The following is a 143,596-nucleotide window of genomic DNA, read 5'->3' on the forward strand; positions in this document are numbered from 1 at the left end:
GGAAGTCAAGACGCATCTTTTTCCATGGCAATTCATTTGTCATTTTCTAGGGGGGCGGTATCCCATGGCGAATTTTAATATGAATATGCCATGGCAATTTTGTTCGTATTTTTTTTTGCAACATTCATTCTATTTTCCATGGCAATTTCCATACAAAGGATGGCAATTTTAGTTAAAACGCCATGGCAAATCTTTAATATGCATTTTCTATGTAATTTTGTTCATACTTTTAAAAAATGTACATACATGGCCAATTTCTCATATAAAATGTGGCAATTTTAATTGAAATACCATGTCAATTTTGAATATAAATCTACCATGGAAACTTTTATTTTCATAATTTTGTGTTTGTACTGTTCATTCTATTTTACAAGGAAATTTTAATACAACCCATGGCAATTTAAATTGAAACACCATGAAAAAATTTGGTTTTGTACCATGGCAATTTTAATTAAAACCATGTTGTAATTTTTAATTAAAACCTCATGGCAATTTTAAAATCAAGACCCCGTAGCACATTTTTCCATGGCAAACTAAAAGCATGTGTTGCCATGATGGCAACTTTTTCTAGTGTCTTCGCCATTGAAGATTGTTCCCATGGTTACTCAAGTTGTTGTTTTTTCTGCCATGGAATTTTTGAAATTTGGTTTTCCTCTTGTGGATTTTGTAAAATTTACGGAAACAATCCATGGTATGTTGTTTTAGTTATCTCATCATGGCAAATATATAGTTCAATTTTTATTTTTTGATCACGGCAGATTTAATTTTATTGGACCATTCAATTTTGTTCCTCTTTAGAGCATGGAAAATAAATTATTTTGGACCAAGGAAAATTTATTGTTTGTACATTGGCGATTTTATTTTGTTATGGACCATGCTACATTTGTTTTCTAAACAACAAGGCATTTTATAATCTTTATACAACATCATATATTTTAGTTTTGGAATATATTTTGTGCAACGTGGCAGATTTTTGTTGTTGAACAAATAATGGTAAACTATGTTTGCATACCATGTCAATTTTTAAAATTTCATGCATGTCATTTACATAATGCAAATTTATGTTTAAACAATTACCCCCACTATATATCATGGAAAACTTAGAACATTGGGTGTTTTTTGGTTTTGATCTACATCATTGCAATTTTTCTACAAGTTTTATGTCTCTACATTTTTCATGCAAATTCTACTATGCATGATGTTTTTTATATTGTAATAGACGTTGGCAAAAATTTTGTATATAACGTGGCCATTAATTTTTGTGTACTACATGGTAATACTGACTACATATGTCGTACACTATTTCTTTCTGTTCTGTATATATAATTTGTTCTTGAATAGCTTTGGCATTTCTTTTTACTTTTTGTGAAAATGGTATTGTGTTGGGTCAGAAGGCCTGGCTAAAAGGGCTTGCATCACGTGGTCTTCGAGCTAGGTGTTTGCCGTATCCATTGTAGCGAACCTTTCGTTTGCTCCACCCCGTTACAGATCAGACATCAGGTGGTTATTCACGTCCTTTTTTCTCAATGGGCCCGGTCCTGGGATTTTAGTGGCCTAGGGTGAAACTAAAATTTGTGGCCTTTAATGTAAATATCTAACTAATAATCAACATATCTAGAAATAATTGTTTAGACAAAAAAGTGCATCCAAAATCATTATGCATATTTGAAGTAAATTATAAACATTTTTTACCTAAAATTGTTGTAACATTCTGAGACGTAATCCCTAATGATAGTAAACTTCAATTCATCCAACAGTTTCTTGTCAATGCATAGTTTCTAGATGGCATAACTATACTAAAGTTGAAAAGCACAATTAATTTTGGGAATTAGCACAAAACTATGAAGATATAAGAGCAATTAAAAATATTCATCGATATCACATATTATGAGAATATCTGCCAAGGCATACCTTGTCGATAATCTACCTTTGGCCTCTCATTGGGGGGGATGAATTATCACCTGGACAGCAGCATTTGCCATCCGATCGAGAAACTAGAGACTAGAGGGTAGAAACAATTAGACAACCCATGGGACAAGTATAGAATCAGAAAAGCAAAGCTCGTAGCTTGCTGGGAGGAAGAAATACGAACACGCAGACGTACATGGCGGCGCTGACGTCTGAGACCTTTTATATGCAGCATTTTGCGGAACATAGTCGACAATTCAGTCATGGGACAGCTGATCTGGGTCGGCCCATATGCGGTTGCGCGCGATAAAAAATCAACAAACAAATGCGCCCCAAGTGGGAATCGAACCTAAGAATTGCATCAGCCAAGCTAAATCAACAAAAAAATGCACCCCAAGTGCGACAGGCTTACTTTCGTGCAAGTTTGACACCGCGACGCTTAAAGAAACGAATAGCAGCAGGAAAACCTAAAGAACACCTCGCAAAAAAAGTGTGCGTGAGTAGGATCGAACACGTGACCTAACATGAGTGAACCATGTCCCTACCACTGTAGTACATAAATTTTGAGTTTTAAATTTGGCAGCTCAGTTTATATAAACTATAGGCAGCGAAAGTTTTTTTTTTGAAAGAATATATTTTTTTTCCTTTTCATAAAGTCAATACTTTTTGAGAACTGAACCAAATTTGTAAAGACTCGAATATTTTTGGGAATCTCAAACTTCAAAAAAAAAGAAAATTTTTGAAAACGAGTACATTTTTCGAAACTAAGAACACCTTTTTGGAAATGCAAACATTTTCCAAAAAACATGAACAAAATTGCAAAACACGAACATTTTCTCAAATTACGAACAAGTTTTTCAAAACGCTAACATTTAATGAAATTCCCCCAAAAAGGAAAATTTGTGAACAAATTATGAAAACATGAACATTTTTGAATTTGTGAACAAATTTTGAAAATATGATATTTTCTGAAAAATACGAACATTTTCTGAAATTCCCCAAACAATTTTTGAATGCAGGTACAAATTCTGAAATCATGGACATTTTTAAATTTTTAACCAAAATTTTGAAACAGTAAAAAATTTAAAAACTTGCTAACATTTTTTAATTTGCGAACAAAACTTTCTGGAGTTTTTGGAATATTGTTCTTTGAATTTCTGATTTTTTTTGAAAATAACTGAACAAATTCGGGGACACTAATTTTTTTGAAGTTTCTGATAGAAATTTGAAAACAGAAACATTTGTAGGGAAACTGAACAATTTCTAAAAATTGCAAACATTTTTTAAATTTCTGAACATTTCTTTGAAAAAGAAAAATAAAGTGAAAATATAAAAATGAGAAATGAAAGAAAACAAAAATAACGAAAGACGAGAAACCGAAAAAAAAGAAATGAAAGGGAGATTAAAGAAAGGAAATAAATAGAAAAAAAGAGGATAAACAAGGGAAAAAAAGGCTTGGGAACCTCCCAGAGAGTTCCAAAACCAGAAAAGATCAACTAGAAAACACCTAGAAGGATAGCAACTAATTGAGGAGCCCTCCTTCGGGAGCCTCCCAACCATCACTTGGGGTTGGCTGAGCTTCCACGTGTCGTGCTCTCGGCAGCGTCCACGTGTCGCGCTCTGGGCGTGCTCTTTAAAAAAACATTTTGTTTTTATATTTTTCACATGAGTTTTCAGCTTATTAGATGGGTTTTTTCGGCTTTTAGGGTTTCCATCGGTCTTTCTTAGTATTTTGACAAAAATAATCGGAATTTTTTTTCGCGAAAAAACTCGTTTTTTTCTCCGTAAGAGGCATGGTTTTGCTTCCGCGATCGGAAAAAAGACACATTTTCTCTTTTTTTTTCGTTTCGTGAGAGGCACGACCTCTCGGAAACGGAAAAAAGACGCGTTTTCTCTTTCTTTTCCTTCCGTGAGAGGCATGGTTTCGCTTCCGTGAGTGGCACGGCCGTGTCTTTCAGAAACAAAAAATAAACGCATTTTTCTTTCATTCCGTAAGAGGCACGGTTTTGCTTGAGCGAGAGGCACTGTGCCTCTCGGAAACGGAAACAAAACGCATTTTTTACCCTTCTGCAGGAGGCAGGGATTTGGTTTTGCGGCCGTGCCTCTCGAAGAAGACTTTCGGAAAGGAAAAAAACATGCTCCTGATTCGGTGTTTTTGTTCTTTTTTTGTCAAAACCTATCAACATGAGTTCTAGTCTTGAAGATCTCGACGCGAGGAATTCAACAGTGAAAACGGTTCGAGATTTGAACACACAGTTTAAAAGATAAAACATTTTTGAATAAACGAATCTACGAAAAAAGAAAAACTCACACGTTGCCACAAATGGCCTTGCGGCAAGTAGGATTTCCCTGCAGTAGAAATCGAACTGAGGATGCGGCATTGCCTGGGAGGGGCCGGGCCGGGCAGTGTGTGAACTCTGCCAAAGTGTGGCGAGAGCCTGACAATCCGTGAAGTCTGAACCTGCCTGCCTGCGAACTTCTCTGAAAGCCCTAAAAAGAAGAGAACATATCTGAATAACAAGAACCAGAGTGACACTCTTAGGAAACATTTCTTGGCATTTCCCAAATATGAGTACCGTTTAATTACACACCTTACATCACACCTCACAAACCGAAACAGAACAAGCGGCACGACATTATGTATGTGCATCACACATTCACTCTAAAAAAAAGCTAGTGGTACAGTTCCCAGATACTCCCTCCGTCTTAAAAAATAAGTTACTCCCTCTGTCCTAAAATAAGTGTCTCAAATTTTATACTAACTCTAGTACAAAGTTGTACTAAGCTTAAGACATTTATTTTGGGACGGAGGGAGTATAACACATCAGTGCACGATCCAAGCCAACAAAGCAAGAGCAGGGGAGAGATGACATCTTGTAGCTAAGCTAGTCCACAACTTTCTATCAATATGATTATATTCAGTGGTTGCTCAGCCGAAACAGGTGAGGAATTTCTTCTTGGGCGTGGTCCCTTGTGAGCGGTGCTTGGCCGCCGTCTCCTCGCACTTGATCATCTCCTCCTGCCGCCTAGCCTCCACGGCGGCCCGCTGCTCCTCCGCCTCCTTGTGGATCATCGCGATACGGTTCCGCATCTTCTCAGCGTACTCCGCCTTCTTCTTCTCGAGCTTCTCCTGCATATCCATCCGAGAAAGATATTAGCTAATAGTCTAACGCATTACAAAACAAAAACTGAACTGAATTTGGCGACTAAAGGGGCAGGAAGTAAAGCGGCGTTCAGAGTTTTCAGATTTGACATACCTCCCGTGTTCGGAGCTTGGCTTGGACCGCCGCCTTCTTGGTGTTCTCCCATGATAGGATGGACGACATCTTGTGCTCAGCCCTGCACCACTTAAGGTATGATTACCAAAGATTGATGCAGAGAATTCCCTTGTGTTATGAAGTTCAGTTCAGTTAAGCTTGAGATGAGACGCGAACCTGTTGTCGGCCTTGCTCTTCTGGTTCTCCTCCCACGCCTTCACCATTGACAGCTTCCGATTCATCTCCACCTTGGCCAGCACCGCATCTGTCGAGATGAGTTTGCTCAGTTCGTTTTTTTTTGCACTCATACCATACCAGACAAATTAATTTTTTTTCGAAAAGGGGAAACCTACAACCAGATTCACCAGAACTCGAAGCAGAGGATGTACGTACCTCTGTCGGTTGCTGAACCCGGAGGTGTTGTTGGTGTTGCTGGCGCTGGAGGCCCATCTGCAGCAGCAAGATGGATCGATCAGAGTAACACGAGAGAGCAGAGCACATGTGAGTAGCTGAAAGAAAGAACAAATCTTACTGTCAAGAACTCTGCCTCCGACGGCCGGTTCGCCGGCAACCCCCGGCGGCGCCGCCACCGCACCCGCTTTGGTCGGCTCCTGCTGGGTCTCCATGGACACGATGCTCCCTTCCTCGCACAAGCTCCGCACCGCTAAGCAACACTACTAGTACTAGTACTAGTAGTAGAGATTGCCGCGTTGATCTCCCTGTCAAAATCCAGCCTGAATCGTAATTCGCAATTAGCTAATCCAAAAGCGGCTTCTAAATCTTTTGGTGGTGCCGGCCGGTACGGCGCGCGCAAATGAGCTGCTGCCGACTAGCGGAACGCGATCATCTTCGGGAAGAGTCCCAAGCGACACGTACGCTTTCCAGGCGCGCGCACGTGTCCTTTCCGTGGATGAGAGGTGCCACGTGGTGGAAGAGGCGCCATTTTCCGTTACATGTCACCATCCGGCCTCTCCACGACGGACGACGAAGATGATCCATGGTGTGTCACCCTGAACGGAACATGTTCGGGTTTTTTAACACAGAACAGATGCAAGCATCCTATCTTTATGAGCGTCTTCAAAAAATAACTGCGAGCATCAGAATTTGGATATTGCTGGGCTGAGGATATCACTGTTCACACCTAACCATTCAATCACACGTTGGTTCGCAACAAAACAGGTAGGTCGTATGTATGTCTTGAGAGCTGCTGCAGTCGCATAAGGAGGGTTCGGACGAAGGTCTTCATGACGCAGTGCTCGACACGCTGTTGGTGACGCTATTGGTGAATCCGGCAACGGTCGGACGAATCCAGCACGGTGTGCTTCTACGGGGTTCTGGGCGGTAACGAATTCATGACGAAAATGGAGGGTGGGTCAAAGTTGACGGTAAAAAAACGAAAATGTCGGTTTGAAGAAAAACAACATCATGTCATAATTCTTTTGTTCAAATGAGCTGAGATTTTCCTAGCCTACCCCTGGGAACATGTACAGTATTTACAGACTTTTTGTGAATATTTTTGAAAAATATTTAATTTTTAACCAAATTTGAATCTTCCTAGCTAAATAGCCATTATCTCCCAATTCATTTGTTTAATTTGCTCAAACTTTCTTAGAATACTACTGGAAACATGTAGTATTTACTGTACTTTTTCTCAAATTTTTGAAAAATATTAAATTTTGAAACAAATATAAAATCAGCTTAGCTAAATTCTTAGTAACTTTGTTACCTCCATTGCACAAGTTGTAGCAAGGTCTTTTTGGATGTCAAAACAGATCATTTGTGCATTTCAAGCACCCTTATCACATGTTTCCTTCGGATATTCCTTCTTCTTATTATTAAGCTTCATGACTAGCCAATGTAACCAAAAGTCCAAATTCATGAAAAAGACTAGGCAATCCATATACAGTTCAACACCATCTCTCAAGTGTGAAGCGGGAAAGTCAAGACGTGGATAGACTCAAGGATATGGCTCAAGAGAACTATACATGGACACAAAGGGGGCAGCAATTTTTGTTAGATAAATTGCAAAAATCAAGACTTGAAGTCGAGATCTTAGCCTCTGATACCATGTTAAGGTTCGTACTCTAGGCAACGCAACCAAAAGTTTGAACTCATGCAAGGCCTAGGCAATCCACATATACACTTCAACAGTTTTTATACCAGTCCAATAACTCTCTAAATTGCCCTTCTTGATGGAAGTGGATGATTCGTCATGCCAACGAAAAGCTTCACCTTGTTTTTTTTTTGCACGGTAATACATGTCTCATTCATATTAGAAAGATCAAGGATGATTCGTCATGCCAACGAAAAGCTTCACCTTGTTTTTTTTTGCACGGTAATACATGTCTCATTCATATTAGAAAGATCAAAGCACAAGTCACGTAAGTACTGACATGACAAAACTGAAAAGATAACAGAACATCTCTGAGCTTGACACCAATGCTCGTCACATGTCTCCGGCGCCACCACAACAGCCATCGAAGAAAAGAATGACGGATCACCTCCTCACCCGAGTTCGATGCGGCTCCATCGCTGATATACAGCTTTACGAACCTCCAAGGTGGCTCACTAAAAGTGATGCCCTTGAGATACTTTGCACAATCTGATGATGCAGTTAGATGGATATTATAAGATATCTCAACCTCCCCTGTTGTACACATAGAATTTGATAGCCACGCTTGCTCGTTGAAATCATCACAATCTCCTTGTGGTAACTAGATTGACCACCAACATGCTTTTATAAACTGGCTAGACCTGTTTTCCAATAAGTGTAGCCATCTTTTGCGAAAACATCATTGCCAAATGTAATGGACCGGGATGGTTTCTTAAAAAGAAAGCAATGGAAGCAAAACCCAACCTCCCTTTTCACACTGTATTCTAACCAATCAAACTTGTCGAAGCATGCAGGTTGAAAGGATCTCCAAATTTTAACATCCTTCTAGTTGGTTGGTTTGAATAATTTGACTTGGATGAAATTCTAGTATAGGCTTTCTTTGGTTGGTTAGTACTATCATCAAATGTGGTCTCATTTCTCTCATCGCTTGGGGTTGAGGGATTAGTCCTCTCATTAGTTGAAGGAGGAACTGTGCTTACTACATTCAGGGGGATCTCGGTACACATTGGTTGGGATAATTGAGATTTCGATACGGGGAGTGCTTGAACTACTTGCAAAAAAAAAAAGCTGTGCATGTTCATATCTTCCGTTCATCTCTGCAAATCTGCAAATAATTTGCATAGGACACTAGATTAATTATCATAACATGAGCTAGCAATTACAAATGTGCAAATTAAAATAGATAACAGGCAAAGTTACCGCTGCCACTTTTGTTGCAAAATTTGCTGATTCCAATTAGGCAATCACCCAGCGTGGAACATCCAGCATGAGCTGGCGGCTGCTCAACGCCTCAACTCCTCCTTCCAGTCCGTGATGTACGCCTCCGAGGCTTGGCCGGCGCGTTTTGTGGTGCAGTCCCGTGTCCTGGCTCATCGGTGAGGCAAGCGCGCCTCGTTGCTCATCGGTGAGGCAAGCGTTTTCGGATTTATGAACAAATGTCTGAAAAATGAACAGTTTTAAAACAAGAAAATTTTGGACAAAAGGAAACATTTTTTGCATCTGTGAAAATGAAACTCTGAATAAAATTTAGAAAAGGCAAACATTATGATCATTAATGGAATTTGTGAACAAAAATAGAAAAGGAGAACATTTTTTGAAGTTATGAACATATTTGGAAAGGCGAACATATTTTGAAATAGGAACATTTTTTGAAAGATGATTTTTTTTCAAATATGTGAACACTTTGTAAAAATCACTAAATTTTTTGGAACTTCTGATCAAATGAAAAAAAAGGGAACAATTTTTAACTTCAGAACATTTTTTGAATTTTTGAATAAATTTTGGAATTTTAAAATAAAAAAAATAAAAAACGAGTAGATTAACAATTACAATAGAAATAGAGAAAATAAAAGGAATGAGAAATACAAAAAATAAACAAATGAAAACAGAAAAAAATAAAAGAAAGAAACATAAAAAATGACAGAAAAAGGAAAAGGGAAAAGAAAAGTAGAAAAGAAAAATAAAAACCAGTTCAGGAACTTTTAGAAGGTTCCCAAAACAAGTAAAAACCGGCTGGGAATCCTCCAGAACCTATACGTACGCCATAGCTGGGCCAGCCCAAATCGCGCGCTAGGTCGCCCGTCTGTGCGATACGCCAGCTGTTTGACGCAAAACGCGTCAAATAGGGTTTCCTGCGAGTTCGATTTCAGATCCGGACTTAGATAGATAATGGTGCGGGAAATTTGTGTCAGGTGTTCTTTCGAATGTCTTCGTGTTTGGTTAGGGACAATGTGGCGTCAGTGCTTTCCCAGTTTAGGTATAATGTTTCCCCGTCCTATCCTCATTTTATTGGTGTGCTTATCTCCGGTCGACCAATTAATCTTTAAAAAGACTTATATTTAGGAACCAATGAAGTATTTCAGTGGTTCCTCGGCTGAAGTAGGTGAGGAATTTCTTCTTGGGCGTGGTCCCTTGTGACCGATGCTTGGCTGTCATCTCATGGCACTTGATCATCTCCTCCTGCCATCTCGCCTCCATGGTGGCCCTCTGCTCCTCCGCCTCCTTGTGGATCCAACGTATTCCCCTGCAACATGCCACTGACGCGGTGTTCAAACTTGTGGTTTTTTGCATCTCTAGCGGCCTCTTAGCATCCTCCAAGATCGGTACGCCATCAATATCATCATTGCCGATCTCCGTGTGATGGCTCTCCAATTGGCGGTGCCGCTTCCCCCGCCTCCTCCTAAGCCTGATTAGTGCCTCCTTGGTTCACCGACTTCTCCGGCTTTTTGTTTATTTGGGCTTGTTGAGTTGTGCCCTCAACAGAACCGCTTGTACTATTTGTTGTGAGACCTGGGTGTGTGTGCATGTGGTTCTATTGTGGTACTTAGTGGCCTTTGATGGTTTGCTTTATTTATAAAGTAGGGCAAAAGCCTTTTACGGTAATATAGTATGGAGAAAATTACAAAAGGGAAGATGGCGTTGTGTGATGACAGTCGGGTTTATCAAGTAAAAACGAATTTGCCCCGTAAGTTGTGGCCACCACCATAGTCGGGCTGGGTGGCATTTTCTGTTGATGGCTCTTTTTTGAACATGGATGGCCGGGCAGCAGCCGGAATGGTCTTACGAAGGGAAGATGGTTCGTTGATTTTTGCGGCATATAGATACACATTTCATTGCAATGACGTCCTTGAAGCGGAAATACATGTGATTATGCAAGGGATGGCACTGGCCATTCAGCATTCGGATTTTCCGGTGGTGGTACAATCCGATTCTGTTAATGTTTTTGCTATTCTTGAAGGCGACACCTTGTCCAAGTCGACTTATGGACACTTAGCTGTTGAGATTAGAGAAAATATGGTTGTTAGAGAGTTTGTTCCTCTGAAGATTAGTAGGGAACAAAATAGGGTAGCACATCAATTGGCATTTTATAGCCGTACTGAAGCTTGTATTGCGGTGTGATTGAACTCGAGTCCTCCGTGTTGTGATGACTTGTTGTCTCAAGATTGTAACCCTATCATTACGGAATAAAACTCTCTTTCACCCCGCAAAGAAAAGCCATGTTTTGGTACATGGAGTTCTGATTAGCGATGTTTTTAGCTTGTTATGTGTGGTTGCAACCTTGTTGGAGTCTGTACTTGTTTGGGGGAAATCCACCAATTTAGCTCAATTTGTTGGAAAGAAGGATGCAAATTGTGACGACCTTTTTATTCCGAGCGATAGGATGACTGTTGGGTTGTTACAGTTCACACCCTTGCGATTTCCATGGAAAGGTAATAAGCGATGCTCATGACCTGATTCTTGCAAAAAAAATGGCTTTGCAATATTTTGCTACTGATTATTTGTAACCAAACCTCGGTAGTTCCTATCACCAGTGCGTATGAGGGCTCACATGAAGGCCTGCCAGATTGCTTACAACGTGCGGTTGGAGCCATACTTCGAGAAAGTCGGGCTGATACCGTTTGTGCTTCAGTTCAAACGTGCGCCACCGGCACTCATCCACTCGGCTCTCAAGCCCTGAGGGACCGTTGGCGGCTGGAGATGCACACTTTCCATCTCCCTTGTGAGGAGATGACGGTAACCCTCAAAGAATTTGCTATGATCACAGCCCTACCGCTCTGGTACCCCATTAAAATGACTCGTTGCCAACAGGTTTGGATGCCCACAAGATGCCGGTGCATGGACCGTGGAGCAGTACGCGTGGGCCTACATGTAGTATCTCCTATCACAGCTTGTGTTTGCATACTGCTCGGAGGACACAACTTTATGGATGTATCTAGACTTCCTGGCTGACTGGGACATAGAGTATAGTTGGGGTTCTGCTGGCCTCGCGTATTTATACCGTTTGGTAAGAAGCTAACACAATAGTCGTTTATAGATATATTCTCATCCATGTTCCGGACCACCCGAGTAGGAGTGCACCAAGCCTAGCCCATGTTCCGGACCCACTTCCCCATGCTACACATCAATCTTGTCGCCGCAGACCCACCGATCTCATCTTTCATGACTTCAGTGTCGTTAGCGGCACCATCGGTTGAATCTTCGATGTTACCAACGATACGGGTGGCAGGTGGGCCAAAAAATCTGATCTCTCCCGAGCGTTTCAAGATCCAATCATACATGATCAGGTCACCAGATGTTGCAAATGTTTGGACAAGATCTGAAATCTCGTTCCGAAGAAATTTCTCACGCTCCTACTGGCCTTGTCCTGATGTCGGGATCAGAGAGAAAACTTCGAGGTCTGATATAATATCCACCACAGAAAAGATTTCAAACGTTCCTCTAGACGTTGATCTGAAATAACAGACATAGTAAGCGGCTTTGAGATCTGATTTGACATCGACCTCAGAAGAAGACTCTCATGCTCGTCCTGAGCCCGATCTAACAATGGGCTCCAGTCAAGTGGATCGTGTTGCTCGTCGGCTTGGCACGATACCAAGTTCGAAAAGATTAGCTCACCGCGTCAATTTTGCAGTATACTCCATGTTGCCAAATCTGATGGTCCGTCCTAGAGCGAAGGAATCGACTTGGCCAAGGTGGCCATCTGAGTTGGCGAAGAGGGGGACGCCACCGGAGACGAAAATTTGTCCAGGCACAAAAGTTGCGTCGGCCCCGACCTGCTAATTATTCTTGATTACCATCAATCCGCGATGATCACCTAGCAGGACATCCAGGGCCCACCATCGATAGAGCTAAATCCGACAGATCTCGAGGTAGGGGATCATAAGCTAGATTTCTTAGAACGAGGGTTACAAGCACACAAGGTTTTTACCTAGGTTTGGGCTCTCCCGAGGATATAATACCCTGCGTCCTGCTCTAATTGTATTATTGTGTTGGGGAGTACAAAGTACACGTAATCTACCACGAGATTGTAATGTGTTTCTACAAGCTTGGCGCACCGGTTTTATATAGGTACATGGGGTCCTAGGGCTACTTGATCCTATTCCCCTAAGTATGGGGAGGCAGAGTCCTCCATGGATCCAACATCTTGGAGTATATATCTAGTCTTCCGGAGTTCATTGTAATCACCATGGGCTGCCCGAAGTGGCCTAGGATGGAACTAACATGGGGGTCCTTAGAGGGCCCACTACTCCAGGAGTCAAGACATGATGAGAGCCCCCCCTAGCCAAGACTCCGTCAAGGACCGCACAAATGAGACTTTATTCATCTCTCGGACTCTCCTTTCACCGAGTTGCGGGATTTGGCCCATGGTGGAATTTTCCACACTTCCATTGAATTGCAACAATCCACAATAAGTTTAGGCGATAAGATTGGGCGACATGTTGCAACATTGGGAAGAAAATACTAGTCTATGACAATAGGGGCATGATGCTAAGGAGGCATGAGTTTTCATAGTTCTTGGAGTGATAAACATCTGCCACATATACATGTGGCAAAGTTGGGCAAGATAGGGTTATGAACTAAACACACCCTTATACTCTAGAAGTATCTACCAAATTATTCGATATGTTCATATCCTCTAAATAACTCCACCAATATTAATAGATATTTAACTGCACATATAAACCCACTATAATACATTAAAAAGGTGATTATGTAATTCTATAGGTCTGCTTTAGTTTAGGGTATAACAATCCACTGCCAGAAAAATATAATTAGGAACATCCCAAATTATTATTTAATAAGTAAAAATATTGAGACAAAATAAAGGTTTTCTTTTAGCACGAGAAAATGTATCTTAATACATACTCCCTCCGTCCCAAAATAAGCATACTTATTTTGGGATGGAGGGAGTATATGATAGTTATATCTACATAGTAGTATAGATATAAAGATTATTTGGTACAAAATATACCATTGGAATATTTTCTTCGATACTTATCAAACACAAGAAATCTTATGTAATGTACTACACATACCATTGAACAAATTCATTGTTAAAAACAACTTTTTAAAAGCATGCACACTTTATATTTTTTATGAACAACGAAATAAACATACTTAATGGCAAAGTTGAGTTGCTACAAAGTATAAATGCTTAGTATAAACATGTGAGCATTATTTCGCCCAATAGAGTTTGGAAAAAGGTTCTAATCAGTAATGTCACATTTTATCGAAACTGACACGGGTCATGATATTGACAATTCACTAGTGCATAATAACTCTGTGTTTCGTCTCAAACATCAGCCCTATCTCACGTTGCAGTGTTGCGATACCATTTCTTCATTAGCCATCAGAAGCAGATTATATAAGAAAATAATTAAATAACGAGATTACTTACATAATGTTTTTTTGAAACACAACATTACTTATCGAATAAAAAAATATGTGTAGCTTTATAAAAAAATTTCCTTATTTATAAAATATATGCTTGTCCATCTCAAAAAAATAATTTAAAATGATAAAAAATTGCTTTCTTTATAATCACAAAATTTGTTCACATATTTCAACATGTATTATCCTAGCACCTCAATAAACATGTTCATTTGGCTCACAAGATTTGTTTTCATGGGTTTTTATAAAAAGATGTGTTCTAAATTTTTCCACTAATAGTGTTTAGACATCTAAAAATATATTTTTATAGCTCACAAGAACGAATCTTGTATATCTCATAAAAATAATGTCGTAAAAAAATCTCCTTTCAGACTATGAGGGCCATAAGAATAATGAAATACTTTGGAGTTACCTTTATTACAAACAAAAGCTTCTGAGTAAATATTTGTTCGTCGTATAGAACACCTTTATAATCGACAATGACAAGACTATTTCCATGGTTAAGCAATGTGAAGAAAAAGGAAAAAAAAGTGAAACATATAGGGAAAATGAAGCCGTGCATAAGGAAAATAAGTAATAAGTTCGTGGGAATAAATAAAAGGAATTAAGGCAGAAAAAAAAAAGAAACGGTGAAAAAAAAAGAGAAAAGGGTATTTTTTTTATTTGATGAAGAAAAGGAATGACGAATGAAAAGAAACGCTGTAGCAGACGAAAGAAAAAAACAGCGCTAAATGGGCCCAGCCCAGTAGACCTCGCTGCGGCCCGACGCGGCGCTTATTGAGAGGAGGGAAAGAGGTCGGCCTCGGGAGAGGAAGAAAACCTCTTCCTGGGGCGTGGCTGCTAGGGTTTGCCTCTGTCTTCCGGCGGCCGGCGGCGAACGGATTCAGACGATGTCGAAGAAGAACAGCCTCTCCAAGCGGAAGAAGCAGCACGAGTTCGACCTCCAGAGTACCGCCGCAACTCACCCTCTCTCTCTCCTCCCTATCGCTTTCTTCCTCCATGGATCCGTAGCGGTTGAGAGAAAGAGCCCGATTTGATTTTGTTTGGGTTTGAATTGATGGTGATTGCTGTGTGTGTGTGTGTGTGTGTCTGCAGGGGAGAAGAAGGCCAAGGAGGAGCAGGCCAAGAAGCTGCAGGCCAAGAAGTCCAAGATGAAGGTATGTGCTGCCCCTCCCTCCCCTGCTTTGACGCTGTTACTCGACTTGGGATGCGTTGCTAGGCTGCTTGTTAGTGGAATCAGCTTCTTGATTGGTGCTGTGCTGCTACTGTTGCTGTGTTAGATGAGCATATCATATGGTCTTATATGATCTTTTGGTACACGGAGCTCAGCTTCCTGACTGTGTGCTGCACTGCTACTGGGCGCCTCTGCATTTTAGATGAGCATATCATGTCTTTTGGCACATGGAGTTCTGATTAGTGGTGTTTTTAGCTTGCAATGCTATGTTGCAACCTTGTTGGAGTGTATACCTAAAGTTGCCTTGTCTGCTGGGGAATTCACCAATTTGGCTCGATTAGTAGGAAAGAAGGATGAAAATTGCGACGCCCTTTTTATTCCGAGCGAGAGGATGCTTTGTTTAAGAATTAGTACAGCTGGAATACCGTTTGTTTGGCTCAGATTCCTGATGTGATCTTCCTGTGTTTAGAACAGGGTATATTCATAAGGATTAATTCACTTGGAAACCGTTACTGATCAATTCACTTGGAGACATTTGCATACTCTTTCTTTCCAACTAGAAGTGTGACCTGACTGAGAGGTCTGAAATGATTAGTGCAGATGCTATTCTGGGAATGGTCTCCAGATTATCTCATTTCCCCCAAACCATGCATTTTCTTTGAATTGCCTGCCCCAAACCATCTCTAGGGAGTTCCCTTGATGAATACAACCTGGCCTTTTTGCAGCACCTGTGCTGTTCTTGAGCTAGTTAGCTGCCTGTATGTATACACCTTGGCACTTCATTTTGTTTTCGCGCAGCGGCTCTTCAAACTGCAATCCTCTGTTGTTCGGTGGTGTAGCGTTTGCTTGAATTTCGATCTGAACAAACCTGAATTTGCTACATTCATGCTAACGATACTTCTGTTTCTCTGTGCGTCTCTTCAGATTGATGGCAGCGATAAGAAGAAGAAGGGCAGCAGCTTCAAGGTGGGCAAGAAGAAGGTGAAGACAAAGCTCTCCGCACTGGGAAAAGCCAAGGCCGCGCAAGCCATGGAGCTCGACAACTGACTGACTCCCACGGCCTAAACTGTTGCACCAATGCCGGTCATTTTTTATGTAATCGTCCGAGAAATGAAGTTCATTTGCTCTGGCCAGGTCCATGTAGTCGAGCTGCGTTAGATAGATAAGAGTTTTGGTATTTCTCCAGTCAGTCAGATCCTGATCGTGTATGATCCACCCCTCGAAACATTTCTGCTTCAGCTGCCAAGATCATGTGTGTTCTTGCCTAGTTGCCTGACCAGCAACTCCCCATTCCTCTCTCTTTCACCAGCCTGCAACAAGATCCCAGTATGTTTCTGAATGTATTCAGAACGGACAGACCTCACCATGCTCACTGTATTGCAGTGCAGTACACGCACTGTGTATACGTACAATACCCGGTCTGTCTGTATTTCTCTGCTGCAGTTTTTGTTTCCTTGGTAGTACCTGTGACTCTCTGACTCTGAAGATATCCAAAACTGTAGTGGCAGCACATGGCATCTCCGAGCTGTACAGCCTTGGACCCTTTCGGCGGCCTCTGAGAAGTCTAGTACGGCCGGGTACGTGCGCGCTGACGCGGGGGAACTCAAGCTTTTGGACCCTTTCTTCCTTCCCATGCAAAAAAGATGAAGATTTTCTTTTATCAACTTTGGATCCTCCCCATGCAAAAGAGATGGAGATTTTCTTTTATTATGAGCTTTTGAATCCTTTCCAAGCAAAAGAGATGGAGATTTTCTTGGAGTAGTACTTGTGAACTTTTGGATTTTGCATCCTATCCAGCAAAAAGATATGAAATTTTCGTTTGTGCTGACAAAATGATATTTTTGCGGTGGTAAAGGCATTTTGTGATGTGACTATGGGCTCTTGAAACCCAACCAATAATTGCCATCCTGGCTTACGCGTCAGCAGAGCCAACAGTCCCTTTCGCCGTACCTGGTCAAGCCGGGGATCCTCTGCGCCCGTCATCTACTGAGTGTCACACTATGGGGCTGCCACTTGAGCTGAACAAAAGTTACCAAACCCTACTGCCACTCCATCCAATCCAATAGTATCACAATTCAGGCTTACAATTTTGAGTATGTATATATTTCAAATATATTTTGTGTAAAGGCATCGATACACTTGTCGTAGCCCCGAGCCCCCGGCAAATTACGTTTGCTGCCTTGTTGGGTACACATGGGAAGGTGTCGAGTGTTACTCAGATGAAAATATCACCAGTCGGCACCGATTTAGAATGATACGGATAACATGACAAACATTCACCTTCTATGGTCTAGATCGCATTAATAGATGCTCCACACAACCTTGTTTGTTTGGCGCACGCATGAATGACGTTGGATGAGGAACTTATAAGGTTACAATATAGGCAAGCTACTATATATTTTTCCGTTGCACCACTTACAGTGTACCATGAGTCTTAACTAATCAATGCATCCTCAATGAACTCTGACTAAACATGAATCCCCGAGACAATACAACCCCCACCCCTTACCGAATTAACAAACAAACACATCGACTCGAGACTTGCTCGTTCTGTTGGATCGGAAACAATGTGAACCTTTTTTTATGGTCTATTTTGTTCGATTGGAAAGATATTAGTATGTTGACACTTGTTTCCTTAATGTGTTCATTTAACAACTACAGTATATGACATACATATAATCTTCTAGGAGGGTTCCTACTACCTTTTTCTTATTTTCCTCCTTGTAACCAAACAATTTCTATTGGTTATTCACATGCTACTCATGTGTTTTAAGATTCAATTAGACAAGATAGGCAACTCCGGCCGCAGGCAAATACTCTCACATTACTCACGTGTTTTAAGAGTCTATTTGGATGGAAGGTGTGAATTGCCAGACCAATAATTTGCCGTCGACCGAGTGCTTAGGTGTCCCCTCAGACGAAGACCCCCCCCCCCCCCCCCCCGCTTTTGGATCTTTGCCAACTTTGCACCCACTCATTCACATTTCAGCCAGCAACTTAGCGAGGCTGCTGCGGCGGCATAAACGTCCAACATCCACTAAAAAATTGGCGCGCACCGCTTTGACGTGGCTAGCCTCGACGCTATGCAAACATCCCCAAACAGCCCATCAGACAAGAGAGCCTCTCACTCACTCACTCACTCACTACCCAGTACCCGCCCATAGTAAACACATGTTCTACAATGAGACAATGACGGTGTAAACGCTCCACCAAGAGGTTGGCGCCCCCCGTTTCGACGAGTCTAGTCTCGACGCTTCGCAAACAACCCATGGCAAACAAACACTCACCACAAGATGAGATGATCTTGTGCCCACAGATTTGGGCGCACAGACGATCCCTGCGCCCCCTCCAGCACATACACATGCTCGCTCTTCTTCCTCCTCCATCTCGGTTCCTCCCCCCTCCCCTCCCCCACCCCACTCTGGTGATCCACCCCCACCCCACCCCACCCCATCCCTAGGGTTTTAGCCCGCCCCCATTCCTCCCCGCCCCCCACCGAGCGCCATTCCGGTCGGGATCGCTCCCCTCTCCCCCTCCCTCCCTCCCTCCCCCCACCCGCCGCCGGCGCAGATCCCGCCGCGCGCCACCCCTCCGGCGCCGCCGCCTCCCACGCCCTCGGCGAACCCCGCTCTGCTCCTCCGTCCATTCCTCCCGGAAAGATCGGGTTTTGACGCCAACCTCCCGCGCCCCGGCCGCCCTCCCCGTCTCCGGCGGTCCCCCCTGTTTACTCGGCAAGATCTCGGCCTGCTCCTCGATCTGATCTCGCCTCGGTCCGCGGGTGGGGTAGCTGCTCCGGCGCGAGGGTTCGGGGGTCGGTAGAGGAGATCTCCGCGGCCGCGATCCCCGCCTCCATTGCCTGAAGCCGCGCCGTCCTCGTGGCAGCTGGGTGTCCGTGGCTGCCGCGCATTCCATGAATGGATGGGAGGGAGTCGACCGCGACGTCGGGGCCCAACTACTCGCCCTTCTATGTGCAGCACCGGGGCATGGGCCCGCCGGGGGGAGTCCCCGGAGGCGGCCTCCACGGCCCGCCCGCTGCCGGGTACCGGCAGCAGCTTGATGCCGTCTCGGGCGGGTACGCCTTCCATCAGCCGCCCTTTGGGGCCCCCGCCCACATTGGGCAGCAGGCGTACCACCAGAACCATGTCGAGGCGTCGCAGCAGCATATGGCGCAGCAGCTCGGCGCCAGTGGCGGCGGCTCGCAGCATATGACGCAGCACAGCGTTGGCGGCGGCGGCGGAGGTTCACAGCATATGGCGCAGCACAGCGTCGGTGGCGGTGGCGGGTCGCAGCATATGGCGCAGCACAGCGCCGGCGGTGGCGGTGGTGGTGGTGGCTCACAGCATATGGCGCAGCACAGTGCCGGCGGTGGCGGTGGTGGCACACAGCATATGGTGCAGCACAACGCTGGTGGCGGTGCCGACGGGGGCATGGACATTGTCATGGGTGTTGTGGCCCTGAGCGGTGATGCTAAAGGGGATCAGGGGGGCGAGGCTGGCCAGGACGAGCAAGTGAAGAAAAAGCGCGGGAGGCCAAGGAAGTATAAGCCTGATGGGTCGGTGACGCTGGGGCTCTCGCCATCTCCATCCACGCCTCATTCGTCGAGCCCAGGAATGGGCGCAATGGTTACCATACCTGGCTCAGGATTTGGGCCGGGGACTGGGTCAGGGGGTTCTGGTTCGGGCGCACTGACGGAGAAACGTGGCAGAGGGCGGCCACCTGGGTCCGGGAAGATGCAGCAGCTGGCTTCTCTTGGTGAGCACTTGCAGCCCTGTAGAATTTATGATCATGTTGCGCGCTTTGGTAATTAATTTCTCAAGTGACATAGTATTTCCATTAATGCTATAGGGGCAATCATTTTACAGCACCGTTATAAACATGATTCGTAGATTTCTGGCATGTTTTCTGGTAGTCGGTTGGATCTACTCAATTATGTGATGCCATATTGCTACCAGTGATAGCATTTTCATGATAAATTTGCTTCATAGATATGGAAACTATCTGACTTATATGTAGTAGTATGTATATAAATTCTGGAAACCCTGTTTGTATTGTGCGTCTACTTTTAAGTTTTTCCTATATTACTCCCTAATCTGCAGTAGCTGCTGATGATTAGTTGGTTGGTTGTTACTCACTTCTTTATCATCAGTTGGGATATATGACTGTTATCATGCCAAATATAGTTCCCTACATTCTTTTAATGTGTTCTGCTGCTACATACATGTCTTCAGGACCTACTTATGAATCTTCTTTGAATGTCATATTTTTTCTCCATCACTTTTTTTTTAAGTTTTAAGATGGTCAAACTGAAAATAATAATATACTCTGTATCTCTTGAATTGATGAATTGCGCAAGTTGTATGTTGACTTCATTCTGTTAAGCTAGCACTTTTCATCTGTTTTTTCCTCTAAAAAAAGAAGAAGAAGAAAAGTAGACCTTTTGCGGTCTTACCTTTTTCTTCTTTTTATACTTTGATGCATTTGCTATTGGTGTTATCTGATGGGTTCTTTTTCTTCAGGAAAATGGTTTCTTGGCTCTGTTGGAACGGGCTTTACTCCTCATGTGATTATTATTTCGGCTGGAGAGGTAAGATGAGAATGATCAATAAATGATAGCTGTACTTGTTTCTATGAATGTTGCTGACGCACTATCTTTAATTTTTGGCGTTATTAGTCCATAAAACTGCTGGATTTTTGGTCCCGTAAGTGATGGAATATTCTATCTAATGCACCGAATTGCCTTCAAATTGTTTCTTGATTTGCCATGTTATAACATAACAGATGGCGTAACAGAAAAGGCAAAGGCTTCATTAACCAATAGACTAGTGCAGGCTCTTGCTTGTTAATCTTAAACAAAGTCTTTATATCCTGTCTCATATAATTAACTCCATAGGCGGCATTTAATGGATGTATGCATTAATCCCAGACTTTTTGACAGACAATTGGATGCTGTGGAATCATGTTGAAACTTAAAAATAGTAACTTAACTGGAGACCATCAACCACAGTACTAGTAACTTAACTGGAGACTATCAACCACAGTACCATCAGTGTGGTGGGCAAGCTAAATTATTTAGATAATTGTATCTGAATATTTTGTTTCTTTCTGGAAATACTACACAGTTCTTAAAATTGTTATATATGCCTGGCAGTTTTGCGATTTTTATAAGTTGTGTATCTGTGCAGGATGTTGCCGCCAGAATAATGTCCTTCTCACAACAAGGCCCAAGAGCTATTTGCATCATCTCAGCAACAGGGGCTGTCTCCACGGCAACCCTTCATCAGGATTCAGACTCCGGTGCGGTGACATATGAGGTATCTTGCTGTACGTGTTTAATACTTCGTTTCATTGTAGTAAAAAGACTAGCTATGTATGACATGCATCCTTTTGTTATTCACATGCACTCTTTATTACAGCAAAATATATACCAAATATAGTGCTTCTTCAGTGAAAAGGGTAAAATATACCTCTGTCCTGCACCTTGGCCCATGTTGAATGTGCTGAGCTCTCTCCATTTATCAAAATGCTTTACTGCTGGCAGCTTCAGTAACCTGTCATCTAGTGGTCAAAATATCCTGATTAACCCACTGATTTATTGATCAATTGGATTGTTTGATATCTAAAATATGAATATGCTTATACTTTTGTTCCAAATTAGTTTTCTGTACCAAGAACTTCTGCTAGTAGTTTTTTTTCATCTAACATTTCACTTGTACTGTTTTATGCCCCTTGAGCCTGAGAAGAACTATTTTGTCCATATGCAGTTCATGACCTTATGTATTATCATTTGCTTTGGCAGGGTCGATTTGAAATCCTGTGTCTTTCTGGATCATATTTGGTGGTAGAAGAAGGTGGTACCCGCACTCGAAGTGGAGGCCTTTGCATAGCTTTGTGTGGCCCTGACCACAGGGTTATCGGTGGGAGTGTTAGTGGAGTCCTGACAGCAGCTGGAACTGTTCAGGTATTAAATCTCAGAATTTTGGGTGTTTTCTTTTCCCCTGTACCAGTTGCTTTCTCGGCATGCAGGGAGCCTGGTATGAGTATTGTTTTACATTCTGATTTATCGTGGTTAAGTCATTCCTCTGGTTCTTACCGGTTGCCCGTGTATTACACCAGGTGATAGTGGGAAGCTTCATGTATGGTGGCGGGTCAAAGAAGAACAAAGGCAAAGCGGACCAGGACATGGAGAACGAAGAGCAGAACGGCGGCGGGGAAGAGACCCCCACGTTGGCGCTGCCGGAGCACCCCCACAACATGCTGCCCCACCCGATGAGTGGATGGCCACCCGGCCTAATGAACCAGATGGACCCGAGAGCGTCTCCCATGTATGGCAGCAGTTCAAAGCAGCAAAACAAGACCAAAGCGGAGCAAGAAATGGAGGACGAAGAGCGCAACGGCGGTGGCGGCGGCGGTGGCGAAGAGCCCCTCACGATGGCGCATCCCGAGGACAACATGGACCCCGAGCATAACATGAACATGCCGCCGCCCCACCCGATGGGCGGGTGGCAGCCCGGCCTGATGCGGCAGATGGACTCGCGCTCCTCCAGCATCGACATCAACTCGATCCGCGAGTAGCTCCATCGTCGCCCGCCGGAGAGACCGCACCTCGACTCCGGATCAGACGAGATGAGATGAGATGAGATCGTCACTTTTAGCAACCACAAAGCGAGCATCGTGTACCGGGCCTACTGTAGATTGCGGTGTTGGGGATTGCTGCTGCTGTGGCTGTCGTGTTAGGAATGGAACCCTGCATATCGATTGATCATAGTATTGGTCATTGTACTGCGATGTTGTATTAGAGAAGAGATGGCGATGGATCCTACCTACCTACCTATACAGGAAGAGAACGGAGGAAAATTAAACCTGGGTATTTTAGTTATGGAATAATGTTGGGAATGTACTGCACCAAGTACTCTACCTAGCTTCATCCACCTAGCTAGTTTTTTTTTTTTGAGCTGCTTCTGCCTAGCTTCTCCATCCATGCATGCTAGCTCCAACCCATGATTCAAGCTTGGACATATATTTTTGGTACTCCCTCCGTAAACTAATATAAGAGCGTTTAGATCTCTCCGTTCCAAAATACTGCAAATCAAGGTTTTCAGTCGCCTGATGGGATGGTTTCATGGTTCAATTTCCTCATAACTTAGTTCACATGGGCCAACTTTCCACTAAAACACTAGCCCATTTTCGAGTGAAAACTTGAATAGGTCATTCCAGTGGTTATTTTGTACAACAGGTTATTCACGGTTTCTAGTTTCTAGTGTATATGTAGGCACAATCCGCGGCGCCCTTGTCATGAATCCATTGTTCTGTTTCCTATCCTTTTCGTTTTCTTTTTCGAAAAGAAAATCAGGGAACCAAGTTTCAGAGACAACCGAGAGATTTCGGTAACAACTCAACGCTATCAAAAGGTTCAATGGTTACATATGCATCTTCATGCCTCACAAAAACATGGGAAAAAGCAACATTGCCTTGTTTGCAACTTCTGCAAAAGTGATACTGACTTGTTTGCTTCTTATCAAAAAGTAGCATTGCCTTGCTTGCAACTTTTTTCAACTGATGAAAAAGTAAGGTTTTCCGGTTGCCAACTGAAATAGGGGCCAACTTTGTTTGTAGTGGAACGTGTTTTAAGGTGGATTCCTATAGTAAAACAGGCCTTGTGGTACCTATATTTTCTTAGGATCGAACATGCCCTCGATAGCTAGGGTCTCAAAGAGGTCGCCCCCCGTTCTTGCTAACGACGAGTATTTTGGAATGGAGAGAGTACCTATTAAGCTGTTTGTAAAGGGGGCTCGATGGGTCGGTACACGTGCACTCTATTTGCTCCACTAGCTCAGGATTTAGTCAAGCATTGGACATTAATTTATATTGCCTAATTCTCTATCTACCGGATAATTACACGTGTGTTGCAATGGGGCTGCAAATATTTGTACTCGATCTCTTGTGCTACTGTAATATTTGTACTTGATCTCTTATTGCAATGGGGCTGCAAATAAGGCAGGTATAATTTATCCCGTTGCTGATAGTCAGTGGGTAAGTCCTGTCCATTGTGTCCCTAAGAAGGGAGGTATTACTGTTGTCCCCGATGACAAAGATGATTTGATTCCGCAAAGAATTATCACAGGTTATAGGATGATAATTGATTTCCGCAAATTAAATAAGGCTACTAAGAAAGATCATTACCCCTTATCTTTTATTGATCAAATGCTAGAAAGATTATGTAAACATACACATTATTGCTTTCTAGATGGTTATTCCGGTTTTTCTCAAATACTTGTGTCGGCTAAAGATCAATCAAAGACTACTTTTACATGCCCTTTTGGTACTTTTGCTTATAGACGTATACCTTTTGGTTTATGTAATGCACCTGCTACCTTTCAAAGATGCATGATGACTATATTCTCTGACTTCTGTGAGAAAATATGTGAGGTTTTCATGGACGACTTTTTCGTCTATGGTTCCTCTTTTGATGATTGCTTGAGCAATCTCACTCGAGTTTTGCAGAGATGTGAAGAAACTAGTCTTGTCTTGAATTGGGAAAAGTGCCACTTTATGGTTAATGAAGGTATTGTCTTGGGGCACAAAGTTTCTGAAAGAGGTATTGAAGTTGATAAAGCCAAGGTTGATGCTATTAAAAAGATGCCATGTCCCAAGGACATCAAAGGTATAAGAAGTTTCCTTGGTCACGCCGGATTTTATAGGAGGTTCATTAAGGACTTCTCAAAAATCTCTCGGCCTCTGACTAATTTATTACAAAAAGATGTACCATTTGTCTTTGATGATGATTGTGTAGAAACATTTAAAATACTTAAGAAAACATTAGTCTCTGCACCTGTTGTTCAGCCACCTGATTGGAATTTACCCTTTGAAATTATGTGTGATGCTAGTGATTATGCTGTAGGTGCTGTTCTAGGGCAAAGAGTTGATAAGAAATTAAATGTAATCCATTATGCTAGTATGACTATAGACAATGCTCAAAGAGTTGTATTTGCTTGTGATAAATTCAGACCCTATATTGTTGATTCTAAAGTAACTATTCACACAGATCATGCTGCTATTAAATATCTTATGGAAAAGAAAGATGCAAAACCTAGACTTATTAGATGGGTTCTCCTGCTGTAAGAATTTGATTTGCATATTGTTGATAGAAAAGGAGCTGAGAACCCGGTTGCAGACAACTTATCTAGGTTAGAGAATGTTCTTGATGACCCACTACCTATTGATGATAGCTTTCCTGATGAACAACTAAATGTCATAAGCACTTCTCGTAGCACTCCATGGTATGCTGATTATGCTAATTATATTGTTGCTAAATTTATACCACCTAGCTTCACATACCAACAAAAGAAAAAGTTTTTCTATGACTTGCGACATTACTTTTGGGATGACCCACATCTTTATAAAGAAGGAGTAGATGGTGTTATTAGACGTTGTGTACCTAAGCATGAACAGGAACAAATCCTACGCAAGTGTCACTCCGAAGCTTATGGAGGACACCACACTGGACATAGAACTGCACATAAGGTATTTCAATCCGGTTTTTATTGGCCTACTCTCTTCAAGGATGCCCGTAAGTTTGTTTTGTCTTGCGATGAATGTCAAAGAATTGGTAATATTAGTAGACGTCAAGAAATGCCTATGAATTATTGACTTGTTATTGAACCATTTGATGTTTGGGGCTTTGATTATATGGGACCTTTTCCTGCCTCTAATGGATATACTCATATTTTAGTTGCTGTTGATTACGTTACTAAGTGGGTAGAAGCTATTCCAACTAGTAGTGCTGATCATAACACTTCTATTAAAATGCTTAAGGAAGTTATTTTTCCGAGGTTTGGAGTCCCTAGATATTTAATGACTGATGGTGGTTCACACTTTATTCATGGTGCTTTCCGTAAGATGCTTGCTAAATATGACGTTAATCATAGAATTGCATCTCCATATCATCCGCAGTCTAGTGGTTAGGTAGAATTGAGCAATAGGGAGCTCAAATTAATCTTGCAAAAGACTGTCAATAGGTCTAGAAAGAATTGGTCCAAGAAACTTGATGATGCATTGTGGGCCTATAGAACTGCATACAAAAATCCTATGGGTATGTCTCCGTATAAAATGGTTTATGGAAAAGCTTGTCACTTACCTCTCGAACTAGAACATAAGGCATACTGGGCTATTAAAGAGCTCAACTATGATTTCAAACTTGCCGGTGAGAAGAGGTTATTTGATATTAGCTCACTTGATGAATGGAGAACCCAAGCTTATGAAAATGCCAAGTTGTTTAAAGAAAAGGTTAAAAGATGGCATGCCAAAAGGATACAAAAGCGTGAGTTTAATGTAGGTGATTATGTATTGCTATACAACTCTCGTTTAAGATTTTTTGCAGGAAAACTTCTCTCCAAATGGGAAGGTCCTTACGTTATCGAGGAGGTTTATCGTTCCGGTGCCATAAAAATCAACAACTTCGCAGGCACAAATCCGAATGTGGTAAACGGTCAAAGGATCAAACACTATATCTCAGGTAATCCTATAAATGTTGAAACTAATATTATTGAAACCGTAACCCCAGAGGAATACATAAAGAACACTATCCAGAACGTTCCAGACCCCGAAAAGGAATAGGTATGTGGTACGGTAAGTAAACCGACTCCAAAACAATTTTTAAGGCAATATTTCTCTGTTTTGGAATATTTAGAAAAATAGAAAAATAAGTAGCAGTCCGGGGAGGACACGAGGCCTCCACGAGGGTGGAGGGCATGCCCTACCCCCCTGGGCGCGCCCCCTACCTCGTGAGCACCTCGTGTGCCCTCCGGACTCCGTTTCCTTGCACGATAGGTGTTTTGGTCGGTAAAAATTCATTATATATACTCCCGAAGGTTTTGACTCTCGTATCACGCAAATCTCCTATGTTTTCGTTTCGATCCTATTTCCGTTGCAGATTTAGAGCACCATGACTTCTCCCTCCTCCAACAATGAAGACAAGGATGCTTGGCTATTGAAGATAGAGTTGAAAAGAGAGGAACCAGAAGAGATCAACAGGGATGAAAGGATCAAGAAGGCCATGGAGGTGCCAGCTCCGGTGGTGAAACAAGAAGACATCCCTCAACCTTTACCTAACCTTTTCACTCCAACAGAGATTGAAGCCTTTAAGATGATTGAGTTAGCCCGTATACAGAACAAGTATCTCACACAGGAGAATATTTTGTTGAAGGATCATATTGCTGGGCTCAAGGGCATTATCCGCAAGTTGGAGGAACTTTTACGCTCGATGTGCGATTATCCACCGTCATCATCACCGCCTCCATCACCTCCGAGGACATAATCACATGGGTATGGGCACTCCCCTTGGCAACTGCCAAGCTTGGGGGAGGTGCCTTGGTATCGTATCACCATCACAACTCCTATCTTTACCGTTTTTCTTAGTTTGATCCTTAGTAGTATCTTGATTTAGTAGAATAAAGTCATGGCATGATCTAGTTTTGAGTTTTGCTTTATGATCCTTCTTTGTAATCGAGTCCGTGAGCTATATAATAAAGATTAGTGTTGAGTCAAGGGCTTGAGTATTTTGCCATGATCTTGGGTGATTAGAAGAAAAAAAAGGGAATAAAAAGAATCAAAGAGTTCATATTGATCTTAGTGAAAGTAATGACTCCACATAGAAAGAGTATGATGATTAAAAGTTGTTGGGAGTTGGCAAATATAGCTTTGGTCATCGTTGCAATTAATAAAAAGTAATAAGGAAAGAGAGGTTTCACATATAGATATATTATCATTGACATCTTTTATGATTGGGAGCACTCATTAAAATATGACATGCTAAAGAGTTGAGGTTGGAATAGGAAGACAACATAATGAGTTATGTTTTCTTACATCTGAGATAAAGTATGTTGTCATGGATCCTCTACCGTGTTGAGCTTGCCTTTCCCCCTCATGCTAGCCAAATTCTTAGCACCAAGTAGAAATACTACTTGTGCTTCCAAATACCCTTAAACCAGTTTTGCCATGAGAGTCCACCACATCTACCTATGGATTGAGTAAGATCCTTCAAGTAAGTTGTCATCGGTGCAAGCAATAAAAATTGCTCTCTAAATATGCATGACTTATTAGTGCAGAGAAATAAACTTTGTACGAACTTGTTGTGGACGCAATAAAAGCGACGGACTGCATAATAAAGGTCCACATACAAGGGGCAATATAAAGTGACGTTCTTTTGCATTAAGATTTTGTGCATCAACCCTAAACGCGCATGACAACCTGTGCTTCCCTCTGCGAAGGGCCTATCTTTTATTATTATCCTCTACCTTATGCAAGAGTCACGGTGATCTTCACCTTTCCCTTTTTATTTTTATCCTTTGGCAAGCTCAGCATGTTGGAAAGAACATGATATATATATATCTAATTAGATGTGGGGGAGCATGAATTATTATTGTTGGCATTACCCTTGAGGTAAAAGGTTGTGGGGCAAAACTATAAGCCTCTATCTTTCTCTGTGTCCGATTAAAACTCCGTAACCACAAGTATTGCATGAGTGTTAGCAATCATGAAGGACTAAGTGATAGTTGAGTATGTGGACTTGCTTTTAAGCTCTGACATAGACTCTTTCCGATGTTATGATAAATTGCAATTGCTTCAATGACTGAGGGTATAATTTGTTGGTGCTCAATAAGGTTTCTGATTCATGCTTTGGCTTTGTGAAAAGAGCATCACTTGAACATGAGTAATCATATGACAAAATCTATTTATGTTGCTGTTATGGAAACAATCATGATGCCTTCATGTCCGTATTTTATTTTTATCGACGCCTCTACCTCTAAACATGAGGACATATTTATTGTTATCGGCTTTTCGCTTGAGGACAAGCGAGGTCTAAGCTTGGGGGAGTTGATACGTCCATTTTGCATCATGCTTTTATATCAATATTTATTACATTATGGGTTGTTATTCCATGTTATGTCACGATACTTATGGCTATTCTCTCTTATTTTACAAGGTTTACATAAAGAGGGAGAATGCCGGCAGCTGGAATTCTGGGCTGGAAAAGGAGCAAATATTGGAGGCCTATTCTGCGCAACTCCAAAAGTCCTGAAACTCCACGGAATACCTTAAAATAAATAAAGAAAAATTGTCGCCAAAGATGAAGGTCAGGGGGCCCACACCCTGCTCACGAGGGTGGGGGGCGCCCCCTGGGCGCGCCCCCCTACCTCATGGCCCCCCTGGTGTCTCTCCGACGCCCATCTTCTCCTATATGAAGTCTTTCGATGAGAAAAAAATAGAAGGCAACCTTTCGGGACGAGACTCCGCCGCCACGAGGCGGAACCAATCTAGGGCTCCGGCAGAGCTGTTCTGCCGGGGACACTTCCCTCCGGGAGGGGGAAATCATCACCATCGTCATCACCAACGCTTCTCTCATCGGGAGAGGGCAATCTCCATCAACATCTTAACCAGCACCATCTCATCTCCAAACCTTAGTTCATCTCTTGTATCCAATTCTTGTCTCCAAGTCCGGGATTGGTGCTAGTAGGTTGCTAGTAGTGTGGATTACTCCTTGTAGTTGATGCTAGTTGGTTTATTTGGTGGAAGATCATATGTTCAGATCCTTTATGCACATTATTACCTCTCTGATTATGAACATGAATATGCTTTGTGAGTAGTTACATTTGTTCCTGAGGACAAGGGAGAAGTCTTGCTATTAGTAATCAGTGAATTTGGTATTCGTTCGATATTTTGATAAGATGTATGTTGTCTAACATCTAGTGGTGTTATGTGAACGTCGACTACATAACACTTTACCATTATTTGGGCCTATAGGAAGGCATTGGGAAGTAATAAGTAGATGATGGGTTGCTAGAGTGACAGAAGCTTAAACCCTAGTTTATGCGTTGCTTCGTAAGGGGCTGATTTGGATCCATATGTTTCATGCTATGGTTAGGTTTACCTTAATACTTTTGTTGTAGTTGCGGATGCTTGCAGTAGAGGTTAATCATAAGTGGGATGCTTGTTCAAGTAAGAACAGCACCCAAGCACCGGTCCACCCACATATCAAATTATCAAAGTACCGAACGCGAATCATATGAGCGTGATGAAAACTAGCTTGACGATATTCCCATGTGTCTTCGGGAGCGCTTTTCCTATTATAAGAGTTTGTCCAGGCTTGTCCTTTGCTACAAAAAGGATTGGGCCACCTTGCTGCACTTTATTTACTTTTGTTACTTGTTGCTCGTTACAATTTATCTTATCACAAAACTATCTGTTACCACTCATTTCAGTACTTGCAGAGAATACCTTGCTGAAAACCGCTTATCATTTCCTTCTACTCCTCGTTGGGTTCGACACTCTTACTTATCGAAAGGACTACGATAGATCCCCTATACTTGTGGGTCATCAACACGTCGACCACCACGCCACGCTCCACACCCTCCAGGCCGCACGCAGCCTCGGCGCTGCCCAATTCGTCCTCCTCTCCGCCGTCTGCGTCCAGAAGCCGCTTGTCGAGTTCCAACGCGCAAAGCTCAAGTTTGAGGGAGGCGCCCGGGACCCGGCCTTCACCTACAGCATCGTCCGCCCCACCGCCTTCTTCAAGAGCCTCGGCGGCCAGGTCGAAACTGTCAAGAAGGGCAATCCATACGTCATGTTTGGCGACGGCGAGTTCTGCTCTTGCAAGCCTATCAGCGAGGAGGATCTCGCCTCCTTCATCGCGTATTGCATCTTTGACAAGGAAAAGGCTAACAAGCGTCTTCCAATTGGAGGGCCGAGGAAGGCCCCTCACGCCGCTGGAGCAAGGGGAGATGTTGTTCCGGCTGCTCGGGGCGCGAACCCAGGTTCATCAAGGTGTCCATTCAGATCATGGATGGTGTCATCTGGGTGCTCGATGGATTGGACAAGGTGTTCCCCGGGCTGGAGGATGCCGCCGAGTTCGGCAAAATTGGGAGGTACTATGCGTCGAAGAGCATGCTAGTGCTCGATCCTGAGACCGGGGAGTACAACGACGAGAAGACGCCGAGCTATGGCAAAGACACACTCGAGCAGTTCTTCGATAAGGTGATAAGGGAAGGAATGGTGGGGCATGAGCTAGGCGAGCAGACCATCTTCTAGGCCTTCCAGCTTGTAAATTCAGGGCCAAGAGTGTAGACTTCTGAGTTTTGACACGTTTGTGTTTCCAACACAATTTTTTTTAGAACAAAGACGTTAGGAGCGTCTGACTTTAAATTAATAAAGCCATCAGACAACATCCAAACAAGGTTTTAATCTTACAGACCACACAACCAAAATATAAAGGACCATACTGTCCCAAATATGCGAAGATATGAAACCAGCCTGACACAGAGGCAGGCCAAGATACAACTCAGGGAACATATAGCCAGTTTCGACACAAACGCAAATACCAAAAGGCTCAAACTGTCGAGGTGGTTCGTCGAGCCAACGTCAGTGTGCTCTTGATCTTCTCCATGGTCTCCCTCATGCGCTCAGCATCACGCGGCTTCCCCAAGGGTGTCCACATCTGTAAGAAAAGGTGACATTTGAAAATAATATCAGCGGGATGAGCGGGGAATTTCTTCTCTATCGCAATTTTGTTCCGGCTCGTCCAAAAGGACCACACCAATGCCCCTATGCAACGTCAAATTATCCTTGCATTTGATCCCCGCTCGGACGAGAGCAAGGCAAGCAGGTCCCCACCGGAAAGGGGATTCCAGTTTTGACTACACGTTTCTCTATCGACGCTCCACACAAACCTAGCTAGAAAGCACCCAAAGAAAACATGGTTCGTGTTCTCCCATAGTCTGCAAACGGCACAAGAACCATCAGCTGGCCCGTTGCGTTTGGCCATGTTATCCAACGTCGGCAAACGGTTATGAAACATTTGCCACATAAATATTTTGATTTTGAGGGGCAGTGCCACCTTCCATAGCCCCCTAGCTATGTCGAGCGAGTTTCCCTCGGTCATTTTATTGTAAAGAGACTCGACCGAAAACTTTTGAGAGGCATCCAGGCTCCATGTGACAGCATCAGCCTCCAGACTGAGTTGTCGGCCGTCTAGCAAAGCCACAAGATTGGCCCAGCTTGCTTCCTCAGCCGGGTCGAGTGAGCGCATGAAGTGAATCGCTGGGGGGTGTAACCTCAGGGCCTCGCCCACCAGAATATTAGTGTCCGTGGCGAGTTGAAAGATTGCAGCGTGTGATTGCCACAACGGCGTCTGACCCAACCAACTATCAAGCCTGAACCGTGTGGACATGCCGTTATTTACGTTAAAACGCCCCCCTACCGAGAAAGCTGGTCTAACCGCTTGGATCCCATTCCAAAACGTAGAGTCGGACGACTTGGCCTTGAACAGGATCCCGTCCGGGAAATATTTTGCCCGAAGAAGATCCGCCCAGAGTCCCGACTTGTTTTGGGCAAGACGCCACCACCATTTGGTAAGAAGAGCAACATTCGTTGACTTGGAGTTAGTAATCCCCAAGCCTTCGAATTTTTTTGGCCTACATACCCCCGCCCACTTGACCAAATAGTATTTGCGTTTAGTTCCAGTTCCTTCCCAAAAGAACTGGGAGCGGGGGGGGGGGGGGGGGGGGGGTCAAGTTTTGCATGGGCACTATCTATCCGCGAGAAGAAACACCCCCATTGTAAAGAGAGGCAGTGAGGAGAGGCTAGAGTTCGTGAGAATCAATCTAGCCGCCGAGGACATGAACCTCACTCTCCACAGGCTTACCCTATTGGCCACTTTGCCATATAAAGGTTCCCATTCAGAGATTGACAACTTCCAATGTGAGATCAGGAGGCCAAGGTATTTGACCGGAAGCCCCCAAGCTTGCAGTTGAGTAAATTGGCCACCCGCACACTGTCCCGATCGCCCATCCCTATGGTGATGACTTCGCTTTTTAGGAAATTAATTTTCAGCCCCGATAAAATCTCAAAGGCAAGGAGCAGCTTGATCGAGGCGATACTATGGTCGTCTGGCTCAAAGAGGAGCATCGTATCGTCTGCGTATTGCAGGTGGGTCACCCCACCGGGGATGAGGTGGGGCACCATCCCTTTAATGTGACTCGCAGCCCTTGCCTTGGTGAGCATGGTTGACAAGGCATTCACAACAAAGTTAAAAATGAGCGGGGAGCTTGGGTCTCCTTGGTGGAGTCCCCTTTTATTGCGGAAAAACTTAGCCCATTATGCCATTTATTGTGACCGCCGTATGCCCGCTACTGACTAAGTGCATGATACGATGGACGAAACCTTCCTCAAAACCCTTTTTGAGGAGGACCTACAAACTCCCAGTTCACACGGTCGTATGCTTTTTCGAAATCGAGCTTGAGCAGAACACCCTTCCCCTTTGTGTGCTTGAGTTTGTGGACAATCTCCAGTAACGCGATTGGCCCTTCTAGGATGTTACGGTCCTTCAGAAAGGCGGTCTGGCTTTTGCTAATCACTCGTTGCACTATAGGCGCCAAGCGAGTGGCGTACGCTTTCTCACAAACTTTGAACAGAACGTTTATGAGGGTGATCGGCCTAAACAATTTAATGTTGCAGTGTGGTACTTGAGGCAGTGGCCACATAGCACGGTATAATAACTGTATAAAATGCTGAGACAAGCAAAATCCTCAATAGTAATTATTGTTGAGTAACGACTCACCTCAACACTGCTCCATCAGTACTGCATTATAGTACTAGTGCTACAAACAGGACAAGAACAAGAACCAAAAATGGAACGCTACATACATCATATCATATTCATTCCTCTATAGTAAGTTGTTTGGGCGCACTGCGACGATAGAGAAGTTGAAGCAATGAACACAATAGGCGGGGATCTGTAACTTTAAAGCCATCCTGTAAAGAGCCCAGGTCATATGCATGCCGCTCAAATCGTGCCTCTGTAAGCACAAAGCGCTAGTCTGGCATCAGCTTAAAGAATTTACTTTTGAGCAACAACTCGAGATGCTCAAGCCTACCAGCAGCACAAATAAAGGTATCTCATCTCGGTACAAGAGTAACTAACAGTCACACTTGGCAATCGTAAAATCGAAATGTATGGGAAGGGTAACTTCAATTTGCTGCGGAGTAGAGACGACATGTTAACACTGGGGCTGGGTTAGCAGAAAATACCTTTGGAATGAGTTGAGAATTAAGGTCCTAAGCTTTGTACTCGTGAACATGCAGCCACTTACTTGGTTGATGACCATCATTTGTTCCCTTTGATAACAGGACAGCCCCCTGCAAGAATTAATAACAAGGTGTAAAGAAATCTGTCGGCAGATTGCTCAAGAATATATATATGAATATAAGCACAAGTCTCAGGTCATCGAGCGCGTGGGTGCCGCAATGCCTGGCGTCCCCTCAGCTTTTTCGGAATCCCTACTTTGTCGCCATTGCCCCGCCTCCCTGTCGGACACCAACAAGCTTCAGTTCCTTGCAAGGTCCGGAAAGAAGCCGCGCCCCTCTCGAAGACGTTTGGTCGTGATTCTTGGGCATCGATCGTTGCTGCTCCTGCTAACTCTGTGGCCTCGGCGGATATCCCAGTGCGGCCTGCCTTGGAGAGGCAGGCTGAGTTGTTGCGCTCTGAGCTCCTTGATATGGCTTCCTTCCGGTTTGAGGAGACCGTCCAGCCTCTGTGTGATGTCGTTGACTCCATGCAAGGTTGGATGTTGCGGATGGAGAGCTTCATGGAGCGAGTTGAGGCTGCACTAGGAGGGCTCTCCCTGGCGCCACCTATGTTGCAGAGTGCTCATGTATCGTGCCCTTTGATTGTGCCTGATGGCAGCTTCAAGGTCGAAAGGGGAGACGAGCTTCATGGTTGTTTCTCCCCTCGTGCTAGAGCCAGCTCGCCGCCGTCGGCCTATGAGGGTCTAGGCAATGATGTGGTTGTGACTCCGGTGCTGCAGATCATGCCTGAGCTTCGGGAGCTGTGTGGAGGCTCGGTTCTGCCTCTGTCCGTCGAACAACCGAAGTCCATTGGGTGTAAGGCGTCAACCAGTCTACCTCTTGGTGTCATGGAGCATGGAGTTCTAGATGTTGCTGATGTTCCCTCGTTTGCGACCATGGAGCAGGTGATGCCAGTGAGTGACATGACCATTTAGCCAAGTGTGTTGGCACCTACTCCAAATCCAGATGCTCTCTTCGCAAAGGAACTTTGTGACTTGATCACTAGTGTGGAGGTTGCTAGACCTGGTTTGGGCAGGTCGATTGCTTGCCTCTTGACAGGGACACCAATAAGGGGCAAACAAAAGAAGGTGGGCAAAGGAAAGAGTGGCGTCATGGGCAAGGCGTCTCTCGCTGCTTGATGGATGACCTTTGATCTCTCGGTCTGTCCGCTTTGATTGGGTTGTCGTTGAGGGTTGGGAGGTGCCTGATGTCTTGTGTCGAGCTGTTCTTGTCGGGGGTCTCTTGGCGTAGTAGCAATATCGGGGTTTGTGGATGTTGTGTATTCGAAGAGTCTGGGAGGGGCCGCATGTGCTGCTGTGGGGTTTCTTGCCATGTGAGGAGTTAGTCTGTGCTTCATTTGTATTGGTTTTCGGCCGGTTTTTCGTAAATTAACTGGGCAATTCTTCTTCTTCTTCTTAATTAATCGATGAGGCAAAACTTTTGCCTCCGTTTCGGAAAAAATATATAAGCGCAAGTTTAAGTTTAACAGCAGGTAGCTTCAGAAGGAGAATGGAACAAGAATTTCACAAGTGAAAGGTCCAATATAAATCAGGTCACATAAATATTCTACTTTCTGGAGAAAGTGTAACTAACAAGGGCAGCGAGCAGGCCACCGAACTAGTCCCTCTGTCCCAAAATATAAGAATATTTTTAATACTACACTAATGTTAAAAAGGTTTTTATATTATGGGACGGATGGAGTAATTAACTAACTAACCATGCAAACTTAGTGGATCTAGAGTGGCATCTTGGGTTTCACAGCAAGACCTTTTGTGGCACACTCTGAAAGTTGGTTGTACCTACCACGGTAAGGAACTGCTGCATCGGGGAAAATATATAGTGTACGTCTCCCCCTTGTTGAACATCTGACCTGTTTCAGTTGCGAATATGTGTCAAGGACAAGTTAGCAACTCAGTTAACATCACAAAACATAACATAACCCAAATATAAGTCTTTTTAAAGATTTCAACAAGTGACTACATACGGAGCAAAATGAGTGAATGAATCTACACTCTAAAATATGTCTATATACATCCGTATGTTGTAGTTCATTTGAAACATCTAAAAAGACTCATATATTTAGGAACGGAGGGAGTACATGAGAACAGTTGCCATCCATTTAATTCTTGGTGTTGAACTTGTCAAGAAAATAGTCAAAGTGGGGTTCGTACTTGTGCCCGACTGACTTCATAGTGCAGGAGTTGGAGTCCCTTTCCAAGTTGTGTAAGCCAGCATGAATGAACACACACACAATTAAACAAACCTAATAGTACAGTGTGTGTGTGTGTGTGTGTGTGTGTGTGTGTGTGTGTGTGTGTGTGTGTGTGTGTGTGTGTGTGTGTATGCTCAAAGGATAAAAGCAACATATATATGCTAAGAGCTGCATTGTTCAAGTCGAGAAAATGTCACACCACTTGCATACTGAATAAAGTTACATGCACTATAACTAGCAGGGGAAGGAGGGAGTCATCAGACTTGCTATGAATTTTAGGGGTCACACTTTTTTCTGTATGCCTTAGCTTTACTTTATCAACTGAGAAATCTCACCGACCATGAAACGAAATAAGGTCTTTACATAGGTACAATATATATATACAATACAAACCTGCAGGTATGAAGTCCGGGGTGTAATCGGCTGTCCTCCTTTCAATGGCTCTTTTTTTAAAAGTTGAACCTGCAGGTATGAAGAAAGAAGCATGCCTGAACTTGTACGAACGAACCCTGCTGTCCTCCTTGCTTACAAACCTATCTAAATTGTGTAGAAAAATGTTCAGTTCAGTTCAGTGTTGCCTTTTTTTTTTTGAAACTAGGCAAAAGATTTGCCATTTTTATTGATTAAGAGAGAAGTTTTAGAGGTTAAGGCCAAAGGCCAAATTACAACAATCACTCTCGCGGCATTATGTTATTCAAATGCCTTGCTCCTGCAATGCTCCAAAGTAAGGTCTCCTCTTTAATCCTAGCAACAACGACTCCCACCGGAACGGCATTATTACGAAAGATTCGTGCATTCCTCTCTTTCCATACCTCCCAAGAGATTAGCAGCATCAAGGAAGCAAGCGGCCTTTGCGATTGAGTCTTCTTGTTAGCATTGTGGCTCCACCACTCTTTAACGGAAGTCGCGTCACTCCAATCGGAAGGATGCACATCATGGAGACCAAGCCAATCTTTGATCATACGCCAAACTCTGAAAGTGTATCAGCATTGGAATAGAAGGTGGGCCCCCGACTCTTGAACTTGCTTGCATAGTGGACAAAGGTTACAGTTTGACCACCCACGACGCTGAAGCCTGTTTGCCGTCCAAATTCTATTGTTGATTGCCAGCCATGCGAAGAACTTGCATTTAGGAGGCGCCCAAATCTTCCAAATGGTCGGAATCATGGCCGTGTCAGTATGGCCATAGAACTGCGCCTTATAGGCTGACGCCGCCGAGTAGTGGCTGTTAGTAGTGAACTTCCAAGTGATAGTGTCGGGCGTGTTGACGTCAAGGTGGACATGTGAGACCCTCTCCCAAAGGGAGACAAACTCAGAGAGGTGTTCAAAAGTGATTCCCTGAAGAATGTCCACCTGGGAAGTCCAGAAGTTATCGTATAGAGCCAATCGAACCGAGCAATTCTTCTTCTTCGACAAGTCATAGATTTTGGGAGCTATGTCCTTGGGCCTAATCCCATCAAGCCAAGGAGACTCCCAAAACTTGGCACGCATGCCATCCCCAACTTGGACCTTGGTAGCCCCGGCAAAGATATCTCGGTCATTGTCATCACAAGGGGTTCCCAAGCCAACCCATGGCTTGTCTGGGTGAAGCCACTCGTCCCACAGCCACCGAAGGCGAAGGGCAGTGGCAAATTTGTCAAGGTTTAGGATCCCAAGACCTCCATGCATCTTGGACTTGCACACTTGCTCCCAATTTATCTTGCATTTTTCCACCATTGACCTTAATTATCACAACCTGCCCAAAGAAAAGCACGTCTGAGGGCATCAATTTTCTTCTTGACCTCCACCGATAAATCTAACGCCGTCATGTAGTAGACAACAATTGCTGTGAGGACAGACTTTACCAAGACAACGCGACCCGCTGAGGCAACATGCCTCCCCACCCAAGGAGTGAGTTGGCCCGCAACCTTGTCCTCGAGGGGCTGGTAGTGAATTCTCTTCAGTCTCTTGACAGACAAAGGCAACCCAAGGTATTTCATCGGAAAGGAGCATCCCATGGCCGGGAAGGATTGGAGGATATCCGGGAGATCCACATTTTCACAACGGATTGGGGCGACAAAGCTTTTGGAGAAGTTTGTGACCAGACCGGTGACTTCCCCAAAGTGCTTGAGAGTGTTGGCGAAAAACTGGACGTCCTCCTTAATAGGTGCAAGAAAAACAGCGGCGTCATCTGCGCAAAGCGAAGCACGGATAGGCATAGCATTTCCACCTAGCGGATGAAGATTTCCTTGAGTTGTGCTCTTCGTAAGGATATGGTGCAGTGGGTCGATGGCAAGCACAAATAACAAGGGTGATAGAGGGTCGCCCTGCCTTAACCCACGACCAAGCTTGATGGGGTCGCCGGGCACACCATTGAGAAGAACACGCGATGAAGCCGAGGTCAACAGTGTGGAAACCCAACCTCTAAAGCGGGGCGGGAAACCAAGGTGTCGAAGCAGGTCGAGGAGGAAGTCCCACCGCACCGAGTCGAAGGCTTTTTTGATGTCAAGTTTGAAGAGCAATGCCGGTGTTTTCCTACGGTGGAAGCGTCTCGGGAGGTTGCGCACATACATGAAGTTGTCGTGGATGCATCTTCTTTTAATGAACGCACTTTGGGCGTGCGAGACAAGATCATTCATGTGCGGGGCAAGCCGGTTGGACATCATCTTGGCAATTAACTTAGCGATGGCATGGATAAGACTGATGGGTCGAAAGTCAATGATGTCCTCGGCACCCTCCTTCTTCGGAATGAGAGCAATGTCGGCAGAGTTCAACCAATGAAAGTGAGCAGCATGGAGATCGGAGAAATGGTTGATGGCAAGCATGATGTCTGGCTTGATGGTGTCCCAACATGCCTTGAGAAAGGCACCTGTGAATCCATCAGGACCCGGTGCCTTGTCGCTTGGCATGGAAAATACAGCTCTCTTTGCTTCCTCTTAGGTGAAAGCCTCTCCCAACTCATGAAGGTCACAATTGGGCGTAGGAATGCTCCCCCAATTGATGTTGATGTCACTTGAAGGGCATTTTTTTGCAATGTTCTTGAAGTGGTTGTGGATAATTTTTTCCTTGTGCTCATGCTCAGTGACCCAACCGTTGTTGTGCTTGAGGCGATGAATGAATTTTTTTCTCCTTCTATGGTTGACACGTAGATGGAAGTAACGAGTGTTGGCATCTCCTTCCTTGAGGTTAGTGATTCTGGAATTTTGACGCTTCCTAGCCTTCTCCAACACGGCTAAGCTAATAATCTTTCTCTTAAGCCTATTGCGGATGTCACTTTCTTCCGGGCTGAGAGCTCTCTCCTCTTGCGCTAAGTCAAATTGGAGGATGACTTGGAGGGCCATGTGGAGTTGGACCTTGGAGTTGGCAAAAAGGGTCTTGCTCCATTTGCGCAATTTTTGGCTTGTCTTCTTGAGCTTGTGGTAGAGCCTTTGGTAGGGCTCGACATGCCTTGATTCCTCGCTCCAAGCGTCGCTCACCACCTTCTGGAAGCCTGGCATTTTGATCCAGTAGTTTTCGAAGCGGAAGGACTTGGGTCTTCTGGGCCCATCGTCATTAGCAAGTAAAAGAGGGCAGTGGTCGGATAGCGACGATGAGAGGGCATGAAGAATGTGAGTAGAGAAATTGACGTCCCAGTCTTCATTGCAAAAGAAACTGTCAAGCTTGCTCAAAGTCGGATCGTTTTGTTCATTACTCCAAGTGAATCTTCTATTTTGAAGGTGAATCTCCTTGAGCTCGCAATCGCTTAAGGTGTTTCGAAAGCGCACGAGCCAGCTTCGGTCCACATTCGCACGATTCTTGTCTCTAGCCCGATATATTTGATTAAAGTCTCCGTTGACTAGCCATTTGGTCCCCGAGGCTGGCTTTTGCGAGGTGAGTTCCTGGAAGAAAGCCTCCTTATGGTTGCTGCGAGTGGGGCCATAGACTGTAGTTAGCTTGAAAGTCTTGTTATCAGTGGAGTTGTTGAGATTCACAGTCGCGGAGAGGAAGTACGCCCCAGTTTGTACATTGACGACGGTAACAGCTTCATTGTCCCATAATAACAGGATGCCACCTTTAGTGCCATCAACCGGTCTATGAGCAAAGCTTTTGAGGCGTTGACCGCCCAGATAAGAAGCGATGGACGGATCAATGGTCTGCAACTTCGATTCTTGGATGCAAACCAGATTACAGGAGGATGTTGCCCATTCTAGCCCTAGAAAAAAAATTCAGAGCATAGCCAGCCCAGAAAGCAGCATCAACTAACTTATGGTCAAATAAGTGGGGACAAGGGCGGCTGAACAGAACAAAATTGCCCAAAAACAAAATTGCACACCGGCGACCGCCACGCCGCACGCACGCTCCGCTGATGCGCCCGTCGATGCCAAATCCCGATCGATTTTGAGCCAGAGGAATCACAAGCCTCCATCGCCATCGATGCTCTCCCTAGTTAGCATCTAACGGCTCACGTTCGGCCGCTCCAGATGACGGATCGCGCGCGCGTCAGTCAGTCAGCGTTTATTTAGGCAAAAAAAAAAAAAAAAAAGCCAGTCCGCCACCACCACAAACGCTCGCTCGCCGGCTTCCCCACACTCGTTCTCGATACTGGATAACCACATCTCCGTCGAGCACCATGGCCGCCCTTCTCCTCCCAGTCTCCTCCCGCCTCCCCAAGAGCACGGCCATCGCCTCCGCTCCCCGCCCCACACCGCGCTTCATCTCCTTCCCCCTCACAACCGCCAAGGCCTGCCGCCGCCGCGGGGGATGTAGTATCCTCGCCTCCTCCTCTGCGATGCCGCCCTCCCCGGCCGCGGCCCAGCCTTTCCGCTCCCTGCCCCCCTCCGAGACCACCGTCCTCGTCACCGGCGCCACGGGCTACATCGGCCGCTTCGTCGTCCGCGAGCTGCTCCGCCGCGGCCACCGCGTCGTCGCCGTCGCCCGCCCGCGCAGCGGCGTCCGCGGCAAGAACTCCCCCGACGAGGTCGTCTCCGACCTCGCCCCCGCCCGCGTCGTCTTCTCCGACGTCACCGACCCGGCCGCCCTCCTCGCGGACCTCTCGCCGACATACGGCCCCGTGCACGCCGCGGTCTGCTGCCTCGCCAGCCGCGGCGGCGGGGTGCGGGACTCGTGGCGCGTCGACTACCGCGCCACGCTCCACACCCTGCAGGCCGCGCGCAGCCTCGGCGCCGCCCACTTCGTGCTCCTCTCCGCCGTCTGCGTCCAGAGGCCGCTCCTCGAGTTCCAGCGCGCCAAGCTCAGGTTCGAGGCCGAGCTCGCCGCCGAGGCGGCCCGGGACCCGGGCTTCACCTACAGCGTCGTCCGCCCCACCGCCTTCTTCAAGAGCCTCGGCGGCCAGGTCGAGGCCGTCAAGAAGGGCAACCCCTACGTCATGTTCGGCGACGGCAAGCTCTGCGCCTGCAAGCCCATCAGCGAGGAGGACCTCGCCTCCTTCATCGCGGACTGCATCTTCGACCGGGAGAAGGCCAACAAGGTGCTTCCGATCGGAGGGCCGGGGAAGGCCCTCACGCCGCTGGAGCAAGGGGAGATGCTGTTCCGGCTGCTCGGGCGCGAGCCCAGGTTCATCAGGGTGCCCATCCAGATCATGGATGGTGTCATCTGGGTGCTCGATGGACTGGCCAAGGTGTTCCCGGGGCTCGAGGATGCCGCCGAGTTCGGCAAGATTGGGAGGTACTACGCGTCGGAGAGCATGCTGGTGCTGGATCCCGAGACCGGGGAGTACAGCGACGAGAAGACGCCGAGCTATGGCAAGGACACGCTCGAGCACTTCTTCGAGAAGGTGATAAGGGAAGGAATGGCCGGGCAGGAGCTAGGCGAGCAGACCATCTTCTAGTTCTAGGCCTTCCAGCTTGTAAATTATCCTTTTTTTGCCAAGAGTGTAGTGAGGTAAGTGAGACTTATAAGTTTTGACACGTTTGTGTTTCCAACCCAACATATATATATATATATATTTAGAATGAAGACGTTAGGAACGGTCGGTTTTAAATTAATAAAATTAACGGTCTTAATTTTATTCTGAACTTTTTACTGACATGCCAAACTGGTACCAAAATTGCTGCCATTCAAGCCAGGGCTCTCTTTGTCTCCACCGACGCCTCACTTGATGTACAATGAAAATTATGACACAGTATCACTGCACAAGGTGAACTTTGTTGCGGAAGTGATTGCTCATTAACTGTACCCAAATAAGATGAACAACATGAGCTGATAATTGTACAATACATATGGCTTCTCTACTCAATGTCTCAGTTGGTAGTCTGCGTTCCGGATTTTATTTTCGTCCCACCTAATATGGTTTTTTTTTTGGTACTTCTTTGGTACTTGCTCCCACCTCCCACTCAGCCTGAAAAACTAAGAAAAACCCCGCGATCGAGTGCCGCACACGCCCAACCTCCCGTCGCAATTAACTGACACGATCGAAAATAAACCACCAAAAACAAACCGGCGAAAATTAACCAGCAAAAATAACACAAACAAATCACACGCAGGTTCGACGGGGCTCCCCTCGATCTGTTTCCCAGGTCGATCCTCAGGACGCCCCAACGGCGACAGCCCTTCGCCATCACCGAGATCCGAGGGAGCCGCCGCCATCGAGGTCCGGGAGGAGCCGCCGCCGAACCGTCTTCCTCCTCCGCCGACCTCCGAGGCGCCCTACTCGTGGGACGCCGCCGCCTCGCGGAACCCGAGGGCGGGGCAGGGCATGATCGCGTTGCGGTCGAGGTCCAAGATCGCTGCCGCCGAGGTCCAAGATCGCCGCCATCGACCTCTGAGATCGCCATCCCTCTCTATTTCTGGTTCGTCGGCCTCTCTCCCTTTTCCCAATATCTCTCTTTTGTGCGCGTGCATCGCTGCCGGCGTCCACTACCGGACGCCTCCGCCGTCGATTGGTGCCCCCATGGCGCTACTGACTCCGACGAGATCTCCTATTTCCAACATATGCAGCCGCCTCGCTGTTCTGGCCCCATGTGCGGACCCGTGGCTAACCCTAGCCATCTCTATCTCCGACGGTGACGCCTCCTCTTCCTCTTGCAGCCCTGTCCTCGTCCTTGCTGGTGCTCCACACCTATATCCGACGGTGACGGCGACCGACGGGCTGTGGGTCTACCAGAGGGCGCGGCAGGCGACAGCGCAAGGCCGCTCGCAGCAGGGCGCGTGGTCGATGCTCACGACAATGGTGGGCGTGAGCATGGCACAGGTAGCGGCCAGGTGCGTGCGGGTGGTAGCCGGCGAGGACATGTTGATGTTCATCCGGGGCACACGGTGAGTATTCTATGTTTATGTGAATAGATGCATCAGCCATACGGCTGCACCATCTCCAAGTATTTCTGGGTCAATCGCAGTGCAGGATAGATACCGGTCCTCCTCTTTGAAGTTAATTAAATAGATTTGTTAGCTGGTAGCTACGCAAATGATCACAAAGAGAAGACTACCACTGGTTCGAATGCTCTCTCCTCTTTGCAGTTAATTAAATAGATCTGTTAGCTGCTTAACTGCTACAACTGATTGTATCACCGGCCGGTTACTTTGGGTGAATTGGGCAGAACAAATTACGCCATGTATGTTCCATCTCATTTTGTTCAACGCTTGTGCTTTTCGTAATTGGGAGTCTCCAAGTTTTGATTCCATTTATTAGAATGATTGCTACTATCTGCTTGATGAATGGAATGTGAAGATTGTATAAAACAGTAGGATTTTCAGTTTGTATGCTCGTCCAGTAACTGAGTTTTTGCAGGTTTCATGATACAGTAATTGTGCAAATGTGTTAGACTTTATAATTACTTTTGCAGTGCCATTTAATTGTTAAACTTTCTAATGGGCATGCTTCTCAGATCCAAGGCATGGAGAACTCCAAGGAGTTTGCTGACAAGCTGTTCGGGATATGTCGAGGCAGAGGAACATTGAGCCGGATGAAGGCATTAACAAGGATCGGCTCAGAGAGGTCTTGATGGAGATTACTGACCACATCTTGGACTAAGCTATGTTCAGTTTAAGTCAATCTAACATACTGATGAAAATTTTCCTTTGGGTGTCTCACATTAACAGGTGGAACATGAACATTGATGGGATGCTCACAGAAGATGAGGTCAAGAAGGTGGCTACGGAAATGATCACAAAGAGAAGACTACCGCTGGATCGTCTTCCCCCGCCCCTTCAACTATGTTCACGTCTGCACATCAATCTATTGATATTGTTTGGGATTTTTTTTCCAGGGCCTTTTGATCGACCACGCGATTCAGAAAGCTCTTTAGTGCAGTTTGCAACAACAAAAATCAGAGGATTGGTCGTTTGTAAGGGTGGATATCTCAGAGGCGGCAGCCACCCGGATTGGAATTTAATTTCAATCTATTTCCCTGTCTGAAGTTTCATACTAGATGGTATGTTCCTATGATGTGATTTGTTTATGGAGATGGAGAGATGTGTAGGCACTTATTAGTTTAGAATTTTGCGATAAGATGAAACTAACTACTGATCTGATATGCTCTTAGAGTTGCAAGTGGTACTATGTTCCTATGCTGCGTTGACCCGAGCAGTTGCGAGAGCGAATGAAGCTGCGGTTGCACGGACAAGCTTGTGGAGGTGTCAATATGCACGCATGCGTCCCTGATTTGGAGCATGCCTCTGGCCTGGTAGGATTCTCGCTCTGCCCCGACCTCAAGTGCGTTCGTCTATCTGTGTCGTGCTCGGGACCATGCACTAATGCAGGTGCGGTTCTTCAGCTTTTCTTTGTCTTTTTCTTGGTATGTATATCTCTCAATCTTGTGAGCCGTGATTTTCATGCTGCCATGTATGCCATTGTGTCCTGTATAATGATTCTTCTTCTTATTTTTGAATGGCATACTTATTCTTATTGAGGCACTGCCGCTGCCTAATTTGCTTATAGAAATAACATACTAATTAATACAGGGAGAGAGTACGATTTTTTTGACACAATCTGCAGTACCCGTAAGCCTGCCTATAGGTAGATATGGATACATTTTGTAGCTTCCATTCTTGTTTTCTCTCATTGAAATTATGGATTTGGAAACTAATCATGGAGTGTCTAGATTGCCTGCTATATTACCAAGTGCGCTGAAGGAAAAGCTGCTGCTACCGTTGATGACCACTCTAGGTGATATAATTCATGTTTGCTTTGTTGTTTCAGTAACTTCCTGTAGCATATTGGTTCCATCTTTTTTTTTGCATCATGGTAAATTATTCTCATCTTGATATATATCATTTGGTCAACTGAAGATTTGAGTGCAGGGTAGAATTCTTGGTTGATTTTAGAATTTCGTTGTTGATTAGTTGGCCAACAGACTTTTATGAAATTCAAGGCGTCATTTAGGGTACTATATGTCATATTTGTCTTATTTCTATACTCACAATATTTCCGCATCATCTGAACAAATAATGCTAAATTGATATAATCATTTTGGATCAGTGTCATCTTCTCAATGCTGAACAGCCAAAATATATACATAGTGAGCAGTCCGCCGCACATGCTCATACGTCATATTTATGTACTGTTTAACACGGCAAAAATTGGTCAAACATTTAAACATTTCTACTGTTTAACACAACTAAAGTATATACATAATGATCAGTCCTGCGCTGCACGTTAGATCCAGCCTCCCTCCCTCGACACCATTCTTCTTACTTATTATTATTTATTTTAAAAATATCTTTAGTTTTATTTTCTAGCTACTTCAATTCATTTGTATATGGTTAGTTCCATCGCACTACGAGGATGATCCATGGCTTGTCGCGAACGATCACCTACGAGGACGATTCATGGCCGGTTGGGGATGGTCAGTTCCATCACACTGCGAGGAGATGATTCATGGCCGGTCGGGGATGGTCACCTGCGGTGAGCACGAGTACCTCCTCCATATCCTCCCAATACTAGCACCCTTGGCGATGAAAATGACAGCCAGGAGAATCCCTCCTTCACGCCTCTTTTCCATCTCTGTCAGATTGTCCTCTCCAGCAAGGTGTCTATGCATGAATCATATTTATGATTTCTTTGAATTTTTAACAATTAATATAGATTTTTGTACCCACAGCCCGAAGGCCAACCTTAATACTGGACCTCGAGAGGGGCATGTGGCCAACCATGCCGGAGGACGCAGAGGAGTTGTTTGGGAATGTTATCATCAGAGGACCCAAGAAGCAGCCCACCACGGATGCATGGACGAACCACGCAAGTCCATTGTGAGTTTGATGCTTCTCATGTGTTCACTGTGGTGCAATGAAGATCTGATGGGCAATGGTCTCATGATATTTCCTTTCTGAAAACTTAAATTTATAGCTTGCAATCCATCTGTGGCGAGGGTTCATGACAGACAAGCCAATAGATTTGGGGGTCCACTTCCCGGTGAAACAAATGTTCATTGCGGACAATATGAAGACGATGATTGGTACAATGAGGTGAATATATTATAATTTTTATTCTTCTCTCTCCATGTCTATGTTTGTGCTTGATCAAGTGTCCACTTAATTATTTTAGTTGTACAAAGTCCTAAGCTGGCCTCACTAGGTCGTACCCAGTGGCGGAGATAGGGGGGACCAGAAGGGGCCCTGGCCCCCCTAACACCATGATTTTGCATGTAATTTGCTATGAACAGTGGCAAAATTAGTACTAATTTGCTGCTAAAAATCTATTTTTCAACACTTTGGCCCTCCCCAACCTGTTTAGTAGCACTTGGCCTCCCTTATAGATATTTGCTGGCTCCGCCACTGGCTCGTACTCGTACCACACCGTGGGAAGGTTATGGGCAAGGTGGTTGAGCTTGATGCCAATGAGTTGGAGGTTATTGCTTTGGCGACGCCGAAGGCCGTTCACGCGAAGAGGAGATGTGCTTGGTGACGAGAAGTCTTAGACCACCGGTGAGTTTTGCTTCCTATCAGTTCAGCAATGTGTGTACATGTTCAGAATTGTTGGCTATAAACACTTGAATTATCTCCAATCATGTACTTCAGGTTCTACCATCTTCCATATTTACCATGTTTTGTCACTTAACAAAATTTACATAACTATTTTGTGTATGTATGCAAAATTCTGGTTTAGAAACTTAATGCAGAATTATGAACAAAATTATCATTCAGTATTAAGAATTTACATTTATCATAAGAAATGGCAAACTCATAGGTATTTCAATATAGAAATTACAATGCAATGTTCAGGGAAGATGGCGAGCTTCTAATTAGCGGTAACTTTATTCTGTTGAAACCGAAAGATATGGATGAGCCATGATAATGAGTGTTAGGGGGTTGGACGGCACGACGTAAAAATATATCATTTTTACTAAATAACTTCATTTTCCGCAGAAACTTCCTTGCACTAAACTTACAATATTGGCTTCTCCAGATGTACATAAGCTATTAGCTCTTAGCTCTATTTAATTCCACTCATATTTACGGAAGTGCTCTTTTGATCCCGAGTTCACAATCTCCCTGATGAACAGTAAAATCCAAAAACTTAGTTAAAGAATTCAAAAAAATTCTGGATTTAAACATCGATGAAAGTTTTAACTTCCTGCAAATTTTGGAGATGAAATAACATTGGTGGAAGTCTGGACAAAAAGAAAAAAACCGATGCTCCAAAATGCTTCCGAGAACAAATCTTTTGGAGCGTCGATTTTTTTGCCCAGACCTACACGAATGTCATTTCATCAAAAGCATTTGCAAGAAGTTAAAACTTTCATAATTTTTATAAAAAAATCAGATTATTTTATATTTTTTACTGTGTTTTTGGATTTTACTGTTCATCAAGGAGCATGTGAGCTCGGGTTCAAATACTCCACGTCTTCACATTTATTCCTATTCTCCTTTTGTCATTTTTTACATCTAGGCATATAGTGTTTTGCTGTGTCTCAAAGTTTTACCTTTTTAAAAGTGATATGTGTTTATATTTTATGGATGTTTTTGTTGCTGGTATATATTCTCAAGTGATAATCATCATATCTTGTCAATCTCTATGTTATGAGAGGTATAAAAATATAATCGGATCTAAATTTGATAGTATGCTACCTTGGCCAATATACTGCATCATGTGAGTGCTGCAAGGTTGCACCTTGGAGCTCAAAATTTGGTGTCTTCGCATTGAAGGATCCAATCCATCGACTTTGGAGTTTGAACATGTCACTTGTGATGGGGAGAGGAAGAGATGACTTGCATACACTGGACAATGAGTGTGTTAGCAGCGTGGTGGCTCAGGACTGTACAAGTTGTAGTAGCCCCTTCCCTTATAAATGTTTTGTTTTGATTGGAAGCACCTTATAATTTAGCTAATATATGGATTTCATTTACATCGTCTGTCCAAGTATGCGAGGCCCATGAGACGGGCATTAATCACTTCTCTTTTTTGTCAGTATTTTGATAGGGGACCTATGTATATGGAAGGAGTTAGTATCATGTAAATCGTATCACCAATTTAAGGATCCTCATGTTTTCTTACTTTTCAACACTTATTTGTGATTTTGTTCACAAGTTTTCAATTTCATTCTGTAGAATGAAGATAATATTTTTGTTGTATTTGTCCATGTAGAGGATGCAAGACATCATATTAAGTAAACAATTAATGAAATAATGAATTAACTTACGTATGTGTATGTTTATGCCTCGCTCTTTGTCCCTCCTAGCGAGAGGGCGACGATAAGGATGGTTGTCTTTGGGTGTCCCCCAACGTGGTTGACGGGTTGGCGGTGTGAGGAAATGTGTGACTATGGAGGGAGCTCAACAATTGGGCTACAATGACAGGAAGAAATGATGTTATGGGAAGAGAGTGGTTGATTGCAAATAAAGTGTTAGCTATGTTGCAGCGATTGTCCACACAGCTGAATTTGGAGAGCCTATTGGCCGTCCGTTTGATGTCCAAACATGCCCAAATATACAAGGAAGAAATGAGCTTCGACCTTGAAGTCAATTTTAGTCATTTGTTTAATTCATTTATATGCATTGTATTGTAGCCCGTAGCAATGCACGAGCGGTCTACTAGTGTTTGTAATAATCCAAATACAGTAGTACTAGTGTTTGTAATAATCCAAATGCACGGGCGATCTATTCTTCATCTCTGTCGGGGAGAAAACCGGCATAACGCCCTCTGATCTGCAAAAGGCAGGGCGTTGTCAAACCTGGTAGTAGTTAAATGAGAATTAAAGGAGCGCACGAGGGAGGAGGGGGGCAGCGTTACCTTGCATCCTTTGTGTCTCAGAGCAACGAGCGTGCTGTTATTTGAATAATCTTCAGCAAAATGAAGCGCTGATACGAACCTGAGGGATGGAAGGTGCAGTAATCCATCTGGGATTTCATTCTCCAGCACGCACTCTACAAATGACAAGCAGAACAGCTTTGGCATTGTCCCAACCTCCATCATCCACTTGTTATAGGAACAGCCATCAAGTCGTAACTCTTGCAGACGAGGGAACCCTTGGGCACCAAAGGACATTATTCCGGGGCTATAAAGATGCAACTCCAGCACTACAAGACAAGGAAGCATCTCCAGGATCGGCATCGGGTCTTTTTCGCTTTCATCAGCAGTAGCCCTCATATGAAGCTCCCGTAGGGTTTGTGGAATTTGCGCACTCCTTGGTAGAGAAGTACTAGAAAGATCTACATATCTTAGAGTAGGTATATCACAGAGGGAGCTTGATACATCTAAATGTGGTACATCTATAGTTTGCAGATAAATGAGTTTCCTGATTGAAGAAGGAATCATCAGGTGTCCATGTCGTCTCAAACTCAGGTGTCGTAGGTGAATGCACCCACCAATTACCTTGGAGAAATTCTTTAGCCTCGAGTTCTCGACATGAAGAACTCTTAGGAATCTTACCTCAGGAAAAGTTACCGATGAAAGCCCAAAGCCAAACAATGCTCTGAGATTAGGTGATGCCTGCAAGATCTGCTCACTTGAGTCTTGAAAAGAACACCGATAGGATATCAAGCTATGAGACGATGATGCTCCAACCTGTCCTGTTCATTAGAAATAAGCTGCGTACTTAGCCACTCTCAAATTATGAGAAGTTTGGAGCTGATTTTGCGCTTCCATGAAAACAAGCTGCATCCCATGCCGGATTTCATTCTGCGACATTATATTGTGCTAACACTTTAGCACTACCATTTGTTTGATACAATGAATATAAATTCATTCTATGTTTTACCAGTATATAATTGTGACTATTTGGCAGTATTTTTACTACCGCAAACTCAGTTTTGAAACTCAGGTGCGCTCTTCACTTTAATTTAATTATTCTCAAAAAGGAGGTGGGATTTGAGCCATGAACTACCTCCTCAGGTGTGATTTATAAAAAAAAACTCATGTTCTTTTTAATAGGCCAGCCTGACTGTGTGAAAATAAAAGAAAAGTGTAAAAATACGTCCGCACAAAAAAATTAGCCATAGAACACACCCACGGGTAGTAAAATTCCAACAAATGAATTAGTGCTCGAATGACGATAATATTGTGAAGTACATTGCTTCGAAATTGCAATTTGTGTACACAGTTTTTACATCCATGGCGCGGAATAAATTATTCTACATGCAACCCCAAAATAGCATACCTATATAAAGGATTCGATATATTTAAGAAAATTGTGTATCAATTGAAAGGATGAGAGGAAGCTAGCCTCACCTGTACTAGCTTTGTCGATGATATCAATGAAACCGTCTTGTGTTGCTTCTTCTACACACCAATCACGTAAGATATCATGAACCCTTATTTTCTCAATCCCTGATTTGTTTCAACAACTTGTACCAAGCTTCTGTGAGCCAACTCAGTTACGTACTTACACACTGTTTCTTCAGGTGTATGCATTGGCGTATGTGGAATTAAACTTTCTGCAATCCATAAAGTCATAAGATCTGACACAGATATTTTGAAATCCTCAGGAAAAGCAGCAAGATAGAGAAAACAAGATCTTAAATAGTGATTTGGTAGGTCCTTGTAACTATTATGCCTCGCATTATCTGTGTATCTTTGGTTGATGGCCAGCCCAATAGTACGTCGGACCATGCTTGAGTATTGAGGTTCTTTGATAGATAACTTCCAAGAACTGCAAGTGCAAGCGGTAATCCATTACATTTTTTTGTAAGCTTTCCGCCTAGTTTTTCAAACTTATCCAGGTCACGTATACCTGACCTTTTGTATAATGGTAAAGCTTTGCTACTAAAAAGTTCTCAACTTTTCTCTTCATCTAAACACCTCAAAGTATGAATGTGGGTTGGCATTTCAACATGGTTCGCAACATCATTTTTTCTTGTGGTCAATAGTACTCTGCTACAATTAGCTGCGTCTGGAAAGGCTTTAATTGTTCTATTTAGTTGCTCCCATATGTCTGTTTCCCACACATCATCGAGTACTACCAAGTATCTTTTTAGCATGAGGATATCACATATCTTCTTTGCCACCTCATACTCATTCATGTCATCAATTTTTCTTGACTGACCTTCATCACTCGATATTTGCTTCGAAATTATCTTTAGTAAATCAATGACCTTGAACTTTTGAGATACAGTCACCCAAACCAGTGCCTCGAAGTGTTGTTTGACTCCGGATGAGGTGTATACCTTCCTAGCAAGTGTTGTTTTGCCTGCCCCACCCATGGAAACTATGGAGACAACACTAAGCATTTTTCCTCCCTCAAATAATTTATCCACTATTTCTTTGTAATCGTTCTCAAACCAAACATGTCAACATCATTCTGAAAGTTTTGGTGCATAAGGCCATAATCTTCCAGAGACTCATCTACAACATGAGTGTCCAGACGACCGAGAGGAACTTACGGACGACGGCGGGCTCGCCGATCTTGTCACCTAGCAACTCAAGTTGAGTGACCAGAGAAGACAGACGCATACCAAAGTCGTCGATGCTCTCGCCGTCGTTGAACTTGATTGCCTCGTACTGTCGACGCAGCGACGTCGCCTTGGCCTCGCGCATGCGCGTCACACCCAGCCGCATCGTCTTGATCGTGCCCCAGGCGTCCTTCGTCGTGGCCTTTACGGCGAGCGTGGACACCATCTCCGGCGGCGCCGATCGCAACAGGCACTCCATTGCCATGTGATCCATCTCGTGCTCCGTGGTCTCTCCATTGACGGCGACCCAGAGCTGGCATGCCTCCAACATGACTTGCATCAGGAGGGCCCAGTCGGCGTAGTTGGTGCGCGTCAGCATGAGCCAGGCCCTGCCGGTGTCGCGGACGACGCGCTGATAGACGACCATGGCGCCACCACTATTTCCCGTGTCCACTACACCCTTCTTCGGGGTGCCAGGTCCCGCCATCTCCACAGGGAATCGAGCAAACCAGCTCTGATGCCAATTGTCAGACGGACCCCGTCGCTACTGGCTCCGGCGATCACCGGAGATGAGGAAGAGAGAGTGTGCGTGAGAGGGAGAGAGTATTTGCACTGCTCAACTGCCTGCAGCTTTTCTAGGCTTTGTATTTATTCAGTGCTTACACGATCTAACTGAAAACGAGAGAACCGGACGCGATCAGGTTGTGAGTGCCGCCATCCTAGCACTCTCCGGTCGTCGCCCGTCATGGCTCCGTGACCGTTCAGTCGTGCCGTCCCATGATCAGGTCAAGGCGCCGCAAAACTAGCTAGCTCCTCCGAGGCGCAGCTCGGTTTATCTCTGACGAAACTGAAACAAAAACGAACTACTCTCGAAACTGAATTTTTCGATACCTAAAACCCTACTGCTTTCTGAAACTGGAGATTACAGCAACAGTTTCCACTTGGCCTGGACCAGATGGGCCGCTAATTTGTTGGGTACCTTCAGGTTGGAAGGATTCATGAACCTTCTTCGTAAGGCCAAGTGGGAAATCGCTATCGGTTTGATGCATTAAACAGGAAAATAACTCGGAAAACTACTTGCAACCCTTGGCCACGATATACAGATCGACATCGGCCAGCAGAGTTAAACCACACCATGCAAAAAAAGCAGAGCTAAACCACGAGCCAAGCTTTGTACTCGCCAGTGGCGGAGCCAGGATTGGAGCAAGCCCCGGGCCCAAAAAAAAATTACCACAAGGGAAAAAAAACTTAACCTCCATAAGGCTTGTAGCTATCATAAAAAATACCCCATAAAAATATGGTTTAATCGCACGAAAAGTTTAGAATTTAAACTTAACGCTTAACGATACAACAAAATATATAAAAACATGACAAAAACTACAAAGAAAAGAACAACACGTGATAAAAAAGAATACCAAATCAATGGTTTGGTTCATCAGCGCCACGCATAACCTCTTCAACGGTAGAAGAAGAGCCCACACATTCAAGACAACAAAAGCAAAATCATAAGATATGGCATAAACATCAAATGAAACAAGTATCATTGATAAAAATCTAGAAACTTACCAATTCAACGAGGTAAAAGCCCTTTGCGGGACCTATATGATTGAAACGATATACAATATCATCATCATCAATACATGCAAATACATATTACTCCCTCCGTTCCAAAATATAGTGCATTCTCGGTTTCCGTGCTTCAACTTTGACCATAAATTTAACCAACGAGACCAACTGCGGCGGGAGCAAAAAATACATATTTGAAAACTTCTTTTGAATACGGATTCATTGGTATAATTTTTGCTCCCGCCGCAGTCGGTCTCGTTTGTTAAATTTATGGCCAAAGTTGAACCTCAAATAACGTGGGCGCGCTATATTTTGGAACGAGCGGAGTAACATATATGACCGTATGTCTGTATTACTGTATATTTACATTGATACACACACATACGTTATGTCAATTAAATTTCAGTTCATATTAACATTGTAGAACGTGGGACAGAAGTAACTACATGTGGAAAGCATCAGGGGAAACCAGAAAATCATCACACAAAAAATACCAAGATGCGGCAATCAAGCAGACAGCAAACTAGCAGCCGGCGAACGACACACAGGAGGACGGTGGCCGCGAGCCCGGGAGCAGGAGGAAAGTGGGAGTGGCGGAGGTGGCCGGTGGAGGACGACGCGGCAGCGGACGGCGGTGCGAGCGCGAAGCGCTGGAGTCGCGGCCTGATGCGATCGTGCTGGTGCGTGATGCGAGTTAGCTCGCGGCGGCCACAAGCGCTAAACGTTTCCTTTTCTTTTTTTAGGATGAGGTGTACGCTACGTCCGAGTTAGATCGTGGCCTCGTGGAGTGGATGGGTTCCCTCGTGCGTCCGTTTCAGCCTTCCAGACGAGAGAGTCCATCAGTCTTTGGGCTTTCTTCTTTTCCACGCCCTGGGCCTGCAGAAAAACATACATATATATAGCCTGTTCGAATTTCCACGCCCCGGGCCTGGGCCCTGGGTGCCCGGGGCCCAGCTCCGCCCCTGGTACTCGCAACCCTGGGCCAGTTTATCTCGGCTCTTGACCCCCTATGGGTGGCTATGGGTACCCTCACGTGGACCCTTTGGTGCATCCGCAATAAGTTAGTCATCGAACACGTGATTCCTTGCCGTGTGACTGACGCTATCTACAAAATGTGTGACTTCTTACAGCTATAGAGACCGCTTAGCAAGCAGCGCGGTCGGGACTTCATCGACACCATCATCACGGGTCTTCGCTCCATTGCCTTGACATTAGCGCCGCCACCCCCGCCACCTCCTCCGGAGCCAGATTAGCTTTTGTTTTATTTTCTGTTTGGGGCTTCTTATGCTCTGCCCCAGCTGATATTTGAGACTCTTCCTCCTTTCTCTCTCCTTGAACTTGTTCCTGAACTTGACTTGTTGGATACTTGGTGCTGTTGCTTTATAATATAGAGCGGGGGAGGGGGGGGGGGGGCTTTTTCGTAATATGATGCTTGAAAGAAGCTCAAGAGTGGACTTATACTTTTTCAATTTTATTGTTTAGACATGTAGCACAAACTTTCCTTCATAATACGGCTATGGATTACGTGGTTTATATGAGCTGTCTTCGAGTTGTGATGAATCATGGTATTTGCGTACAAAATATGTGGTAGTTGTTGTATCGAATAGGCAAAGCATTTGATTGTTTTGATGCTCGAACAACATCTTGACACTAGGCGAATTTTGAACTGAGTGTTCATTTATTGTTTCTAGAGAAGACGAGAAACATGAGCTAAATAATTGTACAATACATATAGCTTGTTTGTGATAATTCCAATACAAGAATTGAAGAATAGTACATACCATTCAATACAAAATACTCAACATCCACACATTTGTTCAATCAAACAGACTGAACACCTGATGCAGCACTTGCATTGTTACGTTGCATCCTTTCTGATTCAGCCCTTGCAGCGTATTCAAACAGATCAAACGCCTGATGCAGCCCTTGCATTGTTACTTGGCATCCTTTCTGATACAGCCCTCGCAGTATTCTGTCATTTGAATAATCTATTCCCACCCTCCACAGTGAAACAAGCTTGAGGGATGGAAGGTGCAGCAACCCCTTGGGGAATCCATCGCACGGCCCGTGCTCAAGAATTGACAAGCGAAATAGCTTTGGCATTGTCCCAATCTCCATTGCCCAGTTGCGAATATTACAACTCTCAAGTATTAACTCTTGCAGACGGGGAAACCCTTGGGCAGCAAAGGACATGGTTCCGGCCCAATAACTAACCAGCTCTAGCACCACAAGACAAGGAAGCATCCCCAAGATGGGCATCGGGTCTTTACCCTTTTCACCCACAGCAGAGTGTATATGAAGCTTCCGCAGGGCTTGTGGAATCTGCATACGCCTTGGCAGAGAAATTTCAGGAATATCAACATACCTAAGAGTAGGTATATCCCAGAGGGAGTTTGATGCTTCTCGTTGATTACCCCGGTAGGACTTTGTCACAAATATAGTTTGCAAGTTAAGGAGTTTCCCGATTGAAGATGTGATCGTCACGTTTGTGCATCCTCTCAACATGAGGTGTCGTAGGTGAATGCACCCACAAATTACCTCAGAGAGATTATCGAGGTTCGCATTCTCAACATGAAGAACTCTTAGGAATCTTAGCTCCGGAAAAGATACTGATGAAAGTCCAAAGCCAAGAAAAGTTCGGAGATTAGGTGGTGCATGTAAAATATGCTCACTCGAGTTTTGAAAAGAAGAACGATAGGATGTCGGGATACGAGATGATGGTGCACCAACTTGTCCTGCATTTGTTCAGAGTCCATATGTAAGTTAGCAAGAAGTCACATGCACGTGTGTGCACACATACACATATACACACAAGCACGCTAAATTGTCATGTGAAAATTATAATTCGCGTTACACGACACAATGAACATAATAAAATCCTAGAAGTTAGTCCTGGAATCATGTGATTTGGTTGTTAAATTTTAAAAGGACGGTCATGGAATACCAATTGCTAAATTTCTTCCTTGATATGGAGATTTTAGTTACTACTTAAACTATAAATACACTCCTTACAATGACATACCAACTTTCTACCTGTGCCCTAATGTACGTTATGATGGGACAAACCAGTTACCAGTTTCCGTACACTGTCAATGCAGACACTTTTTGATTTTTTTGGAAGGAATATAATCATTGACCTCTGCATCCATTGATGCACGCAATTATATTATTAATTACTTAACAATGCTGAGCATTCAAGCCAAATAAACCGTCTTACCCAAAAAGAAGGAAAAATTGTGGCTCGAGACGAATGCGCCATCTCGGTAGCAGGTTTAGAAAGAAAATCCTACAGCGAATCAACCTGTGGTTGAGTTGGTTAGGTGGACAGTGGTATCCCCAACCCACCAGGGTTCAAATCCTGGTGCTCGCATTATTCCTGAATTTATTTCAGGATTTCCGGTGATGCGCTTTCAGTGGGAGGAGACGTTCCCGTCGATGACGAGGCGCCTACGGTGACTTTGTAAATCTCAAGATAATATGCCGACTCAGTCTCTAGTCTCTCGAAGGTGCTCATAGGGGTAGGGTGTGCGTGTGTGCGTTTATAGGGATGAGTGTATGCGCGTGTATATAAGCGCTTATGTCTGTACTGATGCTCAAAAAAAAAATTCCTACCTGGGATGTTTTTATTTGTGGTGGGTGGGAAAATTTACCATCTCGGATGTATACATATATGTATAGTGACCCGCCTCGGGTGGACATTTTTACTGTTTTGACCCGGTTGCTTAAGTTTAGCACGATTTGACCCTACATCAAAAATATTTTTGGATCTGACCCATTTCGAGTTTTGGTTACATTAAGGACGCCATAGTCTATGGCGTTTGACTCTGGCCCACACACACCAGCCGCCGCCGACATGGCAAAGCGAGACGCCACAGGGGATGGCGTTTGCCCAAAACGCCACTGCTCTTGGCGTTTGGCCTAGCCCAGTCTATAGCACAAATAGCAACTAAACAAATGATCACTGGGACATTTTCACTGTTTTGACCCGTCTGCTTAAGTTTAGCATGATTTGACCCTATATTGAAAATATTTCAGGATCTGACCCATTTCAAAACGCCGTCAACTATGGCGCTTTGGTTACACGGAGGACGCCACAGCCTATGGCGTTTGACTCTGGCCCACACACAACAGCTGGCACTGATGTGGTAAAGCTAGACGCCATAGGAGCTGGCATTTGCCCAAGACGCCACTCTCTTGCCGTTTGGCCCAACCCCATAATTAGCAACTAAACAAATGATCAAATGGACTTGAGATATGTACTAGAATCAAATGTTTCGAGTAATGTAACAAGCATTTTAATTATACTTTTATTTTGAATTGTGCGCTGATTGATTATTTAGTGTAATTAGTAGTAATAATGTTTCACTCTAACTAATTCCATATTGTTAGTCCGTGGTTTTTCTATTTTTATTTTTGTTTTCACATGTGAGCTGACTGATTATTCACTGTAATTAGTAGCAATATTTGTCCCCTACCTAATTCAGCATTGTTAGTTGGCCTGCAATTAACCAGACATTATTTCATAAGTTTAACTAAAACAAAAAACATAAACAAAACTACGCCTGGACCGGACGATGAGCTCGTACGCATGGCTGCCCTGGCTGGCGGAACCTCCCTCATTGTTCGGTCCGCTGCCGTTGCCATCATTGTGCGGCAAGGCGAGGGCACCGCAATCCATGCCTGGTCGCCATGAACAAGAAGGAGCCCTCCCTGGCGACCGCGGACACATGCAGGTGCCTCCTCTATTACCTCAGCCGCAGAGGCGTCGACACATTGCAGCAGAGCACTGTGAAAGCGTCCGACAAGGAGGCAACGCGACGGGAGTGGTGCAATGCACAACTCATGGCGGCGTCCACGACGTCGAATGTCACCCTATAGTGCGTTCGGACAGACTTCTACTTTGCATTGGCCTGGGACGAGAACTAGTCCAGGCAGTGGAGGAAGCCAATCGACTGCATCGCGACCACCAGGCGGCAGCCAGTCAGGGCCGTCGTGCCCTTTTGCGGCTCATATGATGGCACCGCCGACAACGACAGCGGATCAAAGAACGACGGAGGTGCCACCGGCCAGGGCGGCCATGTATATGAGCTCACCATCCGGTACCTCGCGTAGTTTCATTGTTGTTTTTTATTTTAATTGAACTTATGTAATATTGTCTGGTTAATTACGAGCCAACTAACAATACTAAATTAGTTAGAGTCCAAACATTGTTGCTACTAATTACGATGAATAATAGTTAGCTCACAGGTCAAAATAAAAAAAATCCGTCGACTAACAATATGGAATTAGCTATAACCGAACATTGCTACTAATTACATTAAATAATAAGTTAGTTCACAAGTAAAAAAACATATAACTAAAACGCTTCTTCCAACACTCAAAAACCTTTGATTCTAATATACAGTTGCACACGCTAGCAAGCACATCTCATGTCCAGGGTAGGGTTTATTCCAGATGAGTTAACCTGGCCCGTCTGAGATGCACTATGTGATATAGCCTATTCTATAGCCCGGTGCACCCAAGCGGGCTACCTAACTGTCATAACCAATAAAATATTGATAGTAAATTTCTGAATAATGCTAGTACATAATAACATATTCCAATTTTACAGTTAGTATTCCATAACCGAAAGCATAATGCTATGGCCATGCAAATCATCCAACATATAACCGTAAGTATTAGTAAATACTATCACAATAAGTAGTGGTGAAGCACCACAGTGTTTGTGATGTCAACCGACATCATAACTTTTGCAAAACACTCCTAAGTTTTGCTATATTCGTCACAAAAATGGTACAAGTGCTAATAGTTTAGATGGATTGACATCACACGTTTTAACGTCTAGCGCCGCCATTGATAATAAGCCATATGTATGTACTTCTCTGATGTGCAAATGTACGTAAATTGCCTTTACATGAAAAAAATCGTAAATTTACGGTGGATCAATAGTATTCCCCTACTATTTATCATATATTATTGTCTAGGGTTTTTACATGCATGAAGCTAGTAGTGATTTTTGCAGTTGTATTTACGGTATATTTGGTTCTTTTTAAACCAAGTTTTGCCATCTATATAGATTGTAATATCTGCAGGTCTATTATTACGATAGATTCTAAGTATTTCAAGGTCATGTTTGTGATATGAGACAATTATCGATTTTTTTGTTTAAATGGGCAAGTAGTAATCTTTGTCTCAATATTTACACTAAATTTGGAACCTTTTATGCTTTATCACAACAGTTTAGTTCTCTCCTGCTACGTGGTCCAGTCGAGATGACATGCTACTCTGGGCGGGGCACAAAATAGTTAATTGCATGATCTCGGTTTGAATGGTGCTTCCGTATAGGCTCATTGTGCATAAAATAATTAAATATATTTAAGAAACTGTACACACACCAGAAAGAGGAGAGGAGGCTAACTCACCAGTAGTAGTTTCATCGATGACATCAAGAAAACCATCTTGTATTGCTTCTTCTACGCACCAGTCACGTATGATATCGTGAATCTTTATATTCTCTATCCATCCATATTTATTGCTTGTTTTGAAAACTTGGACTAAATTTCTTTGGACCAATTCAGTTACATACTTGCGTGCTGTTTCTTCTAGTGTGTGCTTTCGTGTGTGAGGAATGAAGCTCTCTGCTATCCATAAATTCATAACATCGGACATGGATATTACAAAATCCTCAGGAAAAGCAGCAAAGTGGAGAAAACATGATCTTAAATAATGATGCGGTAGGTCTTTGTAACTGCGAGCTATCATGTCTCGCATCATCTGCGTATCTTTGGTTGCTGGCCAACCCAATAGTACATCAGACCATGCTTGCATGTTGAGATTTTTTGATCGATAACCCCCTAAAACTGCAAGTGCAAGTGGTAATCCTTGACATTTCTTTGCAAGTTTCCTCCCTAGTTTTTCAAACTTATCCAAATCATGTATGTCTGACCTTTTGTACGATGGTAAAGCTTTGCTACTGAAAAGTACCCAACTTTTCTCTTCATCTAAACACTTCAAAGCATGAACACGGGTTGGCATTTCAACATGATTAGCAACATCTTCTTTTCTTGTGGTCAATAGTACTCTACTACAGTTAGCTGCATCTGGAAATGCTTTAATTGTCCTATTTAGTTGCTCCCATGTGTCTGTTTCCCACACATCATCGAGAACTACCAAGTATCTTTTTTTCATGAGGATATGATGGATCTTGTTTCCCACCTCATACTCATTCATGCCATCCATTTTTCTAGATTGATCTCCTTCATTTGATATTTGTTTCAGAATTTCCATTAATAAATCAATGACCTTGAACTTTTGGGATACAGTTACCCAAATAAGTGCCCCAAAGTGTTGTTTGACTTCAGATGAATTGTATACTTTTCTAGCAAGTGTTGTTTTTCCTGCCGCACCCATGGCAACTATGGAGACAACACTAAGGATATTTCCTCCCTGAACTAATCTATCTACTATTTCTTTGTACTCGTTCTGGAAGCCAACCATGACAACATCATCCTTAAAGTCTTGGTACATAAGTCCACAATCTTCTAGATGCTCATCTACAACATGAGTACTAAAGTCAATTTTCAACCGCTCTGCACTCTGAAATATCTCATTGAGCTTCCTTCTTACACGCTGAATTTCAACACCAATTTTATGAAGTGTAGTCAAGTCACTCGGTAAGCGAGCATACCTTGAAATTGCACCCATGAAGCCCTTCTTGATCATGTTTCTCTTCTTCATGTAATCTGCAGCTTCGATGACATTCTCAGCCTCATATGCAGCATCCCTGATCTGACTCATCAAGATAGCAACACTTGCGTTTCCGGATGTCCGTTTGCTGTCGGCATCTTTGAGGTAGCCCTGCAGCCGCATCAGCTCTTCTTTCAAGAAAGTAACTTCAAGGGTGACCCCGCATAATAAATTGGTCTCCCGAACAGCAAGATTGCCCACATTCCCAAGAACGGTGCCAACAGCGGATGCAGCCATCGGTCGATCCTTGCCAGGAGTCAGTGTCCTAAACTGGCGTTGGACCTGTCAAGAGCAAGAACAATAAGTAAGAACCTGCACACACGCGCGTGCGCGCGCGCGCAGAGAGAGAGAGGGGGATAGAGAGAGAGAGACTCGCCAAGGGGTTAGTAGAGCACTTCCTTCTTGAATTCAGTGCACCGCTCCGCTCATCTAGTGCGTGGAGGTTGTGTTGAAGGCGATCGCCGGCAATGTGCACGGTGTTGTGAGTCAAGCCTTCCTAAGGAGGCTTTGGTGCTTGGCTATATCAGCACATATAATATGTGAACGTCCAAACTGCACGTCCATTTCAGCGGCTTGTTAGCCGTTGATAGCGGCCCTAATGTTAACAAAGTCTCAAGATTTGTGAATGATATGACGCTTGAAACAGCCCAGATGACTTATTCTACTTCATTGTTGACATGAGCTGTGGTTTTTGCCCAAAAAGTTGTGGTGGTTCATTGGATCGAGTACACAAGGATGTGATTTTCAATTCTTGAACAACGTAGCCATCCTAAATAAACTAACTTCTGTGTCTTGTGAATGGGTTCAGGTCTTTGCCAAGCTAAAACATTACTATATTTTTATGGTAGTTGATGGAAGCAAGCTAACATGCTAGCATGCATGTGATTTGATAATCTAACAACACACCTCACTACATTACGGTCCAAACAAACTAGGAGTTGCCGGCCGGCTGATTCTTAATTATCTGACGTGCTATTACTAACTAATTAGATATAGGCTCCTTTTGAGGCTTCACAATAAGTCTAGCAAACTCAATGGGTTATTGTGGAGGCTAATTATTTCAATGTTAACTCCATGGGTGACATAAAATTTCCAGATTTTCCAGGTTATTGTGGAGGCTGGAAGGGGGCCATCTAATTGGTAAATATATACACGAGGAAGAAAAGAGATAAATCAGTTACACTCCACCGCCACCCCCGCGAGTCATCGGTTACCACTAATAGTCATGGTCTCCAAGACGACGCCTCCAAGGAGGTAGCGACGCCCCTGACGCCGTCGTCGCCCGATCTAGCAAAACTAGATCTTGGGCTTACACCCGGAGAAACCGGACTCGAGGGATTTTGAGTGAACTGAACTCCTCAGCAACGCCCCAAGGAGGAGAACGACGCCAAATGGCGCTGCCGTTACTGGCATCAACATAAGTTTTTGCAAGGTTTTCACCTGGAGCCAGACACTCGGCCATCACCTCAAAATCCAAGACCTGGCATACCTCCGACCGCAGCAGCAGGCCCCGAGAGGGGAGAGGAGCACCCCCACTGCACCATGAGAAGACGACGCAAAGCACCGTCGCCGTGGATCCTGGGACTCCCTCCACCTCCCCCTCCCCCGCACAAGTTGGACCGGCCCGAAAGCCAGCAACTAGTGCCATCAGCGCACAAGCACGGAGAGGCGGGATAGGATGCAGGAGAAGACGCCGCCGCCTGCCAGATCTGGGGCGACAGGGCACCAGGAGCTGCATCGGCCGCATACTGCGCGCCAACCCAGCCAAACCGCCGCGCCCAAGCCCCCACACCAGCGCCACCCACCACGGGACGCCGGTGCCTATTCAGCAAGCAATCCGCGCTCTCGCGCCCGAGGCACCGCGCCCCCCAGGCCTCCGCCCAGCGCCACCCACTCGCAACTCCGCGCCCGCACGCGTAGCTCCACGCCGCCGCCGAGGAGGCTGGAAACCGCCGGATCCAGGCACCAACCCTCAGATCGGCGCGCAGGCCAGCAAGAGAGACCCCGCCCGAGCCCGAGAGCCGCCCGCTGACGCGAAAGGGCCCCCGCCGCTGTCGTCAGCCGCGCGGCTTTGCCTCACGACGTCCCTTTAGCAGCGGCGGAGGGGAGGGGTGGATGGCGGCCGCCGGCGGCGGCTAGGGTTTGGGTGGCCGCCCGAGTCGCTGCCGAAAACAGAGTTTAGAAAGCAGAGTAGCATAGCAACATCGAAACAGAGTAGCATGCAGGGCGTCGGTCAAATCCTTTCATGTCTCGTAGCATGCAGGCTAGCTCTTATGCAGAAAGTACCATCGATGTTATGCATGTTCACCTCGAGGATGTTCAGCAGTCTCTCCAGCGCTCGTCATTTGGGTGGAAGGATTCCTCTTCATGCGCCTCTGCCACAGAGAAGGCGCCTTCTGTAAACCCGCCAACGACGTCAGCTCCGTTTAAAACAGAGCCTGTCCTGTCTGGCGCCAACTGCTCTGCTTCTCCTCCATGGCTCCACGGCATCACTGAACAGAACCCTTCTAGCTCTCCTTCTATTACCCATTTCTGGCAGGGGTTTGATCACCCGATCTGCACGGTGCGCCCCCCACGATCGTCAATGATGAGCATCGGTGAAATCCCCTCTCGGTAGACAACTTCTGTTACTGTTTTAGCTTCAGCGTCTCTTAGAAAGCATAGGTACTACCTCAAGATTCAGAGAACGGCGAAGCGGTACAGTAACTTGCGTAGACAAAAGTCTAGCGACAAAGGCATAAACCACAAGGGTGCCATTTAAAAAACAATACTATGTAAATTGCAAGGAACATGCTGTATTTTACTGAAAATTTAGCTGCTGTACCAATGATACTGGTCATTTTATCTATAATAGGAGCTCTGGACTGTTATCATATTGTCCATGGTCGAATATTTGGTTTTTGTGCAATTTTAGGCTGTGATTGCGATCGACCGATAGTAAAAGGATTTCTTGTGATGTTGTATATAGTTTGAATTAGTCGCAAAAAAAAAGAGTATATAGTTTGAATTAATAAAGAACATCCTTTATCGGAACATCTTAGGGAACCCGGTTGGCTTTATTAAGTTGGATGGTCAGCTACAGTCGCTGCCCAAAACAGAGTTCAGAAAGAAGAGTAGCATGCAGGGCGTCGGTCAATTCCTGAAGATGCCCGTTCCTGCACCCTGCATGTCCCCATGGCTAGCTCTGATGCAGAAAGTACCATCGATGCATATGTATGTTCACCTCCAGGAGTTAAGCAGGTGGTCTGCAGTCGCTCCTCCAGCGCTCGACATTTGGGTGGCCGAGGTGGTCTGCACAGATGTTCAGACTCCAGACAACTCCGCGGCGTGGCGAGGCGCTGAGAAGATGGCCTCCGTCGTCGTCGAGGCCATGGCAGATGGTCAGAAACATGCAAATTTTCTGTAGCAATTGCAGGCTCCATAATCTGTCCTTTCAGAAAAACTCTGTAGATATTTTTGTTCCAGATAAGTATGCTTCAGATTAATTACCACATCACAGTTATCTGACTGTGAAGCCTGCTTTCATATTCTAAAAAACATTGAAGGAGATAGAGTAACAGAAGTTCAGGATATGGATTTTGGTATATCCGTTACTGACCTGCTACTGCAGCCAGGTTGGATCTATTAGCACATGACTCATTTATGATAAATTCAGAGGCTTGCTCTTAATTTTGTTCTTCTGATTTTTTTACTAACATACCAAACTGGTACCGAAATTGCTGTCATTCAAGCTAGGGCCTCTCTTCGTCTCCATCGACACCTCACTTGATACAATACAAATTATGATACAATATCATTGCATGAGGCGAACTTTGATGCGAAAGTGAGTGCTCATTAACTGTGCCCAAATAAAATGAACAACATGAGTTCATAATTGTACAGTACATGTGGCTTGTTTGTGATAATCCAAATACAGGAACAGTACATACAATTTAATACAAAATACTCAAAATTTCTAAAAAATAAATACAAAATACTCAACAATCCCACATTCGCTCAGCCAAACTGACAGGAAGAAAGGCCTACGCTGAAAGGGCCACTTGATAGACACGCATCAACCATAGGACATACTGCCTTCGTAGCTAGTAGTACTATTCTTCTTCTCCGGCGGGGAGAAATTCGTAACGCTGAGGACCTCTGATCTGCAGAAGGCAGGGCGTTGTCATCTCTGGTAGTAGCTGTAGTATATTCAGATAACAGAGAATTAAAGGAGGGTACGAGAGAGGAGGGGGTAGCGTTACCTCGCATCCTTTGTGTCTCAGCCCATCCAGCGTGCTGTCATTCGAATGATCTTTTACACGATCCATTGATACGAACCTGAGGGATGGAAGGTGCAGTAATCCATCTGGGATTTCATTCTCCAGCACGCACTCTACAAATGACAAGCAGAACAGCTTTGGCATTGTCCCAACCTCCATCCTCCACTTGTTAATGGAACAGTACTTAAGTCGTAACTCTTGCAGACGAGGGAACCCTTGGGCACCAAAGGACATTGTTCTGGGTCTATAACCATGCAACTCCAGCACCACAAGACAAGGAAGCTTCTCCAGGATCGGCATCGGGTCTTTTTCAGTTTCATCATCAGTAGCCCACATACGAAGCTCCCGTAGGGTTTGTGGAATTTGCACACGCCTTGGCAGAGAAATACAATAAAGATGTACATATCTTAGAGTAGGTATATCCCAAAGGGAGCTTGATACATCGGAACGTGGTAGATGTATAGTTTGCAGATAAAGGAGTTTCCTGATTGAAGAAGGAACCATCACGTGTCCACATTCTCTCAACCTCAGGTGTCGTAAGTGAATGCACCCACCAATTACCTCGGAGAAATTCTCTATCCTCGAGTTCTCGACATGAAGAACTCTTAGGAACCTTAGCTCAGGAAAAGATACTGATGAAAGTCCAAAGCCAAACAAAGCTCTGAGATTAGGTGATGCCTGTAAGACCTGCCCACTCAAGTTTTGGAAAGAAGAACGATAGAATATCTGGTTATGAGATGATGATGCACCATCTTGTCCTGCATTTCGTTAGAGTCCATATACATGTCAGCAAAAAGCCACACACAACATTATATGAGTAATTAATATACTCCCTCCGTCCGGAAATACTTGTCGGGAAAGTGGATGTATCTAGACATATTTTAATTCTAGATACATCTAATTTTATCCATTTATGCGACAAGTATTTCCGGACGGAGGGAGTATTTAAGAAACTGTATACAAATAAAAGAGAAGCTCACCACTAGTAGTTCCATGGATGACATCAAGGAAACCATCTTGTGTTGCTTTTTCTATGCACCAGTCGCGTAGGATATCATGAATCCTTATTTCCTCAATCCACCCATGTATACTGCTTGTTCTGACAACTTGCACCAAGCTTCTTTGAGCCAACTCAGTTACATACTTACGTGCCGTTTCTTCTAGTGTATGCTTAGATCTATGCGGAATGAAGCCTTCTGATATCCATAAATTCATAAGATTTGACACAGATACTATGAAATCCTCGGGAAAAGCAGCAAGATAAAGCAAACATGATCTTAAATAGTGATTTGGTAGGTCCTCGTAACTGCGAGCTATTATTCCTCGCATCATACGTGTGTCTTGGGTTTCTGGCCAACCCAATAGTACATCGTACCATGCTTGTGTGTTGAGATTCTTTGACAGATAACCCCCCAAGACTGCAAGGGCAAGTGGTAATCCATCACATTTCCTTGTAAGCTTTCTCCCTAATTTTTCAAAATTATCCAGATCATGTATGCCTGATCTTTTGTATGATGGTAAAGCTTTGCTACTAAAAAGTAACCAACTTTTATCTTCATCTAAACTCCTCAAAGCATGTACATGCGTTTGCATTTCAACATGTTTCGCAACATCTTCTTTTCTTGTAGTTAGCAGTACTCTACTACAATTAGATGTATCCGGAAAGGCCTTAATTGTTCTATTTATTTGTTCCCATGTGTCTGTTTCCCACACATCATCGAGAACTACCAAGTATCTTTTCTTGATAAGGATATCATGGATCTTCTTTCCCACCTCATACTCATTCATGCCATCAATTATTCTAGACTGGTCTCCGTCACTCAGTATTTGCTTCAAAATCTCCTTTAGTAAATCAATGACCTTGAACTTTTGAGATACAGTAACCCAAACAAGTGCCTCAAAATGTTGTTTGACTTGAGACGAAGTGTATACTTTTCTAGCAAGTGTTGTTTTTCCTGCCCCGCCCATGGCAACTATGGAGACAGCACTAATCATTTTTCCTCCCTGAACTAATTTATCCAGTATTTCTTTGTACTCGTTCTCGAAACCAACCATGACAACATCATCCTTGAAGGTTTGGTGCCTAAGACCATAATCTTCTAGAGACTCATCCACAACATCACTATCCAAGTCGATTTTCAAGCGTTCTACGCTCTGAAATATCTCACTGAGCTTCCTTCTTACACGCTGAATTTCAACACCAACTTTATGAAGGGTAGTCAAATCACTTGGTAAGTGAGCATACCTTGAAATTGCACCCATGAAGCCCTTTTTTATGTTATTTCTTTTCTTCATGTAATCTGCAGCTTCAATAACATTCTCGGCCTCATAAGCAGCATCTCTGATCTGGCTCATTAAGATAGCAACTGTTGCATTTCCAGATCTCCGTTTGCTCTCGGCGTCTTTGAGGTACCCTGCAACCGCATCAGCTCATCTTTCAAGAAGGCCACTTCAAGTGTGACCCCGCCTAAGAAACTGGTCTCCTGAACAGCAAGATTGCCCACGTTCCTAAGAACGGCGCTAACAGCAGTCTCGGCCATTAGTCCTTGCAACAAATTGAGTGTCCTACACTGGTGATCGACCTGATGAGAGCAAGCACAATAACTAAGCACTTGTGCATGCGCAGAGAGAGAGAGAGAGAGAGAGAGAGAGAGAGAGAGAGAGAGAGAGAGAGAGAGAGAGAGAGAGAGAGAGAGAGAGAGAGAGAGAGAGAGAGAGAGAGAGAGAGAGAGAGAGAGAGAGAGAGAGAGAGAGAGAGACTTGCCAAGGGGATTGAGCGCTGGAGCCCGATGCCTTCTCCACTTCAGCGTGCCGCTCCGCTCATCTGTTCCGTTGAGCGGCGGCTTGTGCAGACTGCAGAGAAGGGAATCGCCGGCGGCCTTTGGTGTGTGGGCAGTTTAGGGGCACGGCCAGAATGATCTGTGAGACAAGGCGTCCCAGGGACTTTGGAGATTGGGCATATCAGCTCGTATGTTAAGTGTAAAGTCCAAACAGCATGTGCTTTCAGCAACTTGTACATTAACTAAGGCTCAAGTGTAGTGAATTAACAGCGCAAATGTGAATTAGTCATGGTCAGCACCTCAAAAACTGTGGTGCTTGATTGGATCGAGTAGGCAAAGCATGTGATTCTTTGATGCTTGAACAACGTACCTTATGGTGGCTGATGGGAGCAAGCTAACAGGCATGTGATTTGATGCTTTTTGCAACCCACCTTAATTAATTACGATCCAAACGAACTAAGAGTTGACCGGACAAATCTTATCTTACTATTACTAGATGCTCCACACTGATCCATAGTTAGAAATCTACCCGTTGGATGTGAAATCGATGGATGGGTATTGGTGGCAATGTTGTGCAGGCAAATATGATTCAGAGAGTAAAGCCCCCATCCACACACAATCAAAGAAGCAAAAAGTGATTTCACTAAGGAAACTCAAGAATGAAAATCCTGCTCTATTGATGGATCAGTCAATAGAGAACTCAAGAATGAAATTCTCATTTGGTTTCACCTGTGTGCGCGCGCGCCTTCGTTCAGTCAGCACAACATTTCCGTCATCTATAGACAGATCCATGGTGAGCATATTCTGCTTAAAATGATAGGAACTCCTCCATTCTGAATCTTGAAGTAATATCTGAGAAGAATCGACAAAATCTTAGCAACCCAAACATAGAAGATAGTTATTTAAATTATTAGGACACCAATATGGTGAAGATCGAAACAAAGCTCTTGCAGATTTTATTCAGTCACCCATTTTCTTTATTAATTATGATGGTAATATCTCACGAGGAGTTATAACCCACTCACTACATTTTCAGTTGAAAGCAGCACAAGAAAAGGAGAAGGAATTGCTTAATGAAGTCCTGAAGCTGCAGTGGTGGTAAGTATCCCTTGTCTGATCTTTCTCAACCAAAAACAACAACAAGAAGAAAAAGAACAATCATGAAAGTTCGAGTGCCGCAGGTTAATATATTAACATGACGAGGTACAGAGGCTCGAAGCAAAGGCATCCCTGTTACTCCCTCCATTTTTGTATACAAGGCCATAAACTCATATTACAGGTATCAAGGTAAAAATCGATGCTATGTTTAAGTCAATGTTGCAAGCTAGCTTGTCATCTTGCTTGTCGTGTTAATTAATGTGTTTTTTCTCTCCCACGCACAACAAACCAACCCTCGTACTCCTCATTGGTTGATTAATGTTAGGAATGCAAGCTAACCTTCTCACTCACACATGCACACAAGGGATATTAATGTCCTCAGGTGCTAGTACGAGGCAAATGCCATCAATTTTGCCTCGATTAATGTTAGTGGCCTTGTATAGTTGTAAATTATAATTTTGATAGTGGCCTTGTATACAAAAATGAAGGGAGTACCAACGTTCGTCTCCATATAATCTTGTATGTTGTGTGGGGAAATTTCAGCATGTTAACATCCAGAAGATCAACAGTGACAGATCTGTATTGTGAATGTGATTGATTGCCTTTAATGTTGCTGCTTGAAACCGAGCTGCATAGGGAGGGCTAAGATTTCGTGGAATATTCAGTATATATATTTCACTCTTGCATATATAAGTGATAATGCAAACCTTCTTGATATACAATATCTGTACACTTGCAGAAAATCACCCATCCATGGCAAAATTAGTGAGCATGTTGTTGAGTAAATAGGCAATTTCTCGATTAAATTAATCCACGAGTAAATCACTAGCATGGCATTGACACAAATAAACGCATACTGATATTCAGTCAAGCAAGCACATACTACGCTAATTACAGAAAGATCTACATATAACGCTAGCATGGCTAAAACAGAAAACAGTAGGAGCGGGATAAACGAGTTATACCCTCCAGTAGGCCATGCAGACGCCGCGGCGGTGGTGGCGGCAGCAGCGTCCTCGGCGGCCTTCTTGTCGGCTTCAGCTTTCTCTGCGGCGGCACGTTCGGCGTCGGTGGACATGATGATGATGAGGGCGACGCAGACATAGAGGAAGTAGTGGATTGGAAGCGAGCAGTCGCGTAGTCGTTGTCCAAAAACCTATTCGCCCCTCACCCGTACAGGAACTAGAAGGGCGTGGTTTCGGAGACCTGCTCTCCCGTCGACCGTGTACGCGGCGGACAGGATGGAGTCACCGGCGGCAACAGCAGCAAGGGAACGACGGTGGGTGTGCGCGTGAGCAGATGAGATCTGTTCGTGGCAGCTAGGGTTAGGGGACACCACACACTTACATAGGCGCAGCCACGTGGAGAGACGTGGGATCGACCCACGTCCGAGTCCGTGACAGCCCATGATCCGACGTCTCAAATCGTGGCCCAGCTGTCAGAGAACTCTCCGTTAGTGACTAGCAAAATAAGCGCGTAGGTGTGAGCTCGGCTCGGCTCAATACCGCAACCCGTGGCGCGTCGTGACGAGGCGTGGGCGTGGCGTGACGAGGCGGGCGGCGGCGGAGGAGTGCACGAGGGCCTTGATACGTCTCCGCCGTATCTATAATTTTTGATTGTTCCATGCCAATATTCTTCAAGTTTCATATACTTTTGACAACTTTTTATACTATTTTTGGGACTATCATATTGATGCAGTGCCCAGTGCCAGTTCCTGTTTGTTGCATGTTTTTTGTTTCGCAAAAAACCCATATCAAACAGAGTCCAAATGGGATAAAAACGGATGGAGAATTATTTTGGAATATTTATGATTTTTGGAAAGTAAAATAAACGCGAGATGGTGCCCGAGGGGGACAGGAGATAGGGGGCGCGCCCCAGGGAGGCAGGCATGCCCTGGACTCTCCTCCTCCCCCCCCGTAAGGCGGTTGATTCTCTTCTTTTGCCGCAAGAAAGCTAATTTTATGAGAAAGATCTGGACGAAAGATTCACCCCAATCGGAGTTACGGATCTCCGGATATAAAAGAAACGGTGAAGGGGCAGAATCTGAGAATGCAGAAACAGAGAGATAGATCCAATCTCGAAGGGGCTCTCGCCCCTCCCAAGCCATGGGAGCCAAGGACCAGAGGGAAAACTCTTCTCCCATCTAGGGAGAAGGTCAAAGAAGAAGAAGAAGAAGGGGGGCTCTCCCCCCCTTGCTTCCAGTGGCGCCGGAACGCCGCCAGGGGCCATCATCATCACCGCGATCTTCACCAACACCTCCATCACCTTCCCCATCTATATTCAGCGGTCCACTCTCCCGCAACCCGCTGTACCCTCTACTTGAACATGGTGCTTTATGCTTCATATTATTTTCCAATGATGTGTTGCCATTCTATGATGTCTGAGTAAATATTCGTTGTCCTATTGGTGATGATGAATTGCTATGATTGGTTTGAGTTGCATGTTTTATTATTGGTGCTGTCCTATTGTTCCCCCCGTGTCGCGCAAGCGTGAGGGATTCCCGTTGTAGGGTTTGCAATATGTTTATGATTTGCTTATGGTGGGTTGCTTGAGTGACAGAAGCACAGACCCGAGTAAGTAGGTTGTTTGCGTATGGGATAAAGGGGACTTGATACTTTAATGCTATGGTTGAGTTTTACCTTAATGAATCTTTAGTAGTTGCGGATGCTTGCTAGAGTCCAATCATAAGTGCATATGATCCAAGTAGAGAAAGTATGTTAGCTTATGCCTCTCCCTCAAATAGAATTGCAATAGTGATTACCAGTCTAGTAAAGTAGTCAATTGCTTAGGGACAATTTCACAACTCCTACCACAACTTTTCCACACTCGCTATATTTACTTTATTGCTTCTTTATCTAAACAGCCCCTAGCTTTTATTTACGTGTTCTTTATTATCTTGCAAACCTATCCTATCACACCTACAAAGTACTTCTAGTTTCATACTTGTTCTAGGTAAAGCGAACGTCAAGCGTGCGTAGAGTCGTATCAGTGGCCGATAGGACTTGAGAGAGTATTTGTTCTACCTTTAGCTCCTCGTTGGGTTCGACACTCTTACTTATCGAAAGAGGCTACAACTATCCCGTATACTTGCGGGTTATCAAGACCTTTTTCTGGCGCCGTTGCCGGGGAGTCATAGCGTGGGGTGAATATTCTCGTGTGTGCTTGTTTGCTTTATCACTAAGTAATTTTTATTTGCTATTCTTAGTTGTTCTTTATCATTATTTATGGATATGGAACACGAAATACCAAAAAAATTAGGTGTACTTGCTACTCATGGAGATGGGGTAACTCCTAAAACCCTCGATTCTCATTATGTGAGAGATATTATGTACTACTTTGATAATCCTGAGAAAACCCCATTCAACTTTATAATGGGAGACACGTTGGATCAACGTGAATACTTTAGGGATTATCGCTGGACACAAAAAGGGAAACTATTATGGGATCAATTTATTATGTTGCGTTGGTATGCCGGGATCTATGCTTGAGATATGATATTACTTGTTGCTCTAGGATGAAGGCTCCACACCTTCCCTTTTCATGCAAATTTAATGATAATGAAACCTTAGCTTCTTATGCTAATGGTATATATGATTACTATGATGTTGAACAAATAGAAGAATTTGTTGCTTTTAAGGCTGCTTATGAAATTGAATCTTTGTTTGAAAAGTATGAAGCTTTTGATGATGATGGTGTTTATAGGCCTGAAAATCTTGCTATACTTAGATATTGCTATGAAAATTATGAATACAATTACTATATTAATGCATTTATTGAGAAAGTCTCCACTGTCCAAGAAGAGACTAATATTTTGCAGGAAGCTATGGAAGAAGAAATTGATGAAACTGTGAGCTCATTGGATGAAAAAGATGATGAGGAGAGCGAAGAACAAAAGGAGGAAGAGCGGATTGATCACCCGTGCCCACCTTCTAATGAGAGTAACTCTTCAACTCATACATTGTTTAATTCCCCTTCGTGCTTACCGAAGGATGATTGCTATGATGATTGCTATGATCCCGTTGATTCTCTTGAAATATCCCTTTTTGATGATGCTTGCTATGCTTGTGGCCAAGATGCCAATATGAATTATGCTTATGGAGATGAACTTGCTATAGTTCCTTATATTAAACATGAAATTGTTGCTATTGCACCCACGCATGATAGTCCTATTATCTTTTTGAATTCTCCCAACTACACTATATCGGAGAAGTTTGTGCTTATTAAGGATTATATTGATGGGTTGCCTTTTACCATTGCACATTATGATTTTGATGAATGTAATATGCATGTGCTTGCTGCTCCTACTTGCAATTATTATGAGGGAAGAACTATTTCTCCACCTCTCTATGTTTCCCATACTATGAAATTGCAAGAAACTGCTTATACTATGCATTGGCCTTTACTATGTGTGCATGAATTGTTCTTTTATGGCATGCCGATGCATAGGAAGAGAGTTAGACTTTGCCGTTTCATGATATATGTTACTTTGTGCTCACTACTAAATTACAAATCATTGTTAATTAAAATTGGCTTTGATATACCTTGGGATCCGGGTGGATTCATTACTTGAGCACTATATGCCTAGCTTAATGGCTTTAAAGAAAGCGCTGCCGGGGAGACAACCCGGAAGTTTTAGAGCGTCATTTATTTCTGTTGAGTGCTTTTATATAGTTTTAAAACCAAAAAAAATAAAGAGGGGAACCTAAAAACTTTTCAAAAAGGAAAGTGAAAGTGAGAGAGACAAGCATTGTTAAAGTGGGAGAGCTCCTTGAACTTTGTTCATGCTCACGGAAACTTTGTGAGTCTTAATTACAGAAACTTTTCATCAAAAATAATTATCCCCTTGTACCATTCCTTTGTATTATAAAAATAATGTGCCAAGGTTTGCCTTTAGGATGTTTACAATGCTAGTTTGTTTGTACGGTGCAGGACATAAACTTTGGCTGTAGTGCGCGGTTTTACGTTTTTAACTGGAACGTCAATTGGTTCTCATTCCTTCTGCGCTGTATTTCTATACAACTTGTTTATTTTTCCTAATTTTGGTAGAATTTTTGGGGTACCAGAAGTATGGTGGATGTTCAGATTGCTACAGACTGTTCTGTTTTTGACAAATTCTGTTTTTGATGCATAGTTTGCTTGTTTTGATGAATCTATCAATTTATATTAGTGGATTAAGCCATGGAAAAGTTATATTACAGTATACACAATGCAAAAACAAAATATGAATTGGTTTGCAACAGTACTTAGAGTGGTGATTTGCTTTATTATACTAACGGATCTTACCGAGTTTTCTGTTAAAGTTTTTGTGTGGATGAAGTGTCTAAACGAGGAGGTCTCGATATGAGGAAAAGGAAGAGAGGCAAGAGCTCAAGCTTGGGGATGCCCAAGGCACCCTAAGTAAATATTCAAGGAGACTCAAGTGTCTAAGCTTGGGGATGCCCCGGAAGGCATCCCCTCTTTCTTCAACAAGTACCGGTATGTTTTTGTATTCGTTTCATTTATGCATTATGTGCAAGTCTTGGAGCATCTTTTGCATTTAGTTTTCACTTTTATTTTATGCACCGTGCTGGTATGAGATAGTCCTTGGTTGATTTATAGAATGCTCATTGCACTTCACTTAAATCTTTTGAGTGTGGCTTTATAGAATGCTTCATGTGCTTCGCTTATATCATTTGAAGTTGGATTGCCTGTTTCTCTTTGCATAGAAAACCGCCATTTGTAGAATGCTCTTTTGCTTCACTTATATTTGTTAGAGCGTGGGCATATCTTTTGTAGAAAGAATTAAACTCTCCCGCTTCACTTATATCTATTTAGAGAGATGACAGGAATTGGTCATTCACATGGTTAGTCATAAAATCCTACATAAACTTGTAGATCGCTGAATATGATATGTTTGATTCCTTGCAATAGTTTTGCTATATAAAGGTGGTGATATTAGAGTCATGCTAGTGGGTGGTTGTGGATTGTAGAGACACTTGTGTTGAGGTTTGCAAGTCCCGTAGCATGCACGTATGGTAACCGTTGTGGACAAATTTGAAGCATGGGGTGTTTCTTTGATTGTCTTTCTTATGAGTGGCGGTCGGGGACGAGCGGCGGTCTTTTCCTACCAATCTATCCCCCTAGGGGCATGCGTAGTAGTATTTTGCTTCAAGTGCTAATAAACTTTTGCAATGAGTATATGAGTTCTTTATGACTAATGTGAGTCCATGGATTATACGCACTTTTACCTTTCCATCATTGCTAGCCTCTTCGGTACCGTGCATTGCCCTTTCTCACCTCGAGAGTCAGTGCAAACTTCGCCGGTACATCCAAACCCCGTGATATGATATGCTCTATCACACATAAGCCTCATTATATCTTCCTCAAAACAACCACCATACCTACCTATCATGGCATTTCCATAGCCGTTTCCAGATATATTGCCATGCAACTTTCATCATCATCATATACATGACTTGAGCATTCATTGTCATATTGCTTTGCATGATCGTAAGATAGCTAGCATGATGTTTTCATGGCTTGTCCGTTTTTTGATGTCATTGCTATGCTAGATCATTGCACATCCCGGTACACCGCCGGAAGCATTCATATAGAGTCATATCTTTGTTCCAGTATTGAGTTGTAATATCGAGTTGTAAGTAAATAAAAGTGTGATTATCATCATTATAGAGCATTGCCCCATGAAAAAAAGAAAAAAAAAGAAAAAAAAGGAAAGGCCAAAGAAGCCTAAATAAAAAAGGGGGCCAAAGAAGCCCGCCGAAAAAAAGAAAGAAAAGGGGCAATGCTACTATCTTTTTTCCACACTTGTGCTTCAAAGTAGCACCATGTTCTTCATATAGATTGTCTCCTATGTTGTCACTTTCATATAATAGTGGGAATTTTCATTATAGAACTTGGCTTGTATATTCCAACGATGGGCTTTCTCAAAAGCCCTAGGTCTTCATGAGCAAGCAAGTTAGATGCACACCCACTTAGTTTCTTTTGTTGAGCTTTCATACATTTATAACTCTTAGTGCATCCGTTGCATGGCAATCCCTACTCCTCACATTGACATAAATTGATGGGCATCTCCATAGCCCGTTGATTAGCCGCGTTGATGTGAGACTTTCTCCCTTTTTGTCTTCTCCACGTAACGTCCATCATTATATTCTATTCCACCTATAGTGCTATATCCATGGCTTGCGCTCATGTATTGCGTGAGGGTTGAAAAAGCTGAAGCGTGTTAAAAAGTATGAACCAATTGCTCGGCTTGTCATCGGGGTTGTGCATGATGGGAGCATTTTGTGTGACGAAAATGAAGCATGGCCAAACTATATGATTTTGTAGGGATAAGCTTGCTTTGGCCTTGTTGTTTTGAAAAGACATGATTGCTTTATTGGTACACTCGAAGTATTATTGTTTTTATGTCAAATGATAGACTATTGCTTTGAATCACTCGTGTCTTACTATTCATGCCATGATTAGACATTTGATCAAGATTATGCTAGGTAGCATTCCACATAAAAAATTATCTTCTTTATCATTTACCTACTCGAGGACGAGCAGAAATTAAGCTTGGGGATGCTGATACGTCTCCGTCGTATCTACAATTTTTGATTGTTCCATGCCAATATTCTTCAAGTTTCATATACTTTTGGCAACTTTTTATACTATTTTTGGGACTAACATATTGATCCAGTGCCCAGTGCCAGTTCCTGTTTGTTGCATGTTTTTTGTTTCGCAGAAAACCCATATCAAACGGAGTCCAAATGGGATAAAAACGGACAGAGAATTATTTTGGAATATTTATGATTTTTGGAAAATAAAATCAAAGCGAGAAGGTGCCCGAGGGGGCCAGGAGAGAGGGGGCGCGCCCCAGGGAGGCAGGCACGCCCTGGACTCTCCTGGGCCACCCGTAAGGCAGTTGACGTTCTTCTTTTGCCGCAAGAAAGCTAATTTTGTGAGAAAGATCTGGGCGAAAGATTCACCCAAATCGGAGTTACGGATCTCCGGATATAAAAGAAACGGTGAAGGGGCAGAATCTGAGAACGCAGAAACAGAGAGATAGATCCAATCTCGGAAGGGCTCTCGCCCTTTCCAAGCCATGGGAGCCAAGGACTAGAGGGGAAACCCTTCTCCCATCTAGGGAGAAGGTCAAGGAAGAAGAAGAAGAAGGGGGCTCTCTCCCCCTTGCTTCCGGTGGCGCCGGAACACCGCCGGGGGCCATCATCATCACCGCGATCTTCACCAACACCTCCATCATCTTCACCAACATCTCCATTACCTTCCCCCATCTATATTCAGCGGTCCACTCTCCCACAACCCGCTGTACCATCTACTTGAACATGGTGCTTTATGCTTCATGTTATTTTCCAATGATGTGTTGCCATCCTATGATGTCTGAGTAGATATTTGTTGTCCTATCGGTGATTGATGAATTGCTATGATAGGTTTGAGTTGCATGTTTTATTATTGGTGCTGTCCTATTGTGCCCTTCGTGTCGCGCAAGCGTGAGGGATTCCCGCTGTAGGGTTTGCAATATGTTTATGATTTGCTTATGGTGGGTGGCGTGAGTGACAGAAGCACAGACCCGAGTAACACTACAAAAAAATACACTTCCGTGATGATACGTGTTTGTCACAGTAGGTCGCGTTTTTTGTCATGCATGTACATCCATGACAAATTTATGACAGAATCAAGATAGTCATACCTGTGCTATTGTAGAAGTGTTCCATGAGAAATTTATGACAGAATCAAGATAGTCATACCTGTGCTATCGTAGAAGTGTTCCATGACATTACCAAAATTATCATCACGGAAGTGTCCACTTCCATGACGATAAATCGCGCGTCACAGAAATGCTTTCGTCAAGGGTGACCGACACGTGGCATCCACCGTAACGGAACGCCGTTAAGCTATCAGGTCGGGTTTTGGATCCGATAACCCGTTAACAGCCCCGACCAATGGAGATTTTCCACGTGTAAAATCATCATTGGCTGGAGGAAACACGTGTTGGCTCATCGTTGGGACAGATGTCATCCACTCATTGGACAGAAGGCGCCTATGATACGTCGTCACGTGGCACGGCCAATCAAGTTTAAATGGGCCGGCCCAACTAAAGGCCCATAATATTTGGCGCCCATAATGGGCCGGCCCAGTTAAAGGCCCACGAGATTTTGTGGACTATAATGGGCTGGCCCAGCTAAAGGCTCACAAGATTTCGCGGGCCATAATAGGCCGGCCCAGGTAAAGGCCCACAAGATTTTTGTGTGCCATAATGGGCCGGCCCAGGTAAAGGCCCACAAAATTCTTGCGGATCATAATGGGCCGGCCCAGCTAAAGGCCCACGAGATTTCGCCGACATTAATGGGCCGGCCCAGCTGTAGGCCCACAAGATTTTGAGGACGCTAGTAGGCCGGCCCATTAACTGGCTGCCATGTTTTGGGCCAAATGTCATCCCATAATTGATCCGGTCCATTAATGGTCTGCCACGTTCCGGGCCTAGTAATGGCCCATATAAGATCCGGCCCGTTAAATGCCTCCCACTTTCTGGGCCAAATCACGGCCCAGATCAGGTCCGGCCCTTTAAGAGGCTTTGGGCTCAATTATGGCCCATATCAGATTCGGCTCGTTGACTGGACGCTATGCTTTTGGGCCCACTTGCTAAAGGCCCGTTTAGTAATTCGGCCTGATATTAGTTTCGGCCTGTTAAGGGCCCATTTAACATTTTGGTCCTATATTAATTTTGGCCTGTTAAAAGCCTGTCATATAGTTGGGCCTAACTACGGCCCGGTTTGCATCCGGCCTGCTCGCAGCCGATATCTGATTGGGCCAAACAAGGACAGAGGCAACTTTGGCCTATTAAAAGCTCGTGAATTGATTCGCACAATCATGGTCCGGGGTCCATTTCGGGCTGCCGCCGGCTCATGAGCTATTCGGCACGTTTCAGGCCCAGTCTACTTCTCAGCCTCCTAAAAGCCCATGGAGTTTTCTTGTGAAAAGAGGGTCGGGGGTTACTCGGCCTATTAAAGGCCCGAATCTACTAGTGGGCCAATTTGACGGGGCCCATGATGCGGACCATACATCGGGATTGCATGACGGCCCGATTATGTACTGTAATTTTATGGTTTGGCCGGTTTACTGCGAAGACAGGATATATATACAGTAAAATAACTGCAGCATCATGAATAAGAAAAAACCTAGACTATACAATAAAGAAATTACGACATATTACATCCACTGGGCATCAAAGTTCGCCACTATGATAATAAAGTACAAGCAGACAGCAGATTACATACACTGCGCATCGAAGATCGCCACCAGTGCAAATAAACACGCCGACAAAATAATATACAAAACCGACAGCACTTCAATAGAGTTCAAGAAAGGTTAGCCCTGCTGGGGAGCTGCAGCGCAAGCAGCTGAGCAAGATGATGAGACTGCGCTTGTTCAACACTTATATCTTCCTCACTCTGAAAGATAAACAAGCAGACAGATGACAGGTTTTGCACATAAAAGTATCAATGCTGACAATTCATCACATTTCTTACTGACGAATAAAGTGACACAATTTAAAATTGCATTAACACAATATGGTATTGTTCAGGTCAAGACATGGCAGGAATTGACATTGTGAAGGAGTTGGCAGCTTCACGACACCACTGGATTACAGATCAAGAACTCATAAGTATCAATGGTTAGTGTGCTGTCAATTTATCCCATTTCAGATTGGCAAATAAAGAGGCGTTTAAATAATAGTAGAATGATATGACATTGTTCATAGTTAAGACATTGCAGAATATGACATTGTGCTGTAGTGGGTAGGTTCACCACACCACTGGATTACGGATGAAGAACAGAAGCATACATGCAGTGCAAAAGAAGATCACTTGCTCTGTATAGTTTAATTTACATGGTATGAAGAAGGAACTTGGTTGTACAACTGAAAACTTAAATTGAGAAGGACAAACTTTTGTTTATGAACTACATAATAAACTTTAAACATGCAATTTGATGCAAACACCAAAAATAAATAGCTGTTGCAGTCATGCCTAACCAAATATACACAACAAAGTTTGAAGGCTTGAGAAGGACAAACTTACATTACTGGTGAAGACAGGCTCTATAAAGCCCTTGTCCATGCTGATGGGGGGGGGGCAATTCAAGAAGTTTAGCACAGAATGTTCTTCATAAGCATTGCCTTTATTCTACATTTTGTTAAGAGTAAATATAGATGTGATAATATACGAAAAAATGGAGAATATTTAAGATAAGATGAAGAGTGATGCTACATAACCAAGTAGCTATAAATGTATGTGCAGCGATACAGGCAAAAGGCACAGCCAAGAGCAATGCACAGCTAAACTTCTTCAGTACCAACCTTATGGTAAGAGTAAATATAGATCTGATGTGTAGAAAATGGAGGGCAAAGGAAAATAAGCTGCAGAGTGATGGTACATGAACAACTACCTGTCAATATAAGTACACTGATAAAGGACAACATGTACTTACAAGAACAATGCAGAGCTAAAAAAATTCATTGGCATTGGATATATTCTACACTAATGTAACCATTCATACAGATCAGATAATTTGGAGCGAACAATTGATAAGCAAGCTATCATGCATACTGCTGTCACATAATGAACCAGGTATGTATGCAAGTACAGTGATACAGGACAACAGGTACTAACAAGAGCAAAGCAGCGGGCAGCATATTTGTGATATCATGTCGTTCTTTTCAAACCGAAATTCTTCTTCGAGCTGATTTCCTGCAAAAAAGATCCTTAAGGTACATGCGGAAAAGTAGAAGTTCAAATTGTCATATGATTTCATAGACAGTACCTCATCCTGGGAACGAGACCAGTGCATAACAAGGTTTTTCCATTCAATGTCTTCTAAATTTAGCACAGGAGACTTCACCGGAAATTCGTTTATAGACTTGCCATCAAAGTGTGATTTCCTCAGGTAACACCGATACTGCTGCAATGCTTCCTTGAAAAGCACAAGCAAGCTTTGCTCGTCATGACTATCCAGATTGACCCTCACCTAGTTACAACAATGTAATGTAAATCATTGATGTGTTCGATCAGCAGAAAACAGGAAAATAATAACCATGAATAATAGCACTTACACGTAAGTTGGACAGGAAGATGTGAAAATGGTGTTTGTCTTCACTATAATCTTCCCATGATGGGAATATATGCACGTAGTCCCTAACAACATTGAAAGCATTGTCTTTTAAACTGGGAATAAATGGAATGGGGTTCCAATCTGCAGGAATTGGCCGTCTCTGCAGTTGGGATAGGTCTTCGGCCGGTGGACTTGCTGTACTTTTTGCTGGAGTGGGATTTTTCTGTGGTACGGCTGGTGCTATGGCAAATGAAATCGGTATACCTTTTGCTGGAGTGCAGGTCCTGTGTGGTGGGGCTAGTGGTGTGGCCAGTGAAGTATGGGTATAGTCTGCTAGAGTCGGTCCTATATTTTGTGTCACTGGTTGTACAACCAATATAAGTGGGGCGCTGTCTGATTTCTCCGGCACCACCACGTTTTTCAAGGACTTTGCTGGTGCTCCTTCAGGTTCGGCAATCACCCTCTTCCTTTTTGATGTCTGATGCACAAGAACATCATTTGAGTGGAAAAACATGGTATGACGACAGATGGAATATATATTGATAATGGATGGGCATAGCATCTCAAGTTATATGATGAGTAAACTAAGCAGATGGTGGTGCAACAAAGTAGAAGAAATACAAGACAACATATGCAAGATACGCGCAATCAATAAAACCTTGCCAAATTAGAACAGGCACCTTGATGGGTGAACAGGACAGGCCATCTGCCTTTGACTCCTCGAGGTTAGAATAGTCATTAGAATGATATTCTGAACAAGAATCAACAGGTGGGGAGCGTACGAGTTTCATTACTTCCAAAATGGCACTCAATGCCTTGGTGCCAATTTTGTAAGTCATTGCAGTGTTCCACAATATTCTTCTGATGCGCGGATTCTGATATTCACTGTAATTGCGTATAATATCTGAGAACCATGAAAACATAAATAGTTGTGAGATTATCTTTGTAATGCAGATGATATTCTAATATAGGGGCGCCCCTGTAAACACTTATGTGCTATCACTGGATTCTGATGAGAGAGCTCATGTGTGCTGTAATATCGTGCGTGCATTTATATAATCTGGCACAAGTACACAAAAAAATAGGCTCCAGAAGTAAGGATAGCTGGCAGATGATAGGTTCATAATATACTGTATAGATAGTTTATTGCCAAACCATGATAACAAGAGCACACAGCAACTAGGCAGATCATAGTGTACATAACAGGGGTACACCATAACCACGATATATAAATCGGGAAAGTGGAACTGGCTTGAAAATACGGTGTTGTATTGCCGCTAGTAATTGAAAGCCTATCGATCACGTACAGGCCAGCACTATCGAACATGGTAAAGAAGAGCAAGCAGATTTTGGATAATAAAATGTTGGTTGCGCAGTGCCCACACATGATGAACCAGAGCGCATTAAGAATGCAACTCCCAGCTGTCTCTCGACCATTTCAGGCGGTTGGATGAAGATCCTACGTCTCCTAACCCTTCTTCTTCCTCGTCTGTGATTCTTCCCATACAGAACACCGCACGGGCCGCCGGCCGGACCACCGGCCCCCACCGCCTGTGTTCCTCCGCCACCCCCACCCCCACCGCGTCGAGTTTTCTTCGTTCGGCGAGGCCCCACAACCACCCGAGCCCCTTGGATCGCACCGGCGAACTCCGGCGAGCTCTGAAAAATCGACTGACCCAATTTTGAAATTTAGTCTACTGTGATTTAACTAGTGTGGAATATAAAAGGGGAAAACCATAAGCATTGGGAGTATAGTATTGAGCGTGCATGGCGGATCTGAAGGTGCAAACCGGACAAAGGCAACTTCGCAACCAAGACAAGAAATCAGAGTAAAGCAGTGGCGATCTATTTTCTTGCTGCGATAAATAAGTTGAGCAGATACAAAAGAGTACCACCTCTGGTGCGGTGCCGTGTACGCATCTGGTGAGAATTTGACGGTGCTGCGGTAGCGATGGCTGTCAGCGGCGTGGAAGCAGATCTAGGAGGGTAGACGGTGGCGGCGGGGCGCGGTGGACGAGACGGCCGTAGGAGCGGCGCCGGCAAGGTGGACGACGGCGGGGATGTAGCGGGAGGACGGGATGCAAGGATCCCAGTCCGAAGGCGTGGATGAAAGAGGTCGGTCTCTTGTAATGGACGGCGGCGTCGGGGTATCAGCTCCGGCATGGTGGAGGAGGACGGCGGTGGATGGGGTGGCGGACGGCGGTGGACGGAGGAGGGTGGGGGTGGTGAGGGTGTTTTGGCGCCCATGGAGTACGAATGGGGAAAAGGGAGGTAGAGAGGAAGGGGGGAACCATGTAGTCAGGGCGCGCTTGTCTCAAATGCGAGGAAATTTACAAACTTAGCCCCCGTTTCAAATTTCTACTACATCACAGCAACATTAGTCGGTTGGGGATAGGACGGTAATCTCGCATACACCGAATATTTGCCGACGAGAGTTTGTTTTTGGTGCCCACCGTGTATGAATATGAATCGGGGAGGGAGTCGATTTGGGCCGAGGGCACACTGTGTTTTGGGGCCACCGTGTATGAATCCGGGTGAGAGGCGGTTACGTCACGTTTGGCTGAAATTATAAACCTACCCCTATCAAAACCTATAGAAATCCAGTAGATAGGCTTTGCGCGGCAGGGATAGGCAGTAATGATTTCCATCTCGCAAATTTTGGTTTCGGGCGGTTACTGTGACTTTCCCCGCTTCGTTCAAATTTTGCACAGTGCACGTTTACCGTGCCAACTCAATTCGAATCCCGTTTGTATTCTACTATTTTTTTCGGACGGGATCCATTTTCAATTGGAATTAAATTCTATATACATCATTTTTTTACATATATACTTTCAAAAGCACAACACCATTTATACATAAATATGGTTTACAAATGGCATGATCTCAGATTCATAAGGTTGTATCCATCAATTTGGATTTTCAAATATTTGAAACCACTTTATGTTGAAATCCATTGTATGCATTCCTCGCTAACTGTCTCCAATTAATGTGTGTTTCATGCGGGTTTTTCTTAACTTCTCAAACATGTATAATGTGTTTCACACACGCAACATATAGTGTAATCCAGTTTAGACACTAATTGCATATAAACCATGCATTGTTTGTAATTGAAGAATCTATGGATCACCAATATTGATAAACTATATAACATTACACGTGTGCCCAAATTCAAATGAATATGCATATTTGATACACTAATTTGCGTTATGACATTATCGATGTTGTTATCTCCAGTTTAAATATTTGAATCCGCTTTAATCCAGATATTCGTCTCATATAGCTATCACTCATGCTTATATAGGAATATCTCTCTGGACCTATACGCGTTCATCGTCTCTCAGGCATCTCTCGTGCTACCTGTATGTCAACAATGATCTTTTATCTTCGTAACACACTGACGGTACTCTCTCCATCGACCTTCATCACTCTATGTCTCTCTAAGTATATCTCGCTCCCTGCTATGTGTCTCTAGCTATGATTCTCCATGTGGAATCTCTTTCTCTCACACAAACACAAAACTTTGTCTCCCGGGGTCTCATTTCTCTCAACTATTCCCATGTGTGCCACTCGCACACCCCTCATACAGAGATGTCTTTCGCTCCTTAGATATGAGAACCTACGACTCTTCCTCTTCAATATCTCTTTCTCACACACAAACACAAACTCTGTCTCCCAGTGTCTCATATTTCTCCATTGTTCTCTTGTATGTCGCTCAAACACACCCTCTCTCCCTAGAGATATCTTGCATTCCCTCATATGTCTCTCTAGCTATCACTCTCGTTGTGAAATATCTTTCTCTCTCGCAGACACAAAACTCCGTCTCTCTGGATCTCATTTCTCTCTGATATTTGTTTGTATGTGACTCACATGCACCCTCTCTCTATCTCTCTCACACCCACACACATAACCCAGCCTTCTGATCCACTCGACTCCTATCTCTAGCGCACACTAGCTAGCATCTTTATATTTCTATTTATCTATTTCTCCATCAACCTTCTTTCTCGCCCTCACTCTTGATTCCTATCACGCACACTACATATGTTTCTCTCTACATGCATGCAATCAAGTGCCCTCTCACACACATATATAACTTCACCCTTTGAACCACCCGACGGTCATCTCCGACACCCAAACTAACGGATGTCTCTCTAGCTAGCATCTCCATCTCTGTATCTATCTGTAGTTTCTCCGTCAACATTTCTTTCTCGCACGGAGTCTTGCTTCCTATCACCCACACTATATATGTCTATCCATACATATGCATTTATATGTCTATCCATACTAATGGTATCATATTGCCCATAGGAGATCTGGGCTGTTATCATATTGGCCATGGTTGAATATTCGTCTTTTGTGCAATTTTAAGCTGTGATTGCGATCGACCGATAGTAAAAGGATTTCTTGTGACGATGTATATAGTTTGAGTTAATAAAGTACTCCTACATTCTTTATCCATAAAACAATCTTGTTTTCTTAGGGAACCCAGTTGGCTTAATTAAGTTTGATGGTCAGCTACAATCGTTGCCCAAAATAGAGTTTTTTTTTCTTTTTGAATTTTGGGGGGGGGGGGGTTCCCCACCTGAATTGTATTCATTTTGCCTATAAAACTTTGCAGCCTTTTTGCAAGATAGGTTCAAGTGAACCAGAGGTACACGGGGCGCAGGGGGAAGAGATAAAGAAAAAGACACACACTTACAACACACTTAGCAGGTGAGAACAAAGAGGGTCAACAAAACACAACAAAGAGCACCACTGGAATAATCGAACGGCATCGGCCAGCCGAGACCAACCCACGGCACTGCACCGTCGACGCAATCGAAAGGCTCCACGCAACCGAGACTGCACAATGCCGCAACACCACCTGTGTCATGGGGCACATTCGAAGGGTCACGCAAGGCCGAGATGACGCCACGGCACCTGTGTGCCACCGGAGTAGTCGAGGGGCGTCGCCTAGCAGACCAAACCACGACACTGCACCGTCGACGCAATCGAAAGGCACCACGTATCCGAGACTGCACAACGCCGCAACACCACTTGTGTCATGGGGCACATTCGAGGGGTCACGGAAGGCCGAGATGACGCCACGGCACCTGTGTGCCACTGGAGTAGTTGAGGGCGTCGCCTAGCAGACCAAACCACGACACTGCGCCGTCGACGCAATCGAAAGGCACCACGTATCCGAGACTACACAACGCCGCGACACCACCTGTGTCGGGGGTACATTCGAAAGGGCACGCGAGGCCGAGACGACACCACAGCACCTGTGTGCCACCAGCGTAGTCCCAGGGCACCGCCTAGCAGAGACACACCAAGAAGCACTCGAGCACGAACACCGCCCAAGCCCCCACACCAGCGCCACCCACCACGGGACGCCGGTGCCTATTCAGCAAGCAATCCGCGCTCTCGCGCCCGAGGCACCGCGCCCCCAAGCCTCCGCCCAGCGGCACCCACTCGCAACTCCGCACCCGCACGCGTAGCTCCACGCCGCCGCCGAGGAGGTTGGAAACCGCCGGATCCAGGCACCAACCCTCAGATCGGTGCGCAGGCCAGCAAGAGAGACCCCGCCCGAGCCCGAGAGCCGCCCACTGACGCGAAAGGGCCCCCGCCGCTGTCGTCAGCCGCGCGGCTTTGCCTAACGACGTCCTTTAGCAGCGGCGGAGGGGAGGGGTGGATGGCGGCCACCGGCGGCGGCTAGGGTTGGGGTGGCCGCCCGAGTCGCTGCCGAAAACAGAGTTTAGAAAGCAGAGTAGCATAGCAACACCGAAACAGAGTAGCATGCAGGGCGTCGGTCAAATCCTTTCATGTCTCGTAGCATGCAGGCTAGCTCTGATGCAGAAAGTACCATCGATGTATATGCATGTTCACCTCCAGGAGTTCAGCAGTCTCTCCAGCGCTCGACATTTCGGTGGAAGGGTTCCTTTTCATGCGCCTCTGCCACAGAGAAGGCGCCGTCTGTAAACCCGCCATCGACGCCAGCTTCGTTTGAAACATATATAGCCTGTCCTGTCTGGCGCCAACTGCTCTGCTTCTCCTCCATTCCTCCATGGCATCACCGAACGGAACCCTTCCAGCTCTCCTTCTATTACCCATTTCTGGCAGGGGTTTGATCACCCGATCTGCACTGTGCCCCCCAGGGTCGTCAATGATGAGCGTCGGTGAAATCCCCTCTCGGATAAGCTTCTGACGAGCAATCTGTCTACCTGCGCGGACAGCATTCCCTACTGCAGTGTTGGCAGGTGCACAGCGGACTGAACCCACCAAAACTGAATCTATCACCTCTTCATGACCAGGCTGTTTGCCCGGCGAATTCCTCGTCGCCGGCGAGACTGCCCATGGAGAGATTCTGTCAGGAGTTGGTGGACACGGACACCATCAACCTCATCCATATCCTCAACTTCTGTTACTGTTTTAGCTTCAGCGTCTCTTAGAAAGCAAAGGTACTGCCTCAAGATTCAGAGAACGGCGAAGCGGTTACAGTAACTTGCGTAGACAAAAGTCAAGCGAAAAAGTCATAAACCACAAGGGTGCCATTTCAACAAAATCCTAAGTACTCCCTCCTTTCCAAAATAGATGACTGTATTAACTTTATAAAGTTAATACAAAGTTGAGTCATCTATTTTGGAACGGAGGGAGTAAATAGCAAGGAACATGCTGTATTTTACTGGAAATTCAGCTGTTGTACCAATGATACTGGTCATTTTATCCATACTGTTACCATATTGTACATCTGTGAGTTGGTCAGGTTGGAGTAGTTTGGTGTCATACATGATGGTGGTACTCTGAAAATGTCTGGTATGCAACAATTGGACTGAGTTTGTGTCGCTTGTGAGGCAAATATAGTTGGCCGCTGTATCTTTCATACTGATAATGGCCCAATGTTCTATTCAGTGCCCTCCTATCACATCCGCCATCATGTTTTATGTATGTTCGTAGTTGCTAAATAAATGGTGATTTTTTCCAACCCATTTTATTGTGTTGTCTTAATCATGTATTTTGGTTTTATGAGTCTGAGAGCACTGCCAAAAAGCTAAATTTCTCCAACATAAAGGCATGCAAAATTATTGGCCTGAAAATTTTGAATGGAAATTATAGGCTTGAGGTCGGAGTGAATGGGAATTTTGCTATGAAATCTAGTACAAAATCGGTAACATTAGTCAGTGTCCAAAAACGATATAACTAAAATGAACGGCGGCAACATTATCATGCTCGAGCTGCAGTCTGATCACGCGAATCGGTAAGCTTAATTATCGATAACAATTTGAGAGATCGTACTCATGTAGGGTCATACAATTATTTGCTTGAAGCTAAAGAATGATCGATCGCCTTGCAAGTTATTCTTTAGCTTATCTGTGGGGTGGTGTATGCTCCTAGAAGTAGAACAATCGCCAAACAAAGATTGGACTTGGCGATAAACATTCTCTCATGGGCAGATAGCATGTGACACATGTTGTGCACGTTGGGAATCTCGATCTGCAGAACATGGCGAGTAAACATGACAAAGTGTGGGTTTGGACATTGGAGAGGGTAAGTGCGTGTTAAAGAATTAATCCCAATGATGTCAACATGATACTGCTCCAGTTAAGAGATGACGTTGACCGGTGACCTGTCAGCAAGAAATAGCAAACATTACTAGATTTCCATTCTAATTCGAATGGCAAAGTGTATCTTCATTTACATGCTTTCCTAGTTTTTTTTTAAGTACAAACAAGCATGTTCATCTCTTATTGTTTCATCAGGTTCTGGCACCCAAAGAAGCAAAGACTGACCAAGCTGGATGGATAAAACTTCTGGCCACTCAAAAACAGAGTAGCATATAGCAAGACCAAAACAGAGTAGCATATGGCAACACCAAAACAGAGTAGCATGCAGATACAGGGCGTCGGCGAAATCCTGAAGATGGCCCGTTCCTGTACCCTGCTTGTCTCCATGGCTAGTTCTGATGCAGCAAGCAACATCGATGTATGTTCACCCCCAGGAATTCAGCAGAAGGCTTGCTCCAGCCGCTTGACGGTATGTACAGCAGGTCGAGGTGGTCTGCACATATGTTCAGAGAACTCCGTGGTGAGGCGAAAATGTCACCGCCACGTTCAGAAACAGGTGGCCTCCGTCCTCATCCAGGCGATCGCAGCCAGGGCAGGAGGTCAATGCGCCACACGGCTCGAGATTCCTGCGGAGGGGGGAGGCTGCGGTGAGTCCTGACCCAAGCGCCAAAGGAACACGAAATTGCAGGCTCCAGAATTTGTTCTTTCAGAGAAGTTATTCGTAGAAATTTTTGTTCCAGATTATTTACCCCATCACAATTTTGCAGGCTCCTCGCTTTCAAACAAACACTGAAGCTGATGCAGTAGCACAAGTTCAGGATATGTATCATGATCTGCATTCACTCTCGTCACAAGTACCGCAGTCAGGATTAGCACACGTTCGCTAATCGTCTCTGACAAATCTGGAGTTGTGTTCTTCTGTTCTTAAATTATACTTCCTCCATTTCAAATTAAGTGTCTCAACTTTGTTGTAACTCTAGTACAAAGTTATATTAAGGTCAAGACACTTATTTTGAAACGGAGGGAGTATATGCATATGCGCTAGCAAACCAAACTGGTGCCGAAATTGCCAGCCGGCTCATTCAGTGCAATACGTACTAATAATGATACAGTGCAATACTATCATGATGCGAAAGTGAGTGCTCATTAGTCGTGTCCAAACAAGACAATTGACATGAGCTATAAATTGTACAAATACCCATGGGCTGGGGCTTGTTTGTCATAACCGCAATCTGACAATAGTACAAATCGTTTAATACAAAGGAGTACACAACAGTTACACATTTGTTGGTTCAATCAAACAAATAGAAATACAGACATTGAAGACCACATGGTAGACGACGTTTATCAACCATAGATTAGGCTGCGTGGTATTTGTTCTTCTGACGCTCATCTTTGATGTTCGAAGATTAATTACGGACCAATGAATGTGACCTGCAAAAAGTAGTGTGCTGTAATCCCTGGTAGTAGAATCAAAGAGAGTTAATGGGATGGGCAGACGAGGGAGGAGGGCGGCGGCGTTACCTCGCATCCTTTCTGCCTCAGTGCTCCATCCGGGATTTTAATTATTTCCCAGCTCATGCCATATTTAAATGACAGGAAGAATAGGTTTGGCATTGTCCCAACCTCCATCGTCCACTTGATAAAGGAACAACTATCAAGTAGTAACTCTTGTAGACTGAGGGAACCCTTGGGCACCAAAGGACATTGTTTCGGGTCTAAAATCATGCAACTCCAGCACCACAAGACAAGGAAGCATCTCCAGGATCGCCATCGGGTCTTTGTTATGATCAACCATGGTAGAAGACATATGAAGCTCCCGTAGGGTCTGTGGAATTTGCACACGCCTTGGCAGAGAAATACCATGAACACATGCATATCTTAGAGTAGGTATATCCCACAGGGAGCTTGATACATCTGCTTCTACATGTATAGTTTGCAGATAATGGAGTTTCTTGATTGAAGAAGGAACCATCCGTTTTCCACATAGTCTCAACCTTAGGTGTCATAGGTGAACGCACCCACCAATTACCTCGTATAAATTCTGTAGGTTCGAGTTCTCAACATGAAGAACTCTTAGGGACCTTAGCTCAGGAAAAGATATTGATGAAAGTCCAAAGCCAAACAAAGCTCTAAGATTAGGTGATGCCTGTAAGGTCTGCCCACTCAAGTTTTGGAAAGAAGAACGATAGAATGTCTGGTTCTGAGATGTTGATGCACCAGCTTGTCCTGCATTTCGTTAGAGTCCATATATATGTCAGCAAAAAGCCACACGCATACATTATATGAGTAATTAATGTATTTAAGAAACTGTATACAGATTCGATTAACGAGGGGAAGGTAGCTCACCACTAGTAGTTTCATAGATGACATCAAGGAAACCATCTTGCCTTGCTTCTTCTATGCACCAGTCACGTAGGATATCATGAATCCTTATTTCCACAATCCACCTATGTATATTGCTTGTCCCGACAACTTGCACCAAGCTTCTTTAAGCCAACTCAGTTACATACATACGAGCTGTTTTTTCTAAGGTATGCTTAGGAGTATGTGGAATGAAGCCTTCTGCTATCCACGTATTAATAAGAGTTGGCACATATATTATGTAATCCTCGGGAAAAGCCGCAAGATAGAGCACACAGGATCTTAAATAGTGATTTGGTAGGTCCTTGTAACTGCGAGCAATTATGCCTCGCATCATCTGTGTGTCCTTGGTTGATGGCCAACACAGTAGCACATCGGACCATGCTTGTATGTTGAGGTTCTTTGATAGATAACCACCTAACACTGCAAGTGCAAGTGGTAATCCATCACATTTCCTTGTAAGCTTTCTTCCCATTTCTTTATATTTATCCAGATCACGTATGATTGATATTCTATATGAAGGTAAAGCTCTGCTACTAAAAAGTTCCCAGCTTTGCTCTTCATCTAAACCCTTCAAAGCATGAGGATGGGTTGGCATATCAACATGATTGGCAACATCTTCTTTTCTTGTGGTAAGCAGTACTCTACTAAAGTTGGCTGCATCAGGAAAGGCCTTAATTGTTCTATTTATTTGCTCCCATGTGTCTGTTTCCCACACATCATCGAGAACTACCAAGTATTTTTTTGGATGAGGATATCGTGGATCTTCTTTCCCACCTCATACTCATTCATGTCATCAAATTTTCTAGACTGACCTTCATCACTTGATATTTGCTTCAAAATCTCCTTTAGTAAATCAATGACCTTGAACTTCTGAGACACAATAACCCAAACAAGTTGCTCAAAGTGTTGTTTGACTTGAGATGCAGTGTATACTTTTGCAGCAAGTGTTGTCTTTCCTGCCCCACCCATTGCAACTATGGAGACAACACTAAGCATATTTTCTCCCTCCACTAGTTTATCCACTATTTCTTTGTACTCGTCCTCAAAACCAACCATTGTAACATCATCCTTAAAGTGCTGGTGCATAAGGCCACAATCTTCTACAGAATCATCCATAACATGACTATCCAAATCAATATTCAGGCGTTCTATGCTCTGAAATATCTCATCAAGCTTCCTTCTTATACGCTGAATTTCAACACCAACTTTATGAAGGGTATTCAAGTCACTCGGTAAGCGAGCATACCTTGCAATTGCTCCCATGAAGCCCTTCTTGATCATGTTTCTCTTCTTCATGTAATCTGCAGCTTCGATGACATTCTCAGCCTCATATGCAGCATCCCTGATCTGGCTCACCAAGATAGCAACTGTTGCATTTCCAGATCTTCGTTTTCTCTCAGCGTCTTTGAGGTAGCCCTGCAGCCGCATCAGCTCATCTTTCAGGAAGGTCACTTCAAGGGTGACGCCACATAAGAGACTGGTCTCCCGAACAGCAAGATTGTTCACGTTCCCTAGAACGATGCCAATAGCGGACTCGGCCATTGTTCCTTTCCAAGAATCAACCTGGCGTGAGCAAGAACAAGTGAGCAGTTGCTTTATCCGCAAAAAAAATGCATTGAGAGAGAGAGAGAGAGAGAGAGAGAGAGAGAGAGAGAGAGAGAGAGAGAGAGAGAGAGAGAGAGAGAGTAACCAAGGGGATAGAGCGATGGAGCACGCTGCCTTGTCCACTTCAGTGCACCACTCCGCTCATCCGGTCTGTCGAGAAGCGGCTTGTGCAGACTGCAGACCGCAAAGGATGGGAGCGGCGGAGGAGGCTATGTCAGTGGAGGCAGAGGATTTGTTACTTCTCCTGTAAATTAACCAAGGATGCTACCTTCCCAAGAAAGTGTAGTTAACATTAATTGTTTTCATTTACCCTCCCAAGAGTATGATGCTTGAAACAACCGGTTAACTTTGGACACCAGTGTATTTTATTCTGCGGCACACAAACGGCTAGAAAGTTGTCGTGGTTGATTGGATCTAGCAGGTAAAGCATGTGATTTCTTCATGCTCTTTTCTATTTTCTCTCCACGATGTTACAAACCTCACGCACCAGGGTGTGTATATATACACGACCCCAGCCTCCAACTTGTGCTACTCCGACTCGAGCACAATCCGTGCACATCACCTGTAGAAGCTAGCACAAGGAAACTCCAATCCGACTCAATCCTAAAACTGACACGGACGTACACAACGACACAGTTTAACAGCCAAGTACAACTCTTAGCCGGACTTAACTTTCCTAATCTAATTACACGGCCACGCTGATCACAATAATGCTGATCCTAACCTGACATAACTTTGCCATGCATCCAACGCACACAGTACATCCACTAACTCATCTATGTTTGGATTATTCCAACACAGCAAGGTGGTAAGCATGTGATTTGATGCTTTTTAACAGCCTACCTGCTCAGTTAATTACTCCTTCCGTTTCTTATTCAGCTTGGGTATTTTAGGGAGCCAAGCCCTAGGTAGCTGTCGGGTGGGTCGCTTGTATGGTCTGAATGAACTAAGAGTTGGCCTGTTGAATCATATCTTGCTATTACCAATTCTTTTCAACAAATTGATATTACCAATTAGAGGCTTTTCCAAGCCTCCACGAATAGTTATAAATCTAGCCATTGGATGCTAAATCGATGGATGAGATTCAGTTTCACATAATCATTATTGGTTCGCTCCAGGACTCCTTGGTATACACCCAGCCCCCCGGCACACACGCACTCATCACAAAAGGAAATGAGAAAGACTACAGATGAAACCCTGGAACAAAAAGTCTGTCGTGTCTTCCCCTCACTTGCAGGAAAAGAAACTTCGTGTGGCGAGGCAATTAAATGGTTTCGATTTGGCATCTCCATCATCTGCATTATCTGTAGACAGATCCATTTGGTGAGCTCAGGTTCTAGTTAGAACGAAAGAAACTCTTCCATCATGATTTTTAGTTAATACTCCCTCCGTTCCAAAACAGATGACCTAACTTTGTACGGAGGGAGTATATCTGTGAATGGATGAGTTATGTCGCGAAGCACTGATGAATAATTGACGTTGTTCAGCTATGGTGAACTAGAGAAAACAAAAAATCTACTTAGTGCGACTCATTTTACATTCTTTTCAGTAACGCTGAGATACGAAATTCAAGCAGTGATGTTTTAGGAAACAGAATTTAACACCGCAAAAAAATTATTAAATCAGCTTCACTGAATTTTGTGTGAAGTCACGATTAATACCCATTGAATAATGCAAAAATTCCACAATATCTTTTCGCACCAGCAGTATAGGTGGCAGTTATTTGAATTATTGGGCCACCAATATGGTTAACGCTGAAACTAAGCACTTGCAGAATTTTATTCAGTCACTCACTTTCTTTATTATGATGTTAAATGTTACAGAGATTACAACACGGTCAGTCACTCGATAAACTTTCAGTTGGAAGCAGCACATAAAAGGATAAGAAACTGCTCAATGAAATCCTGAATCTGGAGTTAAGCATCTACAACGCTCTTATATTATGGGACGGAGGGAGTATTTCTTTACTCCGATCAAATGAACTATGTGCTATTCCAGCTCCGCTCCAGTATCCTCCACTGCTGAAGTTGTGGAGTGGAGTTAGCTCCAGACACACCAAAACAGAGTTGGGTTGGTCAGCTGGGTGTGTTTGGAAGCCAAAGTATTTTTGTGGTTTTATAGGAATACTGTGGTTTCTGAAAAAACTTTGGTATTCAATACTTTGAGTCGTTTGGATGAAAAAAATACTACAGTTCAACAAACCGTGGTATCTCTAAAACTGTGGTATTTTTGTTGTATATAAAAAAGAGGCCCTGATCTCTTTTTTTAAAACTGAGAAAGCGCTGGCTGCTTGGTCTCTGATGCAGAAAAGCCATTAGCTTCAGCATGCACCGTGTCGGCCAAATTCTGAAGACTGCCTGTTCAAGCACCTTGCATGTTTCCATGGCTATCTCTGATGCAGAAAGCACCATCCAGACGTATGTATTGTTCAGCTCCAGAAATTCAGCAGCTGGTCTGCAGTCTGCTCCAGCGCTGGACATTTAGGTACGTTCACACTACATAGAACTCCCTGGCGAGGCGCAGAAAAGATGACACCGCCACGTCAGGAGTGGAGAACCTCTAGTACGTACTGTAGTTCAGAGACAGGTGGCCGTGGCCACGCCCCTGGAGAGTCCTGCGGAGGGGACGCCTGTTGTGAGGTTTGACCCAAGCACCAGAGAAACATGCAAACATTCTGTTCGTGCCAATCACAGGCTCCAAAATTTGTTCTTTCATGGAAGATCTCTGCACAATTTTCTGTTCCAGAGAAGTACGCTTCAGATTGTTTGCCACGTCGCTGTTCTATGAATCTGGGGCGGTGTTTTCGCTTTCTAAGAAACACTGAAGCTGATGCAGTAACAGAAGTTCAGGATATGGATGATGATGCCTTCGTTTCTGATGCAGTAAGTGAAGCTGATGATGTGCAATTGTGTATTAACTCTCGTAAAAAAAATACTGCAGTCGGGATGCTTATATGAACACAGGACTCTGTTTCTGATAATCCAAGAGGTGTGTTCCTCTGTTCTGAAATTATATATTACACTAACAAGCCAAAGTGGTACCAGAACTGCCGTCATTCAAGCAATCAGTCAATCGATATGTTCCTCTTAACCCACGCCTCACTCGATACATTTTTTTTTTCTTTCAAAAAGGAGGATTACCCCCATCCTCTGCATCAAGTGATGCACACATCCATGTCATTCGACACAAATACCAGCCATGATACAATATTATGACACCATGAGAAATTTGATGAGAAAAAGAAAGTTCATATGTTGTGCCTAGAGAAGACGAGAAAAAAGAGCTAATAATAATAGTACAATATCATGATACATGTGGCTTTTTTGCGATAATCCAAATAATAGTACAGGCCATTGCCGCAAAATACTCAACAGTCACACACACACACACATACACATTTGTTGAGTCAAATAGACAGTAAGACGGTCATTCCATGATAGACTGCCTGATATATAGGTTGTGAGATACTTGTTCGTCTGCCAAGAGAGCATAGCCGAACCATAATGCCTTCATAATACTTGATCATCCATGTTGTTCGAGATTAAAGGGGAACAGTAACTATTGTGACCTGCAAAACGAAGTGTGCTTTCATCCCTAGTAATAATAAAATCGAATCAAACATAATTAATGGGAGGGGTACGCGAGGGAGGAGGGGGCAGTTTTACCTCGCATCCTTTCTGCTTCAGCCCTTCCGCTGTGCTGTGACTCGAACAAGCAATTGCTCTCGCATGCAGTGATACGAAACTGATGGATGGAAGGTGCAGTAATCCATCGGGGATTTCAATTTCATCCAGCATATCGAACATATCAAGTGACAGGTGGGATAGCTTTGGCATTGTCCCAACCTCCATCGTCCACTTGTTAAAGTAACAGCCCTCAAGTCGTAACTCTTGCAGACGAGGGAACCCTTGGGCACCAGAGGACATTGCTTCGGGTATAAAACAATGCAACTCTAGCACTACAAGACAAGGAAGCATCTCCAAGATCGGCATCGGGTCTTTACCTACTTCATCATCAGTGGGCCACATACGAAGCTCCTGTAGGGTTTGTAGAATTTGCACACTCCTTGGCAGAGAAATACAACAAAGATCTACATGTCTTAGAGTAGGTATATCCCAGAGGGAGCTTGGTACATTTGAGTCTACATGTATAGTTTGCAGATAAAGGAGTTTCCTGATTGAAGAGGGAACCTTCACTCTTCCACAACCTCTCAAACTCAGGTGTCGTAGGTGAATGCACCCACCAATTACCGTTGAGAAATTCTTTAGCCTTGTGTTCTCAACATGAAGAACTCTTAGGAACCTTACATCAGGTAAAGATAGTGATGAAAGTTCAAAGCCAAACAAAGTTCTGAGATTAGGTGAAGCCTGTAAGATCTGCCCACTCAAGTTTTGGAAAGAAGAACGATAGAATATCTTGTTATGAGATGATGATGCACCAACTTGCCCTGCATTTCATTAGAGTCCATATATATCTTAGCAAAAATCCACACACACACAATAATATAATTAAGAAACTGTGTACAAATAAAAGAGATGAGGGGAAGGTAGCTCACCACTAGTAGTTTCATGGATGACATCAAGGAAACCATCTTGTGATGCCTCTTCTATGCACCAGTCACGTATTATATCATGAATCCTTATTTCCTCGGCACGTTCATGTATAATGCTTGTTTGAACAACTTGCACGAAGCTTCTTTGAGCCAACTCACTTACATACATACGAGCTGTTTTTTCTAGAGTATGCTTAGGTGTATGTGGAATGAAGCCTTCTGCTATCCATAGATTAATAAGAGCTGACACAGATATTATGTAATCCTCAGGAAAAGCAGCAAGATACAGCACACATGATCTTAAATGGTGATTTTGTAGGTTCTCGTAACTGCGAGCTATTATGGCTCGCATCATCTGTGTGTCCTTGGTTGATGGCCAACACAGTAGCACATCGGACCATGCCTGTGTGTTGAGATTCTTTGATAGGTACCCCCCTAAAACTGCAAGTGCAAGTGGTAGTCCAGCACATTTCCTTGTAAGTTTTCTTCCCAGTTCTTCATATTTATCCAGATTGTGTATGCTTGATATTCTATATGAAGGTAAAGCTTTGCTACTAAAAAGTAACCAACTTTTCTCTTCATCTAAACTCCTCAAAGCATGTACATGGGTTTGCATTTCAACATGTTTCGCAACATCTTCTTTTCTTGTGGTTAGCAGTATTCTACTACAGTTAGACGTATCCGGAAAGGCCTTAATTGTTCTATTTATTTGTTCCCATGTGTCTGTTTCCCACACATCATCGAGAACTACCAAGTATATTTTCTTGATGAGGATATCATGGATCTTCTTTCCCACCTCATACTCTTTCATTTCATCAATTTTTGTAGACTGGTCTACGTCACTCAGTATTTGCTTCAAAATCTCCTTTAGTAAATCAATGACCTTGAACTTTTGAGATACAGTAACCCAAACAAGTGCTTCAAAGTGTTGTTCGACTTGAGAAGAAATGTATACTTTTCTAGCAAGTGTTGTTTTTCCTGCCCCGCCCATGGCAACTATGGAGACAACACTAAGCATTTTTTCTCCCTGAACTAATTTGTCCACTATTTCTTTGTACTCATTCTCAAAACCTACCATGACAACATCATCATTACGCAAATGTCTAAGGTCATAATCTTCTAGAGACTCATCCACAACACCACTATCCAAGTTGATTTTCAAACGTTCTATGCTCTGAAATATCTCACTGAGTTTCCTTCTTACACGCTGGATTTCAACACCAACTTTATGCAGGGTAGTCAAATCACTTGGTATGTGAGCATACCTTGAAATTGCACCCATGAAGCCCTTTTTTATGTCATTTCTTTTCTTCATGTAATCTACTGCTTCGATAACATTCTCGGCCTCATAAGCAGCATCCCCGATCTGGCTCATTAAGATAGTGACTGTTGCATTTCCAGATCTCCGTTTGCTCTCGGCGTCTTTGAGGTAGCCTTGCAACCGCATCAGCTCATCTTTTAAGAAGGCCACTTCAAGTGTGACCCCACCTAAGAAACTAGCCTCCTGAACAGCAAGATTGCCCACATTCCCAAGAACAGTGCTGAGGACGGATTCAGCCATTGGTCCTTGCCAAGAATTAGAGTCTTACGCTGGCAAACAACCTGACAAGAATGAAACCAAGAAGTAACTTGCACAGATGAGAGAGAGAGAGAGAGAGAGAGAGAGAGAGAGAGAGAGAGAGAGAGAGAGAGAGAGACTCACCAAGGGGGGAGGAGCACGCTGCCTTTTCCAGTTCAGTGTGCTGCTTCGCTCATCTGGTCCGTCGAGCGGTGGAGGAGGCTGTGGCCTGAAGGGGATCGCCGGCAATGTACGTGGTTTAGGGGCATGGGCAGAACATGTTATCAATAAAGGCTTCCGAAGGAGGCTTTGGAGCTTGGCTATATCAGCGTATATAACTAGGCATAAGGTAATGTATAATATGATGCTGGAAGCAGCCCAGTGGTTGACTTACACTTATCCAATTATATTGTTGAGACGTGCAGCCCAAATCTTCCTTGATATTACGACTATGGATTGCCAGATTTATAAGAGCTGTGATCGAGCTGTGGTGAATGAGTCATCGTCTTTGCCTAAAAATATGTGGTGGTTGATTGGATCGAGTAGGCAAAGCATGTGATTTTTTGATGCTTGAACAACATACCCATTTTATCAATTCTGACTTGTTAATGGGTCGAAGTCTTTGCCTAGCTAAAACAATATGGTGGTCGATGGGAGCAAGCTAGCAAAAGCATGTGATTTGATGCTTTTAACAACCCACCTTAATTAACTATATTAACTATGGTCCAAACGAAGAGTTGACCAAATCTTAGCTTACTATTGCAAATTAGCGGCTCGTTTCGAGTCATATACTGGATGATAAATACATGGATGAGATGAAAATTTGCATCAAGCATTATAATCGGGGGGCAGGGCAGGGCAGGCTCAAGGACACCATCAACCCCATCCATATCCTGAACTTCTTTTACTGCTGCCGTCGATCCCCACGACCGTATCTTGCGTAGACAACAGAGTCATAAACCACAAGGGTACAATTTGAATAAAATAGGTAAACGGCAAGGAACAGGCCGTGTTTTCCTGAAGATTTCGCTGCTGTACTAATGGTACTGGTCATTTTATCTATACGAGTTCTGGACTGTTATCATGCTGTCCACTGTAGAATATTCAGGATTTTGTCTACGAATATAGCGCTATACAATGATACTAGTCGTTTATACCGGAGTTTCCAAGCCTCACTGCAACATATAAATGGGCATAGCTCTTGTTTTTTTTTTCTTTCTGGGTCACTTTTTCAGGCTAAGTGACTAGGCTGAAGGGTTTCTCTTGATGCTGTATATACTTTGAGTTAATAAAGTAGTACATCCTTTATCGAAAAAACAATCTTGCTTTCTTAGGGAACCCGGTAGGCTTTACTAAGTTGGATGGTCAGCTACAATCGCTGCCCGAAACAGAGTTTAGAAAGCAGAGTAGCATAGTAGTAGCAAGACCAAAACAGAGTAGCATGCAGATGCAGGGCGTCGGCCAAATACTGAAGATGGCTAGCTCTGATGCAGAAAGTACCATCGATGTAAATGTAAGTTCACCTCCAGGAGTTCAGCAGGTGGTCTGCAGTCTCTCCTCCAGTGCTCAACACTTTGGTGGCCGAGGTGGTTTGCACTGCACAGATGTTCAGACTCCAGACAACTAAGCGGCATGGCGTGGCGAGGCGCTGAGAAGATGACACTGCCCTGTCAGGAGTAGATAGCCTGTGGTTCAGAAACAGGTGGCCTCCGTCCTCGTCGAGGCCATGGCGGATGGTCAATGACACGCCGATGGAGATTCCTCGTCGAGGCCATGATGTTCCGAGTCGTGTCTGAAGTGCAGCCAAAGCAACATGCAAATTTTCCGTAGCAATTGCAAGCTCCCTAATTTGTTCTTTCAGAAAAGATCTCGGTACAAAATTTTGTTCCAGATAAGTTTGCTTCAGATTGTTTATCACATCACAGTTCTCTGACTGAGGCTGTTCTTTCGTACTCTAAAAAACATTAAAGCAGATGCACTAACAGAAGTTTAGGATACGAATGATGCACCTGGTGCTAGTGCTAGTGGTTTGTATTCACTCTCGTAACAATTACAACAGTCAGGATGCATCTATTAGCACAAGACTCGTTTCTGATAATTCCAGAGGCTTGTTCTTAATTTTGTTCTGATTTTTTTACTAACATGCCAAACTGGTACCAAAGTTGCTGTCATACCGAAAAAGGCTTTCGCCCCGCTTTTTATATAAAGCAAACCGCCCAAGCCAAACATGCAACAAGGTTCACAAATACACACACACACACCAAGTCTCACAAAGCACAAAGTAGTACAGAGGGTTACTGCTGAGGACACAACTCAACAAGCCTTGAACACAAAACAACACACTCACACACAGCAACCCGAGAACAAGTCTAATCGGGCTCCGGAGGAGGGGGCGGCGGCGGGGGCGCCAAGCGGGAGGCCATCGAGCGAAGGTCGGCGAGGAGGGTGTTGATGGCGTCCCGATCCTGGGGGCGGCTAAGCGACCGCCAGAGCTGCAAGTAACCACACAGTTTGAAAATCGCGTCAGTCGCACGACGGAGAGGAGTCTTCTGAATAACCAGCTTGTAGCGAATAGTCCAAAGCGTCCAAGCAAGGACCCCGACTCACATCCATCTAATATGGCGGTGGCGAGGGGGAGAGGCGTGGATCTCCGCAAACAGGTCAGGGAAGTTGGTATTACACCATTATCCACCGACCGTCTCGTGGAAGCAGGACCGCATGAACTGTGTTGTGGAGCAGGAGAAGATGTTGTTAGCATCCTCCACCGTGCCACACATGGGACATATTCCGTCGCCAGGTCCATTGCGCTTGAGGACCTCGATCCCAGAGGGAAGGCGTCCTCGCATCCACTGCCACAGGAAGATCCTGATCTTCAGGGGCAGGCGAATGTCCCAGATCAGGCTAAAGGGCTCGGGGGCCGTCGGCAGAGCGATGGTCGAGTATAAGGACTTCGTGGAGAAGCGGCCAGAGGGCTCCAGGCGCCAAGAAACGGAGTCAGAGGCGTCCTCAACATCCAACGGGAGAAGGACGATGTCTTGGCCATCTCCAGAGGGCCGAAGGGACGCCGGAAAGCCACCGCAATGGCAAAAAGATCAGGGAATCGTGCGGCCAGGGGGGAGTCGCCAACCCATCGATCGAACCAAAACAGGGCCGTGGATCCGGAGCCAACCGAGATGGACGTGCCAATACGTAGCATGGGGAGAAGTTGGATCACGGACTGCCAGAACTGGGAGCCACCGGAGCGCTGACAGAAAGCTAAAGGTTGGCCCCGAAGGTATTTATTCCAAACAATGGTGAGCCAGAGGCCTCCCTCCCCATTGGCGATACGCCAGAGCCAACGGGTCAAGAGAGCAATGTTCATGCGCCGGGAGGACAAGATCCCAAGGCCACCCTGGTCCTTGGGTTTGCAAATGTCAGGCCAGCTCACCTTATGGTACTTCTACTTATCTCCCTCGCCAGCCCAGAAGAACCTGGATTGGTATTTGGCGACCTCCTGATGGAGCGTCTCGTGAAGGCTATAGAAGCTCATGAGAAACCAGAGGAGGCTGGTAAGCGAGGAGTTAATGAGAATCACCCGGGCTGCCTTCGAAAGACACCTCCCCTTCCAGGGCTCGATGCGGTGTTGCATCCGCGTTACTGACGGGCAAAGGTCAGCAACGGTGAGCCACGAGTCACTAATGGGGGTCCCCAAGTAAGTCGTGGGGAAAGAACCCAACCGACAATTCAGCCGGTCAGCCATGGCCAAGGCTTCCTCAGGTGGGTACCCAAGGATCATCACCTCGCTCTTATCGAAGTTGATAGCACGGACATCTGTTGGAAGCAGAGGAGGAGGAACTTCAGGTTGGCAATGTCAGATGCCGAACCCTCCACCATTATTATGTATCGTCGGCATATTGGAGGAGGGAGACCCCTCCCCTTCCTACCAGGTGAGGGACTACACCATGAATATGGCCAGCGGCTTTGGCCTTATCAAGGATGACAGCAAGGGCATCGACAACCATGTTAAACAGAAACAGTGAGAACGGGTCACCCTGGCGAACCCCACAGGGAGTGGGGAAGAAGGGTCCAATCTCACCGTTAATGTTCACCGCGGTCCAACCGCAGGAGACAAGTTGCATAACTCTGGTCACCCACCGGTCATCAAAGTCCTTGCGGAGCAAGACTTCCCGAAGGAAGGGCCAATGGACCGTATCATAGGCTTTATGGAATTCGAGCTTCAGGAAGACCGCACGGTGGTGCTTGGACCTGACCTCGTGCAGGACTTCGTGGAAGACTAACACCCCATCCAGAATATACTTCCCTTGAATGAAGGAATACTGGTTGGGGTGGGTGACGGAGTCGGCAAGAAGGGTCACCCTATTAGCGTACCCTTTTGCCAAGATCTGGAAAATCATGTTGATCACGGTGATAGGCCGAAATTGGCGGATGTCAGAAGCGCCCGAAACTTTGGGGATTAGAGTGATGACCCCATAGTTGAGGCGCCCAAGGTCCATGGCCCCCGAGTAGAATTTATCGAAGAGGGTCATGACTTCAGGCTCGATGGTTTGCCAAAACGTTTTAAAAAATGTGACTGGCAGTCCGTCCGGGCCCGGGGCCGAGGAAGGGTTCATACCCTTAATGGCAGCAAGGACCTCGTCCTCGGAGAATGGTTCCACCAAGGCGGCATTCGCCTCAGCAGAAAGGTGCCACCAAGCCGTCGACGTGGGCCTGAATGTCTGAAGGGCGGACGAGAGCAGTATCTCCATCCCTTAAGCAATGGATTGAGTTCCGTCGCCGCCGCCCATTGGCGATCGCCTGGAAGTAGGCCGTATTAGCGTCGCCACGGAGCACCCAATGTTGGGTGCAACGGAGCCGCCAGTAAGCCACTTCATCCGTGTAGATGGTTGAGAGCTGATCCTCGAGATCATATCTCACCATCCACTCATCCGGAGAAATCCCGGAAGTGTCGGCGCAGGCGTCCAGGGCTTGAATAGCCATAAGAAGGGCCCGCTTGCGTTCGCGGAGGTCCTGGCCAAGGTCCCCCCCAACCCTTCATAAATTGGCGAGCAAGCTTGGCACAGAACTGCCATGAGTCAATGGCGGACATGGAGCGGTGGGGAGAGGCGCGTGCAGAGGTCCACTTAGCCACGACTGCCTCACGAAACCCCGCCTGGTTGAGCTAGAAGAGCTCAAACGGAAAGCGCGGCGGGATGGGGGGACGTTCGTCGGCGGAGGAGAAGAGGAGGGGGACGTGATCAGACCCGATCCGGGTGATTGCCCGCAACGAGGCCAAGGGGCATCTAAGCTCCCAGTCCGGAGAAACTAGGACGCGATCCAGCATGGACAGCGTCGGGTCTACTTGACGGTTGGTCCAGGTGACCTGGCACCCGTCCGCTCAAGCTCGCGGAGGCCGAGCTCCATGATACATTCGTTGAGCAGCCGCATCCGGGGGAGGTTTATCCGATCATTGGTTTTCTCATCCGATGAGCGGATGAGGTTGAAGTCTCTGTTGGGGAACGCGGAGAAGCCTCTGGACGAAACTTGCACTGATACAGACCTGAGGGACGGAAGGTGCAGTAATCCCCTGGCGATTCCACCTTGCCCCGGGGCACCATTTAATGGACAGGTGCGATAGCTTTGGCATTGTCCCAAGCTCCATCCTCCACTCATTAACAGTGCAACTCTGAAGTTTTAACTCTTGCAGACGAGGGAACCCTTAGGCGCCGAAGGACATGGTTTCGGGTCGATAATGACGCGAATTCAGCACCACAAGACAAGGTAGCATCTTCAGGGTCGGAGGCATCGGGACTTCTCCCCTTTTATCATGAGCCGCCCACATATGAAGCTCCCGTAGCTGTAGGGCTTTTGGAATTTGCACACTCATCCTTGGCAATATCTACTGAGCTGTGTCGTTTGCCTCCCATTGCAAAATAAGTTAATACTCCCTCCGTCCCAAAATAAGTGTCGTGTCTCCACACTTATTTTGGGACGGAGGGAGTAGATAGCATTACAAGCATGAAGAAATTCAAAGTCAAGAGCGAGTAAATTATTACAATCATGCAAATAGTATTGTTCACAAACACTCGAAAGTAAGTTCACCACGCGCAACTGAACTACAACTCTTCCTCCACGATCATAAAAAGGTACAGTAATTCATAAAGCAGACTATGTCCTTGCATATGCAGCCCAACAGAAGATTAACATGAAAGGCCAAAATTCAGTTAGAGTGCTCTGGATGATCAGTGAGCCGAACTGTTTCAGTGTCCAGGATAGCCCCTTCCTAGCATAAAACGGTCGAGGAAGAAGAGCCCATCGTTTCCAGTAATCCACATTTTTCCACAGCAGAATGGAGGGACTCATGACACACATGGCAACGGCAGTCTTGTAAGCAACCGGAGCTAGCACCATGTACACTCCTAGCGCAAAGGCGGCAGTCAGGCTAGTGACCGATGTCGCCATGAAATATACGGACGAGCGCATGTGGAACTTGCGACTCGCCAGGTTAACCATGGACGCCCCTGAAAACATGAAGCCGACTGTGGCTATCGAGGAGCAAATGAAGGCCAACATGTTTGCCATCATGAATGCATCAAAAGCATACCTCCCGGCGAGGGTTGGTGTGCCTCCATTAGCGTGGTCATCGGATACGTAACCACCGGGTAGGGCGAAAGTGGCCCCGAACGTCACTGTTGCTATGAGAACAGAGCCAATACATAGGTTTTGCGTTGTGTCTTTCACATTCTCCGTGTCACTGCCTCTGTCTTTCGATGCTCGGTGCAGTTTGTTATAGCTTTCTTCAAAGTGATCCTGGCGAGAGGCGCCGCTTCTCGCACCTACCATTGTGAGCGCGCGGCGTATATGTGCTTCAGAATTCTGCAAAAAGAGAAACAGCCAAGGGGTTTCATGCGTGCCACACGCATAGTTCTCAAAGGCTATTTTGCTCTATTGTACTTGAACCTTTTGTATGGACGGGATGGTGGTTTTATTTATAAAGCGCAGCGAAAGCCCATGTTTGAAAATAAACCAAAAAGAGGGAAGGAGGAGGAACAGACTTTACCTGATTGTAGAACATTTCTGGTGGGATCATGAATCGTGATATGTCGAGAGGAGTCTGCCCTTTCTTGTTGGTGACATTCATATCCACATGCCGGTTCCCAAACAGAGCACAGAATATTGTAAGGCTCCCAGCTTGGACCGCTAGGTGAAGTGCAGTGTCGCCACCATTGTCGCGCATATTGAGAACCCACCTTAGGGAGTGATTTTTGCTCGCAAAATCGACTAAACCCCTTTTCTTCTTCTGGACGGCAATATGAAGGAACGTCCTTCCGTTGCTGTCACGCAGGCCGGCACTACTGGGATACTTCTTAGCAAACATGATTACATTTCCAGTTGCGCCCATAGAGGCGGCGACATGTATGGGGTACATCCCATGGCAGTCCGGTTGATATAGTTCGGCCGGGTTAGCGTTCAGCAATTGCCAACAGACGCTTCTTTGCCGGCTTCTGCGTAGCAGAGACACAGAGAAGCAAAGAGGAGTTTGCCCCTTTCTTTTGGCAGGGTTGGCTTCCTCTGAATGCAAAGATAAGTTGTCTTGAGGCACTTGGTTTGTATCATCAAGGAGAGCTGCCGCAAAGTGAAGAGGAGTACTCCCATTTTCATCCTTTTGTGTCGAAAGACCCTTTTTCCATTCCAGCAGCATTCCTGTAAGTACTGCAAACGGGATCTTATGTTAGTCTGTTAGGCTCATCGGAATGGAGGAATAATCTTATATTTGGCCATAAATGATACGCTTAAGAGTAAAGACAGAACATTGCATCATCCGTACAGCACACGCTTAAGAGTTAATTTTTTGTCCGGAACTGGCACTGATCTGCCTATATATTAAGAGGGGTGGAAATATAATGTTACGTTACAGGATCAAGCAAGAGACCGCCCAAACCATATAAAGAGCAAAGGAAAACCTAGTCTGTTAACATAGGTGGGTGGTGGTTCATTTTCACAATCCGAGATCAAATTCATGGAAGTAATGGGCAAGGATAAGTAATGGTAGGTATGCTGCATGGCATTTACCTTAATATGTTAAAATTAGCCATCTGGAAGCTGTGTTGAATTTAATCATGTACTCCCTCCGTTCCTAAATATAAGTCTTTTTAGAGACTTCCAGTGAAATCTTAAAAAGACTCATATTTAGGAACGGAGGGAGTACTACATTTAGGACAGAGGGTGTATCAAACTTCAAAATCGGAAGGTAAATTTCATCAACTAAAATATAAGAAGATAAATTCCATGGACTCAGATCCTTCTGTATACAAATATAATGAATCCTAAACTAAGTACAACACCAGAATGGCTCCAAAATGATATATTCCCCCCTTTCAGAATTCTTGTCTTATATTTTTCTAGATATATGCGTATCTAGACACATTTTAGTGTTAAACACATCCGTAGCTAAAAAAATCTAAGACAAAATTTTGGGACGGAGGTAATATATATAAGACATGTACAAATCCAACTGGGAGCTGCTGTGCAAGAGGCATGTGAATATGTTGAAATAAATTGTAAGACAGACATGTGAAGCAAAAAACGATAACTGAATCCAGATTCATATATAATTTCAGAAAGGAATCGAGGATGTGCATCTCGTACCTGGGCCTCGGAGTGCAGCAGCATGCAATGCATTTTGCCCATTTGGACCAGAGTAGGAGAGATTCCCGTGGCTCGTTTGATACAGTGTCTCCACAATGGTTGTATTCTCCGTCAGGACGGCTATGTAGAGAGCTGAAGTGCCGCCTTTTGGGAAACAGGCCAGCTCGGAGTCCTCCTCCATCAGCATCTTGACCAAATCATTATTCCCAATCCGGACGGCGTCGTGCAAAGCCGTCTCCATGAGCTTGTTCTCCATTTCTAGCATCGCCTTCACTCTGTTGCTGTCGCTGCCGTCTTCTCCTCTAGCAAGAGCGATGAGATGAAGCGCCATGCGGGAGTTCCCCGCCCGTGCGGCGCAGTGCAGAGGCGTGTCGCCGTTGTTATTCTGCGAGAAAAGGAGGTTCTTGGCCTTCCAGATGACCTCTGCGCTCCTCAGGAAGTTGTCGCCGTCACCAGAGCAGGCCACGGCGTGGAGCGCGGTGTCCCCTTCGGCGGTGACCCCCTCCAGGACGGACGAGGCAGACAGCGCCGACACGGCAGCGCCTTCTTCTACATCGTCGGAAGGCAGGCTCCCGTCGCCGGAGATCATCACAGCATTGGCGATAAGTTCTTGACCTTGGCTGTCCATCCGATACTGCTGCGCGCCTTCATCTCCGTGGAGAAAATAACCCAGTCCCCCCGAGTTGCCACAGCACGCCAATGCTAGCAGCACGGGATTAATGGTTGCCGCCGCCGCCGCTGCCGAGGTAGGGTACTTCTCTTCCGGAGCCTGGTCTCCCGATACCATCACCACCACCGGCGCGTTGGCAATCCGGAGCAGCACCCGGTACCCAAGGGAGCTAATTCGAAGCTCGGATCAGATACGTGAGCTAGGGTAATTGAAAGCAGCTATAATTTCATAGTGAGGGAGGTGGATACCAAGCTTGGGTACTTGAAGCAGCAAAGCTATTGTACTGAATAATATGATGCTTGAAACAGCCCAATTCACCTATTCTATTTCATTGATGTGACATGTAGCATCCACTTTCCTGCCAAACGACAATAGTTACGCAAATCTATACGAGCTGTGATCAAGCTGTGACTGAGTCGTGGTCTTTGCCTAAAAAACTATGGTGGTTGATTGGATCGATGAGATTTTCTAATGCTTGAGCAATGTACCCATCTTTTTTTTTGAAAGGAACACTTATGCATTCCATTACAATAGATTGCTGGGCAAATCGCCCGCTACACAGTCATTTACAAAGTCTGGGAATTGACCGAACCAACACTCGAAAGTGCCTACATTCATGACTGTGCTGTGCGCAGCTAGCCTGTGCGCAGCATGATTACATGATCTTGGGCAATGTTTGATACATACATCAGGCGTAACTGAAATTTAATCTCTTTGAACAGAGCACCTAAGGCAGAGAGATTATAAGCTTCAGAAGTGATAGCATGCTTCAGCACCAGCGAATCAGTCTCAAAGATTACTCGGTCACATCCCAGCTGGATGGCTACATTCACAGCATGGAGCATTGCTAATGCTTCTGAATGCAATGGCTCAGCTACGTTTTCCAAATTGCCTGCTCCGGCTGCCAAAAGCTCGCCTTTGTTGTTCCTTATAATGAAACCCCAGCCTCCTGAAAAGGATTCTTCGCGGAAGGCCCCATCTGTATTAATCTTTAGTATGTCTGCAGGCGGTGGAACCCATTTCCTAGTAGAGCTTTGTTTCGTCATGTTCCCTTGCTGCATAGAATTCAAAACGTTAGTTAGCTCGTGGCTAATTGAAAAAGATATTTCATCATTAGTTCTCATAGCATCACCAACATTGCATTTATTTCTCTGATGCCACCATAACCACAAGAGCATACATGTTTTTAATTTTTCCTCTTCCTTTAAGCTGAGCACTTCCTCCATGAATTTAACGGAGTCTGGACAGGCTAATAATCGAAGTCTAACATGTTCAAGTTCAGTTTGCCTCCATATGGCTTTCACCTTTTTGCATTTAAGGAAACAATGGCCTCCATCCTCATCAAATCTAGAGCAGAGAGGACATCGAGTATCAACATCCATACCTCTGCGTTGAAGCTTTGTTCGTAAAGGTAAACTGTATGTTGTCACCCGCCATAAGAAGTGTCGTATTTTGTTGGGGAGAGGGAGCGCCCATAGTTTTCTCCACATAAGACCTCCTCCTTCATTAGCTGCATTTGAAGATGTTAGGCCTGATGGGGACTCCCTGTTTCTAGTGTCGACTGCTACCTTGTATGCAGATTTCACGGAAAAGATACCTTTTTTATCGAAATGCCAAGCAACGACGTCCTCTCCGTGTTCATGAATGGGAATCTGCAGAATAATGTTAGCATCATCTGGAATAAATGTCTGTTGGACCAACTGGATATCCCACGTGCTTGTACTAGGATCAATTAGCTCCGACACCTTAGTTATGACATTACGCCCTCTCTGTGTTACAACTTTCCTGGTGCTTCCCCTTGGTATCCAGGGATCAGTCCAAATATTAATGTTTTCCCCCTTTCCAATCCTCCAAATGATGCCTCTTTTAAGTAATTGTATTCCTTTCAGTATGCTGCGCCATGCATAGGAGATGCCCTTGTTTGGGGTGGCTTCCAAAATCGGCTTCCCTGGATGATATCTTGCAGCTAAGACTCTAGCACAAAGTGATGTTGGGTGTTGCAGTAGTCTCCACGCCTGTTTAGCTAGCATAGCTAGATTGAAAGAGTGTAAGTCCCTAAATCCCAGCCCTCCATCCATTTTCAGCTTTGAGAGCTTGTCCCACGACACCCAATGTATCTTGTTTTGTTTATCCATTTGACTCCACCAGTAGCGCCCTATCATGGAACTCAAATCATCACATAGGGATTTTGTAATATCAAAACATGCCATAGTATATACTGGGATTGCCTGTGCTACTGCTTTTATTAGTACTTCTTTCCCTGCCTTTGACAACATCTTTTCCTTCCATCCTTGGATCTTCTTCCACACCTTCTCTTTTATATATTCAAATGTTTTTGTTTTTGATTTACCAACATATGTTGGAAGTCCCAAATATTTTGAGGATAATCCTTCTGCCGTTATGTGTAACATCTGTCTCACTTCCTCCTTCTGCCATGGTTTTGTATTTTTGCTGTAAAGGACTGTTGATTTGTCTTTGTTGATCATCTGTCCTGAACAAGCTTCATATGTCTCTAGAATACGATTCACTTCTTGGGCATTTCTAGCATTCGCTTCCATCAAGAGTAGTGAGTCATCGGCAAATAATAGATGGCTGATACTAGGTGCTCTCTTGCATATTTTGACTCCCTTCAAACCTCCACTCTGTTCAGCCGCATATAGCATAGCCGAGAAACCTTCAGCACATAATAAGAAAAGGTAAGGGGACAAGGGGTCCCCTTGTCTTAACCCTCTCTGCGGAATTATCATGTCTGTAACTTCTTTGTTTATCTTTATTTGGTATCTAACAGTGGTGATGCACTTCATTATTAGTTGAATCCAGCCGCTATTAAATCCCAGCCTATGCATGATGTCCTTCAAGAATTTCCACTCCACACGGTCGTAGGCCTTGCTCATGTCCAGTTTGACTACTGCATAGCCTACTGATCCTTTTCTTCTTCTCTGCAAGAAATGTGTTAGTTCATATGCCAAGAGGATGTTATCTGATATTAATCGCCCTGGTACAAAGGCACTCTGGTTTGGTGATATTATGTCTGGAAGAATAAGCTTTAGACGGTTGGTAATTACCTTAGATACCAGCTTATATGTCACGTTACACAGGCTTATGAGTCGCAAATCTTTGATCTTCTCAGGCTTCGCATTTTTGGGAATAAGCACCACTAAAGTGTCATTCCAGTTCTCGGGCATTTGTCCTCCTCGTAGAACATTGAGGACCTCCTTTGTAACTTGCTTGCCCACCGTATCCCAGAAACGTTTGAAGAAAATAGCTGGCATCCCGTCCGGACCAGGGGCTTTTAGGTCGCCGATATCTTTTAGAGCAGCTTTCACTTCTTCCTCCGAATATTCTGCACATAATATTTCATTCATTTCTACAGTTACCTTCGGGTGGACAGATTTTAGAATAGCCGCATTATCTTGTCTTGCTGTGGAGGAGAAGATACTAAAGAAGTAGTGTGTAATAAGCTCTTTCAAAGGCTCGTTTCCTTCAATCCAACGACCATCATCTGTCTTTAATCCCTTCAAGGTGTTCTTTTTCTTCCTTTCCGATGCAAAGGCGTGGAAGAAAGCTGTATTTTTATCCCCTGCTTGAAGCCACTTGACATGAGCCCTTTGTCTCCAAAAAGTATCCCATTGGTGTTCCAACCGATCTAGTTTGTCTCTGAGGAAATGTTCCCTGGCAACTGATTCTTTGTTGATGTCCTGCCTTCTCACATTTTCTAGTTCCTTCTTTAGCACCTTAATTCTTTTTGAAAGGTCACCCAAGACATTAGAGTCCCAGTCTTGGAGGTCATGTGCCACTGCTTTTAACATCTCCGAAGTGCTTTGACCTCCTGTGAGTGAGGCTTTAGCCCATGCATTATTCACTATTGTCTGACATTCTTCCTCTTGCAACCACTTGGCTTCAAATCTAAACATGTGTGCAGTATTTTTGTATATTATTTCACTGTTTGGTCTCTCCACATATACGATAACTGGCCTATGGTCGGAATGATAGGGATCTCCATTTAGGACCTTATAGGCAGGAAACCTCATGCACCAACTCCTTGATGCCACCGCTCGGTCTAGCCTTTCCTTAATGTAGTTGGCTGCTACATGACTATGGTTGCGCCAGGTATATTTGTCACCAATGCATCCTAGGTCTTGCAGCCCACAATCATATAGTGCTGCTCTGAAGTTCCCCATTTGGTTCTGAGCCCGGGGTGGCCCCCCTCTTTTTTCATGATTATATAATATTTCGTTGAAATCACCTGCACACAGCCAAGGGAGGTTTTGTTGTTGGTGAAGAATCCTCATTAATTTCCATGTTTTCCACTTTTTATCCCTCGCAGGTTCTCCGTAAACACCTGTGAAGCGCCATTTGAAACCGTCTTTTTCCACCACTCCAACATCAATATGATATCTTGAGTAATTGTGCAACACAAGGTTTATTTCCTTCTTCCACATCAAAGCTAGACCGCCGCTCTTCCCATTACAGTTCTTCACCACCATATTACTCATGCCAAGTATCCACTTCAACCTCTCCATCCTCCTTCCATCCAGTTTTGTCTCCGAGAGGAAGAGAATGTCGGGGTCCACCTGCTTCTGGAAGTCCAGAAGACCTCGAACTGCCGGGCCATTCCCCAAGCCCCGGCAGTTCCATGCTGTTATTCTCATTCCGTCCCGCGGGACTGATTCGTCAGTCCCGCTTTCATGTCAAGTTTGTGTTCTGCAATCACATTTTCTGGTTCTTGGCAATTTTCCGAGATCTTTACTAGTCGGTCGCTCACTTGTATCTCCTTCCCTCCTTCACTGTCCACTATCATCCTTGCTCTCTTTACATTCTCCACTTCTTCCTCTATCTCCATGGCTGCAACTCCTCTCTTCTTTGGATCTGGCTCACTCATACTACAAGGTTGTGATTTTTTGGCGCGCTCGAACCGTTTGAATGTGCCACAGTTTCCTTTCTTTCTGTCCACAACTTTGACTTCCCCCACGGGCCTCTCTATCCCCTTGCCTGAAGTTTGGTTATTGATTTCTTCTGCCTTTGTTCTATTCTCATGTGTACCTGATGTTCCCTCACAGGTTTTACTTGTATTTGACTCTATTAGGAGAGATCCGCCCATCTTTCCTACCGTATTATTATTCTTGCTTCCCAGCTCTTCTCCAGGACTCACCCTCTTTCCTTCCGTGCTGAGTTCCGCCCCTTGTATTTCCAGTTGGCTCTCTTCATTACTTCTGGGGTATGCTAGATCATTGTTTCCAGGGGCATCTTTCCTCCAGGAAATGGCATCACTTCCCTTGCTTCCTCTACTGCTGTTACTCCAAAATCCTACTTTCTCCTGAGAGCCCCTACTTTTATCTTCATCGGTAGGTGATTTTCTCCAAACAACAGCTTTCAACCAAGGCCCAAACTCGTGATTTGTTCCTAATTTTTGTTTGCTCGGGCAAGTTCTGTCGTTGTGGCCAATTATACCACAGATGTAGCAGAAGTCGGGCAAGTATTCGTACTTGAAAATAACCTCGCGCCCCTTCTCCTTCTTTTCATTTTCTTCATCCACATCTTCTATGATATTATCTTTCTCCTTCTCCTCATGTTCCTCGTCTTCTCCCTCGTCATCCTCAAAAATAGTAATACCCCTCATCAGTGGCTTCCTTATGTCCAGTCGTACTTTAATTCTCATGTATTCCCCCATAGCCATGCCACAATCATCAACATCTACATCCAGTACTTCACCTATTTCTTTTCCTATTTCTTCACCAGATTCTCTACTCATCCACCCCATAGGAATATCATAAACTCTTACCCAAATTGGTATATATCTGAATTCATATTCATCCAATGTCTTAGCTGGGTTGAGTTTCTCCATCACCAGCAAGCTTTTGTTGAACATCCAGGGTCCATTGTTCAAAGCTTTATCTCTCCCTGTTATTTCTCTGAAGGTGAACAGGAACCTGTTCATACCTAGATCCTTGCATTCTATCCCCTTGAATGGAGCCCAGATCCTGCCCAAGGTATTGACCAGCGCATCCACCCTCGCTGGCCTGTCGGACATCACCTTGCCTACAGCTTGCATTCTCTCTTCTCCTAATTGGCTCACACTCCTTTTTCCTAGCCTGACCCCCTTCTTCTCTGCTTCAGAGAGCTTCAGGGAATGCAACTTTCTCTCTACTCCCTCCATAATTTGTGCTTTCCTGCTTGATGCGTTTAGGGCGTCGCCTACGCAGCCGCTGGGCGCCACCCTCCAAATGGGAAATCCCCGCCGCCTGCTCCTCCCGCCTCCCAGCTAGGAATTGCGCGTATTACAGCCGTGAGCCCTAGCTGCTCACGAACGCCTGAGAAGAGGGCAAGGAAGTGAGGAGATTTGATATGGGCGAGGAACGGGGCCGATTCAAGAATGGATTTGACAGTGAGCACTTCCAGACCCCGATTCTCTTTTGGATTTGGTTGGAACCTACTCTGTGATTTTGTGATCTATCCGCTCGATCTAAGTTGACCAGAGGAAAAGAGGTCGCTGGATCAGAACAAGAAGAAGATTGAGTGGAAGATTGAGGTGGAAGATGGTGGATTCGAAGAGGGATTGGATTCTGCCGCTGGACTTAGCCAGAACACTAGCCTCGGTCGCCCGAAAGCACTAGAACCGTCACGAGGTGGACGGACTGCCTCAACGAGATTGGGGATTTAGCAATGTACCCATCTTAGAGCAAGTACAATAGGTCCTAATCAGCAGGCTATAAGCCATTCCACATCATCAATATCCTAACTGGAAGAGAGAGAAGGGAAGAAAAAGAAGGAAGCGGGCGCTTCACTCATCGCCGGCTCTAGCTCTAGAAACAAGAAAAAGTAACCCACATGCAGCCGTGTGCAAGGTAAAAAGCTGGGCGTTCCTTCCTCTCTCCCAATCAGGTGAGCTTCCTTGTCTCCATCCACATGCAAACATTGATTACTATAGTCATTCTAATAGCCAGTGTATAGTCAATCTATTGTACAAGTGGGCTGTAATGAAGGCTGTATGTGACATGGCCTTGGCATATAGCCAACAGCTGGTTCTCTTATTAACCATGCTCTTATCAATTGTGACCTGTGAATGGGTCGAGGTCTTTACCTAGCAAAAACAATAGTACAGTGCTCGACATCTTTGCCTAGCAAAAGCAATAGTACGGTAGTACTAGTTGTTAGAGCATCTACGAGCGGACACCTCAAAAAACCTGCACGTCTGGGCTGGTAGCACAACCCCTGCATTGGGGTCTCTTCCCTGGGACATCGTGCTTAGACTCCGGGGTGAAGGAGTGGCATGCCCGCGTGCGAAGGCAAAGTTGGGCCGCGCCACTGAGCCAAAGTCGCACGTCACATTGGACAAGCCCCCGAGAACAATAGCATGGATGTCATGCGTGCCCGCATATCCTGGCGAAGTGACAAGCCAGGTGACGCGTGACCTCGCATGGAAGCAAAACCGAGCACTACATCCACTCGCCGGCCTGCCTCCCAAAAAGGAGGGGGGAGGCTGGTGAGGCACCTGATAGCTCCCGCACTAAGCAACCCTAAACCCTTTAGCCGCTACTTCCGCCACGAACAAAGCAATGGCAAGAGCAAAGGCAAGGGAAAGGGCGGCCGTGCGTGAACTTCCTTCATAGGCCACACGACACAGAGCGCGGAGGAGATAGACCTGACTCCCCTGCCGCCTACACCGATAGAGCTTTGCCCGGTGGTGCCCACCAGCTGCGGCGAGGGGAGGAGGCTGGAAGAGAGGGCCTCGGCTCGACGGCTAGGGTTCGTCCCCTCAGTCGCTCCTGCGAGCGATGCAAGGGGAAAGGGGAGATCGGTTCGTGCGGTTTTGAATCGGCGGCAAGTATCTCTCTTTAGACAAGAAGAAAAATAGCCCAATCATGAAAGTTTGAGCGTCACGGGTTACTACGTTCACACTCGAGGTACAGTGGCTCAAATCAAAGGAAGCCTAGGTACCAATATTTTCCTCTATATATAGTGGGGACAGATTTCAACATGATTAACACCAAGATGCTTAATTTTGAGAGATATGTGACTGTGATTGTGATTAGGCTGGATTTTTTAATTATTGTAAAAAATATATTCTCTTTTTGGTTGTGTTGGACTTTGTGTGCATCGTGCTACTCAAAGGCCGGGCAGTCGCTCAATGTGGTTGTATCACCTTGATATATGAATCAAATTGAAATGTCCTTTATGGAAGAAGGAAAAAAATTCAAACTTGTCCATCCTAAACTTCCACTACTGTTTCAGCTTCGGCTGTCGATTTTAATCAAGTAGTGGGTTTAGTAACTTTTACCGTCTTGTCTTTCATATGAAATGACAGGGTAAGAGGGACCATGTTAAAATTGCTATTTATAAGTTGGAACAGTCAGCTACAGTTGCTGGGCAAAACAGAGTTTAGAAAGCAGAGTAGCATAGCAACACCAAAACAGAGTAGCATGCAGAAGGGCCTCGACCAAATCCGGAAGATGGTCCGTCCCTGCACCTTGCATGTCTCCATGGCTGTCTCTGATGTTCAAGCTCCAGAGAGAGAGAGAGAGAGGTGGCGAATCGCTGAGAAGATGACACCGCCGCGTCAGGAGGGGAAGCCTTTTGTGACCGAAGCGCCAGAGAAACATGCAAATATTCTGTTCCTTGGCAATCACAGGGTCCAAATTTTGTTCTTTCACAGAAGTTCTCTGTAGAAAATTTTGGTCCAGATAAGTATGCTTCAGATTGTTTCCCGCATCACAGTTCTCTAGCTGTAGGGCCGTGTTCTCGTACTCTATAAAACTTTGAAGCTGATGCAATGACACAAGTTCCATATGGATGATGGTGTCTTCAGCCGTGCTGATGAGCTGTATTCATTCTCGTAACAGTTACTGCAGTCAGGATGCATGCATTGCCCCATTTCTGATCAAAATCGAGGTGTGCCCTTCTATTTTGAAATTATATATGCACTAACAAGCCAAAATGGTACAGAATTGCTGTCATTCCAGCTAGGGTTCTCGCCGACGCCTCACTCGATTCAATACTAGTTAGTATGATACAATATACATTGCGCGAACTTTGAATAGACGTGAGTGCTATTAATTGTGCCCAAAGAAGAAGAACAAGAGATATGATTGTACAATACATATGGTTTGTTTGTGATAATCCCAATCCAAGAACAGTATAGACCATCTAATACAATGCTTAACAGTAACACACATATGTTTGAGTCAAATAACAGAAAGACATGAATTGAAGGAACCGCATGACAGACATGCATCAACCATTGGATGCGAGATATTTGTTTCTCTGATTAGAACATAACCAGACCATAATGGTTTCGTCCCTGCTGTTTGAAGATTACATATGACTTTCTGTGACCTGCAAAAAGCAGTGTGTTATCGTCCCTGGTGGTGGTAGTAAAAATATAATCAAATCAAAGAGAATAATGGGAGGACACAAGGGAGAGGGGGCTAGTGGTACCTTGCATCCTTTCTGCTTCAATCCTTCCAGTGTGCTATCATTCAAATAATCTTTGTCCACATTACGCAGTCGCAGTGATATGAACCTGAGGGATGGAAGGTACAGTAATCCATCAGGGATTTCATCATCCATCCTGCACCGTGTAAATGACAGGAAGAATAGCTTTGGCATTGTCCCGATCTCCATCCTCCACTTAATGGAACAATTTCGAAATATTAACTCTTGCAAACGAGGGAACCCTTGGGCACTGAAGGACATGGTTTCGAGATTATAGAAAGCCAAATCCAGTACTACCAGACAAGGAAGCATCTCCAGGATCGGCATCGGATCTTTTCCATGTTCACATTCAGCAGCACGCATGTGAAGCTCCCGTAGGTTTTGTTGAATTTGCACACTCCTTGGCAGAGAAATGTTTGGAATATCTACATACCTTAACATAGATATATCCCAGAGGGAGCTTGATATTTCTGACTGTAGCAGATAGGTCTTTGGCAGATCTATAATTTGCAAGTAAAGGAGTCTCCCGATAGAAGAAGGGATCATCACATTTTTACATCTTCTCAACCAGAGGTGTCGTAAGTGAATGCACCTACCAATTACATTGGAAAAATCCTGTAGGCTTGAGTCCTCTACATGAATGACTCTTAGGAATCTTAGCTCAGGAAAAGATACGGATGAAAGTCCAAAAGCAAGCAAAGCTCGGAGATTAGGCGATGCGTGCAAAATGTGCTCACTTGAGTTTTGGAAAGAAGAACGATAGGATATCAGGGTATGACATGATAATGCACCAACTTTTCCTGCAATTTTTTTGGAGTCCATCCACATGTCAGCAAGAAACAATGTATATATAAAGTATCAATATATTGAAAGAGACAGATGCAATTGTATGCAAATAGAAGAGGGGAGGAGATCTCACCTCTAGTAGTTTCATCAGTGACATCAAGGAAACCATCTTGTGTTGCTTCTTCTATGCACCAGTCACGTATGATGTCATGAATCCTTATTTTTAGAATCCATCCATATACACCGCTTGTTTTAACAACTTGCACCAAGCTTCTTTGAGCCAACTCAGTTACATACTTACGAGCTGTTTCTTCTAGTGTACACTTAGGTGTGTCTGGAATGAAACCTTCTGCTACCCATAAATTAATAAGAACTGACACAGATATTATCATATCCTCAGGAAAAGCAGAAATATATAGCATACAAGATCTTAAATAGTGATTTGGCAGGTCCTTGTAACTCCGAGCTATTATGCTTCGCATCATCTTTGTGTCTTTGGTTGATGGCCAACACGATAATACATCAGACCATGCTTGTGTGTTGAGATTCTTTGATAGATAACCCCCTAAAACTGCAAGTGCAAGTGGTAATCCATTACATTTCCTTGCAAGCTTCCCCCCTAGTTTTTCAAACATATCCAGGTCACGGATGTCTGGTCTTTTGTATGATGGTAAAGCTTTGGTACTAAAAAGTAACCAACTTTTCTCTTCATCTAAACACTTCAAAGCATGGACATGGGTTGGCATTTCAACATGATTTGCAACATCTTCCTTTCGTGTTGTCAACAGTACTCTACTACAGTTAGCTGCATCTGGAAAGGCTTTAATTGTTCTATTCAGTTGCTCCCATGTATCTGTTTCCCACACATCATCAAGAACTACCAAGTATCTTTTTTGCATGAGGATATCATGGATCTTCTTTCCCAACTCACACTCATTCATGTCATCAATTTTTCTAGACTGATCCCCGGTTGATATTTGCTTCACAATTTCCTTTAGTAAATCAACAACCTTAAATTTTTGGGATATAGTCACCCAAATAAGTGCCCCAAAGTGTTGTTTGACTTCGGATGAAGTGTATAATTTTCTAGCAAGTGTTGTTTTTCCTGCCCCACCCATGGCAATTATGGAAACAACACTAAGCATATTTTCTGCTTGAACTAATTTATCCACTATTTCGTTGTACTCATTCTCAAAACCAACCATGACAACGTCATCCTTGCAATTTTGGTGCATAAGGCCATAATCATCTAGATACTCATCTGCAACATGACTACTAAAGTCGATTTTCAAATGGTCTGCGCTCTGAGATATCTCACTGAGCTTCCTTCTTACACGCCGAATTTCAACACCAACTTTATGAAGGGTAGTCAAGTCACTCGGTAAATGAGCATACCTTGAAATTGCACCCATGAAGCCCTTCTTGATCCTGCTTCTCTTCTTCATGTATTCTGCAGCTTCGATAACATTCTCGGCCTCATATGCAGCATCTCTAATTTGGCTCATAAAGATAGCAACACTTGCATTTCCAGATCTCCTTTTGCTGTCGGCGTCTTTGAGATAGCCCTGCAGCCGCATCAACTCATCTTTCAGGAAGGTCACTTCATGGGTGACTCCACATAAGAAACTAGTCTTCCGAACAGCAAGATTGCCCAAGTTCCCTAGAACGGCGCTCACAGCGGATTCGGCCATTTGTCCTTGCCAAGAATCAGTGTATTACATTGGCGATCGACCTGCCAGGAGCAAGAACAATAAGAAGCGCGCGCGCGCGCGCACACACACACACACACACACACACACACAGAGAGAGAGAGAGAGAGAGAGAGAGAGAGGGTCACCAAGGGGATATGAGCGTGTTGCCTTCTACGCTTCAACACCCCGCTCTGCTCATCTGGTTCGTTGAGGCTGTCGGTTGAAGCTGATCGCCGGCGATGTATGTGGTTTAGGGGTACGGCAAGAACTGGTTGTGGGTCAATGCTCTTCTGAGGAGGTTTTGGATCTTGGTAATATCAGCGTATATAGTCTAAACTGAATAATATGTGCAAAGTCTAAACTGCACATCCATTCAGCAACTTGTTAGCCGCGGATAGCGGCCCGTACATTTAACTAAAGCTCAAGTGTACTGAATAATATGATGCTTGCAACAGCCTAGTTCACTTTTACTTGCTGTATTTTATTGTTGAGTGCGGCACAACCTTCCCCTGACAATACAAGTATACAACTATAATTACGCGATTTATATGTGCTGTGGTCAAGCTGTGAATTAGTCAAGGTCTTTGCCTGGAAACTGTGAACAACGTACCCATCTTAATAAACTAAACGTGACTTGTGAATGGGCCGAGGTCTTTGCCTACCATGTGATTTGATGCTTTTAGCAGCCCACCTTAATTAATTAATTGTGGTGCAAACGAAGGGTTGACCGAATTTTGTCTTATTATTAGGAATTAGAGGCTCCTTTCGAGTTGCACATTGATCCTAGAAATAGTTATAAATCCAGCCATATGTTGGATTTAAATCCATGGATGAGATTTAACTTTGCATCAATCATTATTATTCTGTTAAAGCCTTGCTCCGTTGATACTACAGTCCTGGTTAAAAACATTATTATTTCCATGGATGGATATTACTATTTGTTTAAAAAATCTAGCCACATTTTGCTCTCTTAAGGCTACAGTCTTTCCCCTCGCTTGCAAGAACAAACACTTCATGTGACCAAGCAGTTAAATGGTTATAATTTGGTTTCACCTGTTCAAATGCCTTCGCTAAAATCAGCTCGGCATGTCCATAATCTGCATTATCTAGAGATTCATGGTAAGCTCAGGTTCTAGTTAAAATGACAGGAATCACGAACCTTGAAGTAGTATCTATGAAGGGATGAGCTATACTGGAAAACACTAATGTATGCTTGGTACCGTTTGGCCATGGTGAACTAGAAAATCAAACCGCTATTAATGTGACTCATTTTCCATTCTTTCGAGTAATGTTGACATATGAAATTCAAGTGGTGATATTTTGAAACAGAACAGAATTAGCACAGTAAATAAATCAGATTCACTGACTTTTGTACGAAGTCACAATTATTATCGTATTTAACACTGTAAATATTTCACAAAATCATAGTGAACCTCCAAGCTTATATTGTTGAAAAACACCTACGTCTCGTGAGCCGCCCAAGCGACTCACGAGGCGATCCCCCCGCCGCCGCCAGTCATCCAGTCCGCCTTCTCCTCCTCGCCGCTGCCGGCGGCGGCCTCCGGCCGGCCAGCCGGTGGCGGTGGGACCTACAGGCCATCTCCTCCTCTACTCTTTCTCTGCTCCCTTGTGATCGATCTCAGCGATGAGCACTGCTGCAGTCTCCCGTAACAAGGTTCTGATGGATCTTGGGGTGGCTTTGACGAGATGCGTTCACTGCCTTGGCTCCCAGCAATAAGGTCTACACTCATAGTCACTGCCCACGCAACTATGCCCGGATGCCACGCCATGAGGTCCGTGCTAATGGTGGTTGATCTCGTGGCGGCGGCCGACTCTTGCGCGGCGGCTAGGCACGTGTATGCAGACATTGCGCCCCCGGTGTGTTCTGCTCCTCGCGCCGAAGTGACCTTGGCCAATTGTGCACGGTCTGGATCTTCGGCCTACAGCGTCGGTCTCGGCCTCGCTGGGGTTGTGATGCTACCAGAAGGTCTTCATGAGGGTTCCTCCCTTCAGATCTGGTGGTTGAGTTTGGTGGTGAGATGCAAACTAAGAACATCAGCTTGACACAGAGGGATGGTTGTGCAGCGGCGGCGGTCCACATCGCATGTAGCTGCTTAGATTGCGGAAAAGTGGTGGCGACAACACATGTGTGGCATTCATGGTGGTGCTATTTGAGCACCCGGTCTCGAGCTCCGGGGTGAAAACCTAGGTCCAACCTGAGTTGGTTATACCTGGCAATGGCGATGTTTTTACGTCGTTACCTTGTTGAATACATTGCTTAGATATGCTTGGACTGGTTTTTCAGGATGAAAATCTAGATTCTGGCCTTGAATGGTTGGATCCAGCGACGGCGGCGCTTAAGCGTCACTCCCTTCCTGAAGGCGTTGCTGTTGAAGAACCTCATCGTCCGTGTGGTGTCATGAGGTAGTTGGCGCGAATATGGTCATTTGTTGTAGTTTGCTGATTCGCGGATCTGATCACTTTCTCTTTTTCTTTTCTTTGCCTACGCATAGCTTTGGTCTTGTATGACTTTGCTATTTGCTGGCATGTTTTTGGTGTGTGCGTAGTGTTGGCTGTGTGCATCATAGCTATGCAGAGGCCGTATGTGGACTGTTTGTGTTTGTATCCTCTTGATGCTTCATTTTGAGTCAATAAAATCCATCCTTTATCAAAAAAAATAGTGAACCTCCAAGCTCTAGCATCAAACATGTACCACCTCTGTAAACTAATATAAGATCTTTTAGATTGCTAAAGTACTAGTACTTTAGCAATCTAAAAGATCTTATATTAGTTTACAGAGGGAGTAGAAGATATTTATTTAAATTATTGGCCCACCAATATGGTGAACGCACAAAGCCCATGCAGGTTTTATTCAGTCATCTACTTATTTCTGTATTATAATGGTAAATGCCACACAGAGTATAATACGCTCAGTCACTCACTACATTTTTAGGTGGAAGCAGCACAATAAAAGGATACGGGTTCTGATCAATGAAGTCCTACAGCTACAGTGGCAAGAGTATCTCTTATCTTAAAGAACAAAACAATCATGAAAGTTAACATCCAGATGAGGTACAGAGGCACAGAGGTTTGAAGCAAAGGCAGCCAAGGTACCAACACTTTGCCTCCATATAGTTTTGTGTGGACTGTGGAGTGGGGGCAAATTTCAGCATCTCAACATCCAGATGATTAATATTGACAGATCTGAATTGCGAATGTGATTACATGTACTGTGGCTTCTTGAAATCGAGCTGCATCAAGAGGGCTAAGAACTCATCATCACATTAACAAAGAGGGATTTGTCCTGATGGACTTCCATATGTGGTGCCGGTGAGTTGTGTCTTACAATCAAATATTGTGTGTGGTTTCCCCCTACACCGGTGATCTGAGCCTCATATATTAAGTATATTTCACTCTTGCATACATCAGTAATATGGCAAACCTTCTCTGATATACAACATATGTACGCTTGCAGAATATCACCCATCCATGGAAAAAATTAGTGAATATGTTACCGGAAAGCTTCCAGAGTCGATCAAATTCCGCCCAACCCACCTATTTCATCCCGTGTCCGCCCTGTGACACAATTGTAGAGGAACATGTTAGTGATTTTAAAAAATGTTCGGTATGCCACAGTAACGACTATTGTCTATGAGATTTGGTTTTCAACTCAATAAGCATTCCCAGTGTAAATTGTATGGCGTAAAATATTGGAACAGTGTGAATTAGTAGTTGGTACATGAGAAGTTAATGCTTACTTTCAGGTGTAAATGATCCATGTGTTTTAGAAACTCCTGCTCATAGAAAGATCAATGATGTTTGCCAGGCTATGGCACTATGGCAGCAGATTTCACATGACAACAATTTGCAACATGGTAATAGGCAGAAGGCCTATTAATAAATTGATGATTACCATATATTGTCTCTCATGTGGATTGTTTTCATCCTTGACGTGTGATGTCTACTACACAATCTTCTTCTTGTAGACGTTGTTGGGCCTCCAAATGCAGAGGTTTGTAGGACAGTAGCAAATTTTCCTCAAGTGGATGACCTAAGGTTTATCAATCCGTAGGAGGCGTAGGATGAAGATGGTTTCTCTCAAGCAACCCTGCAACAAATAACAAAGAGCCTCTTGTGTCCCCAACACACCCAATACAATGGTAAATTGTATAGGTGCACTAGTTCGGCGAAGAGATGGTGATACAAGTGCAATATGGATGGTAGATATAGGTTTTTGTAATCTGAAAATATAAAAACAGCAAGTAACTAATGATAAAGTGAGCTTAAACGATATTGCAATGGTAGGAAACAAGGCATAGGGTTCATACTTTCACTAGTGCAAGTTCTCTCAACAATAATAACATAGATAGATCATATAACAATTCCTCAACATGCAACAAAGAGTCACTCCAAAGCCACTAATAGCGGAGAACAAACGAAGAGATTATGGTAGGGTACGAAACCACCTCAAAGTAATCCTTTCTGCTCGATCTATTCAAGAGTCCGTAATAAATAACACGAAGCTATCCTTTCCGTTCAATCTATCATAGAGTTCTTACTAGAATAACACCTTAAGACACAAATCAACCAAAACCCTAATGTCACCTAGATACTCCAATGTCACCTCAAGTATCCGTGGGCATGATTATACGATATGCATCACACAATCTCAGATTCATCTATTCAACAAATACAAAGTACTTCAAAGAGTGCCCCAAAGTTTCTACCAGAGAGTCAAGACGAAAACGTGTGCCAACCCCTATGCATAGGTTCATGGGCGGAACCCGCAAGTTGATCACCAAAACATACATCAAGTGGATCACGTGAATATCTCATTGTCACCACAGATAAGCACGGCAAGACATACATCAAGTGTTCTCAAATCCTTAAAGACTCAATCCGACAAGATAACTTCAAGAGGAAAACTCAATTCATCACAAGAGAGTAGAGGGGGAGAAACATCATAAGATCCAACTATAATAGCAAAGCTCGTGATACATCAAGATCGTGCCATAGAGAGAACACGAGAGAGAGAGAGAGATCAAACACATAGCTACTGGTACATACCCTCAGCCCCGAGGGTGAACTACTCCCTCCTCGTCATGGAGAGCGCCGGGATGATGAAGATGGCCACCGGTGAGGGATCCCCCCCCCCTCCGGCAGGGTGCCGGAACAGGCTCCCGAGAGGTTTTTGGTGGCTACAGAGGCTTGCGGCGGCGGAACTCCCGATCTATCTTCGTATTCGATGTTTTTAGGGTATATGGGAATATATAGGCGAAAGAAGTCGGTCAGGGGAGCCTCGAGGGGCCCACGAGAGTGGAGGGCGTGCCCAGGGGGTGGGCGTGCCCCCCTATCTCGTGGCTTCCTCGAAGCTTCCCTGGCTTGTACTCCAATCTCCCTGGATTGCTTCCGTTCCAAAAATAACGCTCCCGAAGGTTTCATTCCGTTTGGACTCCGTTTGATATTCCTTTTCTTCGAAACACTGAAATAGGCAATAAAACAACAATATGGGATGGGCCTCCGGTTAATAGGTTAGTCCCAAAAGTAATATAAAAGTGTATAATAAAGCCCATAAACATCCAAAACAGATAATAAAATAACATGAATGCTTCATAAATTATAGATACGTTGGAGACGTATCAGCATCCCCAAGCTTAATTCCTGCTCGTCCTCGAGTAGGTAAATGATAAAAGAAAGAATTTATGAAGTGTGAATGCTAGAAGGTGCACAAGTTTGATAAATGATAATTTCAATCACCTTTTCTAGCATGATTATATGTCATAACAGTAGTTCATCTCATAAAACTTCTCACGATCAAGTAACAAACTATTCACATGTTACAGCATAGACCATAAACTTTCTTAAAAACTCCAAACTTCATTCTTAGTCATCAAACAGTAGCAATTCATTTTATTTTCAGGAAGGGTCTATATCAGAGCTTTGATTTAGCAAACTCCACATACTCAACTGTCATATAGTCTTTTACAATTGCTAACACTCACGCAATACTAATGGTTATGGAGTTTCAATCGGACACTCAGAAAGATAGGGGCTTACAGTGTTGCCTCCCAACGTATTCACCTTTGGGTGATGTCAACAATAATAGTTCATGCTAACTTACATCCAATTGGATATATATATCAGGATCTTTCCAACACGAGGTGCTTGCCAAAGGATAAAATGAAAAAGGGAAAGGTTAAGATCACCTTGACTCTTGCATAAAGTAAAATACATAAAGTAAAAGATAGGCCCTTCGCAGAGGGAAGCAAAGGTTATCATGCGCTTTTATGGTTGGATGCACAAAATCTTAATGCAAAAGAATGTCACATTATATTGCCACTTGTATATGGACCTTTATTATGCAGTCCATCGTTTTTTTGCTTCCATAACAAGATCGTATAAAGCTTATTTTCTTCACACTAATAGATCATACATATTTAGAGAGCAATTTTTATTGCTTGCACCGATGACAACTTACTTGAAGGATCTTAATCAATCCATAGGTAAGTATGGTGGACTCTCATGGCAAAAACTGGGTTAAAGGATATTTGGAAGCACAAGTAGTATCGCTACTTGGTGCAAGGAATTTGTCTAGCATGAGGGGGAAAGGCAAGCTCAACATGTTTGAATGATCCATGACAATATACTTTAACTGAGATGTGAGAAAACATAACCCATTATGTTGTCTTCCTTGTCCAACATCAACTCTTTAGCATGTCATACTTAATGAGTGCTCACAATTATAAAAGATGTCTAGGATAGTATATTTATATGTGAAATCTCTCTTCCTTCAATATTCTTTCATGAATTGTTCAAATGACCAATACAATGCTTGCTAACCTTCAATAAATTTACAACCTCTACTTCTTAGATGTGAAGTCATTACTCCCCATGGGAAAAGCAAATGAAACATAAACAATTTCAGATTTATGACATTCAACTCATTCAACCATTTACTCATAGGATATAAGTGAAGCACACGAGTAAATGAAAAACTACTCCAAAAAGATATAAATGAAGATCAATGAGTAGATAAATAATTATGTAGCTATATGAAGACTCTCTCTCATTAAAGAATTTCATATCAAGATAAAATGGCATTGCAAGGATAGCACAACTCATGTGAAGAAGCAAAAACTTAGGCTCAACCGATACTAACCGATAGTTGTTGAAGAAGAAAGGTGGGATGCCTACCGAGGCATCCCCAAGCTTAGATGCTTGAGACTTCTTGAAATATTATCTTAGGGTGCCTTGGGCATCTCTAAGCTTGAACTTTTGTGTCTCCTTAATTCCTCTCATATCATGGTTTCTCTTTTTATCAAAAGCTTCATCCACACCAAACTCAACAAGAACTCGTGAGATAGGTTAGTATAAACCAATGCAAAACCTTATCGTTTTCTACTGTAACAAATCACTCAAATTATTATTCAACATTGCATACTAAATGCCTCTGCATATTAATACTCCTATCCTCAAATAGAATCATTAAACAAGCAAACATATGCAAACAATGCAACCATAACAGCAATCTGCCAAAAACAGTATAGTCTGTAAAGAATGCAAGATTCATCATACTTCCTAACTCCAAACATTATGTGAAAAATACCTCACTGTAGAAGATTTATCAGATCTCAATATGCAAAAAGTTTCAACATTATATCATTCTCTGACTTTTCTAGGGAATTTTCGCAACAGCGGTAAACTTTCTGTTTTCAAACAGCAACATGTATACTAGCAAAATAAGCATGGTAAAGGCTATCCTTGACATTTTTATTGAAAATAAATATGTTAAACATTATTCTAAATAACAGAAAGCAAATACTAACAAAATAAAATAACATGACACTCCAAGCAAAACGCATATCATGTGGTGAATAAAAATATAGCTCCAAGTAAAGTTACCGATGAACGAAGACGAAACAGTGGATGCCTTCCGGGGCATCCCCAAGATTAGGATCTTGGTTGTCCTTGAATGTTACCTTGGGGTTCCTTGGGCATCCCCAATCTTAGGCTCTTGCCACTCCTTATTCCATAGTCCATCAAATCTTTACCCAAAACTTGAAAACTCCACAACACAAAACTCAACAGAAAACTCGTAAGCTCCGTTAATATAAGAAAATAAAACCACCACTTAGGTGAAGGAAATATGCCCTAGAGGCAATAATAAAGTTATTATTTATTTCCTCATATCATGATAAATTTTTATTATTCATGCTAGAATTGTATTAACCGGAAACATGATACATGTGTGAATACATAGACAAACATATAGTCACTAGTATGCCTCTACTTGACTAGCTCATTAATCAAATATGGTTATGTTTCCTAACCATAGACATGTGTTGTCATTTGATTAGTGGGATCACATCATTATAAGAATGATGTGATTGACATGACCCATTCCGTTAGCCTAGCACTTGATCGTTTAGTATACTGCTATTGCTTTCTTCATGACTTATACATGTTCCTGTAACTATGAGAATTATGCAACTCCCGTTTACCGGAGGAACACTTTGGGTACTACCAAACGTCACAACGTAACTGGGTGATTATAAAGGAGTACTACAGGTGTCTCCGAAGGTACATGTTGAGTTGGCGTATTTCGAGATTAGGTTTTGTCACTCCGATTGTCGGAGAGGTATCTCTGGGCCCTCTCGGTAATGCACATCATTATAAGCCTTGCAAGCAATGTGACCAATGAGTTGGTTACGGGATGATGCATTACAGAACGAGTAAAGAGACTTGCCGGTAACGAGATTGAACTAGGTATTGGATACCGACGATCAAATCTCGGGCAAGTAACATACCGATGACAAAGGGAACAACGTATGTTGTTATGCGGTTTGACCGATAAAGATCTTCGTAGAATATGTAGGAACCAATATGGGCATCCAGGTTCCGCTATTGGTTATTGACCGAGAATAGTTCTAGGTCATGTCTACATAGTTCTCGAACCCGTAGGGTCCGCACGCTTAACGTTACGATGACAGTTTTATTATGAGTTTATAAGTTTTGATGTACCGAAGTTTGTTCGGAGTCCCAGGATGTGATCACGGACATGACGAGGAGTCTCGAAATGGTCGAGACATAAAGATCGATATATTGGAAGCCTATATTTGGACATCGGAATCGTTCCGGGTGAAATCGGCATTTTACCGGAGTACCGGGAGGTTACCGGAACCCCCCCCGGGGGGGTTATTGGGCCTACATGGGCCTCGAGGGAGAAGAGGGAAGGAGGCAGGAGGGGGCCGCGCGCCCCTCCCCTTCCTAGTCCGAATAGGACAAGGGAAGGGGGGCGGCGCCCCCCCTTTCCTTCCCCTCTTCCTCCTCTTTCCCCCCTTCTCCTATTCCAACTAGGAAAGAAGGGAGTCCTACTCCCGGTGGGAGTAGGACTCCCCCCTTGGCGCGCCCTCCTTGGCCGGCCGCCTCCTCCCCCCTGGCTCCTTTATATACGGGGGCGGGGGGGCACCCCATAGACACACAAGTTGATCTACGGATCGTTCCTTAGCCGTGTGCGGTGCCCCCCTCCACCATATTCCACCTCGGTCATATCGTCACGGAGTTTAGGCGAAGCCCTGCGCCGGTAGAACATCATCATCGTCACCACGCCATCATGCTGACGGAACTCATCTCCGGAGCTTTGCTGGATCGGAGCCCGGAGATCGTCATCGAGCTGAACGTGTGCTGAACTCGGAGGTGCCGTACGTTCGGTGCTTGGATCGGTCGGATCGTGAAGACGTACGACTACATCAACCGCGTTGTGCTAACGCTTCCGCTTACGGTCTACGAGGGTACGTGGACAACACTCTCCCCTCTCGTTGCTATACCATCACCATGATCTTGCGTGTGCGTAGGAATTTTTTTGAAATTACTACGTTCCCCAACAGTGGCATCCGAGCCTAGGTTTTATGCGTTGATGTTATATGCACGAGTAGAACACAAGTGAGTTGTGGGCGATACAAGTCATACTGCTTACCAGCATGTCATACTTTGGTTCGGCGGTATTGTGAGATGAAGCGGCCCGGACCGACATTACGCGTACGCTTACGCGAGCCTGGTTTCACCGTTACGAGCACTCGTGCTTAAAGGTGGCTGGAGGGTGTCTGTCTCTCTCACTTTAGCTGAATCGAGTGTGGCTACGCCCGGTCCTTGCGAAGGTTAAAACAGCACTAACTTGACGAACTATCGTTGTGGTTTTTGATGCGTAGGTAAGAACGGTTCTTGCTAAGCCCGTAGCAGCCACGTAAAATTTGCAACAACAAAGTAGAGGACGTCTAACTTGTTTTTGCAGGGCATGTTGTGATGTGATATGGTCAAGACGTGATGCTATATTTTATTGTATGAGATGATCATGTTTTGTAACCGAAGTTATCGGCAACTGGCAGGAGCCATATGGTTGTCGCTTTATTGTATGAAATGCAAACGCCCTGTAATTGCTTTACTTTATCACTAAGCGGTAGCGATAGTCGTAGAAGCAATAGATGGCGTAACGACAACGATGCTACGATGGAGATCAAGGTGTCGCGCCGGTGACGATGGTGATCACGACGGTGCTTCGAAGATGGAGATCACAAGCACAAGATGATGATGGCCATATCATATCACTTATATTGATTGCATGTGATGTTTATCCTTTATGCATCTTATCTTGCTTTGATTGACGGTAGCATTTTAAGATGATCTCTCACTAATAATCAAGAAGTGTTCTCCCTGAGTATGCACCGTTGCGAAAGTTCTTCGTGCTGAGACACCACGTGATGATCGGGTGTGATAGGCTCTACGTTCAAATACAACGGGTGCAAAACAGTTGCACACGCGGAATACTCAGGTCATACTTGACGAGCCTAGCATATACAGATATGGCCTCGGAACACGGAGACCGAAAGGTCGAGCGTGAATCATATAGTAGATATGATCAACATAGTGATGTTCACCATTGAAACTACTCCATCTCACGTGATGATCGGACATGGTTTAGTTGATTTGGATCACGTGATCACTTAGATGACTAGAGAGATGTCTGTCTAAGTGGGAGTTCTTAAGTAATATGATTAATTGAACTTAAATTTATCATGAACTTAGTACCTGATAGTATTTTGCTTGTCTATGTTTGTTTGTAGATAGATGGCTCGTGCTGTTGTTCCGTTGAATTTTAATGCGTTCCTTGAGAAAGCAAAGTTGAAAGATGATGGTAGCAATTACACGGACTGGGTCCGTAACCTGAGGATTATCCTCATTGCTGCACAGAAAAGTTACGTCCTGGAAGCACCGCTGGGTGCCAGGCCTGCTGCTGATGCAACTGACGACGTTAAGAACGTCTGGCAGAGCAAAGCTGATGACTACTCGATAGTTCAGTGTGCCATGCTTTACGGCTTAGAACCGGGTCTTCAACGACGTTTTGAACGTCATGGAGCATATGAGATGTTCCAGGAGTTGAAGTTAATATTTCAAGCAAATGCCCGGATTGAGAGATATGAAGTCTCCAATAAGTTCTACAGCTGCAAGATGGAGGAGAATAGTTCTGTCAGTGAACACATACTCAAAATGTCTGGGTATAATAATCACTTGATTCAACTAGGAGTTAATCTTCCTGATGATAGTGTCATTGACAGAATTCTCCAATCACTGCCACCAAGCTACAAGAGCTTCGTGATGAACTATAATATGCAAGGGATGAACAAGACTATTCCCGAGCTCTTCGCAATGCTAAAAGCCGCGGAGGTAGAAATCAAGAAGGAGCATCAAGTGTTGATGGTTAACAAGACCACCAGTTTCAAGAAGAAGGGCAAAGGGAAGAAGAAGGGGAACTTCAAAAAGAACGGCAAGCAAGTTGCTGCTCAAGAGAAGAAACCCAAGTCTGGACCTAAGCCTGAAACTGAGTGCTTCTACTGCAAGCAGACTGGACACTGGAAGCGGAACTGCCCCAAGTATTTGGCGGATAAGAAGGATGGCAAAGTGAACAAAGGTATATGTGATATACATGTTATTGATGTGTACCTTACTAATGCTCGCAGTAGCACCTGGGTATTTGATACTGGTTCTGTTGCTAATATTTGCAACTCGAAACAGGGACTACGGATTAAGCGAAGATTGGCTAAGGACGAGGTGACGATGCGCGTGGGAAATGGTTCCAAAGTCGATGTGATCGCGGTCGGCACGCTACCTCTACATCTACCATCGGGATTAGTTTTAGACCTAAATAATTGTTATTTGGTGCCAGCGTTGAGCATGAACATTATATCTGGATCTTGTTTGATGCGAGACGGTTATTCATTTAAATCAGAGAATAATGGTTGTTCTATTTATATGAGTAATATCTTTTATGGTCATGCACCCTTGAAGAGTGGTCTATTTTTATTGAATCTCGATAGTAGTGATACACATGTTCATAGTGTTGAAACCAAAAGATGCAGAGTTGATAACGATAGTGCAACTTATTTGTGGCACTGCCGTTTAGGTCATATCGGTGTAAAGCGCATGAAGAAACTCCATACTGATGGGCTTTTGGAATCACTTGATTATGAATCACTTGGTACTTGCGAACCGTGCCTTATGGGCAAGATAACTAAAACACCGTTCTCCGGAACTATGGAGAGAGCAACTGATTTGTTGGAAATCATACATACTGATGTTTGTGGTCCAATGAATGTTGAGGCTCGCGGCGGATATCGTTATTTTCTCACCTTCACAGATGATTTGAGCAGATATGGGTATATCTACTTAATGAAACACAAGTCTGAAACATTTGAAAAGTTCAAAGAATTTCAGAGTGAAGTGGAAAATCATCGTAACAAGAAAATAAAGTTTCTACGATCTGATCGTGGAGGAGAATATTTGAGTTACGAGTTTGGTCTGCACTTGAAACAATGCGGAATAGTTTCGCAACTCACGCCACCCGGAACACCACAACGAAATGGTGTGTCCGAACGTCGTAATCGTACTTTACTAGATATGGTGCGATCTATGATGTCTCTTACTGATTTACCGCTATCGTTTTGGGGTTATGCTTTAGAGACGGCCGCATTCACGTTAAATAGGGCACCATCAAAATCCGTTAAGACGACACCTTATGAACTGTGGTTTGGCAAGAAACCAAAGTTGTCGTTTCTTAAAGTTTGGGGCTGCGATGCTTATGTGAAGAAACTTCAACCAGATAAGCTCGAACCCAAATCGGAGAAATGTGTCTTCATAGGATACCCAAAAGAAACTATTGGGTACACCTTCTATCACAGATCTGAAGGCAAGATTTTCGTTGCTAAAATCGGATCCTTTCTAGAGAAGGAGTTTCTCTCGAAAGAAGTGAGTGGGAGGAAAGTAGAACTTGATGAGATAACTGTATCTACTCCCTTATTGGAAAGTAGTTCATCACAAGAACCGGTTCCTGTGACAACTACACCAATTAGTGAGGAAGCTAATGATATTGATCATGAAACTTCAGATCAAGTTTCTACTGAACCTCGTAGGTCTACCAGAGTAAGATCCGCACCAGAGTGGTACGGTAATCCTATTCTGGAAGTCATGTTACTTGACCATGATGAACCTACGAACTATGAGGAAGCGATGATGAGCCCAGATTCCGCAAAATGGCTAGAGGCCATGAAATCTGAGATGGGATCCATGTATGAAAACAAAGTATGGACTTTGGTTGACTTGCCCGATGATCGGCAAGCCATTGAGAATAAATGGATCTTTAAGAAGAAGACTGACGCTGATGGTAATGTAACTGTCTATAAAGCTCGACTTGTTGCGAAAGGTTTTCGACAAGTTCAAGGGGTTGACTACGATGAGACTTTCTCACCCGTAGCGATGCTTAAGTCTGTCCGAATCATGTTAGCTATTGCTGCATTTCATGATTATGAAATTTGGCAAATGGATGTCAAAACTGCATTCTTGAATGGATTTCTAGAAGAAGAGTTGTATATGATGCAGCCAGAAGGTTTTGTTGATCCAAAAGGTGCTAACAAAGTGTGCAAGCTCCAGCGATCCATTTATGGACTGGTGCAAGCATCTCGGAGTTGGAATAAACGTTTTGATAGTGTGATCAAAGCATATGGTTTTATACAGACTTTTGGAGAAGCCTGTATTTACAAGAAAGTGAGTGGGAGCTCTGTAGCATTTCTGATATTATATGTAGATGACATATTATTAATTGGAAATGATATAGAATTTCTGGATAGCATAAAGGGATACTTGAATAAAAGTTTTTCAATGAAAGACCTCGGTGAAGCTGCTTACATATTGGGCATCAAGATCTATAGAGATAGATCAAGACGCTTAATAGGACTTTCACAAAGCACATACCTTGACAAAATTTTGAAAAAGTTCAAAATGGATCAGGCAAAGAAAGGGTTCTTGCCCGTGCTACAAGGTGTGAAGTTGAGTCAAACTCAATGCCCGACCACAGCAGAAGATAGAGAGAAAATGAAAGATGTTCCCTATGCTTCAGCCATAGGCTCTATCATGTATGCAATGCTGTGTACCAGACCTGACGTATGCTTAGCAATAAGCTTGGCAGGAAGGTACCAAAGTAATCCAGGAGTGGATCACTGGACAGCGGTCAAGAACATCCTGAAATACCTGAAAAGGACTAAGGATATGTTTCTCGTATATGGAGGTGACAAAGAGCTAGTCGTAAATGGTTACGTCGATGCAAGCTTTGACACTGATCCGGACGATTCTAAATCGCAAACCGGATACGTGTTTTTATTAAACGGTGGAGCTGTAAGTTGGTGCAGTTCTAAACAAAGCGTCGTGGCGGGATCTACATGTGAAGCGGAGTACATAGCTGCTTCTGAAGCAGCAAATGAAGGAGTCTGGATGAAGGAGTTCATTTCCGATCTAGGTGTCATACCTAGTGCATCGGGACCAATGAAGATCTTCTGTGACAATACTGGTGCAATTGCCTTGGCAAAGGAATCCAGATTTCACAAGAGGACCAAGCACATCAAGAGACGCTTCAATTCCATTCGGGACCAAGTCCAAGTGGGAGACATAGAGATTTGCAAGATACATACGGATCTGAATGTTGCAGACCCGTTGACTAAGCCTCTCTCACGAGCAAAACATGATCAGCACCAAGACTCCATGGGTGTTAGAATCATTACTATGTAATCTAGATTATTGACTCTAGTGCAAGTGGGAGACTGAAGGAAATATGCCCTAGAGGCAATAATAAAGTTATTATTTATTTCCTCATATCATGATAAATGTTTATTATTCATGCTAGAATTGTATTAACCGGAAACATGATACATGTGTGAATACATAGACAAACATATAGTCACTAGTATGCCTCTACTTGACTAGCTCATTAATCAAAGATGGTTATGTTTCCTAACCATAGACATGTGTTGTCATTTGATTAGTGGGATCACATCATTAGAAGAATGATGTGATTGACATGACCCATTCCGTTAGCCTAGCACTTGATCGTTTAGTATACTGCTATTGCTTTCTTCATGACTTATACATGTTCCTGTAACTATGAGAATTATGCAACTCCCGTTTACCGGAGGAACACTTTGGGTACTACCAAACGTCACAACGTAACTGGGTGATTATAAAGGAGTACTACAGGTGTCTCCGAAGGTACATGTTGAGTTGGCGTATTTCGAGATTAGGTTTTGTCACTCCGATTGTCGGAGAGGTATCTCTGGGCCCTCTCGGTAATGCACATCACTATAAGCCTTGCAAGCAATGTGACCAATGAGTTGGTTACGGATGATGCATTACAAAACGAGTAAAGAGACTTGCCGATAACGAGATTGAACTAGGTATTGGATACCGACGATCAAATCTCGGGCAAGTAACATACCGATGACAAAGGGAACAACGTATGTTGTTATGCGGTTTGACCGATAAAGATCTTCGTAGAATATGTAGGAACCAATATGGGCATCTAGGTTCCGCTATTGGTTATTGAGCGAGAATAGTTCTAGGTCATGTCTACATAGTTCTCGAACCCGTAGGGTCCGCACGCTTAACGTTACGATGACAGTTTTATTATGAGTTTATAAGTTTTGATGTACCGAAGTTTGTTCGGAGTCCCGGATGTGATCACGGACATGACGAGGAGTCTCGAAATGGTCAAGACATAAAGATCGATATATTGGAAGCCTATATTTGGACATCGGAATCGTTCCGGGTGAAATCAGCATTTTACCGGAGTACCGGGAGGTTACCGGAACCCCCCGGGGGGTTATTGGGCCTACATGGGCCTCGAGGGAGAAGAGGGAAGGAGGCAGGAAGGGGCCGCGCGCCCATCCCCTTCCTAGTCCGAATAGGACAAGGGAAGGGGGGGCGGCGCCCCCCCCCCTTTCCTTCCCCTCTTCCTCCTCTTTCCCCCCTTCTCCTATTCCAACTAGGAAAGAAGGGAGTCCTAGTCCCGGTGGGAGTAGGACTCCCCCCTTGGTGCGCCCTCCTTGGCCGGCCGCCTCCTACCCCCTGGCTCCTTTATATACGGGGGTGGGGGGCACCCCATAGACACACAAGTTGATCTACGGATCGTTCCTTAGCCGTGTGCGGTGCCCCCCTCCACCATATTCCACCTCGGTCATATCGTCGCGGAGTTTAGGCGAAGCCCTGCGCCAGTAGAACATCATCATCGTCACCATGCCGTCGTGCTGATGGAACTCATCTCCGGAGCTTTGCTGGATCGGAGCCCGGAGATCGTCATCGAGCTGAACGTGTGCTGAACTCAGAGGTGCCGTACGTTCGGTGCTTGGATTAGTCGGATCGTGAAGACGTACGACTACATCAACCGCGTTGTGCTAACGCTTCCGCTTACGTTCTACGAGGGTACATGGACAACACTCTCCCCTCTCGTTGCTATACCATCACCATGATCTTGCGTGTGCGTAGGAAATTTTTTGAAATTACTACGTTCCCCAACATTAGGTACTGTAGTGAACTCATTCTAAATTCATAATGGTGTAATATCTACTGTATTACAACATATCTATGGTTCATACCCTCCGATACTACTCATAGATTCATCAAAATAAGCAAACAACACATAGAAAACAGAATCTGTCAAAAATAGAACAGTCTGTAGTAATCTGTATCAAACGTATACTTCTGGAACTCCAAAAATCCTACCAAATTAGGAAGTCCTAAGAAATTTGTGTACCATTCCATAGCAAAAATAATCAGATCATAAGCACGTTTCCGTAAATTAAGAAAACTAATTTACTGGACGCAAAAGTTTCTGATTTTCAGCAGGATCAACAAAACTATCACCGTAAGCTATCCTAAAGGTCTTACTTGGCACTTTATTGAAACAATGGCTATAAAACATGATTACTACATTAGCATAATCATGTGGACACACAAAAACAGTAAGGGTAAATATTGGGTTGTCTCCCAACAAGCGCTTTTCTTTAATGCCTTTCTAGCTAGGCATGATGATGACAATGATGCTCATGTTGGGGAACGTAGTAATTTCAAAAAATTTCCTACGCACATGCAAGATCATGGTGATGATATAGCAACGAGAGGGGAGAGTGTTCGTCTACGTACCCTCGTAGACCGTAAGCGGAAGCGTTAGCACAACGCGGTTGATGTAGTCGTACGTCTTCACGATCCAACCGATACAAGCACCGAACGTACGGAGCCTCCGAGTTCAGCACACGTTCAGCTCGATGACGATCTCTGGCCCTCTGATCCAGCAAAGGATCCGGAGATGAGTTTCGTCAGCACGACGGCATGGTGACGATGATGACGTTCTACCGGCGCAGGGCTTCGCCTAAACTCCGCGACGATATGACCGAGGTGGAATATGGTGGAAGGGGGCACCGCACACGGCTAAGGAACGATCCATAGATCAACTTGTGTGTCTATGGGGTGCCCCCCGCCCCCGTATATAAAGGAGCCAGGGGGAGGAGGCCGCCGGCCTAAGGGGGCGCGCCAAGGGGGGAGTCCTACTCCCACCTGGAGTAGGACTCCCCTTTTCCAAGTTGGAGTAGGAGAGAAGGGGAAAGAGGAGGAAGGAGGGGAAGGAAAGGGGGGGCGCCGCCCCCCTTCCCTTGTCCTATTCGGACTAGGAGGGGGAGGGGCGCGCGGCCCCCTCCTTGCTCCTTCCTCTTCTCCCTCTTGGCCCATGTAGGCCCATTAACCCCCCGGGGGGTTCCGGTAACCTCCCGGTACTCCGGTAAAATGCCGATTTCACCCGGAACCATTCCGATGTCCAAACATAGGCTTCCAATATATCAATCTTTATGTCTCGACCATTCCGAGACTCCTCGTCATGTCCGTGATCACATCCGGGACTCCGAACAAACTTCGGTACATCAAAACTTATAAACTCATAATAAAACTGTCATCGAAACGTTAAGCGTGCGGACCCTACGGGTTCGAGAACTATGTAGACATGACCTAAAACCATTCTCGGTCAATAACCAATAGCGGGACCTGGATGCCCATATTGGTTCCTACATATTCTACGAAGATCTTTATCGGTCAAACCGCATAACAACATACTTTGTTCCCTTTGTCATCGGTATGTTACTTGCCCGAGATTTGATCGTCGGTATCCAATACCTAGTTCAATCTCGTTACCGGCAAGTCTCTTTACTCGTTCCGTAATACGTCATCTCATAACTAACTCATTAGTTACATGCTTGCAAGGCTTAGGTGATGAGTATTACCGAGAGGGCCCAGAGATACCTCTCCGACAATCGGAGTGACAAATCCTAATCTCGAATTATGCCAACCCAACATGTACCTTCGGAAACACCTGTAGAGCACCTTTATAATCACCCAGTTACGTTGTGACGTTTGGTAGCACACAAAGTGTTCTTCCGGTAAACGGGAGTTGCACAATCTCATAGTTGTAGGAACTTTGTATAAGTCATGAAGAAAGCAATAGCAGTATACTAAACGATCAAGTGCTAGGCTAACAGAATGGGTCATGTCAATCACATCATTCTCCTAATGATGTGATCCCATTAATCAAATGACAACACATGTCTATGGTCAGGAAACATAACCATCTTTGATTAATGAGCTAGTCAAGTAGAGGCATACTAGTGACTATGTGTTTGTCTATGTATTCACACATGTATCATGTTTCCGGTTAATACAATTCTAGCATGAATAATAAACATTTATCATGATATGAGGAAATAAATAATAACTTTATTATTGCCTCTAGGGCATATTTCCTTCAGTCTCCCACTTGCACTAGAGTCAATAATCTAGATTACATAGTAATGATTCTAACACCCATGGAGTCTTGGTGCTGATCATGTTTTGCTCGTGAGAGAGGCTTAGTCAACGGGTCTGCAACATTCAGATCCGTATGTATCTTGCAAATCTCTATGTCTCCCACTTGGACTTGGTCCCGAATGGAATTGAAGCGTCTCTTGATGTGCTTGGTCCTCTTGTGAAATCTGGATTCCTTTGCCAAGGCAATTGCACCAGTATTGTCACAGAAGATCTTCATTGGTCCCGATGCACTAGGTATGACACCTAGATCGGAAATGAACTCCTTCATCCAGACTCCTTCATTTGCTGCTTCAGAAGCAGCTATGTACTCCGCTTCACATGTAGATCCCGCCACGACGCTTTGTTTAGAACTGCACCAACTTACAGCTCCACCGTTTAATAAAACACGTATCCGGTTTGCGATTTAGAATCGTCCGGATCAGTGTCAAAGCTTGCATCGACGTAACCATTTACGACTAGCTCTTTGTCACCTCCATATACGAGAAACATATCCTTAGTCCTTTTCAGGTATTTCAGGATGTTCTTGACCGCTGTCCAGTGATCCACTCCTGGATTACTTTGGTACCTTCCTGCCAAGCTTATTGCTAAGCATACGTCAGGTCTGGTACACAGCATTGCATACATGATAGAGCCTATGGCTGAAGCATAGGGAACATTTTTCATTTTCTCTCTATCTTCTGCTGTGGTCGGGCATTGAGTTTGACTCAACTTCACACCTTGTAGCACAGGCAAGAATCCTTTCTTTGCCTGATCCATTTTGAACTTTTTCAAAATTTTGTCAAGGTATGTGCTTTGTGAAAGTCCTATTAAGCGTCTTGATCTATCTCTATAGATCTTGATGCCCAATATGTAAGCAGCTTCACCGAGGTCTTTCATTGAAAAACTTTTATTCAAGTATCCCTTTATGCTATCCAGAAATTCTATATCATTTCCAATTAATAATATGTCATCAACATATAAAACTAGAAATGCTACAGAGCTCCCACTCACTTTCTTGTAAATACAGGCTTCTCCAAAAGTCTGTATAAAACCATATGCTTTGATCACACTATCAAAGCGTTTATTCCAACTCCGAGATGCTTGCACCAGTCCATAAATGGAACGCTGGAGCTTGCACACTTTGTCAGCACCTTTTGGATCAACAAAACCTTCCGGCTGCATCATATACAACTCTTCTTCTAGAAATCCATTCAAGAATGCAGTCTTGACATCCATTTGCCAAATTTCATAATCATGAAATGCAGCAATAGCCAACATGATTCGGACAGACTTAAGCATCGCTACGGGTGAGAAAGTCTCATCGTAGTCAACCCCTTGAACTTGTCGAAAACCTTTCGCAACAAGTCGAGCTTTATAGACAGTAACATTACCATCAGCGTCAGTCTTCTTCTTAAAGATCCATTTATTCTCAATGGCTTGCCGATCATCGGGCAAGTCAACCAAAGTCCATACTTTGTTTTCATACATGGATCCCATCTCAGATTTCATGGCCTCTAGCCATTTTGCGGAATCTGGGCTCATCATCGCTTCCTCATAGTTCGTAGGTTCATCATGGTCAAGTAACATGACTTCCAGAATAGGATTACCGTACCACTCTGGTGCGGATCTTACTCTGGTAGACCTACGAGGTTCAGCAGAAACTTGATCTGAAGTTTCATGATCAATATCATTAGCTTCCTCACTAATTGGTGTAGTTGTCACAGGAACCGGTTCTCGTGATGAACTACCTTCCAATAAGGGAGTAGATACAGTTATCTCATCAAGTTCTACTTTCCTCCCACTCACTTCTTTCGAGAGAAATTCCTTCTCTAGAAAGGATCCATTCTTAGCAACGAATGTCTTGCCTTCGGATCTGTGATAGAAGGTGTACCCAACAGTCTCTTTTGGGTATCCTATGAAGACACATTTCTCCGATTTGGGTTCGAGCTTATCTGGTTGAAGTTTCTTCACATAAGCATCGCAGCCCCAAACTTTAAGAAACGACAACTTTGGTTTCTTGCCAAACCACAGTTCATAAGGCGTCGTCTCAACGGATTTTGATGGTGCCCTATTTAACGTGAATGCGGCCGTCTCTAAAGCATAACCCCAAAACGATAGCGGTAAATCGGTAAGAGACATCATAGATCGCACCATATCAAGTAAAGTACGATTACGACGTTCGGACACACCATTTCGTTGTGGTGTTCCAGGTGGCGTGAGTTGCGAAACTATTCCGCATTGTTTCAAATGTAAACCAAACTCGTAACTCAAATATTCTCCTCCACGATCAGATCGTAGAAACTTTATTTTCTTGTTACGATGATTTTCCACTTCACTCTGAAATTCTTTGAACTTTTCAAATGTTTCAGACTTGTGCTTCATTAAGTAGATATACCCATATCTGCTCAAATCATCTGTGAAGGTGAGAAAATAACGATATCCGCCACGAGCCTCAACATTCATCGGACCACATACATCTGTATGTATGATTTCCAACAAATCTGTTGCTCTCTCCATAGTTCCGGAGAACGGTGTTTTAGTCATCTTGCCCATGAGGCACGGTTCGCAAGTACCAAGTGATTCATAATCAAGTGATTCCAGAAGTCCATCAGTATGGAGTTTCTTCATGCGTTTTACACCGATATGACCTAAACGGCAGTGCCACAAATAAGTTGCACTATCATTATCAACTCTGCATCTTTTGGCTTCAACATTATGAATATGTGTATCACTACTATCGAGATTCAATAAAAATAGACCACTCTTCAAGGGTGCATGACCATAAAAGATATTACTCATATAAATAGAACAACCATTATTCTCTGATTTAAATGAATAACCGTCTCGCATCAAACAAGATCCAGATATAATGTTCATGCTCAACGCTGGCACCAAATAACAATTATTCAGGTCTAAAACTAATCCCGAAGGTAGATGTAGAGGTAGCGTGCCGACCGCGATCACATCGACTTTGGAACCGTTTCCCACGCGCATCGTCACCTCGTCCTTGGCCAGTGCTCGCTTATTCCGTAGTCCCTGTTTCGAGTTGCAAATATTAGCAACAGAACCAGTATCAAATACCCAGGTGCTACTACGAGCTCTAGTTAGGTACACATCAATAACATGTATATCACATATACCTTTGTTCACTTTGCCATCCTTCTTATCCGCCAAATACTTGGGGCAGTTCCGCTTCCAGTGTCCAGTCTGCTTGCAGTAGAAGCACTCAGTTTCAGGCTTAGGTCCAGACTTGGGTTTCTTCTCTTGAGCAGCAACTTGCTTGCCGTTCTTCTTGAAGTTCCCCTTCTTCTTCCCTTTGCCCTTCTTCTTGAAACTAGTGGTCTTGTTGACCATCAACACTTGATGCTCCTTCTTGATTTCTACCTCCGCGGCTTTCAGCATCGCGAAGAGCTCGGGAATAGTCTTGTTCATCCCTTGCATATTATAGTTCATCACGAAGCTCTTGTAGCTTGGTGGCAGTGATTGGAGAATTCTGTCAATGACACTATCATCAGGAAGATTAACTCCCAGTTGAATCAAGTGATTATTATACCCAGACATTCTGAGTATGTGTTCACTGACAGAACTATTCTCCTCCATCTTGCAGCTATAGAACTTATTGGAGACTTCATATCTCTCAATCCGGGCATTTGCTTGAAATATTAACTTCAACTCCTGGAACATCTCATATGCTCCATGACGTTCAAAACGTCGTTGAAGACCCGGTTCTAAGCCGTAAAGCATGGCACACTGAACTATAGAGTAGTCATCAGCTTTGCTCTGCCAGACGTTCTTAACGTCGTCAGTTGCATCA

At 44.3% G+C, this 143,596-nt stretch overlaps 8 protein-coding genes and 4 pseudogenes across 9 annotated transcripts; 4 read left to right on the forward strand and 8 right to left on the reverse strand.

The window, feature by feature from the left end:
- Nucleotides 1-4,469: 4,469 nt before the first annotated feature.
- LOC123135159 (remorin 1.4) lies at nt 4,470-5,954 on the reverse strand. The gene is made up of 5 exons (XM_044554251.1): nt 5,698-5,954; nt 5,559-5,615; nt 5,343-5,430; nt 5,166-5,247; nt 4,470-5,038 (listed from the first exon to the last, which is right to left on the reverse strand). Exons 1-5 carry the CDS (start codon nt 5,789-5,791, stop codon nt 4,838-4,840), a joined length of 522 nt encoding a protein of 173 aa, XP_044410186.1. The 5' UTR covers nt 5,792-5,954; the 3' UTR covers nt 4,470-4,837.
- An 8,782-nt stretch (nt 5,955-14,736) lies between these two features.
- On the forward strand, nt 14,737-16,414 carry LOC123135160 (uncharacterized). Its single transcript, XM_044554253.1, has 3 exons — nt 14,737-14,898; nt 15,046-15,107; nt 16,049-16,414. Exons 1-3 carry the CDS (start codon nt 14,841-14,843, stop codon nt 16,169-16,171), a joined length of 243 nt encoding a protein of 80 aa, XP_044410188.1. The 5' UTR covers nt 14,737-14,840; the 3' UTR covers nt 16,172-16,414.
- A 2,237-nt stretch (nt 16,415-18,651) lies between these two features.
- LOC123139969 (AT-hook motif nuclear-localized protein 9) lies at nt 18,652-23,081 on the forward strand. The gene is made up of 5 exons (XM_044559691.1): nt 18,652-19,876; nt 20,641-20,708; nt 21,307-21,435; nt 21,921-22,082; nt 22,238-23,081. The coding sequence occupies exons 1-5, from the start codon at nt 19,039-19,041 to the stop codon at nt 22,694-22,696; spliced, it is 1,656 nt and encodes a 551-aa protein (XP_044415626.1). The 5' UTR covers nt 18,652-19,038; the 3' UTR covers nt 22,697-23,081.
- A 7,419-nt stretch (nt 23,082-30,500) lies between these two features.
- On the forward strand, nt 30,501-31,207 carry LOC123139750 (divinyl chlorophyllide a 8-vinyl-reductase, chloroplastic-like; annotated as a pseudogene).
- Nucleotides 31,208-40,946: 9,739 nt separating this feature from the next.
- On the forward strand, nt 40,947-42,385 carry LOC123139971 (divinyl chlorophyllide a 8-vinyl-reductase, chloroplastic). The gene has a single exon (XM_044559692.1). It carries the CDS (start codon nt 41,040-41,042, stop codon nt 42,255-42,257), a length of 1,218 nt encoding a protein of 405 aa, XP_044415627.1. The 5' UTR covers nt 40,947-41,039; the 3' UTR covers nt 42,258-42,385.
- Nucleotides 42,386-49,462: 7,077 nt separating this feature from the next.
- On the reverse strand, nt 49,463-52,679 carry LOC123139751 (probable disease resistance protein RF45; annotated as a pseudogene).
- Nucleotides 52,680-55,490: 2,811 nt separating this feature from the next.
- Nucleotides 55,491-63,817, reverse strand: LOC123139972 (putative disease resistance protein At1g50180). 2 transcript variants are annotated; one of them, XM_044559693.1, is made up of 3 exons: nt 62,994-63,817; nt 60,181-61,786; nt 55,491-56,493 (listed from the first exon to the last, which is right to left on the reverse strand). In XM_044559693.1, exons 1-3 carry the CDS (start codon nt 63,249-63,251, stop codon nt 55,580-55,582), a joined length of 2,778 nt encoding a protein of 925 aa, XP_044415628.1. In that variant the 5' UTR covers nt 63,252-63,817; the 3' UTR covers nt 55,491-55,579. The 2 variants fall into 2 exon arrangements, with proteins under 2 accessions (XP_044415628.1, XP_044415629.1); XM_044559694.1 differs by having other exon boundaries at nt 61,881-63,815.
- Nucleotides 63,818-65,482: 1,665 nt separating this feature from the next.
- Nucleotides 65,483-68,325, reverse strand: LOC123135161 (probable disease resistance RPP8-like protein 2; annotated as a pseudogene).
- A 22,498-nt stretch (nt 68,326-90,823) lies between these two features.
- On the reverse strand, nt 90,824-93,267 carry LOC123135162 (putative disease resistance protein At1g50180; annotated as a pseudogene).
- Nucleotides 93,268-96,708: 3,441 nt separating this feature from the next.
- On the reverse strand, nt 96,709-99,405 carry LOC123135163 (putative disease resistance protein At1g50180). Its single transcript, XM_044554254.1, has 3 exons — nt 97,821-99,405; nt 96,931-97,712; nt 96,709-96,833 (listed from the first exon to the last, which is right to left on the reverse strand). The coding sequence occupies exons 1-3, from the start codon at nt 99,376-99,378 to the stop codon at nt 96,807-96,809; spliced, it is 2,367 nt and encodes a 788-aa protein (XP_044410189.1). The 5' UTR covers nt 99,379-99,405; the 3' UTR covers nt 96,709-96,806.
- A 6,027-nt stretch (nt 99,406-105,432) lies between these two features.
- LOC123135164 (protein ACCELERATED CELL DEATH 6) lies at nt 105,433-108,883 on the reverse strand. Its single transcript, XM_044554255.1, has 3 exons — nt 108,001-108,883; nt 106,412-107,064; nt 105,433-106,227 (listed from the first exon to the last, which is right to left on the reverse strand). Exons 1-3 carry the CDS (start codon nt 108,785-108,787, stop codon nt 105,520-105,522), a joined length of 2,148 nt encoding a protein of 715 aa, XP_044410190.1. The 5' UTR covers nt 108,788-108,883; the 3' UTR covers nt 105,433-105,519.
- A 9,047-nt stretch (nt 108,884-117,930) lies between these two features.
- On the reverse strand, nt 117,931-120,922 carry LOC123135165 (putative disease resistance protein At1g50180). Its single transcript, XM_044554256.1, has 4 exons — nt 120,726-120,922; nt 119,022-120,620; nt 118,106-118,902; nt 117,931-118,003 (listed from the first exon to the last, which is right to left on the reverse strand). Exons 2-4 carry the CDS (start codon nt 120,577-120,579, stop codon nt 117,983-117,985), a joined length of 2,376 nt encoding a protein of 791 aa, XP_044410191.1. The 5' UTR covers nt 120,580-120,620; nt 120,726-120,922; the 3' UTR covers nt 117,931-117,982.
- Nucleotides 120,923-143,596: the final 22,674 nt, after the last annotated feature.

This window comes from Triticum aestivum, chromosome 6B (genome assembly GCF_018294505.1).
Source record: "Triticum aestivum cultivar Chinese Spring chromosome 6B, IWGSC CS RefSeq v2.1, whole genome shotgun sequence".
Taxonomy (NCBI): Eukaryota; Viridiplantae; Streptophyta; class Magnoliopsida; order Poales; family Poaceae; genus Triticum; species Triticum aestivum.

Bases quoted from the DNA above. Each gene is read 5' to 3' on its own strand.
- LOC123135165 (XM_044554256.1), bottom strand. From the start codon at position 120,579: ATGGCCGAATCCGCTGTGAGCGCCGTTCTAGGGAACTTGGGCAATCTT. The intron at 118,903-119,021 runs GTGAGATCTCCT...AAAAAATTGCAG, and splicing joins CACTGATGAAACTACTAGAG to GAAAAGTTGGTGCATTATCA. The intron at 118,004-118,105 runs GTACCACTAGCC...TGCTTTTTGCAG, and splicing joins TGAAGCAGAAAGGATGCAAG to GTCACAGAAAGTCATATGTA.
- LOC123135159 (XM_044554251.1), bottom strand. From the start codon at position 5,791: ATGGAGACCCAGCAGGAGCCGACCAAAGCGGGTGCGGTGGCGGCGCCG. The intron at 5,431-5,558 runs GTACGTACATCC...TCATCTCGACAG, and splicing joins GGGTTCAGCAACCGACAGAG to ATGCGGTGCTGGCCAAGGTG. The intron at 5,248-5,342 runs GTTCGCGTCTCA...TAAGTGGTGCAG, and splicing joins AAGAGCAAGGCCGACAACAG to GGCTGAGCACAAGATGTCGT.
- LOC123139969 (XM_044559691.1), top strand. From the start codon at position 19,039: ATGGATGGGAGGGAGTCGACCGCGACGTCGGGGCCCAACTACTCGCCC. The intron at 19,877-20,640 runs GTGAGCACTTGC...CTTTTTCTTCAG, and splicing joins GCAGCAGCTGGCTTCTCTTG to GAAAATGGTTTCTTGGCTCT. The intron at 22,083-22,237 runs GTATTAAATCTC...GTATTACACCAG, and splicing joins CAGCAGCTGGAACTGTTCAG to GTGATAGTGGGAAGCTTCAT.
- LOC123139972 (XM_044559693.1), bottom strand. From the start codon at position 63,251: ATGCGGCCGATGCAGCTCCTGGTGCCCTGTCGCCCCAGATCTGGCAGG. The intron at 61,787-62,993 runs GTATGCCAGGTC...TGCTCTTGACAG, and splicing joins GCCTGCTGCTGCGGTCGGAG to GTCCAACGCCAGTTTAGGAC. The intron at 56,494-60,180 runs GTGAGTTAGCCT...GAACAAATGCAG, and splicing joins CATCGATGAAACTACTACTG to GACAAGTTGGTGCACCATCA.
- LOC123139971 (XM_044559692.1), top strand. From the start codon at position 41,040: ATGGCCGCCCTTCTCCTCCCAGTCTCCTCCCGCCTCCCCAAGAGCACG.
- LOC123135164 (XM_044554255.1), bottom strand. From the start codon at position 108,787: ATGGTATCGGGAGACCAGGCTCCGGAAGAGAAGTACCCTACCTCGGCA. The intron at 107,065-108,000 runs GTACGAGATGCA...TCCCGTTTGCAG, and splicing joins TGCTGCACTCCGAGGCCCAG to TACTTACAGGAATGCTGCTG. The intron at 106,228-106,411 runs GTAAAGTCTGTT...CTCTTTTTGCAG, and splicing joins CAGAAATGTTCTACAATCAG to AATTCTGAAGCACATATACG.
- LOC123135160 (XM_044554253.1), top strand. From the start codon at position 14,841: ATGTCGAAGAAGAACAGCCTCTCCAAGCGGAAGAAGCAGCACGAGTTC. The intron at 14,899-15,045 runs GTACCGCCGCAA...GTGTGTCTGCAG, and splicing joins GCACGAGTTCGACCTCCAGA to GGGAGAAGAAGGCCAAGGAG. The intron at 15,108-16,048 runs GTATGTGCTGCC...GCGTCTCTTCAG, and splicing joins CCAAGAAGTCCAAGATGAAG to ATTGATGGCAGCGATAAGAA.
- LOC123135163 (XM_044554254.1), bottom strand. From the start codon at position 99,378: ATGGCTGAATCCGTCCTCAGCACTGTTCTTGGGAATGTGGGCAATCTT. The intron at 97,713-97,820 runs GTGAGCTACCTT...AATGAAATGCAG, and splicing joins CATCCATGAAACTACTAGTG to GGCAAGTTGGTGCATCATCA. The intron at 96,834-96,930 runs GTAAAACTGCCC...TTCGTTTTGCAG, and splicing joins TGAAGCAGAAAGGATGCGAG to GTCACAATAGTTACTGTTCC.